The following is a 144,179-nucleotide window of genomic DNA, read 5'->3' on the forward strand; positions in this document are numbered from 1 at the left end:
GCATGACACAAGAATGAATATAGAAGGACTAGATGTAAAATGACTACTCAGAAGCAAACTGTTCAAAATAAAACAGAGAGTAACTGCTCAATATACTTGTTAAAGGAACTGGGAAAAGAAAGAGAAACGAAAAATATCCAAAAATAAGAAGGAGTAGGAGCAGGTAGAAATGGCACTATAGTGAACACATATTGTTTAGTAGATGCCCAATATCCATTCATCCTATTCTGATAACTGTTTCCAGTTGGTCTATTTAGGGATCTGTTCCCAATCCAGTCTCAGTTTTTATGGTGTCTGATGAGAATATTCTACCTTGACTCCAGAGGTGGCTCGTGATTCAGGGCTGACCAAAGCATCACATTTTCCTGGCAATAGTAATTGGTTTCCAGTGATCTCATGGCCCAAATCAGGATAATAGAGCTACTGACACTTATTTGGGGAAATTATATTGCCTTTTTAAGGAATCAGATTTGTTCTTTTCTACTGAACTAGGTATTTGGAGAATTTAAAGTCAGGAGATGCTTCTACCATCTTGCTTTTGTGTATGAAGCTGAGAATGAAGCAAACACATGGAGGGTGGAGAGCTGCATCCTGCCAGTAGGACTCACCAGACATTGCTTGAGTTCTTTTCCAAACCACCCCCATCTGAACCCATCCCTACTCCTGGACTTCATAGTTACATGAGCTAAGTAATTCAAGTCTCTGCTTCCCCCAACACCTTACAATAGTTTGTATTGAGATTTCATTGCATAGAAAAGATTCCTAAATAGGTTTTACTCATATAAGGCTCTAAGGCAAAGAAAGATGGTCTCATTTTTGTCTGACTAACCAGTAGATACAGGTAGGAGTCCTGTCTAATGGAAGTAACTGGCCATTCATTCTCTAGGATGACCAGATCCAGCTCTGGTGGTGCCATGAGAAACAGGCTTTTTTTCTGGGTCAATGAATGCTAGTGGTTTCACTTTCCAAAATTTATAAAACGACAGTCCCTGATGTGGGCTCTCTGAGAAAGTATTTGACACTAGTTTATCTAAAATTTTATAATAGGAAATATTGACCTGTGAAAGAATGTCAATTTGAGACTGAATAAAAAGATGAATGAAATTGGGGGGCAAAGAGATAGGACAGTGAAATTCAGAGTAGAAGTGTGGGAAATGCAAAATTATTCCCATCCTTCATTTAATTGAAATCTCTCTGAACCTGGAAGTGTAACTGATGCTTGGAAAACATGATAAATTTCACTGTGACATTAAAACTTGCTGAACTGAAACACTTTGCTCCCATCACACTTTGAAATCATAATCCTAGACTTGAACTTTTGGGAAAAATTGAACAAGATCAAAAACTCTGAGTCATTTTGTGATAGCTCCATCCCAGGAAGCAATGACCTCTTCTGAAAAATGGGGTAGTGACATCAGTTTGTGGTAGGTCACTAAGTATTAGGCAAGGTGGCAAGTTTTTGTGCACTATCCAGTAAGACACTTCCTGCATGAAATATGAGACCAGAACTCTAATTCTAACAATGTTATAAGCAAACCTATGCAATTAAAGCCTAGTATATGACTGGAAGCAGAGATAAGCTAATAAGATTACGAACCAACTAAATAGATCCTGAAGCCATATGATGACATCATGAAATTCTAGAAGTTACAGCTGGCTTCCCGTGATATTTTTGCAATTGAAAATATGTAGCATCTGGTCTTTCACTTATCATTCTTTGCTGAAGTAGTTGTCATCTTAAATTTCTTTTAATCATGTAGATGTGTTGAGTTTAAAAGTAAAGTTTGAAAATTTTAATAGAGCATGCCATCGATTTCAAGTCAAAAATAAGCAAAAATTAGTTACTGTTTCATAAACTAACTCTTTATAAGGATGAGAAGTTCCAGAGCCTTTACACTTGCAGTAAGCAATTTTTTACTCTTGGAGCAGCATTAACCTAGAGAATGGTTGTCTCTTATGCAAGCGTGGAATATTCAATCATTCATTCTTTCAAGCTTCCAGCATACAGAGGTAATGTAAAATATTGAGTGTAGGTTTTTTTGGTTCAATCCCAATTTCACCACTTACTAGCTACATAAATGAACAAATTAATCTCTCAAATTCTAGTTTACTCACCTATAAAATGGGAATAGTAGTAACTACTATTAAATAACACAATATTTGTAAAGTAATTTGTACCATGTCTGACATATATAAGCCCAAATATATTATTATTTATTATTAGTCACTCAAATATTTATTGAGGTCTAAATATGGGCCAGGCACTGTGATAATCCCTGGGAATACTTGGCCAAGACGAAAATAATAGTCTCTTAACAATTAACTGGTATATAGGAATTATCTCTGACATTTTAATTATTTAATACCCAGTCCCTGACCCTTATCTAAGAAGATCTTTGGGAAATTGTTTCTGGTATCCAGTGTTAGAGATGAGAAAGAACTAATCCAGATAAATAATGTTAAGTGACACCTTTACGATTAAAAAAAAAAAAGTTCCAAAACTACATGTTACACTCAAAACAAGTTCTAGGTGGTAACAGTGATGTAGGAGGAGGTATAGGAATGTCTTCCAGCATTTGAGTCTGCTCCTGACCAATGGACCTGAGGCCAAGCTTGCTGACTTTCTTTTCCCGTGGCTCCATTTCTATTACATCTTTTCTGTTTCTTCAACCCCTGCCTCTGCTATGCCTGCTGGCAACTTTTTCTTTGCTGCAGCCCCTGCCACTCCTGCCACATGTCTTGTCCTCTCCATCATGCCCCCTCAAACACTGCCTCCACTGACACTGCCTCTAGCTGATCCCAGACATGACAGTCCCTGCCTTACAAGAACTCACAGTCTAACAGAAATTCAACCATAATCAACCTGGATGAAGTAAGTACTAACAATATATAAAAAACATTATAGAGAAAGATAAGTTTTATGTAGAGATATGTATTTGAGTTGACTCTGTCTTTTGGTAGACAAAAAATAAGAAGAAGACCATCTCAGGCTATAGTAATATCATAAGCTTGCAAAAAGATATTACTTTACGAAAACCCAAAACCAATGAAGGCTTTCAATATGATGATTCAGCCACTCATATCTTCTGAAAGAGAATATTTAGGTCAGTTTTTCAAAGTATATATTGTGTGAATGATGCTTCTGGTTTTGAAGATGCCAGAAGAAGCTAAAAGGATAGCTTTTTTGTTTTGTTTTCATTCACTAGTTTCTAACCTAATGTGCTGCAAGTAGTAGATTATTAAGATAAAGTTCATTATTATATGTGCCTGGGTGTGGGGGTAAGGATGCTGTGTGTGTATGCATATACACAAATATACAATTTAAAACAGTAATTTAGAAACAGGAATTTGAATTCTAAAATTTTTAGTCTGATTTCTATAAAATAATAGTATATAGTGGTAACATGAGTTTTTTCTATTTTCTACTGTTATTAACTATTGGGTTTATTTTGTTTCATATGCCAGAAGCATTGTGATTTCATTTAAGTACCATAGGCTAATTCAAAAAGCATATACACAGTATTTGAACATTAATTATTGACTCTTTTGTGATAACTTGATTAATATTGCTAATCCTCATTTACTCACCTGAGCCTTATAGTCATGGTGCCTTTGATCCAAAAAATATATAGAAACAAGATATGATTAAATGAGACAGTTCATTCTCCTGGTATTTAGATATGGCAATGAGAAACCTTTAATGCCATCACAATAACATTTCTTATCTCTCTTCAACAGAGTAGAACACAATAGAGCATGAGAAATGCATATGCCCAGGTTTTAACAAAGAGTCCATTATCATATTAGACTTAGCTATGCTCGGTTAACTCTGAAGGATCAAAATATAGGCAAATGATCAAACGAGTGCACTTTAGTGCCAATGTTGTCCAAATTAGAGATTATTTTAGCAAATGTTTCATTAGTGTTTGACTTAACAGACAAACCACTAGCTTCCCTGTGAGCATGTTTTAATCAAAATGGAGAAAGTAACAGATGCTATTTGATAGTTTTCAAACCTATACTAAAAATTTTCCTACAATCAAATACAGGATTAAATTACACATGCTTTAAATATACAATGCATTGAAGTAATGAGAGTCAGCCTGGCTTCCTAGAAAGATTAATAAGGTGTATCAGCTCCTTCTTGGGTGGAAAGAACCTGTAAATTTGGTTCTTTGATGCAAAATTGAGCTACTCACCACAAAATGGGGTGGAAAAAAATGTTGATGACAAGTAAAGATATTCTAAGATTAGAATGACCTGTTCACATTATGTGATTGAAGAAATTTAAAAATGCCCAACTAGTAAAAACAAAACAACAAAACAAAAACCCCTTAATGGCCTATGGAGTGTCTCAAGTTTCCACTCTTCAATTCACTCATGGTGAATTGTCTAAGACCTCTTTTAAGGAGTCCAACATAATAACCGGCCATTTTATTAACAAGGATTACTGTATTTGAGGCATTGGTATATCTGTGTCCAGAAGAGAACAGGTTTCTAGGAGAATAGATAAAATAAAATTTTTGATATTTGTTTAAGAAATGAAACACTTGTGGCAAAGCTTTCCACAGCAGCCTGAAATGTTACTATAATAAACTAAAATTGATTGTTTTGGATAAGTTCAATATCAATCATATGAAATAAGTTCTTGTATGAACAAATAGTTAGCAAAAACTAGGTGTAAAGAAAAAAATATGAGGAAATTTTAATTTAAAAAGCTTCTCAATAGTTGGTATTTTCCCCTGCATATTGGAAAGAGAAGACCATTATTTAGTTTTGAAAAACAGAAAGTCTTATTACTATTTTTCTAAAGTATAGTTTATCAACTGTTGAATTAAATTTTTCAGTGGTTGAGGATAAGTAATAGGTAGCAGATTGAAAATTACAACGTAGATCTATTCAAGAACATTCAAGACGCATAATGAGAAGGAGCACAAACTAGTGGAAAGAGACTTGGGTTGTGAATGAAATGCCACAGTTCTACTGAACATAGAGCCATCTCTATTCCTGATTAGCTTTGTGTCACTGGGGCAAGTAGTTTAATTTGGGAGATATCCAGTACTTCACTTGTAAAATGAGAATCAATGACTACCTGAATTATCCTACTTTATTATGATAATATTCAAGAGATACAAGAGCGCAATAACATAAATTATCAAATAAGATCGTGTGTCTTTGGTTCTGTCATATATCATTCATTTATTATTTGATGTTTTAACATGTTGAAATGAGAATGTGTCTTACAGTCATTGTCTGTTGGTGTCATTTGCCAGTGTATCTATATTGAAACATGTCCAATGGAAGTCAGCAGCTTGTAAAAATTAACCCCAGATAATAGTGAAACACCCTTTTAAGAAATGTTGTATCGTCTATACATCTTGAAGGTGAAGAAGGTTAAATTTTGTTTAAACAAACAAACAAACAAACATAGACATCTATATCTGAGTCAAAAGGTGATTCTTGGGAGACAGACTCAATGTAAAAACATTTGGGGAATATGTTAAAGAATGCATTTCACTTATATTGTCCTTTTATTTATATATGAGTAGTAAATAATTTTAAAAATCTATGTGTAAATAAGTTTAAAAGTGTCCTTTCAATAAATATAAGATTAAAATTTTATGTAAGAAAGCATTGTGTCATTATTTGATTACAATCTCCTTCCTTAGTAGAACATGAGACAATTGGTGGTGTGTTGGAAAGAAAATTCATACATAAATGTACAATGTTATTATGAAGTCGTACTAAAAGCGAATTAGAAAAAGTGCATGTATTGGTACCAAAAGTAAGGTTAGTACATTTTACAAATTCGTTTAAGGCTGGCCTTGATACCACAGAAGAGGTCATGGAAATTATAACAATCAACACTACAAAGAGACCTGAAAAGTTCTGATGTGCAGGCAAGCAATGTGGCTATTAGAAAAACAAATTTTACCCCATGGGAGGAATCTGAATCTGCTTCTAATTGATGAAATAACATTCTAGCTTTAAATATTGGCACATTGATAATCAATGAAGCCTCCTGAAAGGGTAATAACATCGTAATGTATGATTTGATGACAGAATGTTATACTAAATAGCTTTATAAAAGTTAACCATTAAGGGGAAAAAATATGTTGGTAAATTATTACTCATGATCTACTTCAATAATCACTTCTTCACAGGAGGACAATGTTCCTTGAACCTCCAAAATATGAACAAATGTTTCCTTTCTCTGTAACACCTATCTTAACCATATCTTTATTAAAGAACATACCAAACTAAATATTAACTATCTTCTTCTATGGGTGCCACTAAACAAGTAAGCATGATTTATTTACTTAGTATCAAGATAACTTCATATAGTGTACTGCAAGAGACTTAGTAGACAATCAATAAATAATTGGTGAAAGAATGAATATGTTTAATCTATTTTGTATGTAAGAATCCTAAGTATTAATTTGTAGGCAGTTTGTAAATAATGTTAATGATGTTGTTACAATATTATAAGTCTTAATTTATGTGTTGCAAAAAATAAAGACTATACTAGAAACATTAGTTTATTGATCTACTGCACCTATCTTACCCTTCTAGTTTTAACAGCTTTATTCACAGGCTTGGGAATGTCAATTCTTTGTACTAAATGAACTTTCCCTCGCCTCCACTCATAGCTATGGCTGATTAGACCAGGCAGTGATTAGACCAGGAGGATATTTGCCTGAAAAATAAATAGTTCATTAGCTAGTTAACAGTCAATCAAATTGTCTCTTTGGAGAACTGGACCAATAGACAGTCTGAACAAGTGAAGAATAAAGGCACATTATTGGTGGAGCACCAGAATGAAGAGTTATGGTTTCCTGAGAGCTATTGGGAAAACATTTTCTTAGATTCCATGTGTTTTGTACCTTAGTTGTTTTTTTTCCCCCAAATTAATTAGCATAGGTCTTTCTTAAAATCAAAGATGCCTTATCCAAGAGTAAATGTATTTTTGTATCCCTGTAAGATAGAGATATAATGTACTGATTAACACTTGTTGACCAACTTTCCATGAGGAACAATACAATGAAATACAGTTAATGCAAAATTTACCCCAATTTACTGATTTTTAGATGAATTATTGTTCATCCAAAATCTATGCTTCAGAGATTTTGGGTCTTGATCTCTACTGGAAACTATCCTTTGATCACTGTGGCAATTCTATAGGATGACATACTAAACACCACTCTAATCTCTTTTTAGCATACTTTTCTGGTCACTAGAAACTGAAAAGCTAAATATTACATGCATTTCTCAGACTCAGATGACGTAGTTTCACATATGTCGTGGTTTCTGACAACCAGATGCACTTATATAAGACAGAAAAGGTAGATATGAACATCATGAGGCAGAATTTATGGGGCCATTTGGCAAGTAAGATGATTGAGGTATTAGTTTTTCTACAGAATTATAATGGAGATTCTAGTACTTTGTATCTTCCTTAGGTATAAGTGGCAGATGGCAGGTGGAGGTCCATTTGGCTGTCCCATTGTGCACCCAGATATTTCCCTTATGTATTATTTAAGCCTGGTTCCTGAGTCCAGGCAAAAAAAAATTGTAAATTATGTATTACATTATAATAAGCCCTTTTCTGCTTAAACTAACTAGAGTTAATTTTTTTTTCTGAAATAAAGAATAATGGCCAATGTATTAGTTAGTACCAGAGATGAGATGCTGCAAAGTACAAGTAACACTGATTTAATAGAAGCAGTTGGGCAGTGAGTGGTAAGGGTCTAGTTTTAGTGTGTCAGCCAAATGTTCGCTTATACTGTTGCTTGCTTACCTCAAAAAGCAAGCTATTTGCTGAGACTCTATTATTAAGAAAAATAGTAAAACAAATTTGTAGTATTGGTAGGTGGTGGTTAATTTTTGTTATCTTTAGCATAATCTTATGAATTAGGCAAACTCAGAATAGAACCAAACTTAGTGGAAGCAGAGATAGAAGGAAGGAAAGATTTACTAAGATTTACATTTTCTGCCTGTGCCTGCTAATGACACTGATGGAGAGGCCAAAGATTTGAGCTTTGTAATGTTGAAAAGGTCATCTGCCTTTGTACCTGAACTTGAGGAAATTTTAAGCTGTGGCCATGAAACTACCTTAGCAGGAGGTAAGACTCTTGCTTTGTCATAAAGCAGCAGTGATAAATATTCCTAGCAAGAAGTGATGAATTGTTTTGCATCCCTATCTAAGCCTTTTATTTCAGATGCTCTCAAGGTAGCCACCATTAATTTAAGGGGCAAAAGGATGATCAGATCACATAGCCCAGTAAATAAAAGATGAGAATCGGCAGGCTCAAAAACCATACCTGGGCAAGACTTTTGATTATGGTAGTTTTTACATGAAATCGGAAGGAAACAAAGTCTGCTAAATGTTAGAAGAAATTATCTTCCCAAAGGAAATAAAAACTTGGTCTGCAATAGTCGGTGATCATTAAAACTTTAAAACGACCCCATGTCCCAATATTTCAAAATTAGTAAGGTTTCCAAGAAGACCGCCCCACCCCCCACCCAATCCCCGCCTACCTCAGATATACTTGTTAAAGAAAATTGACAAGTATGAACCTTCCAGGGTCAGATCCAGGAGCAAGAGAGAACAAGGCATAAAGGAAAATATTTGAGAGAAAGAACCAGGAGCTCCCAGTTTAGCCAACCAAAGAACTTCCTGCAGTGCTAGGGCAAGTAGCCCTGGCTATTCCTGCTCGGTAGGTTTTGATAGTTCTTATGGAATAGTGACTAATGTGTGTTTCTCATTCTTCCTTTTCTAAATGGACAGGTTTATTGCAATGATTAGTTCCTTCTCTACCACTGAAAACTTAAATGTGCTGATGGCTGAAAACATGTCTTTCTTTAGTTTATTGGTTGCCAGCTAATAAGGAGCCCCATCTGGGCTTCTTAGAGAGAACTTTACATAATCCAGAAATCTTAGGCAGTAGATTTGATGCAGTAACAAAAAGAGATTTAGGTCCTGATCCCTTAGAGAAGCAGTGAGGTTGTCCTATGTATGAAAACAAAGGAGTATATGTTGGTTTGGAAAACCAGAGATAGACCATGACAAGAAATGCTAACGGCCTACTGTGGTGGTTTTAAAATAATTCCATGAATTATTTGATACCCTTCCCTCCAAGATGATTTTCCCCTTAAGAGTAGAATTAACTTAGTGACTCACTTCTAATTAATAGAAAAATTGGAAGTATCTTTTGTGGATTAGGAGACCGGGTTACATAGGACACTGTTACCTCATCATTGCTTTCTCTTGGGTAGCTTGCTCTGGGGTAGTTAGCAGCCACATCATCAGGATACTTAAGCAGTTTGTGGAGCAGCTCATGTGGCAAGGACTGGAGGCCTCCTGCCAACAGCCATGTGAGGAACTGAGGCCCTTGCCAGCAGTCTTGTGAGGGAGGCTTGTTGAAATTGGATCTTCCAGCTTCAGGCAAGCCTTCAGATGACTGAAGCCCCTGCCAATACCTGATTGCAACCTTATGAGAGACTTTGTACAAAACAATCCAGGTAAAATGTTTCTGAATTCTTTACCTACAAGAAGCTAAGAGATAATAGTGTTTCTTACTTTACTGATTTTTTTAAATATTCTTTTTTTTATTTTTCAATTACAGTTAGCATACAATATTATATTAATTTCAGGTATACAACATGGTGATTAGACATTTATATAACTTACAAAGTAATCACTCCAATAAATCTAGTACCTACTTGACACTTTACATAGTTATTACAGTATTATTGACTATATTCCTTATACTATACTTTACATCCCCATGACTGTTTTGCAACTACCAATTTGTACTTCTTAGTCCCTTCTTCTCTTTCATCCCCTATTCCCCCGCCCAATCTGACAACCATCAGAATGTTCTCTGTATCTATGAGTTTTTTTCTGTTTTGTTTTGTTTATTTTGTTCTTTAGATTCCACACGTAAGTGAAATCACATGGCATTTGTCTTCTATCCGACTTATTACACTGAGCACAATACACTCTAGGTCCATCCATGTTGAGGCAGATGGCAAGATTTCAACCTTTTTTATGATTGAATAATATTCCATTGTATATATGTGCCACCTCTTCTTTATCTATTCATCTATTGATGGACACCAAGTTACCTCCATATCTTGGCTATTGTAAATAATACTGCAATGAACATATGAATTCATATGTCTCTTCAAAGTAGTGTTTTAGGTTTGTTCAGATAAATATCAAGAAGTGGGATAACTGGGTCCTTCTTTGTCTCTTGTTATAGCTTTTGTTTCAAAATCTATTTTGTCTGATATAAGTATTGCTACCCTAGCTTTTCTTTATTTCCATTTTCTCGAAATAACTTTTTCTATCCCTTTACTTTCTGTCTGTGTGTATCTTTAGATTTAAAGTGAGTCTCTTGCAGTTAGCATATGTGAGGGGCTCATTTTTGGCCAATCTATTTCTTTTAATTGGAGCCTTTGATCCATTTACATTTAAAGTAATTATTGATAGATATGTTGTTATTGCCATTTTATTATTCATATTTTTCATCCTCCTCCTCCTCCTCCTCCTCTTCCTCCTTTTTCTCCTCCTCTTCCTTCTACTTTCTCTAACATTTCCTGTTATACTGGTCGGTGTTAAACTCCTTTAACTTTTTCTGGACTGGGAAGCTTTTTATATGTCCTTCAATTCTAAATGATAGCTTTTCTGTGTAGAGTGATCTTAATCGTAGGTTCTTGTTTTTTATTATTTTGAATATTTCCTGCCAATTCCTTCTGGCCTGTAAAATTTATGTTGAGAAATTGGCTGACAGTCTTATGAGAGCTTCCTTGTAGGTAACTAACTGCTTTCCTCCTGCTGCTTTCAAGATTCTTTGTCTTCAATCTTTGGCATTTTAATTATGATATGTCTTGGTGTGGGCCTCTTTGGATTCATCTTGTTTGGGACTCTCTGCACTTCTTGGGCCCATATGTCTATTTCTTTCACCAAGATAGGGAAGTTTTTCATCATTATTTCTTCAAATAGGTTTTCAATTCCTTGCTCTCTCTCTTCTTTTGGTATCTCTATGATGTGAATGTTTGTAGGCTTGATGTTGTCTCAGAGGCCTCTTAAACTTTCCTCTTTTTTTTTTTTTGGATTTTTTTTGTTGCTGTTCTGATTGGGTGCTTTCTGCTACCTTAACTTCCAAATCACTCATTTGATACTCAGCTTCATCTAATCTACTATTGATTCTCTCTACTATAACCTTTATTTCAATTATTGTGTTCTTCATTTCTGATAGGTTCTTTTTTATATTTTCTATCTCCATTTTTATGTATCTTTTTTGTATCTTTTTGTTAAAGTTTTTACTGAGTACACGTACTCTTCCCCTAAGGTCTTTGAGCATCCTTATAACCAGTGCTTTGAACTCTGCATCTAATAGATTGCTTGTCTCCGTTTTGCTTAGTTCTTTTTCTGGACCTTTGTTCTGTTCTTTCATTTGGGACATGTTTCTTTGTCTCTCCATTTTGACTTCCTTCCTGTGTTTGTCTCTGTGTATTAGGTAAGACTGCTATGTTTCCCAGTCTTAACAGAGTGGCTTTATATAGTAGGTAGCCTGTAGGGCCCAGTGGCACAGTCTTCCTGGTCACCTGGGCCAGGTGCTTCAGGTGTGTCACTTGTATAGGTTGTGTGTGTCTTTCTGTTGTAGTTGAGCCTTGGTTGCTGTTTGTACATCAATAGCAGGGATTGACCCTCAGGCTGATTGTGAGGACTGGCTGGTGAGGGGTTGACCCTATAGAACAGGATTCAATTTAGCAAGGCCATAGTGCCTATTGAATCTGCCCTTTGGGTGTATTGTCCTTGGATATAGTGCCAGGTAGTGCTCCAGCTGGGTCTGAAGCTGGCCATCAGGTGTGCCAGCCCCAGGGCCTCCTGGGAGGGCCCCTGACACAGGCCAAGTTCAGCTGCAGTCTGTGCCCTGCCTGGCGCCACCTGGCAAGAGCCATCAAGCAATTCGCAGGTGGCCACCACTTATACTTGGCTTGGAGGTGACTTGAGAGGCCAATCCACAAACCAAGGCTGGCTGCCACTAGTGCCAGGCTTGAGGCTGAACCCACTGGAAATTGCTTTGGTAGGCCTGCAAGTTGGGTGTAGTGAGGTCTTAGGGAATCATCTGGGCAGGATGACCAGAGTTAGCCAGGTTGGTGGAGACTCAGATATGGCTACCACCTGACTCTGCATGGCAGGAAAGGATTGGGCTCAACAAAGAAAATGGCTTTCACCAGCACTTAGTCTGAGAGAAAGCTGCTCTTCTGGCCCTTGCCCTGAAGCCCAATAATTCAGTTCCTCCTCATATGTCCCCGGTGCCTGTCAAGCTGCTGCACCAGCACTGGAGCTCAAAGCTAGCTAGTCTATCAATGAGTAAATTCATGCGTGGACCCCTTAAGAGGAGAGTCTGTGACTCTCACAGCTCTCCGTCTTATTCCGCCACAATCTCTGCTGGTTTTCACAGACAGAAGTTTGGAAGACTTCTCTTCCCAGCTGGAACCCTAGGCTATGGAGGCAGGTGTGGAGCCTGGACCCCTTGTTCCTCTGGGGGTACCTTGGCAGCCTAGTAATCCCTTTCAATTTTTAACCAGCACACGTGGGTGTGGGACCAGCTCATTATGTGTCTCTGTCCCTCCTAGCAGTCTTGAGGAGGTCTCTTGTGTATATCCCCAGTTATAGGACTTCTTTTCAGCTAGACTTCAGGCAACCCCAATGATGGCTGTTCTGTAGTTTAGTTGTAATTTTGATATGGTTTTGAGACAAGGCAAGCATTATCTACTCTGCCATCATGACCAGAAACCTCCCAAATGATCATTTCTTATTTTAATATACTAATTTTGTGATGATTTATTATGCAGCATGAGAAAATGAATACATCAACTCAATATCAAGTCTATTCTTCTTCTTTAGAAACAAACTCTTGATTTTATTTGAGTATTGTTCCTAGTTAAAATACGATATACCCCACGTTCCCTCTGGATACAGCCAATGAAATGTTAGGAGTTGTTGGGTCATCCTTTCAGGAAAACTTCTTAAAAAGGTGGTAGGCCACCCACATTCTTCTTGCCTAAAATGAAGATTTGAAGAATGGAGTTCTAGTAGCCAACTAACATCATGAGGCAATCTTGAGGATGAAAACCAAGAGCTAACAATGACTGAATTGAAGCAATCTGAAAATGATGATGGTATCATTAAACCAGCCCAGAAATGCATTTGTGGACTTCTTTTACACTGAAGAAAAAAAAAAAAACTACTATCTTAGTTAAGTCACTGTTTATTCTTGTCTCTGTTACTAGCGGCCAAATGTAGTTGTTAACTAATGGAATCTGGAATTCAATTTCTCTAATATCTAGCTTTTAGGAAACATAATACCTTGAACTATCTAACAGGAGTAATCATTTAGCTTTGTAGGAATAGTTACTATTATAAATTATGGAGTTATGAATCTGGCATAAGCCAGCTTTGTGGGACATTAGTGGTATATGCTGTTTATCCAGAATTACTTTCCTAGGTCACCTCTGGAATTTTATATTGGCATTGCTAAAAAACCACACGTACACAGCCTTAGCATGGTGTACACTAAGTTCCTGACACTTGAGGTCTCTTGATAAAACTGTCCTTCACCCTGACTGCACTATGCCATTTAAGAATCATAAAGCAGACAAAGTTAATTTCCAACATGTAGTTTCATGGTTTTATAGATATATATTATTTTGCTGATTTTTGACAAATCATATCAAGCAAAAATAATTTTGAATTGTGACATTTTTAAAACATTTAGTGATTTTATTTTCTAATACGTGTCAAAATTGGGGGTGTTTTTTTCACAATGAGAATCTAGAAAGTTTCTGTAGTTTTTGTTTTTTAAAAAACACAACAGCTCTATTTAGATATAATTCACATACCATGTAATTCACATACCATGTAATTCACCTATTTAAAGTGTACAATTTAATGGTTTTTATATATATACAGGATTGTGCAAATATCACCAGTATTAATTTTAGAACACTTTTATCACTCAAAAAATAAATCCTATACCCATGACCAGTTGATCCTCATTTCTTCCCAAACTTCTCCCCAGTTCTAGATAATCAATACTCTACTTTCTGTCTCTGTAGATTTACATATTATGGACATTTTATATAAATGGAATCATACAATATGTGGTCTTGTGATTGGATTCTTTTACTTAGCATAATCTTTTCAAGTTCAATTATGTTGTATCATGTATCAGTAGTTCATTTCTTTTTTATTTGTAAGGAGTATTTCATTGCAAAGATACATCACGTTTTGTTTATCCATTCATCACTTAATAGATATTTGGGTAGTTAACCCTTTTTTGAAGAATACTGGTGGAACATTAATGTGTAAATTTTTGTGTGGAAATAAAGTTTCCATTTCTCTAGGGCAGGAGTCCCCAACACCTGGGCTGCAGACCGGTATGGGTTGGTGGCCTGTTAGGAGCTTTATCTGTATTTATGGCCGCTCCCTAAAATTAACATCATCACCTCAGCTCCACCTCAGATCATCAGGCATTACATTTTCCTAGGAGCACTAGTCCCTGGTGCCAACAAGATTGGGGGCCACTGCTCTGGAGTATATACTTTAGAAGTGGAATTGCTGGGTCATACAGTAAGTCTATGCTTAACCTTTTGAGGAACTGCCAGACTTTCTTCCAAAGTAGCTGCAACATTTAAAATCTTTCAGCAGCATTCAATACTTCTTCCTCCTCCCCTCCCCTTCCTCCTCTTCTTCCTCCTCCTCCTCCTCCTCCTCCTCCTCTTCTTCTTGTTCTTGATTAAAGCCATTCCCAGTGAATGTGAAGTGGTATCCCCATTGTGGTTTTGATTTGTATTTTTCTGATGGCTAATAATATGGAGCCTCTTCACATGTGCCTAATGTTTATCTTCTTTGAAGAAATGTTTATTTAGACCCTTTGCTCATCTTAAAAATTGAGTATTAGTCTTTTTGGTATTGAGTTGTAAGAGTTATTTGTATATTTTAAATACAATTCTCTTAACGGATATATGATTTGCAAATTTTTCTCCCATTCTGTGGGTCATCTTTTCATTTTCTTGATAGTGTCCATTGGAGAACAAAAGATTTTAAGTCTAATATATTTATTTTCCTTTTTGTCACTTGTGCTTTTGGTGCCATATCTAAGAAGATCTTGCCTAAGCAAGTTTATGAAAGATTTATTGCTATATTTCCTTCTAAGAGTTTCATAGTTTAGTTCTTGCATTTAGGTTTATGATTTATTTTGAGTTAATTTTTGTGTATAGAGTGAAGAAAGGGTCAAATATCATTCTCTTCTAGGTGGATAACTAGTTGTCCCAGAACCATTTATTGAAAAGTCTATTTTTTCCCCATCGAATCATGTGAAATCTTAGGAGTGTGTGTGTGTGTGTGTGTGTGTGTGTTTGAGGGTAAAGATAATTTTAATTTGGTTTTGTGAGATGAACTACATAAGAGTTTCATGTTTCATAAACTAAATAAATCTAAAACAGATATCAGAGTTTATGTCTATAGCTTTTGAGGGTCAAAATAATTGCACAAATGGTAAATATACATCAGGTTTTCTTTATAGCTTTGTTTCCTCCTGCAAAACTCTGAATTATTTGGGAAAACAGATATTTGCTTTAGTTGAAAATTATCTGAATAAAATCTCTAAAAATTAATAGGATCGTGTTTTACCCAATGGATTTGTATACAGATGTCTGTTTGTAAAATACTCCCCCCAAATTTTATATTCATTTATGATAAGACTACTTAATGAAATTTACATAATCCATTTCTATATAAAAAGATAGGATTCTATATAATGTTTACTTTCAATCACTTAGACATGTTAAACTGACACATCATCAAAACTGACAGGTTTTCTTCACTTTCATTGGGATTTCTTAGCTTTAGTTTCCTAACTATACTAGACATTTTCTTGTTTGGGGAAAGAGAAGATGTCCACATTTGTATTTCATTGAAGTATGTGCCTTTTTCTTATATATTTTCAACTACTTTCTGTTGGTTACTGGTGTTTAGCTATGCTATGTTATAAAGACCACTTAATTTTCAGACATTTTTTTAAGATCCAGTTTTCATTATTCATTTTTAGTGTAGAAATTGAGTGTCCTGGTTTTGCCATTTCTTGGCACTCAAGCCCCACAGAAAGAAAAAGGCTCCAGTCTCATTAGGGGAAACTGCCTAGTAACCTGCAGATGAGATATCTAAACATCTTTATCTTAGCTCCTTAGACCTTTCTCAATACTGAGGACACCACAGTACATAATAACTGCTGCAACTTCAGGCGAGTGACTGCCTGAAACAAGGGCTGGGATGGATTTTATAGTTCACAAGTAACTGGGCATGGGAGAATTGAAGAGCAAAACCCTGGGCTTCTATAGCTAGGAAGATGCTTGACAGGAACTAGCATAGTTCTGTGTTCTAGGGAAGACTCTTTAAAAGCTTATTCAACTCAAATATATAGTGTTTTATTTCTGCCATAAAGCCAGTTTACATTTAGAGTCCACAACCAGAGTTAACAGAGCTAGGAGTAGTTGTGTCTATGGTATGGTTAATGAATACACAGTACATAAAATGTAAACTTTGCTGATTATCTAACTGGCATAAAAGCTTAGATGCAAGAAAATGGTCTTTATAACATACTATAGCTAACACACCAGTAACCAACAAATAAATTCTTAGATTTAACAAGATTTAGATTTTCATTTAAAAATTTTTTCTTAACTGTACTATTAAAGATTTCATTTATTCTCTAAAGTTGTACTGTCCAGTATATCAGCCATTAGCCACATATTGTCACTGAGCACTTGAATGTGACTAGTTCAAATCGAGATGTGCTATAAGTATAAAAGCCACACTGGAGTTTGAAAACTTACAGTAAATAAGAGAATGTAGAATATGTAATGAATAATTTTTTTGTTGGATATACATTGAAATAATACTTATGGTATATTGGTTAAATAATGTATCTTATTAAAATTAATTTTATTTCTTTGTATTTTTTTCAACGTAGCTACTAAAACATTTAAAAGTACATATGTAGCTTACATTTGTGGCTCACTTTATATTTTTATTAGACAGAGCTTCTCTAGAGGTTAAGAGACTATAATAGCATAACTGCACTAGATTTTGACCTCTATATATTTTTGTCAGTTGTCATAGTTCAAGTCACTAGTTCAAAGTGTATAATGTGAGGTCAGTACTTCTCAATGCATTTTTTTTTCACACCTTTCTACTATCTTCTTCCTCTCCTGAGAACCCCTTTCTCACTTTGCCTATTTAGAAAATTCTTCTTATCTTTTAATAGTCAGATGAAGCATTATTTTCTTTATAAAATTTTCTCCGAATCCCCTCAACCCACACTTGTACCCTAAATAGAAATAAACACTGTTCTCTGCGATATGACAGTATCTTGCCCAATATCTACTAAATGCCTACTGTTTGCTGAGCACAGGGGTAGATGGTGGAGGTATCCAAATGTGAACGAGGGATATGGACGCTGTGCCTATAGTGCTTGCATTTAGAGTGGGATACAGACAAGTAAACACTCAGTCACAAAATGATATGGGAAATACTATTAGAGAAGAGATTCAGGGAGTACATCATAAACATACCTCTTCTAGACTACTTCTTTGTGGTTAATAAACATATTGAGCCTGCACTATGAGTATCTGATCCCATAGGAACCCTTGGTTCATAGAAATACTTGTGTTTTTAAGTATATAAACTGAAGGGCATATTTTCACATCACAATTAGTTAAAATGAGAGTTGTCTTTAAATACAAATCTAAGAAAGGAGTGGAGGGTGGGTAGAAAAGGTAAAGAGATTAAGAAGTACAAATTGGCAGTTTCAGAATAGTCACGAGAATGTAAAGTACAGCATAAGGAATATAGTCAATAATATTGTAATAACTATGTATAGTGACAGGTGGGCCTAGACTTATTGGAGGGACACTCCATAAGTTATATAAATGTCTAAGCATTATGCTGTACAGCTGAAATGAATGTGATATTGAATATCAATTATAATTGAAAAATAAAAATTTAAAAATACAAATTAATGAACAGGCGTTCTTATATGACTTATATGCCTCAGTATCTTTACAATGACTTTCTTAGGAAATTTAGGTATTGATTTTTTAAAAACGATAAAAACAACACAATGGCCCCAATTAGCATGATTGAGTAAAAATAAATTCCACAAAAGGTGTGTAATTTACTTAACATTAATGCACTATCAAAAAGAGTCCAGGATTTCAATGACTGGATTTCTGTGGCATTGAGAAGATATATTAAAAATAGGTGAGTAGCTTTGTTAAGTAATCTAACACACGGCAGTGGACTTTTTAACGCTAGTATTGAAAGGCAGGACTAATGCTTGCTTGGCTTGTTGGGTTATTTGTGTAATCTCATTTATTAGGAGGTTGTTTATTTACCATCCTCAATAGTCGAAAACCCAGTAAAGAAGAAAAAATATGCTTTCAAACAACATTTGAGCAGTCCAAATATATGTCCCAAAATCTATGCACTAAGGTTCATGTGCCTTACTCCTTCGGTGAGCACATCAGCCCTATACATAGAACCTACTTAGTTTTACTTTAGATTGAATTGTGACAAGTGAGGCTATCTGGATTCTCAGTCAGCACCAGACCAGAAGCTGCCAAATCAGAAGAGCAGGAGAGTATTGCAGGCATGCTGGCAACAGAGAAAGGACAACAGATTGTTGGTTAGTGAAGGGGGGAGAAAGAAACTATAAAAGGCAGAGATAATCACCAGGTCATAGTGTCCCAGAGTCCTTCAGTAGAGTGAGAGTAGCTTATGTACCTCCCGGGAGCATCCCTAACACGTAGGAAGAAACCTTATATTGAATGGGAACTTGATGTATTTGTTGAATCCACTACAACCTACTATAATAAATAATTTTAATATAATTAACCTCGAATTTTCAAGAGAAAGCCAAATGAAGTCCAATAAACTGCTTAAGAAAATAGACACATTTATAATACATATTAGAAAATCTTTGTGTAACAGTTTAAAGCAATTTTTTAAAAAGTTTGACTCTTTAGAGGGGCAAGCCCTAATTATGCAGATCACTTAACTGGAATAGTTTGCTTTGCATCAATCCTGGATAAATGATGCTCTATAGAACAGCAGACTTTACTAAGTTGCAAATAATAAGCTATCATATGAGATTTAAACTATATAAGATGGCAACAGATTGCACAGTTGAATTGCTAGCGTGATGTAAAATAATTGCTCTAAAATGCACTATCACCATTAAGCAAAATAGTCCTACCATGTGCCCAGCACTGTGCTAGGTGCCAGATTTATGAAGCAGTAATTTGAAAATTTGCTTTTAAGATTGTGAAAATATTCCAAAACACTCATTCATATCTTTAAAGGTTGAAGGAAATTCTGAATGCACATTACAGCCATTATATAACAGGCATAGAAGGCTGTTTATGACTTGAATACATTTTTTAAAATTACACTAGCAACTCTATTTTCAAATGCTATAGAATTCTAAAGACTATGAAAACCTACATATAAGACTAGAGTTCTTCATACACTCATTTGTTTTGTGTTATAAGTGTTTTAACACGGGCATGCCATTTCAGAGTTTAGGGTGAGGTTAAGCTGTCCTCTGGCGTTTTTGTATCAAGCACAAACAATTTCAGCAATGGCACTCATTTCCCCTGGTAATTTTTTTCATGGCGAGTTACTAAATGCTAGATGCTAGAGTCAAAAAGAAACCTGACATCTGGGGAGGTGTTGAGGGAGAATCGTTCTAGTTAGATGTTTGGGGAGCGTAAAGAGGACAAGATTTTAAAACAGCAAATACAAGAAGGGGAAATTATGGTTTCGTATGACTCTCTCCTCCCTCCACTTTCTCTGTTCGCGAATCCATATAACCTCAATTTAGAGGCGGGTTCAGAGAGATTAGGCTGCAGGAAACCCAGAGGCTCCACAGCGCTGCCGCCCGGGCCTCGTGATGTAATTGTTATTTCTTATTCAGAGACTGAACCGAGGAGAGCTGCCGAAGAAGTGGCAGCCCTGTTCCTTTTTGCCTTGTTTTGTAGGGTCGAATTCCTCCCGGGGATGAGTAAGTAGATTCGCTGACAGACTCCGCTGGAGACTTCGCAGTGACAAAGCAGCTGAAGATAAACCCTATTCCTGGGACCTACGTCCGTCCAAGGAGCTGAACGGGGCACTCTTCAGGTCTCCATCCCAGTTTTCTCTTGGAGTCACTCCATATTTATTCCTGGGTGCCTACTACGAGTTGGGCGTGGGGTCAAAGTGACCTGGAGTTAGTGCCTGTCCCCTTCCCCAACAAGATTGAAGCAGGACACACAGGTTACAAGGTGGTGGAAGTTGGAGGTGGGTGAGGGGAGCCAAGGGACCGCGTGTTGCAGGGTGAAATGGGAGGAGGGGACCCCTAAGGCGCCAGCATCCAGGCGGGGACCCTGTGCGTCCCGGCTCCCAGGCTGTGCCCCAAACGCGAGCTTTCGGCCTGTGTGACGAGAAAGACGCCCCGGGCCCCAGGGAGGAGCTGTCCAGGCGCCTTCGGCGGTCCGGGGCGGCTGGACAGAGCCGGGAGCCCAGGGAGATCGCTGGGGCGCGAGGGTCGCCCACCTCTCCCGGCCGGCGCGGTCCTCCTGCCGCCTCAGGGCCCTGCAGCCCCCGCCCGGCCATCCGGAGGGCGATCAGGGAAGAAAACAACACAACAGAGGGGGTTCCACAGCGCCAGTGAGCTGCCGGGACCCGAGTGGCTTCCTCCCGCCCCGTGACAATGGGAAGGAGGGGTAAAAAAGGGTTAAGAAACTTGGCTGAGGAGCTGAATGGCGTGCAGCGGCGAGGGGAGGGACTGGGCCGCGGCGGACTCGGCGGCGGAGGGAGGAGCGCGGCTGCGGGCGGGCGGCGAGCGAGGCGCTCAAAGTCAGCCTCGCAGACATTGCAGCAGAGCCCCGAACTCGGGAGGCGGCGGCGGCGGCGAGGCGGAGGGACAACCGACCCCACGCCCGCCCGCGCGTGCCCGAGCGCCCGTGGCCTCGCGCCCGCCGCTGCGTTTGGCAGCACTGCCGGTCGGAGGGAAGAGCTCGCCGGGCGCCGAGCGAGGACGGGGCGGCGGGGTTCCTTCGTGGACTGAGACTGACGGAGCCCGAGGCTCGGAGCTGCGGCGGCCTCGGGTGAGTGGCGGCCGCAGCCGGGGGACTCGGAGGAGCAGCCGGCGGCGCCGCCGGAAACGGCCCGGAGCGCGGCCCGCGGTGGCGGTGGCGGTGGCGGTGGCGGCGGCGGTGGCGGGCAGGGCCGTGGGGGCGTCGGGGCGGCGAGGCCAGCGCGGTGGCCGCGGGAGCGAATGCGGACGGTGGGCTGGGCTCGGCCGCGGGAGGAATCGTTTCCGGGGGAATCCCGCCTCTCCTGCCGCTCCGAATCTCCCCGGGAACTCGGGGCCCCCGGCAGCGAGGCCGGCAAGTTGTGGAGTTGGCCTCGGGCTCGCCGGCCGGTCCTGGGTCAAGTGGCGGCCGCCGTTTGCCCTGCGAGCGGGACACGGGTGGCTGGGTGACCAGACAGGGGTCGTGCCCCGCTCGGCTGCCCCCTCGGCCCCAAGTCCGGGGCGCTTCTCGCCGCGCAGCTCTCGGTCCTGCTGCCCCGGGCGTCCTGGGCGGCGCCGGGCGCAGCTCCCCGCCTCTGGCCCGGGTGCCTCCCTGCTCAGAGCTCTCCGGATTCCCGGTGGGGAAAAGTGAGTAGGAAGAAGGACAGCGCTCCCGGCTCCTGCCAGACCCCAAGGCCCGGCCCGTCAGTACTTGTCCTTCCCTTCCCTAGGGTGAGGCACCTAGGACCCGAGGCCTCAGCCATCGCCTCATCCCTGAGCCAGGAAACGGGCTCACATTTAGAGTGAACCCATGGAGGTCTTGGGAGGCTTTAGGAGGCTTCTTTTCTCTCCTCCTACGTCTGTGTTCTCCTTACTACTAGTGAATGTTGTTGTTTTATAGTGGGTTTCTCTGGGAATATCCTACAAACTCTCCCATCTTTTCCAAAGTAGTTTCCAAATTTTAATCAAGAGTTGGTGTTCAGTCTGAAGGAACAAAGGAATCAACTGTCTGAGAGCCTGTGACACATGTTGATCTGAAGCATTACAGGAGTTTCTACCATCTATCTCGTTAATGACTTAATTGGGTTCAGAAGATAGTAAAAGAACAGAATGATAAATACTTTTGAGCTTTTAAAATATTTTTTAAAAAGACATTATTAGGGGAAAAGAAGTATAAGACGTTCCCAGGTACAAGGACGTTTCATTCAGTTGGTGGAACTGAGTTGGATTTTTTCTCCAGTAATGTAAATGATTAAAATGTGATTGTGTGTGGTGGAGGGAACTGTTTAGAGGAAGAGAAACTGTCTATATGTGTCCGAAGTAAAAAACGGTTATGTATGATGGATGCTCTTTACATTTTTGGAGAGAATTTGTGAAGCAAAGGGTTTTGGTAATTCATTCTTTAAAGTTATGAGTTGCATTGAACCTGCTTATTAGTGAATCATAGGTTTAACAAGTGGGTGGCATCTTCCTGATGTAATTATTCAGTGTTTAATCACCAGTTTGCTACCTTTGTTGAAGAAACACTGAAATAAGTTGACTTTTTAAACAAATGGTGCTTCAGCTGCCTGGAGTATGTTGAAATGTTTTTCAGTGTCGAAGTAAGTTATACTGGTTTTGCCCAGTGATTTGGTAATGTGGATTGAGTTTTATTGGTTCTGAGACTAGTGGCTTCATGACCAATAGTAACTTTTCTCTGGAATTCGTAGCTAGAAACAAAGAAGAGTCGGTCAGTGGAACAACTACTACTCTGTAGGCTGTAGAAATGTTACTCTAGTCTGTTTCATATACTCTGCTGGGGAAAAACCTCTTTCCATACTTATCCCTGAATCTGCCCTAGGTGAGTGAGAGGGGAAAAAAAAGTAGTTCTCATTGTTTGGTTTTATTCTAATGAGTTCTCTGCAGTGCCTTTGAGGTAGTTGAAAACCAAGTTTAACGCCTATGGGAAAACTTAGACCCACTTCTTGCATGTGTCTCTAAACTCTGCATAACTTGGATTTTATTAATTTAAACACCCTAAAATAGTGTTAGTTTCCAATGAAGAAGTGTCTGTGAAAGAAACTAAAGGCTCTTTTGATTCTTTTTAAGAAAAACATCATGATAAAAAATAACCTATACCACCACCTAGAGTCTGTTTGTTAGTGGATTGCTTCTGAAGTTTGCTTAAATTGACATGTCTCTTGTGGTTCCGATATAGCTAAAAAATGATTAGGAAGTGCTAGCTTACAAAAGGCCATCCAAAAGAACAATTATTTGTGTAATAAATAGCAAATGCCAATTTAAATTATCCATGCTACCTTTAGAATGGAAAGTTATGACATACCAGAGTGGGCTGTTCTCCAAAAGCTGTTAATTCAGAAGAATTTAAAACAGGAATTTTTAGTTTGTGCTCCAAGGTAGCTCTGATTGCCTAAAGACTTTCTACATTGTTACCAGAGATACAAAAATCTTCAGATTAAATGCTATTAGGGCTTTTTGAAGTCCAGATGAAACAAAAACGGGAATGTTAAAACTCCAGAAATTCTGGAAATTCTAAGGTAAGAGAACGTAGGGTATAGTAGAGTTGTGGTTCAAAAATATGAAAAGTAAAATCAAAGTGAAATAAAATGATAATCTGCCTTGCTGGTAGTTTATACATAGTAAAGCAGTCTGTTAAATGGGAGACCTTAGGAAGGCAGCTTTGTTGCCATGTAGTGTGGTGTATTCGTATTATCCATGGAGGAAGTAATGTTCCTTCTTTAAATGGTATAACCTGAGAAAAAAAATGGCCTCCAAGATCTTTAATTAAATACCAGTTGAACAGAGAGAACTAGAGCACTGTATTAATTCTGTCAAACATCACTATTTTAGAACTTTGAGGACAACTAAAAATGAATTAACTCGTATCTGAAAGCAGAGTTTTATGGAAGGTGACAGATGAGGCAAAATATGTCAATCTAATGGAACAAACAGGGAGATAAGGAGATGTGTCATCCTTGGCTCTCTAGAAAGATGAGAGAAGGTTATTATTAATTGTACAGATTTCATTGAAAAACAATACTAGAAAATGCTGGCATAGAAGTAATTTTAAACCAGAATGGCTTAGTATATATGATATAGGATAAAGGGGTTAGGTTTTTAATATTAAAACTTTAAGGTTGTGAGAAAGCAATAATAGTTTTATATACGGGGCTAAAAGATAATTCTGCCCCAAATAAGTTCAGAACATCTCATTTTTATCAAGACAATTGTTCACTTTAAATTTTGATGGGTTCAGTTTTGCTTTTCAAACTTTACAATTGGTTTTTAAAGTTAGGTTAATAAAGGAATTTTAGTTTATCTGTCTATCATTAGCCTCTCTATTGCTCTCTCTCTCTTCTCCCCTTTTCTAAAATGAATAGCTTCTACATCTTTGGATGTTTTCTTCTACGAAAATTGCCTTTATTTGTTGCTTCCCTTCTTGGCTGAGGTGGAGTGAAGGTTCTTTACTCTTGTGCTTTTTCCATATGCCACTTCAGGTGGCTGATACACAATCAGAGTGGGTTTTGTTTCATTTTGTTTTAATAGTGATTTACTGTTACGTGGTCGAAGACTGGGGGGAAAAAGCATTTACTTTTCTAACAAAGCCCTTTGTGCCCACATCTTCCAACTGGAGATATATTTTTATGAAAAGCAACTTTCGATTACTACTGAAAAGTCAAACATTTTTAACAGAATAGGGTGAGACTTTCAAGATAACGAGCTCGAATCTGAATTGAATTGTTCAAGCTGTATTTTCTTAAGTTGAAGTTTTTTGAGGGGTTTGTTGTTGGGATTGGGGGGAATGAGCATAATCATTCTGTAGTTTTTAGACAACACAGCAATCAGAGAAATGTAACACTAGGGCAGTCACTAAGACTTGAGAAGGTAAAAATCAGGAGTGTCAGATAATGAAGCAGGCCAATGGAATGGAACTGAGGATTATGTCCAGAGGTTGGAATGAACAAAAAGTAAATGGAGGAGGGAGATCTTGTTTCCGTATCCTGTTTGCATCTGATGCTGAAGCAGGGACATGAATTGCTGATGGTAATGGATTCCCTTTTATGAGGACAGCAATATTATATAACTGGAAGTTGTTTGAGGGGGAAATGACAAATTCCCTATTTGTGCATTTGCACTTTGTTTTCGAATGCCGCTTAATTATATCTTAGATAGAGATCAAAATTGGTTACCAGAGTAGAACTAGAAGTTATAGTTTGTTTGGAAGAAAATGAATTAATATTAGGTTACTTTTTAAAAATTTTTTTTTAAGATCTGGTGTTTTCCAAGGGTCTTACTGAACATGGAAAACAGAGAGCTGAGGTTTGAGTGGTTAACTGGAGAACCTTTTAATAGACTATCTGATAAAAATAACTTGATGTAAATAACTACAGAAAAAATATTTTCTTTAAGCACATTATCATATGATTCAAGGTAGAGGGAAAATTGGGACCAAATTGACCTCTGAAGTCTTTATCAGGATTTCTTTGCAAACTATAATATAGATGCCCATCTGTTTTTTTTTTTTCTTTTTATCCCTTGAAATTTAATGTTCACATTTGATGGGTATGGATATTTAGGATTCTAAAAACTACTTCATTTAGGAGAGAACTTTCATTTTGCTATAGGTATGAAGGGTGTTATTAATTTTTTATAATAAATATAGGTATTGAGATAAGTAGGATGTTATACTAATTATTGTCACTGTTATAGTACATACTTTGCATTATGAACTTTGAAATTCAAATTGCCTACACTGTTTTGCAGATATCACAAATAAAGCATCATAAAACTTGAGGTGTTTTAGGAACATAAGATCATTTTTCTTAAGTTTATAAGATATTGAGAAAAACAAGGATAAGGAAAAAATAAATGTGATACATTTTACCATTGCATTAGGATTTTGTTAAAATTAATACCTTGAACCCTGCTAGGGATAACATTTAGCCTAGAACTCTAGGAGTTATATAATGAGAAGCACATTTGAAGAATTTAGAAGATTGGCAACTCGAAAATGTGGAAAAAAGTCACTTTTTGGAGTTATGAAAAAAAGAACTCCACTGTATTTACTTAGTAGTAGTAAGATATTTTTTAAAGGCCATACTAGATTTTTAGATTGTTTTTGAAGATAATGCTATAGATAATCACCTTTTAAAGAAATTATAGTCTATGGTCATGCTACTGTGAACAAGCCCGATTCCCTCTGATCTCGGAAGCTAAGCAGTGTTGAGCCTGGTTAGTACTTGGATAGGAGACCACCTAGGATGACCAGGTGCTATAGGTGTAAAAATTTAAAAAAATAAGGGATTGTAAACTGACAAAGTCCTTGCAATCTGTGAGGTCAACCAAGGGTTGCCTCTCCTAAAAAAAAATAAAGAAATTATAATTAATCTGATTTGTTTTTTGATCAAAAAATTTCCAGAACTCCAGAATATGTTGAAACTTTGGCCGGGAAGGGGTGCTTGTGGCATCCATCCATCCATCCAACCATCCATCCTACCATCCTCCCTCTATCATCCCTTCCTCCCTACACCCTCCTTTCCCTCCTTTCCTCCTTTCCTCCTTTCCCTCCTCCCCTCCCCTTCTCTCCCCTCCTCTCCTCTCCTCATAGTAAATAGGGCTAAGGTAAAAAAAACAAAAAAACAAAAAAACAAAACATTTCATTAAGAAAATTGGAAATAGAATTACTTTTCTGACAGGGTTAAAGTTATGTTTGAAATTCAAAGCTAGCATACTTCACTCTCTTCCGAAAAACTTTTAACTTTGTACACCTTATGGAATAAAGCTCTAAATTAAAACCCATCTTTTCTCTTTAGCTTTGTGTCATTTAGCAAAAATATCTTTAAGGATGGAAGGAAGAAACCCTTATTTGCCTTAAATTCCAAGTCACTTTGTGCATCAAAAAATCTTAAACTAGAAGCCTGCTGGGAATTTGAGTCATCAGCTTAAGATACCACAGGGACCAGGACAACTCTCATTGACTTGACAGTGTTTATTTAGAGCTTTGATGGAAAGGAGTCTCACCCTTTCTAATTAAGAAAGTCATTTTCAGTCACGATAGTCAGGGCTACTCGCCCCCCCCCATCCATAATTTTATAATGGATTGAGGAACTAAGGAATTAGGAGTTTCTGTTGTCAGTATCATGCTTTGATTATTTTACCTTTATTTTCTTTGCCAGCTGTGTGAAGGTACTAAGTAAACATCAGGTCATCATCTTGAGATAGGTAAAAGCTTAAGCCATATAGTGGATAAGCTAGGTTCTTGTAGTTGTGTGCTTTTAATTGTTGAGTTTGCCTATACTGTACATAGCACGTGGACATTTTAAATATGTTACTTCATTAAAAAAATCAGATGATAATTTAGCATTGCAGTAGTAAGATAGGAAATGGCATTTATGTGCAATCTTAAAATGAGAATAGTATTATAATTGTTTTGGTGATTTAATGTCATAATACAGATGAGAGAGCCTGACATGTAACAAGACACAATGGAAGTTTGAAAATTAGAAATTTAAAATTAAAAACAAGGACTTTTCTCTTGAGGAATCCAGAAATCAAGAGAGATGAAATGTTTAAGGGATTATAACTGGTTTTTGAAAAGCACAGTCTTAATTTTTTTTTGATTCTTGAATTTTCGATTTATGAATTTATAATATTCTACAAGTAGTGGTAGATTTATACAGTGGAAGAGAAATTAAGAGAAAGAAGGAGGACAGAAGAAGGTACAGCATATTAAGAAAAAGTATTTGAAAACATATGAAACACTCCCAAGTGAGTTATAAGAAATATCCTCAAAATGAATTAATCACAGTTGCATTTTTTCCCCCCTCTAAGGGCAATATTTACACAACGGGTCATGCAGGCTGAGTTTGATTTTTGAAAAACATATTTTTAAAAAGTATTTTTGTTTTCTTATTCCACACATACTTTTCTATCTTAGATTCTGCTGCTAAAACATTGTAAGATACAGATAAAAGGAAAGTCCTTTTTTTTCCTCTGGGCAACTTCTGTAGACTGTAGAACAAAGTTAGATTTCTAAATTCTGAAATTCTGATTCTATACATCAATATCTGCTGTTTTTGACAGTAAGCAGTAAAGCCTGTGGTTTTAAAAGGAGTAGAGATGATTGCGTAAAAAAGTTATTATTTAGGTACTTTACTTGCCTTTTGCCTTTTCTTTTTTATTGGGAGGAGGAACAGGGGGAAGAGGATTTTGGGGCAGCTGTTTCATGCTAGGTGTTGTGCTGGCCACTTTACACTTCCCTGGTGACATAAAGCTATAATTTTCTCTATTCTACAGATAAAGAAAACTAGTCTGGGAGATGCCTAAGCGACCTGCTTGAGGTTACATAGTAAATCTCATTGATAATAATTTGCTTTTTTTTATGAGATTATGCCACCTTTTGAAGAGAAAAACAGTCTCCATTCGATTTTTAGAAAGTCATAAAAACCCTGCTCCCAAACTGATAGCCATAGAACTCATGCAGCAAATACAGTTTGCCCAGCCTGGATTCTCAGAAACCAGTCTTACTGGGAAGGCATATCGTTTCCAACATATGATGCTGCAGCATTCGATGTTAGTTCTCAGAGCTGATGTCCAGCTCCCTGCACTTAAGGGAGAAATGTAGTCACCAAGGGCAGCTATGTAGGCTCTTTACCCTCTCAAATGCTAAATGGTAGCATTTATCACTGTTTGATTCCCAGTCCACACCAACTACCTGTCCTATGTGCTTTTCATTATTAAGCAAGATGCCTCTATAAACAGATTTGCTTGAAAATGGGGAAGTAGGAAAAGGTACTTCTAGGACAACTATGCTTAAATCCAGAACATCCATAGCTTTTATCAAATTCCCATACAACCTGAAAATCTAAAGATTCTATGAAATTACTTCAATTTCTGAAAGCTCAAGGAAAAAAAAAAAAAATTCAAAGTTAAGAACAAACACACACCAGAAGAAAATGTGATGGTGATTCAAGTCAGTCATGGATTACCATGTAGGTAAGAGCAGCATTTTACTAACAAGGTGAACAATGCATTCATACTCTTCAGTAGTAAGTAGAGCTGGCCTGTGAGTGCTCTCATCACAGTAGTTGACTAAAAGTAGCTGGCTCTTAATCTACAAATAGAAGTTCCTCTACTGATTTTTAAATAGAACTATAAATGTATATAATATGTAGAACCAAAGCTTCTGCATGAACAAACGCATACATACCTGTACTGTAAAATTTCTCTTTTTAAATTCTCAGCCAAGAAAGTACCTTCCAAGTATTAGAATATCAAATGAATCATAAGACTGTTCTGAAGAGCACGTTTTAATAGCATGAGAAAACAAGCTACAAACACAAGGGTAAAGTAGCTAGCCTTTGCTCCTTCTGGTTACCGCAGACCCTGCCTTGGGGTCAGCCTGGACTTTACTGCTGGATTCACTACAAAGGTTATTAACTACTCCTTAACATCTGGTACACAAGCCCCTCTTTACGAAATTCATATAGCAAACAAACAAACAAAAAAGTGTGAAATAAATCAAGACTTGGTTTCTCATCCTGGATTTACTCAATAGTTAGATGTATAAGTTTTAAAATTTATTTAAATCCTTAGGGGCTCAATTTCTTCCAATATAAAATGCAGACAATAAATGTTTTAGAAAATTTTAAATTAACAACAATAACAAATATTTTGTAAGATAAATAAGCATTTACCCCATTGTATCACATGCATACCCCTGTCCCCCCTTAAAAAAAAATATACAATTGAGAAATTAAGAAAGCAAAAGAGAAAACAGGGAAAAGCGGAAACCAAATGGTAGATGTTTATATGGGTCACAGACTGAACACATTCCTGACTATGGTGAAGCAAATTGGAAAAGAACTTTCTCACTCATGGGACAGTAGGCAAGAACATGTAGCTACTCACTACAGCCCCGGATCCTCTAACAAGATCGGATTGTCTCTCATGGTTCTTTGTACCCCTGATTGTAATAATCACCCTTGTTTAATGTCTGTTTCCCTCAGTAGCTGGTAAACTCCATGAATAGGGACACATTCATCAGTGTATGTCAGTGCTGTAGGTGCCTGGCACATAGAAAGCTGTTTGTTACAAACATTTGTGGAATTAAACTATACCAATCCCAACTATTGGTAAAATTTGGCTTTTTTGGTGTCAGCAATGGAGTCTTTATGTATATATTAGCTGCTAATTATTACGTGTAACGTGCATAATAGCTGCTATTCTACATTTTTTTCTTTAGTCTATTTAAATTAGAACTTCTAAAAGGCATCATATTTGTTCCTTAAGATTTATCATCTTTCCAAGCATATTAATTATGAAGGAAAAAGTGACACTAACTGTAGGTGACATTATAATTACTTGGCACTAGAAATTGTTTTGTAATGTGAAGTTTCTTCATATATACACAGATTACAATATATTAGAAAACATGTTCAGCAAAATCTTTGGGGTCAGCATTTAAGGAAATGAAACAAAATATTTCTAGAGCCTAATAGGCAGGGTTTTTAGTCACTTCAAGTCAGTAGTCATAGGATCCACCAGCTTGACATCTTTAATTGTGTTATATTTGACTGGTTGGGATGATGGAGGTCTCTCAAAATCTTATATTTAGTGTTAATTTTGGCATTCAGTAATCTTAAAAGTTATAGAGTATCAGGGATGACTTGATTCAAACCAGTAAGATATAAGACTTAAGTAGTATATAAAGCCCTTTTGTTATTTTTTTTTATAAATTAGGGTTTGTTCTTTACTAGAGGTAAATTTTCTGACTGCTAGAACATTATCATGTTCAACTAGATTAATAATGCTAAGGCAGAAAAAAACAATTTTAAAATGGAGCTCAGAAATTTCTAGACTACCAATTTTCAAAGCTAAAAGAAATGTATAGATTATCTGAGATTTTTTTACAGCATTGAGATTTAACAAATGCTCTTAAAACAACTTTAACTCAGTTTCTTGCTTTGTGAAGATAGTTTTTTTTTTTTTTTACTAAACTTCATGGAAGTGGATGTCTTTTGTAAACAAAAAATATCTCTTCTCATGGTTCATATATTTTTATCTGTGTTCACATGCTTGTAAATTATAGCAAAAGAAGATATGTAGGCTAACGGACTATTGTCCAAAGTAAAAGGATAGAAAAACTAACAGATTTATAATTTATGTGGTATATTTCACTCTGCTTTTATCAGTGCTGATCCTGAATTTCTGAACTGCCTTTTCTTTTAATTGTTTTTTGTTAGTATGTTTATGGAGTATATCAATTCTGTACATTAGTATGAACTTCCTATTGTTGGATTCTTCAGCAGAGATCTAAACTTAATTTCTGTTTTTATGAACTGACTTGTAACTAAGGCATGATGTCTCATTTAAATTAAGATTATTAGCCAGTGCAGTTAAAAAGGAAAATGAGAATCTAAATCATTAGTTTCCTGATAGTTGTCTCTGTACAAGTGTTTGTTTTAGCTTTGACTTCTCATCCCTCAATGTATTTTACATTTTATATGTCTTTATGTATCATTCTAATAACATGAACATACTTACTTTGAGTTTTAAACTCTTGTGCCACATTCTCTTTTTATACCTTAAAAAGTAGTGAATTGTCATTGGACTTATTTATCATTTTAGTACAACCCTGATCTTTCTTTTGAAATATTATATGTTCCATTTAATGGCATACTACCTTAACCTGTAAGGTTCCAGGTTGCTAAAGGCAAAAATGACAATATTGGTTAATATTGAAAATAGGCAAAAATGGGCCTTTGGGCAGTCAACGAAAAAGATAAAATATGACTAAATCTTTTGAAAATCTAAAATTAATTTGCATTTCCTTACCTGAATCATAGAAATCTAAATTTTTTTTTTTTAGGTTATTGTTCTTTAAAATTGTTTTCATGTGTCACAGCAAAAGTAGTAAAATTCTTTCTGGTTGTATGAAGTAAAAGGAGAGAGAACTAGCACACATTAGTAGATACTAAAACTAAAATACCCCTGTGATGATGGCATTAGTTTGGACTGCATTTGATTTTATTTTACGGTGAATTTTAATGTTTTTCGTTTTTATTTTTTAGAATTCTGGTAAATGTGAACAGCAATCCAAATACATATAGATATAAAAAAGAGATATTTTTAAAGACATCCAGCTGTGAATTTTTCCACTGGGGATAAGTAGCAAGTTGTAATTGCTTTCTGGATCTTAAGTCATTTGCTCTATTGAATACTTAAATGAAGCATCAGGAAGGAAAAAAAATTGTATTTATGCATATTGCCTTGTGAGTGTTACAGAATTTAGCAGTTCTCAATGATCATTGTTACTTTTAAGAAAAAAAATAAGTAGTGAGGGGCTAGAAAGTTTTGGTGTGGAGAGGAAAGGAAAAAATTACTTCTAAACTATGTTGATGTGTTCATTTCTTTTGCTTTAGGTCGGTCTATTTATGTAGTGTAGTCTAGAGGAATGGTGAAAGGTAATAATTTGTGGTGAAAATGTTAGTATCCTTTGCACACTGCTGGGTCGTTTAACTATTAATCAGGAATACCACGGAGAATAAGAGATTAGAACTGGAGACTAGATAGGGTTCAGTGTGGCTCCTCTGAAGCTATGAAATGGGCGAGCCATTTAATGTTTCCTGGCCTCTGTTTGTAAAATAAGGGAAGGAGTGGACTAGAATAATAATTTGGTTCTTCTCTACTCGAGGCTTCATAAGAATCAGTATCACTCCAAAAGTGAGGTTTTATTGTCACATGCACTGAGTAACAGGGTGTATAGAACTAAGGGCTGGGAGGATGTCCCTTATGAATTTTTGAGCTTGACATTTAATATTTTATAGCAAAGTTTTTAGTTTAGCATAATTGAACTTGTACTAGATAGGGTTAATAGGCTAGAACAAAAGGTCAAAGCATAAGGCATTAGGCTTAATTAAGGGAGAACAGGAGTGGCAGGAGTGTGTGACAGTTAAATGGGTTTCCCACAGACTAATGTCGGTTACAGTGCAACCATGCCTCAACTTAAGTGGGTTATTTTGTGCAAAGGGCAGCAGTGATTAGCAGTTTGACATGCCAGACACTTCTGGCCAATCCCATCTGTTTCAGAGGTTAAAAAAGCACACCTTTATGAGCTGATGGATTGATTTGTGTGCCTGTCTGGTAAAGATTAGAAGTCCAAGGCCAATGCAGTAAATGTCAGTTATAGAATATTGTCCTTTCTTTGTTGGCTCATTGTTTTAACCGCCAACTGTTTTATAATGGGAGATACTTGCTGTTTATGGAGTCCAATGCAAGATGGGGTGAGGGAACAGGTGAAAGAGTAATAAAAATATTTCCTAGATGGGACTGTGAATTAATATATACTGTAGCAGGTGTTTTTCAGTGGAGATATGGCCTACTCTACATACACTTGATATTCTGGAGTGTTTTTGGCTTATTCTCTATAGTTGGAGTCACATTGTTCTTTTCTGAGTGTTCTAAGCAACTCTGTCAGTCCAGGATTAATTTTACATACAGAATTGGTAGCTGTCTTTATTTAGGTACCTCTTTTTCAGACCAATGGATAGTTTACTTGCATACCGTCACAGATATTTAAAAAAATGTAATATTTTTTCATTGACCTCCTGGGGAAGAGGGAAGAGAAAAGAGAAAATAGAGACATAACACACACACATACTTGCTTTGTGGATAGGATTTACTATGTATGCTCACCTGAAATTGATGCATTGCGTTAAAATGAAGTATGCCTAAACCTAGACTTGGACTTCTTTAACTTTGAGTGCTGTAAGAGTGATGCCATTCATATAGTTTATTTTCAGTTCAAAGTTGTAGCCCATTTAAAGATACACAAAGGCTGGATTGTGGTTACACAAATTGGCTTTAATGTATCCAAGGAAAGGAAAATCCTGATTTTATATGGATGAAATAGAATTTTAGATATTGTGATCATAATCAGCTTTGGAAACATAAGCATTCAGTCTTTTGGGTAGACAGAGGAAAGTGCTTGAGAAATAACAAAAAATTGTCTTTGTCATAAAATTATCATTACCCTGTGATTGAGTTCAAATAAAAATATAACCCGAAACACTAGACAGTATTAGAAGATTCTGATTGGCCCCTATTATTTTATCTTTATCAAAGTACGTGAACCATGAATTGCCTATTACATAGTTTTAACCCTTAAACGATGTTGGGGTTAGGAGTGCCAACCCCCGAATAGTTGAAAATCTGTATATAATTTTCGACTCCCTCAAAACATATGTTGTTTCTTGTTTTTGGAGAGAGATTGGTTCCAGGACCCCCATGAATCCCAAAATCCACGGATGTTCAAATCCCTTATATAAAATGGTGTAGAACAATGCATATAGTCAGCCCTCCACATCATCAGATTCCAAACTGAGGGTCAAAAACAGCACAGGTGTTTACTGAAATCCACATTTACATGGACGTGTGCAGTTCAAACCCCAGTTGTTCAAAGGTCAGCTGTATATATATTTTGTTAGACCCTGAATTACTTCTCATAGAAAGAAAATTAAAATATCTAAAGATATAGTCACTGAAAGTTACATATGGATCATAATAGTAACTGATACTTTTTAAAATATATGTATGTATGTATTTTACTACTAAGCTATTCCAGAATGAATTGGCTTAACTTACTGAAAGAAATTGAGATATTTTATTTCTCATTTAGAAAGGACAAAGCGACAGCATGGTATTGGAGTTTATTTAGCAATATAGTACTTAAATAAATACGAATTCATCCTTGTGTTCTTTGTGGAGTAACATCAATTGAAACGATTTGAGTCTAATACAGATTTACATAAAAAAAAAATGTCTTGCCCTTCTATGAAAGGAGAAAAGGTTAGAAGCATAAATTCATTAAATCATCTTTAAATTGCAAAAGATTGGCTTGAGTAGTATAAAAGTACGTGGGTAGTAAATTAAATGTGGGAGATTTATCTAATTTAATTGACATACTTCTTAAATGAATTTCCTGGCGATGTTATAATAAACCTAAAATAAATATTTGACGTTCTACCTTTGTGCTAATATAAACAGTTTCTTTCTCTTTTCTCTGGTAAACTCAAGTTCCGGTAATACCTAGTGTATGTTAAAATTTTACTAAACTAAAGGGAAATATTTTGTATAGTTAACTTGTTTTGCATGTTTTGATATATTCTGAGGCTTTAATATACATTGTCCTTTGTAATCTGTGGTAGTCAATTTCTGTCAGTATAGTGTATTTTCTTTTACTAATGTGATGGTAATAGCTTTGAGACATGTAAACTCTGCTCCTCTTAGCAAGTTAGTTGAACGTAGGCTTGTTTAGGGGGAAAAAATGAAAGCAGGAACTGTTAATATATTGATACTTCTCAATTTATGATGGAGTTATGTCCTGATATACTTATTGTAAGTTGAAAATATCATAAATCAAAGTATATTTAATACATGTAAGCTACTGAACATCAAAGCCTTGCCTAGACTACCTTAAATGTGCTTAGAACAATTTATATTTGCCTACAGTTGGGCAATTATCTTGGGTTTCATCTCAAAAATAATCACGTTTCTCTTCTCACCAGAAGCAGGAATCACCAATGTGCATTTTGTAGACTTGATGAGTTGCAAAAACACAAAACATAATATCCCCAAAACGCTGGCAACACAGTACATTGTAGAGTATTGGTTGTTTACCCTTGTGATCACATGGCTGACTAAAAGCTACAGCCCGCTGCCACTGCCCAGTGTCACGAGAGTGTCGTATGGCATATTGCTAGATCTGGGAAAGATTAAAATTCAAAATTTGAAGTACTGTTCGCATTGAATGCATATTGCTTTTGCATACGCACCGTAAATTGAACCATTGGAAGTCAGGGATTATCTGTACTTAGAATCTTGTGTTTGCAGTTCTTGTCCTAAATTTTTTTATGGCTTTGTAACCTGAATTTTAGTTGTTAGAAATTTTTATGAGACACTGGAAAATATAATAGCCCTATTTCATGTTTTGATTTTAAATGTTGTTAGGGTATAGAATTGTCCTTTGCCTCTATTCAGGCAAATTAATTTTAGTAAGGAAGCCATAATATGTGATGAATATATTCAAATATATATTCTTAGTATATTTTATAATATATTTATAAAATCAATGTGTATATATTTGATATATTTCAAATAGAGATGTCTGCACCTGTTGATTGCAATAAGCATTTGGTATCTCCTAATGAGAGAGGGAGAATGTGCTACCACAGTCTTAAGTAGATCATTTCTCCTCGGTAAATTGCATACATTTTACTTCTTTATATTCTGTGACCTTGCAGTCAAGTGACTTCAGCCCAGAATAGTTTCAAAGTCATGTAAATGAATGCAATTAAGGTATTGCTTATCATCTTACATAGTTCAGATGGAACCTTATTGGATAGAGAGGTTTGTTTGCTTTATGAGGAAGGTCAGAATAAGGTTAAATTTTATTACATAAACTGATTTGGTAATGTTTTTATTTAGCCGCTGAAAAATTAGTGTCCTAATAGGAAATGATAATGCTTTTTTTTTTTTAATTACTAGGAGGTTTCTTCAGTTATAATAGTAATAATTCTATTTTAAGGCAGTGCCTTCTGTCTACTTTTTGGAAACATTTTGCCCTTCGTTATGATTCTAGGTATCTTTGACTTACACATATAGGTGACATTCCCTGCTTCTGATGGAGGGTAGCATAGGAGCTGCTGATGTATGTGCTTAGTGGATTTGTTCTAATGTTCATTTATCATACCAGTTGGTGCAGGACCTTGGACAACAGGATTAAAGTCCCAATTCATACCTGAAAGGAGACCTGCCACCCAGCTCAGCTGGTTGTCTGTAGGGGTTGGGGGAGCATTGACATAGATACTAGAAGAGTCTTGCTGATGATGAATGGGTGAGAGAGGGAGGGAGGGAAAAACGGAAGGAGGGTGTATGGGAGAATGAAGTAATAAAAGAAAGGCAAGTATTCTTTGTTGTAGTTGGACCATATAACTTTCTTTCCTTTTATGGTATTATTTTTATTTTGGCATGATGTATTAATTGATAAAGTCTCTAAGACTCACTGATTCATTGAGCAGACATTTACTGAGCATTAACTCTATAGCTTGCACCATGCCAGGTATTGAGAGATTCAAAGATGGATGATAAATTTACAAGATGCAGAGACAGTGACCTAGAGGAACAGTGGTTAAAGAGCCGCTTTGCTAGAATGTTGAAGAAACATCACTAAAAGACATTTTTGGTACCTGTGTATGGTTTTAAGGAGACTGAAAGGCACTGGTAAAATGAAATAATAATGAAAAATAACTACTTTAATTTGAGAAGTTAAAGTTCAGGTTTATGAAATTATTTTTGGGGCTAAGCTATCATCCATGAGAACAGGTCGTAGGGTATAGGATAGGAGTCGAGAATTCTAGAAATGTAAACCAGGTATAAGTGCAGTGGCTGATGCAAATGGAATGTTGCAAACGGAATGTTCAGTAGAGTGGAATCAGGGAGTTTACATCATGCCTTATTATTACTGGCTGGCTTCACTGTCTGTCCATTGGCCTCTTGATCAATATAAAGTTTCCTCAACCACCACAATATTAAAATGTAGGCTATGTCTCTTTCTGGCCCCGAACTATTTCATTTTTATTCCTGAAAGTATAAACTTTCCCACAAGTTGATGTCACTGTGTATCTAGGACGGTTCTAATTCTGACTAACATTTTTTTGTTTCTCGTGGTCTAGGAAAAAACAAAACAAAACTAGGCGTTTCAAACTCTGTTGACTACCAAATAATTTTAATACTTTTCTCTCAGAATTCTGGATAAAAATTCCTCTTCATCGTTGAGATTAACTTTTCACATCCCTGAAAATAACTGATAGTGTTTACATAGTATACAAACAGACAGGTAGTGTATTTTGGTAAATAATTTTATAATGTAGATGTGGTCATCAGATGTCAACAGCTGTGCCCAAGGAATACATATATAATTAAGAATATTTTTTATATTGCAATACATCTTTTTTGTTGTCTTTCGAGATAGTTTATTTTAGTCAGTAGTTCAGATTTTGTTGTAAAACGTGCTGTTGAAATTTTTTCAGATAATATGCACTTGAAGTAACACTTATTTCTCTTAATTTTCAGGGAGTGTTTGGATTGTGAGCTATTTAAGAACTCTGTTCTCAGGACCCATTATTTTAACATGTGGGAGAAATACATCCAGAAGGTATTGTATTTTGTCTTATTGCTCCTTTTTTTTTTTTTTTTTTTGTAAATGTAGTTAAGCTTTTCCAGTTATAGGAAAGAAAGAATATTATGCCATATTTTGTTATTTATTTTTCTTTAGGTTTCAGATATTGATAAACTAGTTGTTTGACATTTATAACAGGAGAGGGATACTTTTCAGTGTTGGTAAATTCTGAATTTAATGTAAGTAAAAGAAATCTGATTTAGATGTAACCAATTTTGCCTATTTTAAACATCTGAAGTATTTACATTTTACCTTTTCAGTACAGAACTATTTAAAAGAATATTTTAATTCAAAAATGAAATTTAAAAGGTTCCTGTTTATTTAAGATAGTGTGAAATATACATTAAATAATTAGGCAGTCTTAAAGTCCTTTCTGCCTATGACAGATCTACTTTCTAGTATAAGGATCAGCTGCCACCTGTATTTCAACATCAGACTTTCATCAGGATCCATGGACATATTCAGCCATGTCACCTGACTCTGCCTCTGATCATCTGTTTACCAAATTCCCTATCAGTATTATCACATGTGGTTAAATTGATGTAGTAATAATAAATCATCTACTTGCTGTCCCTAAGTCTCAGGACATGTGATATATTACTAGGAAGGAAGGATAGTAAGATCATCAGTTGAGAAACTTACTTGCTTTGTGTTCTGTCTTTGCATCCTCAAGACTCCATGTGGATATACTAGCGATTTGGCTAGTCAGTGGTGAACACAGTTCCCTTCAGCCATATCCAGTGTTTCCTTTGAAGTGCCCACCTGTATACCTCCCCTAAGACTTTTGTGTTTTCCTTTTAAAAAAACTTGCCAGCTCTCTTGTTTAGAATAGAAACAGATGAAGAAAGGACACATAAATACATTTAATAATATATTTGTTAAAGTTGTAGTGAATAGGTCAACTTCTTTTAATACATATTATTTACTGGATATTCATGATTTATTTGTATTTGCCTGAAATAACACAAAAATCAGTTTTACAAATTTTCTTAATCCCTTGTTAAGCAGTATGAATTTCTAGAACGGGATGAATATAGTCTTTTATGTTTCCATAGCATATTTTATTGAACTAGTAAAGTAGAAACTATGTCATGATTATTCACTATTGACAAAGCAGCATTTTTTCCTTCATTTATGAGGAGGAGGGTAAAAACAAGTAAGACATTTAAATAAGCATATTGGATTGTAAAAGAACTTGTAAATGAACCCCAAATATTTAATTTTTACTGTATATACTTTATCAATGAAAGAAATATGATCAGAAACTGGATTTTGTGGGAATTAAGGTTATCTTTTTAAATTGAAGATAAGAATTAACTATTACAATTAAATATTTGAAGATATAAACATTCAAATAGTTATACTTGTTATAAAGAGGATTGTTATGCTTGTAAAGTCATTAGGAATTATCCATTTATGAAAGTTATGTAGTCACAAAATTAAGAGTAGGTTTGAATAACGTTGAACTGGTTACTGTTTTTTATTATAAAGAAACTGCAAAGAAGTTAAGTTTTGATGCAAGGTTAAGTAGACAAATTCTCATGTAACTTCAGAATAGGAATTGGTTTTAAGTAATTCTTTTGCAAATAACTCATATGTTAGGCCCTTTTTAAAAAAATGTTACTTATTTTCTCAAAACATTTTACTGAAGTATAGCTTCATATAGTCAAATAGACAGTCTTACTTGCTAGTTTAATGATTTTTTTACATAAGCATACTCTGTGTAAGTATACTGTACCCCAGAAGGCTGTCTTTCCTAGTCGGTACTCCCTCCACACAACAGAAACTAGTCTTTGGTGTATTTACCATACATTAGTTTTGGCTATTTTTGAAACTTTATACATTTGAAATCATGAGTTATGAACTCGTGTGAATTTTTTGAACATTATGTCTGTGAAAGTCATTCATGTTTGTACCATTTGTGTTGTCTCCTCGCCCCCCCAAATCTATATTTCATTGTGTGGTTATACCACCATTTATCCCTTCTACTATAAATGGACATTGAATATCTTTACAATTTGGGTTTACAGATAAGGCTGCTCTGAACTTATTTGTATTTTTTGGTAGAAATAAGCATTCATATCTGATAGGTATTTATGCACAGGAATAGAACTGCTGAATTCTGATATATGTATATGTCTAATATAATAGAGACTTGGAATGCTTTTAAGGATATTTAGGAAATGTCCATCAGCATATCTTTTATTAATGATAGATCTTAATATGGACTTATTTTTCACAAACTTTATATAAACTCTAAAGTTGTTTTTTAAGAGTTATAAATTTTTCCTCTTAAAGATAAGTTGCTTATTTTCTGATTCAATTGTGACAGACTTGATTTATGAAACTTAAATCAGTCCTAACCCTAGTGAAGGAAAATATTTATAACTTTGAAAATACTGAAAATGGATTTCGAAACAAATTAGACATTTTATATGATGATTTTTATTGTTCAACTTTGGATACCTCTTTGAATATCTAAATTAATAGATATACTTGAGTTAAAAAAACTTCAACATTTCTGATGACTGTTTCTTGCTACCTTTGTGTTTGTGTTAATCTATTTGGTGTTTTAAAGTGAAATTATTCATTCTAGAACATAAGTACTTGAAAATTTTTATATTAATCTTTTTCTCAGTGTTTACTATAGAATAGTGCTTTTTAGTAGAAATGTAATGTGAGCTGCATATAAAATTACAAGTTTTCTAGTAGGCACATTAAAAAAGGAAAAAGAAACTGGTAAAATTAATCAGTATTTTATTTAACCCAATATCTGCCAAATTCTGTCATTTCATTGCATAATTAATATGAAATTATATGATATTTTACATTCACTTTTCATATTAAAGTTTTTGAAGTTCAGTGGATATTTTCACATACAGCACATCTCAATTCAAACAAGTCACATTTTAATATTCTATATTAGATGTTTCTAGTGGCTACTCTGTTAGACAAACACAGCTGTAGAGTTACAGCTTAGATTTTTTAAAGACTGTTCTTTAGTTAAATTTTATTGAGTTAAAATTATCTTTAAAAACCCAGTAGAAAGATGCCATGTCAGGTGCTAATATAATATTTTTACTAGATCCCAATCAGCCTGTTTTCCTTTCGTCATTAGTATAAATAAAATTTTCTTTGGTTGAACATGAGATAAAGCAATTAGCCAGTGTTTAGGGGGCATGTTGTATGAAAAATACATATCTTTATACTGTAAGATCAAAATCAAAATCTGTAACAGCAGATTCATACCTTCCATCTTACTCTAAGTTATATGCTTGATAGGATTTTACTCTTTTAAGGCATGACTGCTTTAATTTGTGATAAATCATATGGTATAATTCTACTAAATAAAATAGGGCAGTTAAACAGAACAGTTTGAATGTATATATATATAGATATATCTATGATTTTTCATTAATTAAGATATTTAAAGGCTACCTAGATTTTGAAGGTTAATATTTCTTCATGTATGTATTTGCCAAGTAGGATAAATCAAGAACTATAAGGTATCTTGTGTGAATCTGGGTCACATTTTGTTACTGAATTGGTTTCCTTTAAGCCAGATGTTCAGAATTTGGAAAATGGATAAGGGACTAATTATTGAGCTGTGAAAATGATCACATATATGGAGTTGTCTTGAGGGGTAGTAAGGTCCCTTGATTAATACCTGCCATAATTGCACATGTTAGCTATTATTTTGGGTTCTAGATCTGAGGTAGTTTTATAGCCCTATCCACCAGCACATTTTTTTTTATAGTACTATCTTTTTCCTTTAAATGAAATCAACTATTATTTTTTGACACCCAATTCTAATAATATTATCTTATTAGCTATTTTAAAAAAAAAAGAAAAAAAATTATTTCTCTGCTTAAAAACCTTCATCTCAATTGCAGTAAAACTAAAGTCTTTGCATTGTTGTTAAGACCTGTCTTCTCAGTTAGGACTATAGAAGCCTCCTTTATTTCCTCTCTTCTCATTTCTTTTCCCACAACACTTATCACCTTTAAAAATACCTAGATGAAAACTCCATGAAGTCAGGGATTTTCTTCTGTTGTGTTCATTACTGGTATAGTGGAAAGAACCTAGAATAATGCTGGGCATCAGTTGGTACCGCCACTATGGAAAACAGTATGGAAGTTCCTCAAAAAATTAAAAGTAGAACTAAGACATAGAAACAACCCACATATCCATCAATGTATGCATGGATAAGGAAAATGTGATATGTGCATACAATCGAGTATTATTCAACCTTTAAAAAGAAGGAAATCCTGCCATTGTGACAACAGGGATGAACCTAGAGGACATTATTCTAAGTGAAATAAGCCTAACACATCAAAGAACAAATACTGCATGATCAACTTGCATGAGGAATCTAAAATAGTGAAACTCACAGAAGCAGAGAGTAGAATGGTGGTTACCAGAAACTGGGGGAGGGAGGAAACAGGGAGTTGTTGCTCAAAAGGCACAAACTTTCAGTTATGCAAGATGAATGCAGATCTCCTGTACAGCATGATACATATAGTTAGTAGTACTGTAAATTAAACCTAAAAATTTGCTAAAAGGTAGATCTTATGTTAAATGTTCTTATCACACACAAAAATATAGATGGGAGGAAACTTGAAGGTAATGGATATGTTTATGGCTTTAACTGTGGTGATGGTTTTGCAAGTGTATATTTATCTCCAGAGTCATCAAGTTGCATACAAGTATGTACAGCTTTTTGTATATCAGTTATGCCTTAATAATACTATCCAATACATTCTGCACACTGTATAGCACAATAAAACTTTCTGAAGGAAGTATCATTACTCTGAACAAAGACTTTTGCCCACAAGATAAAAGGCCAAGTCCTGTTTCTATCTGGCTCCTGCTTATCCCAACATCATATTCCATTTGCCTCATCTTAAAACTTGTTAGTTACACATTTCTTATACTGCTATTCTGTTTGTGCCATCTTTATCTCAGATGTCTTGTGAGCCTCACTGATTTTCTTCTACCAAAATGCTTTCTGTCCTGTGATTTGTATAATCACCCTAAAGAAAGGAACATGTGCCCTGTTCCACTTTCCCTTAGTAGTTGAGTACTATTCACACTGTATTTATTTTATTCATCTTTTCAGCAAGAGTGTAAACTACTAAAGAGAAGGGTCCATATCTTTTATAAATTTGTGATTTACAAAGCACCCAGCTCGTATATACAGGATGATAAAATATTAATGAAACAACTCCGGAATATATCCCGGAGCTTTAGAAACAATAAAACAAGATAAAAATTCATTCTGTATTATACTACACATTACTTAAACTGTTTTTGCATGTGGTCTGTGTGAAGATGAAATGATAGTGTGTGAGAAATTTGCATGTTCTAAAGTGTGATACAAGTATTTGTTATAGTACTCAAACTGTATTTTGTTGAATATGTAAATTTCTTTGGCTTAACTTAGTGTGAAATATATAGAATGTTGTTTTAATGGTTTTTACCTGAATAATTGCAAGATTGATTTAATGTTAGTTGAATGTTTACTATAATAAGTTTATTATCCATCTGAAACAAGAAAGAAAATAGAGATGCCTTTGTTGAAAGTAATAAATCACCTATTTGAAATGCAACGATTTAAAAGATGAATAAATTTAGAAGTTTTGTTCATTTTCAAAATTAGTTCTTAATTCTTCTTATTGAATTACATTAGGGTAAAATACATTTTTTGAATGGCATCATTTCATAGATTTCCATAAATTTCTTAAAGGTGACTCCATCCCTGTCAATTCTATTTCCTAGGGCTATATAAAACTAAATAGCTTACCTGGCCAGTGGACGTTCTAAACAGGATTGAATTTTGTGATAATGAAAATATTTTTATTTGATTGGAGTATATAGTCCCACTGCTAAGACTAGTATAAGAATAGAATAAGTTTCTGACATTCAGAGATTTTTTTTCTCCCCTCAAAAACAAAATCTGCGTATCATGTGTATCAGGGTGGTAGCTGTAAATTAGTTCAAAGAAAGAGATGAGTTGAAATTCAGGGAGGAAATGAGTTTTGTAGAACCAGAATCTTAAACCATGAATACTGTCATCACATATAAAGCAGGCCCTGAAAGTGTGGCAGAGCCTTTGTGGTCATTGTGTTTAAATGCTCAGATATTGGTGACACAAAGTGGTAACAGGCAGAATTTGTAAGGAGGTGGCAATGATTGTAGTGTGTAAGTCTTCCTTACTCATAACAAGGTATGATGTGCAATTTGGGTAATATTCTTTTGGCAACTAAAGAGGAGTGGGAAATTAACTTTATATAGGCCACCCAGATATATTTAGGCAGTTGTTATACAAAACCCTTACTTTATGACCTAGGTCATAAAGTTTAGAAAAGATTTAGCCTTTTATTTTAATGGTAATTAAAAAATTGATCCTTAGGTTTTTATTTTATATTATAGGCTAAAATCCTGAAAGAAAGTCTATTTATTCTAACAAATGGTATAACCTGACGGTGAATGTTATTAAAGTTACTTTGACAAGTGTATTAAAAATATGTGCATGGAGTTTGTTTTTATACTGAGTTCATGCTAATTTGCCATTTTCATAGTAATTTCAGGAAATAAGAAATAAAAAATATTTTCATTTTATTTAAGTACTCTCATGAGTTTTTGTTAAGGGTGAAAACATTACAGTATTTGCTTGAAAGTCACATACAGTTTAAATTTAATCTGTTGACCACAGAATGCTATTTTCCTAAAGTCATTTACCATAGTATAACCTCTCTTCATCTTGTTTACTTTAATGTAAAATGGAGATTATCATGCTTTTTTTTTTTTTAACACCAAAATTGCTTGAAATGAATATATATGACCTGTTTAAAACATTCAAGATCTAGCATTTAGGCTTGCTTCTGATAGGCTGATCACATGATTGATCACTAGTCATTCACTTGTAAGCTTGTAGTTTAAAAAAACATTGATTAGGCATAGGATTCCTGTTTTCTCCCGAGAGAAGGCAGAAGTGGTTGTTTCTTTGTTTTATTAAAAAAAATTAAATCGAAGAATATATTACTCTTTTACCTCTTGTGTAGGTAACTAAGAGTAGCCACCATAAAACCAGAGTTTTAACACTGTGGTGTATAAAATACTGGTCTTAGAATCATAAGGATTTTATTTGAGCTGTAGCTCACCACACAGGCTCTTAGCAATTTATTTAACCTGAGCCTCAGTCTCTCGATATGTAAGATGAGGATGCAACCTACATCACAAGAATATTATGCAAAGGAAATGAGGAAATAAAGTTTGTTGTCACCATTATAATGTTCTAGAAAGATAATGCATTTTTCTAAATTCTATATTTTTTAAAAGAAACAAAATAGTTTTTTGGATGACCATTGTTTTTCAATAGCACACCCTTCTAAGTTAGGACCTTTTCTTCCACACATTTTGCATTTTTCTTTCTTTGTATTCTATTCTACTTTAAGAATTTTCACAAACCCCAACTATGCTTTTGAATTCCTTTCAAGTTTTGAATCAGTTAACACCTGCCACCTGCTGACCTAGTTCTATTCACTTCCTTCAACTCTCCTCTCCCCTTACACACTTGCTTGTTTTTGTTGGGTGATTAAACTGGCATTCATTTGATTTTTCTGAAGATCTGGATTAATACAGTTTTAGAAACAGCAGCTTCTGAAAGCGTTTGAGCTATGAAGCAAGGTGCACAGGAGCCAATAATACTATTCTTTTTTTTTCCCCCTAGGGAAAACAATTTTCAGAGAAAACAATTAATAAAACCCCACATGGACTTGGTTTTCTTTCATTGTATAGCAGTTTTTTAAAGTGAGTTCTGCCTACAAATCCAGTTTAAAAATGTTCTCAGTGTAAAGTATAAGTTTGTGAAATGACTCACCACATATGTAAGCACTTCAAAACTACTATTTGAATTTTGATAGTTTTGTAGTTTTGCTGACTGCAAGAAAATAAAAGGTCTACTGCCAGTTCTTACTGGGTCAAAATTTATTTTTAATATATCAACATTTCCTCAGCTTTTTTTTTTTACTTACAAAAGTCCTAGAGATTTTCCTGCTAAAAGGTTTAACAGGCTTTATTCCAGTAAGGAGAATTCAGGATGTTTCTGCTGGTAGTAACAAAAGCAGTGTAGTTGGCGGGTTTGTAAGTAGAAATTACCAGAAGCTAGACTACCCTAGAGATGTATTTTTATTTAAAGAGACTAGTGGGAGTCATCAAGAACTAGTACTAATATTTGTGTCTTCATCATAGCTCTAGGTGCAGAAAATTTGACCAGTGGTTTGGAAACAGACTGTTAGTTTTTTGTGAAGTGTCAGAGGACAAGTTGCCCAAGTCATTTAGTCTGACGCATTGGAGGTTTTATTGTGGTTTGTGGAATGCATTATAATCGGACACTGACATGAATTTGAATCCTGGGTCTATCTCTTTACCTGTCTGGGCAAGTCACTCCATTGCTCATTGAGTGAGCCTTAGTTCACTCATCTGTAAAGTTATATAATATCTATTTTATAGATAACAAGTGAGATAATATATGACAGCACTATTGTCAGTACTGTCATTTGCTTGCCATCCAGTTAATAAAAGTTAATCATAATAGCTGGGATTTAACCTTCCAAATAGTTATTTTAAAAACTTGTATTCCATGTTGCAAGTTATTGAAGTTTAGAAATATATTTGAAGTTTCTTTAGAAATCTTTAGGAAATCAGTGTAGAATCGAAACAGTGTTTACAGGTAAATTGAACTGAATATGACAAGGATTGAGACTCTGTGGTTTTGAACAAGTGTGAATCCTAACTCTGCCGCTTACTTAGTAATCGTTGACTTTGGGTTAATCATCTTGCCTTCTAAAGCTCATTGTTCTCATTTGTAAAATGAGAATAACTTTATAGAGGTGTTTTGAGAATTAAAGGAATTAAATCATAGAAAGCACTTAATGCAGTTCTTGGCACATACTGCACAGGTAAGCTTTAGTTATTCTTGTTAATCCATAGATACCCTTTTGGACATGGCCTTGAGTACTTGAGAGAAATATAGTTCAGGATTTTTGATGTAATGATTAATGTTGGAATTTGGGGATTAAATATATATTTTTTTCATTTCTGTAATGCTTATCTAATTGATTTGCATTCAGAATCTTATCAAAATAGTACTTAATTTATATTTTGTAAAAACAGATTTTTACATTGAATCTGCCATGGCATGAATGTTTCTGTGTCCCCTCAAAATTCATATGTTGAAACTCTAATCCCCCACAGCGATGGTTTAAGGAGGTGGGCTCCGCCTTCATGAATGGAATTAATGTCCTTATTTTAAAGAGGCCTGAGAGAGAACCCTTTCCCTTTCTGCTATGTGAGGCATAGTAAAAAGATGACTGTCTATGAGACAGAAAGCCAGATTCTCACCAGACACACTGTCTGCCTGCACTTTCATCTCGGACTTCCTAGTCTGCAAAACTGTAAATTTCTGTTGCTTATAAGCCATCCAGTCCATGGTATTCTGTTATAATAACCTGCGTGGACTAATACAGCATTTATTTATTTATTTTTGCAATTCCATGGCTCTCTACTTTTAATCCAATCTTCATTCATGCATCTGCTTTTCCTCCTGCTTCATTTCCTGTATGTAGAGTAACCCAAAGAAGAAACGGGCAGAGCAGGAAGAGATAAGGAAGAGAGAGGTACGTGAGGTCAATAGATAGTCAGCCTTACCATGATCAAATATGCTCTCAGGACTAAAGGTCTTAGTTTAGTCGATTCATGACTACTTTTTGAAGTTTTACCAGAAGAATTATTTTTATTGCTTTTTTGTTCACTACTTTAGAATATAGTGAGAAGAATTTAAAGGAAATCTCTACTTTTCTCAGTGGCTTTTAATACTTTTTTTTTCCAGAGCCATAATTTAGTAACTTCAAAATGACAGCTAATAAAATTGGTAATTAAATAGTTACATATTGTAGGTATTAAGTATAGATTTAAGCTTATGCTATATAAAGTTAATTTTTTATATCTCTGTTTTGGGCCCATTATGTCTAGAGTAAGTTATTTAATGGCATAGAGAGTTTACATTTATAGGCATTTTCAAAGTTTATAAGGCTTTTATGAGGAGGCAGTGTGGTTTGGTAGGTTGTTATAGTGGGAGCTTGAGGAATTATAATTTTGGATAGTAATAGTTTTGGCTTTGTTACTGATGCTTTGGCTTTGAGTTAAAAATCAAAACCTTAGAACTCTTAGCCCTTTGACTTAAACCATCAGTGACCCACAACCCCCTTCCTTTCTAATCTAAGATTACTTCAAGGATCAAAGGAAATGTCTCAGACTGATGAACGTACCCTAGCTGCCTTCCTGTGTGTGTACACTCACAAAGGAAACATAATTATTTATGTTTAATTCATTGCATCCTGATTTTATTTTGCCTTGGAACCTCTCCCATTCTTCCTTACCTAAACCCAACTTTCTCGCTCCTTCCCTTTCTTCCTTCTTTTGGATGAGCACTAATAGTTCTGTAGAACCTGTTTAGAACCTGATTATGGTGGTTTAGTGCATAATTTTATTATTTAAATTATTTTAAAGCTCTACATTTGAACTTCCTTAGTTTCGGTCACATGTTTATTTTCAGTTCTTAACAGCAAACACACTATTTATAAAATTATTCCTATGAAAAAATATGACTCACATTGAGAGATCTTGTTTTATTATCATATGACATGTTCATATAAAAGGGGAAAAACACCTGACATCCATTTTCATTTTAGTTTGACTTAACACATTGTTGGACATTCAATATATTTGAAATCTCTTTCTGTGTTAATTAAACTATAAGTAATAGAAGACCTACTAAAATAGTTTAATTGTCATAATGATGTTATCAAGAATACACATAGGTATTTTCCACTTTTCTACTCTGGCATCTTGAGTGTTTTGACAGTGTCACTCTTCATGGTTGCAGTATGGCCATTTTTCCATGGTACTTTTGTTTTTTAGATGAGGAAAACATTTCCTAGTAAACTTCATTTGCCATAATTATATCATATGCCTGTGCCTAAACCCTTGATTGACAGAGTAAACATTACTTGCCTTGACTTAATCAGGATTCACTTCCTAAGGGGAAGAGGGTGAGCATTACTGACAGCAAATAAGGAAGTGGGAGGTGTGTCTTTGAGAGGGCTACCACAGTGTCTCTCACAGCTAGAGAAGATCACAGTTTTGTTAATTTCTGCAAACTGTCTTATGAGATCATAAAATATGAGCAGTGATGCCATGATTCATTCAATATATATATATATATTGAGTGCTTACAGTAGTCTGCTGCTCTTACTGAGGATAGAGCAGGGAAAAAAATAGTGCCCCCTTGGAGCTTATTATCTTACTGGTGAGATATCCAAACAAGATAAAGCAATTCAATTTTGTGGTATCTTTTGACAAGTGCTAAATAAATTTTGAAGGAGAGAATGGAGCATAGAAGATCTGGGCATGGACAGGGTGCATGAAATTTTAGATTATGTCCAGGGAGGGCGTCACTAAGAAGAGTACTTGCGTAAAGGTTGAGTTGGTGTGGGAGTTAGTGATACACATATCTAGGGAGAAGAGTATTCTAAACAAAAGCCCCGTGGATGGAGTGGGGTGAATGAAGGAGAATCGCAGGAAGTGAGGTGGAGTGGGAGGCTATTAGACAGTTTTGAACAGAGCAGTGGCTCAATATAATATGTTCACAGAATTACTTCAGCAGTTGTGTTAAATAGACTGAAGGTCATTAAAAATGGAAGCAAGGAAACTAGTTAGGAGGCTATTTATTAATCCAGGAGAGATGGTGATAACTTTAATGGGACAATGAGGAGTAGTTGGATTCTGGATACTTCCAAGGCAAAGCCCACAGCCTTTGCTGATGAATCGTAGGTGGGCTATGAGAGGAGGTTGGAGGAGAGGCACCTAGGATGGCAGCCAGGTTTTTGGCCTGAGCGTTTAGAAGAATGGAGTTGATATTATCTGAGATCAGGAAGAACAGGACTGAATTTAACATGTCAGTTATTGATGTTAAATTTGAGATATATAAATATTTCTTGAGGACAGATCAATATATATTTTTCAAAAGGATGAGATTTGCCATTAATAATCAGAAATTTCTTTGAAAAGAATATAAATTTGAAAAACAACAATAAGGAGAAAATAGGAAATGGAGAAATAAAGTGTTATATGCGGGGGGATATTTTATGTTACATTGAATGAATACAGGGAAACAGGAAATAATTTTAAAATAGAGTATTCAAAGAAGCATTTATATACCGAGCATTTATTTAGTGCCTACTATATTCTACTTTCAAAAATTGCATATTTATTCTTTGAATTAATGCATATTTATTCTTTGAATTAATGCCTCATTTTTGAAGCCCTGAACCTTGTTAAAAATATACATAAGAAAAGAAATATACCACAAGGACTTCGTATATGTCTCTTTACTCTGTGGCAGTGATCCTTCTGAAGGACATGCATTGTTAACAGCTAGGTTATCTTCCTTCACCCCAGCTTCCTTAGTATTGTGCAGCCTATAGTTAATGCTCAAGCACATCATTCAATAGCTACCCAAGCCAAGAAAAAGAATCGCTACAATATATCTTATGTGATATATTGTATATGTGATATCTTATGCAATGCCGTGTGTGTGTGTGTGTGTGTGTGTGTGTGTGTGTGTGTACATATATGTCAGGATGAGTGGCTTTTCTTCTGAAGAAGAGTTAGCCCAAAATACCTTTGAACCAGATTATTGATGCTTGTTTGTGTATAACAAGGATTCAGCACATAGTTAAGATTTTTTAATCTGTATACATCACATAAAATGCTGAGAGCACCTCATAAAGTACCTCTCATAGATACTCAAATATTTAGAAAGAAAATTTGATTTAGAACATCATTAACATTTCTAATTTATTTAAAAACTTTTAAATATATATTTATATATATTTAATCTTCATATCTAATTTAGTTTTCACATGTCATCCCAATGTGTATGAATGTGTATATATATATATACATATATATGTATGTATATATGTACACATACGTGTGTGTGTGTGTGTGTGTGTGTGTGTGTATCTATCAAGGACTGCTAATGTCAGTGTTCTTTTATGTGTGTTCTGGTGCGTATGTGCAAAATTCTACGGTACATACCTAAGAGTAGAAGTGTAGAGAATATCCAATTATACGAGATAATGCCAAATTATTTTCCATAGTCATTGTACCAGTTTACATTCCACTATAATATATCAGAAGCTCCCACTGAGCCATTATCATTAACAAAACTTGAAAGTGTCAGGGTTCTTAAGTTTTCCCAATATAGTGGCTGCAAAATGGCATCTTATTGTGATCTTAATTGTTAATGAGGTTGAACATATTTTCATGTGATTACTTACCATTGGTATTTCTTGTTCACAGAATGCTTGTTTATGTCTTTTCTTCATTATGTACCTAAACTATGCATTAAATTTATTTTTTATAATTTTAAGTTTTAATAACAGAAAAGTTGCAAGTACAATAAAGAAGAAATTTTTTCTCCTGAAGATTTGATGCCCCATCACCCTTGAATAAATGATTGTATATTTCCTACAAACAAGGATAAACCACAGTAAAACCATCAAAATCAGGAAATTAACATTGATGCATTACTACCATCAAATCTTCATACCTCATTCAGTTTTCACATGTCGTCCCAATAATGTCCTTTATAGCAAGAGAATCCAGTTTAAAATCACACCTTATATTTTAATTATCACTTCTTTTCATTCGCCTTCAATATAGAACAATTCTTCAGTCTTTTTTTTGACTTTCAATACCTTGGCACTTTTTAAGACTACTTAGGCTAGTTATTTGGTAGAATGTCTCTCTGCCTTTAGGATTATTTGCTGTTTCCTAATGATTAGATGCAAGTTACAGATACTTAATTGACGATATCACAGATGTTACACTGTCTTTTTGTAGCTTATCAGGTAGCACACAATTTTCATTTTGACCCATTATTGGTAATGTTCACTTGGATTACTTGATTAAGATGGTATCTGCCATGTTTCTCTACTGTGAAATTACTCAATTCCCTCTGTATTTAATAATTATTTTGTGTTGAGAGACTTTGAAATTATGTAAACATCCCCTACCTGATCAAACTTTTATTCCATTAATTAAGTTGTATCATATGAGTTTGTGATTTTGTATTTTATCCGATAAGCTATAATCAGTTACTGTTGTTACTCATTTTGAGCTCATCTTGTCCTATTTAGCCAGTGGGATCTTTTTCAAGTTGGCTTCTGTGTTCTTTTTTATTTTTAATAAAAAAAAAATTTCAATTACAGTTGATATACAATATTATATTAGTTTCGGGTCTACAACATAGTAATGGTGCATTTATGTAACTTACAAAGTGATCACCTACCTGGGCTTCTGTGTTCTTTTGACCTGTCATTCATCAATCAATCATACTGCTACCTCCAATTTCATTCTCATAGAGTTAAATCACATTTTCTCTCTAACAAGAGAAACTTGCCTACCATTAACCTACATTTATTTACTTGTTTGATCACTTTCACTGTATGTAATCAATCTGCCATATCTGTTACACTCCCCCCTTCATTTAACAAATTCTATTTGAGCTCCAAAGATCCTTCATGTAGAAGCCCTCTCACTCTACTTGGATTCCTACATTATACAACATGGCACATCTTTTTATGGGCACCCTCATCCCTCTGCTCAGGCATTGACACACATTGTTGGACCACTGCCATGTAAATGAAGTCCTCCTTACCCCAAACCACCTTTCCAGAGCTTGTGCTCAGACACTCACACTACATTGTTCCCTCTACTCCCTCACAGACTGCATCATTATGGTTGGGCTTTGACACCCTTTATTAGGGATAACCCCTTTGTATTTGCCCATCCTTAAAATAAATGTTACAGGATGCTCAAGCCCTCTCCCTCCCCGCTTGCTCCCTCCCTCTCTCTCTCTTTCGCTGGATACCAAGATTTTTGGGGGACAGTGTGCTTTGTGGTGTTGTAGGTAATCTTTTCATTTTTTCCTTTTGTTGTATTTGTTGAGAATGGAAGTTTTTAATTATGGCGTAGTTGAATTTATTCATGCTTTAGAGTTAGCCTTTTCTATGTCTTAAGAAAGTTTTCTGTGCTCTGAGTTCATAAAAATATTGTCATGTTTTATTTAGAAAATATTAAAAACTTTCCTTCTGTACTTAAAACGTTAATCCCTCTGAAACTTATTTTATATATGTTATGCAATAGGGATCTAATTTCTTTTTCCCTCCAAATGAGTAACCAGCTGTTTGATCACTATTGACTGAGTCTTTGGTGATCTGCAATCAATTTTTGTTAAATATTATTTTTCATATGTGTGAAGATGTATATCTTCTCCAGCAGTCAAATTTGTCTCTTTTCTAGGAGCTCATTAACTTAATTGATATAGCTTTAAAATAAGTCTTAGTATAGGTAGGGCAAGATCCCTACCATATTCTTTTTCTGGGTCATGGCTTTTCTGTTACGGGCTTTTGCTACTTTATTATACATTTTAGAATCAACTTGTAAACCTTTTGGATTTTGATTGTCATTGCAATAAATGTATTGGTTCAATTTGGGAAGAATTGTCATTTTATGATATTGTCTATCAAGACCATGGTATGTCATCCTGCTTATTTAGGTTGTATTTAATGTCTTTCAATATATTTTCCCCATACATCACTTGCAGTATTTGCAAGTTACTTTTAATCTTTGTGTATGTTTTGTTGTTGGATATTTTTAAAGTGTTATTTTCTGTTTGTTACTGATGTGTAAAAATGTTGATTTTTTTAAAAAGTGACATATTCAGTCACAATGAATTGAGTACTAACAAACCTGCTCAAATAAATGTGAGATATGCTCACAGGCAAATAAATAAAATTAGAAGTCCACGCTTTCACCCTGAAATTACTTTTGATGTTTTAATAAATACCAGGTGAAAAGTCTTTATTTTTTTTCTATAGCTTTATTGAGATATAATTCATACACAATGAAATTCACTCATTCAGTGTGTTCTTTATAGTCACACAGGTGTATAATCAACACCACCATCTAATTTTTTAACATTTTCATGACCCTAAAAAGGAACCTCATAACCCATCAGGATTCATTCTCCATTCCCTTTCTCCCTGACCCCAGCCCTAGGCAACTACTGATCTACTATCTGTCTTTGAGTCTGCTTTTTCTGGATATTTCAAATAAATTCAATTCTACAAAACATGTTTTGTTTTGTTTGTGATTGGCTTTCTTCACTCAGCATAATAATATTTAATGTTCATCTGTGTTATAGCATGTATCAGTACTTTCTTTTTATGGTTGAATAACATTCCATTGTGTTGGACAAATCATTTTGTTTATTCATTCATCAGTATCAGTTGATGGACACTTAGGTTGTTTCCAGTTTTGGCTCTTACGAATAATGCTGTTATGAGCATGCATATACAGATTTTTGTATGGACATAAGTTTTCATTTCCCTTCTGTTTATACCTAGGAGTAAGAATTTGTAGGTTATATGGTAACTGTATGTTTAACTTTTTAAGGAACTGTCAAATTGTTTTTCTTAGTGTTTGTACCATTTTACATCCCTATCAGCTGTGTATGAGAGAGGTGAATACTCATCTTAAATCTACTTTTTCATTCTCTAAAGAATAATGTTATGCATTAGGTTCATATTAAATTATTATTTTAAATAATGAGAGAAATGACAACTTATTTTCATCAGATTCATTTTAAAGCAATTCGTATTGAGCATTTCTTTTTAATTTTTTATAGCCTTATTGAGGTATAATTTACATACCATACAGTTCACCCATTTTAAGTGTTCAATATGATGATTTTTAAGTCAGTTTATTCAGATGTGCTACCATCACCCCAGTCCAGTGTTAGAACATTTTCATCACTCTCAAGCGTTCCTTCATGCTCATTGCGATTGATTTCTGCTCTCTTCTCCTGTCCTAGGAGATGCTTTCCTTCCCTGTAAATTTGGCTTTTCTAGACATTTCATATATAAATGTAATTACAGTCTTTTGTACCTAGCTTCTTTCATTAAACATTATGTTTCTGAGATTCATCCTTGTTGCATGAATTATTCTGTGGTTTTGTTTTGTTTTGTTTTGGGTTACCACTTTATGCTTCTCCCTTCATCATTTGATGGATATTTGGATTGTTTATAGTTTTCGACTATTATGATTAATGCTGCTATTATTATTCATTTTCATCTCTCTTGTTTAAATATCTAAGAGTGAAATTTCTGGGTCATGTGGTTAAATGTATAATTGTATATTTAACATTTTAAGAAACTACTGTACTGTTTTCCGAAATGGCTATGCCAGTTTACATTCTCATCAACATTGGATGAGAATTTCAGTTTCTCCCTGTCCTCTCCAACCTTTGAAATTTTTACTCATTATGTTTCATTTACATTTCTCTAATAGATAATGATGAGCATCTTTTTGTGTGTTTACTAAACATTCATGTCTCTTTGGTAAAATGTCTTCAGATCTTTAGCCCATTTTTTTAAATCGTTTTTTATTTTCTCGAAGTCTAAGGGTTTTAATATGCTGGCTACCATTTCTTTATCATGTATGTGATTTGCACATATTTTCTCCCATTCTAGAGCTTATCTTTTAACTAAATTATGTCTTTTGAAGAAGTTGATGAAGTCCAATTTTTTAATTTTTTAAAATAGATTGCACTTTTGTTTTTCATAGTTAAGAAATTTTTTCCTAATGTAAGGTCACAAGATTTTATTCCTGTGTCTTCTTCTAGAAGTTTTGGAGTTTTACTTCTTACAATTCAAACTATGATCCATTTTGAATTATCATTTTTGGATGTTTTAAGAGAAAGGTGTTTATTTATTTATGCATGTGAATATCTGACTGTTCCAGCACCGTTTATTAAAAAGACTATTCTTTCCCCATTGAATTGCCATGACACATTTGTCAAAAATCAAATGACCATGAATGTGAGAGTTTATTTTGGGTTTTTTATCCTGTTTCATTATCTACATCTCAATTTCTATGCCAGTATCACACTACATAGGTTATTATAGCTTTATAGTAAGTTTTGAAATTAGGTAGTTTAAGTCCTGTAACTTTAATCTTCTTTTTCAAAATTTTCAAAACATAAATTGTGGGCTCTGGCGATTTTTAACTTTTCACATGGAAAATGTTGACTCTTGAACTTCATGTACCATTGCCAAGTGTTTTGCACTACTCAAATCAAGACCATTGTAGGTGGTAGTACTAGAGAAAAGTCAGAATTTACGTTCTTGAGAACTACTAAAGCTCTCTTTGTTTGAAGGAAAATATGCCAGAGTCTGAATTCTACTTTAAGCTCTTATTAGTTTTGTAATTTGGGGCAACTTAAACTCAGTTTCATTATCTATAAAATAAGGATGCGATAATAGTCAGAATGGTTTTAAAGATCATATATAAAGGGCTTAGCAAGATGTCTGACACATACGAACTGCCCAGTAAATGAGAGCTATCATTACCTTCAAGTCTCATAGGTGTCCTGGGAGTGTTGGTAACAGTGGTAGCTGTAAAGTTTCCTTATGCTTCAGTGCCTCATCACCAGATACTGACCAATTCAGTAATGTTCCTCTGAAGATGGTTACTCTTGTCGAGAGTTGATAATTTTCTTCACTGAATATGCTCTGTTTGGAGGTTGTTTCTTATCTGCGAACATATCAAAAAAGATGTGGCCCGAAAGGTAGTATTTTAAAATAGTGTTAAGTTAGATATTTTGACATCAACTTGTAGGTCACTATTTACAGCATTCATAAATGTAGTTATGATTATTTTCTTTTTACAACTTTAAAATAAAAGGTGATACTTTTTTTTTTTTTCAAGAAGGAAAGAATGTAATGGAAAACTGAACAGTTACATTCTACTTGAATTTCAGTAGTTTAATAGGTGATGTTGACAAGGGGCAAGATGCGTTTGCCTTGGGTATAGCTTCCAAAGTTGGGTACTGGGGATTTAGAAAATTAGCAAGGCTGATGGCACATTCTAATAGGAATACTAATATGATTGCAAATATGGTTATTTGTAAGTTCGTGTGTAAATCACTGCCTTCTAGTTACAAGTAATCAGGAAAAGTTATTGTTCCCTACTCTTTAGAATTCCTATCAGAATTTATAGTCAAGGCCCAGTTTGAGTCCAAGATCTATAATTTTGGGGCATGACACTTCATGGCCCTGTCCATTGTGTTTCCACTCTAGAAAACGGGATAATGTGCTCTCTGCTTGTTTCACTGAGCTATGAAGATCAAATTAGGTCATGTCCATGAAAGTACTTTGTAACTTGTAAAGCATGTGGTTTACTAATTATTATTCCAGTTCATCCTGTCAGACTTGCCCTTTTGTCACTATTCTTTGGTAGGTTGTTGTTGGGGGTGACGTGATAGATAGCCCAGAATTCTGTAATATGTACCAAACTACTTCTTAGGAGTACTTGTTTTATACCTGTGCTAGAGAGTGCATAGTGTGGACTGTGCTATTTTTATCCTTTAATATGTTTCATTTATTACAAAAGCAATACATGTTTATTGTAAAGAAACTAGAAAATATAAACCAGCAAAAAGGAAAAATAAAAATTACCTCTAAATGCATGATTGCTGCATTTATTTTTCTATACGTTTGAAACAAATTCAATTATACTAAACATAAATGTTCTGTTTTCTGCTTTTATCACTTAGTATATAATAAATTGAATGATATACTATAATTTTCTTACATATTTTAATGGCTACATAGTATCTCACTGTAACTTATTTAACTAGTTCCAAATTTTTTGATATTTAATGGCTGTTTTAAATTTTTACTATTAGAAATAATGCTTATAACATTTTTATGTCTAAATATTTGTGCATATTGCCATTTTTTCCCCCAATAGGATAATTGCTAGACTTGGAATTGCTACATAAATAGACACATAAATTGTAAGAATTTTTTTTTGCAGCTTTATTGAGGTATAATTAACATATAATAAGTTGCATATATGTAAGATTGCAATTTGGTGAATTTTGACATACATTTACACCCATGAAACCATCACCACAATTAAGATAATGGCCTTTTGTAATCCCTCCTTTCCTTAATACCCAGGCAGCCACTGATCTGTTTTCTCTCCCTGTAGATTAATTTGCATTTTCTACAATTTTATGCAAATGGAATCACACACTGTGTTCCTTTTTTCTAGCTTCTTGCACTCAGCATAATTAATTTTGAAACTTATCCATGTTGTTTATATCAATAATATATCCTTTTTTGTTGCTGAATAGTAAATATTTCATCATATGGACATACCATAATTTATTCACCTACTGACATGCATTTGAGTTGTTCCTAATTTTTGGCTATTAAAAAATAAAGCTGCTTTGGACATTGGTGTATAAGTCTTTCTATGGACATAAGGCATTTGATATTTATTATAAATTTTGTGCTGGAAGGTTGCATAGGTAGTGTTTTGAAACAAAAGGCGTAGCTATTTTTTTCTTCCTTTTTTTTTGACGGGGGGAGACTATACCTTTGGGAAGATTTAGAATTTTTATATGTAATTGAATTAATTTGATGGAAATTTGAAATTAACAAAGGTTAATAAGCATATCATAGCAACTATAAACATTTTTACAGTTTGCTTTTTGAAGCATCTACTTTTATCAAGTTAATGTATAGAAAGCAAAGATCCGTTGCTTCCCTCATAAACAATTTCATAAACAATACGTATTTCTCTTTGTGAAGTGACTACTTCTACATTGAGCTTGAACAAGGAAAATATATTGGGAAAACTTTACAGAACTTTACAAAATACATTCCAGAATCTGATTTGGAATAGATGCCAAACTATCTTTTTTCTCTTCTTAAGATGTACCCTAGACTGAAGAAGGAGCAGGGAATCTGAAGACTCCAGATAACATCAGAGCTATTTTTCAACAGCCTTCTCAGTTTCCTTTCTCAGAAAGCAGAGACTCAAACCTTAGAAACAGATGGTGAGAATATTTTTTCTGAGTTTTTAAGGCTTAATCGTTGTGATTTTAATATAGTTCAGATAGTCCTTTATTGTTTATAAGTTAGCTTGTAATCACCAGATTTGTATTTTGTGTTTTATCTGTGCAAATTATTTCACTAGGTAATGTGGTTTTTTTAAAAAGTGAGTAAGATACAATCCTATATTTAAGGAACTTACTGGGAAAGGTTAAATATAAATAAATATAAAACTAATAAATATAATATAAAATAAAATAAATATTAATAAACATTTAATCAAACAGTAGAGGTTAAATGCCATGAAAAGATGCAAAAATGTTCTTGAGAATTCAAAATGTAGATTACTTCTGAAGAGGGAAGTTGGGAATCTTGAAATAAATAGTATTTGTATTGATGATAATTTGTTTTTTACTAAAAACCAAAGAAAACAGATTGTTAATTCAAAACCTGAAATAACAATCTGATTTCAGATAAAAAGTTAATTATTATGTTGAGGAGAAATAGAAGCATATTTGGTTATTGTGGGCTTATTATAGTCTAAGTCAATGATTACTTTTTGAATTAAATAAAATAGTTACCTCTTATAAGGCAAACATACTAACATTTCTGAGAAATGATAAAATAATCCGATTAAGACAACTAGGTGAGCGATACAACAGAAACAGATGACTGACTAATTCTACTTCGATTAACACTCCTATTTTCTAGTATAGGTACAACCTATAATGAATTTGTCATGTCTTAAGCTTTTGGACCTTATGCTGCTTATGCCTGGATGGAGGCACTCCAGATAAACTGGGAAAAGACACAGTGATTGATTATTGTGCTTATCATTAGTAGTGAAGAGTTTACTTTCAATTAGTTAGCTGAAAACTCTGGTCATAAGAATTTCCTAAACTTCATTTTTTTAATGGGCCATGATGTTTCAGAAGGTTCAGAAAGGCCATTTTGAGCCAACTTTCTTCTTTACTGTAGGCATAATATGGTTGGCGATAGTACTCACTCCTTTTTTTTCCACCATTTTGATTATATTCAGAAAACCTAATGATGAAATTTTTATTTTAATCACTCTGCTTATTCTTTCTTGTAATTTCAGCAAGAAAATATTTAAAACCTTTATCAAATAAAGACTATAAAAGTATTTATAATTCTTTGGTTGCTAGTCATTCTTCACATATTCATGTATTATTTTCTCAAAATTGAAATTTTAAATCAACCAGGCTTTTATTTGTAAATAGTAAGTGTTCTTTCATTCAGGTATAATTATGTGTTTGTGACTGTTTGATAGTCCAAAATCTGCTTTTATATTTGATGAACCACAGTTGATATTGAATTCCAATTCTCAACTTTTAATTTTGTTAAAATGAAAATTATAACCATACATATTCTTGTTACCCAAAATATAATTAGTTTGTTGTTGTTCTTAATTTGGCAACACCCTTGTTTTAGCAAATAACCAATGACAACTCTCGAAAGTTGAATAAATATGTCATAGATAGCTAGCTGGTAAATAAACATAGCCAATAAGTTGTCCTTGAAAAAATGATCAAATTTAGATCTTTCTCCCACATAGAAAAGGAGACAGATAATTTAGAATGTACAGTGAAGAACTTTGAAAGCATATAAAAATGAATTATTAGTGATATATCACTTATATATTTAAAAATATTTCAGGACTTTAAAAGTGAATATGTTAAGTGTGTGTTTTCTAAAATATGTTTTATTAAACATTTCTTTCCTTTGGACAAGTATCCCATAGTCATAAAAGTTTGGAGAAGATGAATCATAATATAATCCTTTCAGTAAGACTTCTTTTAGCCAAAAAGAGGAGAGAGAGAGAGACAGAGGGGAGAGAGAGAAAGAAAAGAGAGAGAGAGAGAGAGAGAGAGAGAGAGAGAGAGAGAGAGTGAGTGTGTGTGTGTGTATGTATGTATGTGTGTAGATCAATCATCTCAGGAGACTAGCATTCAGTAGAATATAAAGACTGAAGTAATATATTTCATGAGGTTTTATTATAGTTTGTCATATGGCTATATTCCAAAAATAGTTACATTTTGTATTTTGTGTAGTAATGTCCATCTGAATGAGAGGCCAAAGAGGGTGATTAGGAAAAAAAGGACAAGAATTTGATGAAATGAATATTGCAACCCTTAGAACACATGAAGTGTTTATAAAGCTTCTTAGTGTATTAGGCCAGATTTCTCTTATTCACTTGTTAGTTCCTCATTTTGAAAGAAATAGTCACCTCATTTAACTAACAAAATAAAATCACCCTTTATTATATTTTATAGGACTCCATATACTTTCTATACTCTGTTTATCTCAGTGTAACATTTATTACCTAATTTTGATAAGTATACAAAAAACAGCGAATAACTTAGGTGGAACTAGGTAATTGACTGTAAATCAGTTTAGCTTAAATACTTGAATATACTCATTTTGTAACTAAGTAGAGTTTTTCTTATTCTTTCTCATAATTTCTTACTGGGAAGAGTTCCTTATTGTACATTTTTTTCTAGTTCAATTAAATTGTTGATGACTATTTTAACAGATGGCTTAAGCGCCAAAACTTTTGTCAGATATAGAAGAATCTGTCTAAAGAGACAAAAATGGCCAGGGATTCAGCTGGTTCTAACAGATTGGGTTAACAGGTTGGTAAAGTGGGGCTAATTGTCTACATGGAATGCCTTGCCCAAACTTTATAAAATACTCCTCAAAGCAATGTTTTTAATTTAAGAAATAACACTTTGAAAACGTGTTTAAACTCCTACACAAGATTTTCAGTGAAAACATGGTACTAGTGAAACAGTCAATCCAGATCTATCCAGAATCTTGGTGGGTCATTTTAGTTGGAATTAATTGCCATAAATAATTTGTCTAAGTGATGTTTCCCTGGATTCATGGAAAACCTGGACAGATGCTTAGCTCAAATAATTCATTGTTAGTTTCCAACATGGCTTCCAATTAGTCTTTAATTCTCTTCCCCATGGCCAGCATCTTGGTTCAGAGTTCATTTCTAATCTGGAGCACTTGTGCTGCTAAATCTCTTATGTCCTTGCTACAGTCTCTCATAGCCATTAGATCTTCCTAAAACTCCAATTTTCTTATGCCACTTCTCTGGTCAAAATAATTCAGCAATCCCAATCACGTAATGACCATAGAGGAGTAACAGGCCTTCTTTAATCAATCTAATTTACTGTTACAAAAGAAAACACTAACATAATTAACGTTTTTGTGAATTTGGTGTCTTCAGATAATTGATTTTCCTTAAGTCTTTTACTTCATATCTTAATTGCTATAACTAACAGCATTTTGGGGGGGAAATTTCTCACTGTCCCAAGCTTCCATGTCAACTCAGATGTTTTCCTCTCCCATGAAAGGTTTCAAATGAAATAATTAAAATAATTTTTAAATGTTTTGATCAAAGTGTCAGTTCACTTTCTCTTCTTACACAGACCATGGTTTTTTTCAGTTAAATTAACTGTGCCGAACCTGATATTCTCCCTGATACTCTGCTACGTTTGCCCTTCAACCATGCAGCCTGTAGTTTGCACAACTGAAGTTAGTGCGATTCTAACAATAGAGTTTATTATGCATTTTATTTAGATAGCTAGAATTTCCCTATTCTGGATTAGAGATATACAAATAATTATTAAACTCCACTTATTTTCTTTTTTGCATCTACTTATAGGAAGATTGTTGATAGTACAGTTTATACAAGCTTCTAGCTTGACGCTTTTATCTCCTGCTGTTGCCACTCCTGCTTCCTGCCATCTTGCCGCTTATTCTCTCAGCTTCTCAAAATATCTGTGGTGAAGGACCACTTTTTGTTTGTTTTTGTTTTATTTTTTAGATTAATTTTATTATGTTTTTAAAAAGCTATCTGTGACAGATTGGAAATTAAGAAAAAGATATACAAACTGTAAGTCCCAATCTTTCATCATTAAATTAAACAGACATCTAATTACTTTATCAAATTCTATAAAATCTTCTAATTACTCGTAGTTTTTGTTTTTTGAGTAGATTACTTAAACATTCTAAAGCATATTATGTGCTGCTGTGCTTTCCTACTAGGGCTGCTGTTTTTCCCACTACCTAAAGGATGCTTTTTAGCTTCTTTTCCAATTAGCAAAACCTTGGTTATTGCTAGAGGCCAGTCTACAGGCCACCTCAGTGGAGTGCCTTCACTAAGAAAAGTGTTCCTTGTCTTTTTATCCATCTTATTCCCCAGAATTGGCCCTTCCATACCTTTTCCACTTCATTCATTCCTTTTCTTATAGTAGTATCTCACTATCTTGCTGATTATATTTTCCTGACAGGATTGTGAGCGCACTAACGGCTGGCTTATCACTTAGTTATCCTCTATCTTCAACTTTTAACACGGAGCACCTTCAATGTAAATATCTCTGGATTTGTTGTTTCTTGTATGGTAAGTTCAGAATAGTAGTGACTGTGCAAAGGTAGGAGTTATTTCATATCTCCTATAGTCTACTGATCTTTTAAAAGAGATCATCTTTTCTTTTCCCACTTGGGTCTTGGAGAGATTTCTGCACAGAGAACAATATTTATCTGGCATAATTATAGTGCAAATTTTTGAAAGTTAAAAACTAGAGATTTCGTTTGAAGATTAAAATCACTTTACTTTAGTAAACTTTGGTAGTGGCAGCAGTTTTCAAACTTTTTCGTCTCAGGACCCCTTTATATTCTTAAGTTATTGAGGACTCAAGAGAGCTGTTGTTTATAACAGTCACATCAACCAATATTTACCATATTAGAAATATAAACCGAGAAAAATTTTTAAAGGATCCACAAGGATATATTCCATTAACCATCAGTACAGTGACACATACCATTTAGCCTCTGAACAGCTCTACTATACACTTATGAGAGAAAGAGACAAAAAAGCAGATAACAGTTTAGTGTTATGAAAGTAGTCTTGATCTCATGTGCCTCTTGAATGGATCATAGGCACCCTTGGGGGTCCATGGACCACACTTTGAGAATTGATGCTTTACAGGAATTGACCTGTCTAATTGCCAAAAGAATAATATTGTATCTTTTCATTTCAAAAGTATTGTAATCTAGCTTTTGTGTTTGTGGATTAGTAAATTGTTGGGTTTTTAAAAAAATATCTGGAAGGCTTATCATATTACCCACCTTTCTATTAATGTCTAGACATAGAATGTGCTGGAACATATTACTAGTGTTGGCTTGGCAGCTATGAGACAGAGATGCTTACTCAAGAAGTCATTTTATTTGTGGATACTCAGTAAGGTCATTCCTAGTTGTGCCCTGTCAGTACCCTGGCTTTTAAGTGCTAGTCCTTTTAATGACTTGTGAACCTCCAAATACTTCTCCTGTGATTATTCTTCTTACTCTAGGGGTTTTGGAGGTTTGGTCATTTTCTTAATGATTTTCCAGAGTAAAGCTTACTTCTTCAGGGGCACTGAGAAGTCATCTCTTGGAAATCTTTGCTTCTTCTCTCCTTTGTTTGACCTTCCCCTCCACTTGCTTCAATCTGATCCCTGATGCTGGCTCTCCTTTTCTGAGAGTACAGTCTGCTCTTTGGCAGATAGCTGCTTGGCTCTACTGACTCCTGTTCTTTTTCACTCCCACCCTCTTACCTTGGCTGATACTCTGTTAAATTCTTTCTGAGGTCTTAGCAGGACAGTCAGTCCCTGGAGTATTTGACTACTCTCTTCAAGTTACATGAGTACTGGGTCTTCCCAGAGAGTTCTGGGAAAGCATTGTATACCTATCAGCTACAAGGGGATACCAAGATGGCTACTAGTCATCTTCATTCACTGACAGCTCAGTGTTATTTTTACTCATGGTCTTTTGATTGTGTGTTGGTGTCACCGTATGAGCTGTATAATTTAGGGATTTATCATTATGAGTGATAAAATGGAAGCCCAAAGCCAATAAAATCTTGGAGACTTTTTATTTTTTAATTTCGCATCCTAACATCGTAGGCATTCAGTAAATGGCTGAGTTATTTTATTCTCATTAGTGGTTTTTGATGAAACTCTTAGCTGTGGCAACCACATTGTGGTTTAAGCCAGACCTCTCCCTTTCTCTTATAGCCAAGGGAAATATGCCATCACACCATTCTGAAAAGGTACATGTTGCTTCCTTAATAAGCAAAATCCTTACTCGATACTTAATGGAGATTATTTTTTGAAATGTCAAATATTCAAATCTCCAACAGAATCTGATTCTGACTCTTTTTAAATTACCTCTACAAGAGTTCTTAGTTTTCTTTAAATTTTGTACCTCATGTCAACTTAGTGTTTTACAAACATAGGCTTAAGATACAGTAATTATTTTCATCATTTTTTGATTTAATAAATCTACTATTTAAAATACCTTGTTTTATAACACTTTTTGCTATACAGATTGCTTTTTAAATATTCAAACCAGCCTTCAGAGTTATCTTTTTCTTCAACTCTCCGGCCCCTGCCTTATTTTGACGGTTTTCTTCTCTTTACTAATGCATCTCAATTTCTTCTCTCCAAGTCATCAACAACTCCACAGCTTCTGTTTTTGTTTTTTAACGTGCATTTAATCATATCATTGCCTGTAATCTTTCCACTCCCTACCAAATAAAGGCCAGCTTCTTGGCATAGCCTTGATTCAAAGTCCTTGGTCTCAATTGTGTTTGCAGCCTAATCTCTAGTCAAGTTGGACCACCCCTTTCCTGTATCACACTCAGCTCTTCCCTGCCTTTGAGTGCTATTTCTGTAACTTAAAATGGCTGTCATTCTCTTCTGAGCTTAATCATTTTTAACCATCACTGACTACCACCTAGAGCACATACATACACATAAACTGAAAACCTAGTTACTGCCCACTCTGTGTCCCTAGAGCACTTTTTACAGACTTCAGCCATAGCATTTAGCACAGTAAATACTCCTGTCTCCTTTTATATAATGAATGACTAAAGAATTCACATGTACTACTCACTCTCATGTGTTATCTATTTATGAGGTTATTACTTTACCCTTTTCCTGTCCCATTCGAGAAAGCATTTCTGAATTCGAGTGAAAATGTGGTTGTTATTTAGCAGTCTTGAATTTACTTAGTTTTTTTTTTTAAAGGTAATAATTTGTAACCTATTGGACTTTAATAAATTTTACACCTCACATTAAATATTTACAACAGTAATCATGACATACCTTATATCTGATGATGACAAATTAACATGTTATAGATGAAGATACACTGATTTTAGAATACTGCATTTTGAGTATCACAGTTGTTTGTTTCCCTAGACTATTTCTTGAGAGCTATAGCTACTAAATTAAACTTTGAGAGCATTGCCAGGGAAGACTCATACCCTCTGCTGGCTTTAATACGTTCTCTTTTGGCCCGTACACTGGAAATACTACAGCACAATAACAGAATGTCATGCTGATTTCTTATAACAAAACTGAGATTGCTTTCTCTTTTTCACTTAGGTTCCCTTTCACTGTATTCTGATTCTTTCCTCCCTCCTAACAGTGCATATATCCTGTTAGGAATAAAGAATTTAGTAAATGTATGATGTAATTTTTATTACCTGCTGTAATTTTAGTGAGCTATATGTGTGAAGTTTGTGATTTAACCAGCTAAAAGCTTATTCTTAAAAAATGAGGTTTATGTTGATGGAAATATTTCCTTATGTTAACCTATAGCTATCTATGCTGCAAATCCAAAGATAACAACTAGAGCTTTAAGTTTAACATTCACTATATGAAAATATATGGTCAAGAAAAAATTGCACCTGAATTCTTCAGTTAGCTCAATGGGAGTGTTAAGTTTTGAGTACTAATAGCAACTCCATCCTTTGTGATTTCTTGCTTACATAATTTGTTATGAAAGAGTGTTTTTAGGTAAACCATCTCTCCAGAATGCTTGTGATTTGTTTTATTCTGCTTATGAAGGGTTAAGAGGAGACAACATCCTGTCAAAGACCTTGTTTTTAATTTTGCTTCTCACACTGGCACAGATCCTGCTAAGAGCAGCCCAGATTAGTTCAGAAAACCTTTGAAGAGATTTAAGATGTCCTTCAGCCAGTTTGAAGGTTTTTGTCTTGCAAATCCAGTACAAGGGCGCCTGCAGGCATCTCGACCCTTGCTGTGCTGCTGATGTAGCTCAAGGTCACACTAACCCGCCCTGTGACATTCAACAACAAAAAATTATGCGGTGAAACTGCTTCAGCATTCAGCTAACCAACAACTTCCTTTAGTGAGAAACTGAAGAAGAAGTCTTTTTTTCCCCGTCTTTTTCTTTATTTGGGGGCTCCGTGAATTTTTGCTATAGGAAATAATCCAGGATTTCTGGTGTGTGTGATGACAAGGTCATTTCTTAATTAGAACACATGTAAAGAACAAAGCTAAATGGCTTCAAAACAGCTTTGTAGTTGATGGAGAGGATTTAAATTATTTAAAGAGATAGTCACCCTTGTATGATGGAAGCTGAATTCTAAAGGCATTAACTCTTTCATTTCTTTCTACTTGCCATTTCTTTGAATTCTTTATGTCTGACTTTAGAAGGTTGCATTCTCAATTTAAGAAAACTTAGAAATGCCCATTTTTTAAAAGAGCGAACATTATAAATCAAATTCTTAGATAAACTTTTAATGGAGAAGTATTCTCTCCATGACATTTATCCCCTAGAAATTTTATCCAATGGCTTAACTAGGAATTAGGAATTATAAACTTTTCCTTCTGGTAACTGATTCATTTATAATGTGTTGGAGAAGGATAAACAAAATGCTTCGTTATTGCCTCACCTTCTCTTCCTCAGTTTTACCCATTTGTGATTTGGAATCCTAGTTGAGCAATTTATCCCTGCTTCATTAGAAATTATACCACATAGCATTCAGAGTTCTCAACTTTTAAAGAAGCGATGTAGGGAGGACACATGCTTTTTTTCTAAGGGGAAAAATGTAAATTTAGTTTAAAATGGAGTTTAAAAAAGTTGTTTCTGAATATATATAACTTTGTTAAGGCACGAGGAAACTATGTCCATAAACACTTAATAGCCATATTGGATTCTCTCTCCTTTGTGCAGCTTGTTTCCTCATTTTGTTCCTCCTTTGTTGCCTGCAGTGCTAACTATCAGGCATTAGTTGGACAGAGTCCAAGTAAATTGGCTTTCTATGCTTGAGACTCCGTAGGATTAGAGCAGAATAATCTAAGAGAGTAATTTTATAGTTGATATTTTCATTATGTATAGCAATATAGAAGCACACATTGCAGTTTTTTTTATACACAGAATCACATCGTGTAGAAAATTTAACTTCAACATTATGGTATTAGCATAACAGTTTTCTCAGAATTCATACTCAGTTGCTTTCTTAAAGAGATGTTTCCCTATAAGTGTGACTAAAATAGAATCAGGGCCAGTACTTTATGAAGGCGGATACTGTTTTAAGTGTGATTATTTGAACTGATATTTTGGATTTTTTGATCCACACTTTAATTTGATGGGATAACATGATGGATTGCATAAGAACAATTTAGAATTAAATAGACTTTTTAGTCTGAAGGATTTTCCTCCTGACAAGAAACAATTTATTTGGGTCCTCCACGAAAAGTAAAAAGGTATATACACTTTTAGGTTATGGGTGTAAAAACCTTAAAGGATTTTAGGTTTGCAAAAAGAAAATGCTGGAGGGGAAATCTATATGCAAGGAAATGGTTAGTGTGATTCTGTGCATCCTGTCCTTGCCTGGAGTCTGGTATGCCCTTATGTCATGTATGACCCAGGCTCACCTGCTAGTAATTTCTAATTTACTGTCCTAATTCATCGATTTGTTATCACTAATTGTTCTTCATTTACTTCTGTGTAGTTTCCAGTACCTAAAGGGTTGAAAGGTTGCTGTAATTGGCACCCGCAGCTGCTCTTTCTTTTGACAGGGGATAATTTTGCAGCCTATGCTTTGTGTGACAGCTGCCTAATTGGGCATTCTCCCCTTGTAGCAAGCCTGCCTCCTCCAGCCTCCCTGCTGACAAATGGCGGTGGATTATAGATGAGGACACGCTGACCCATTCGACCTTGCTGAGACAGCGGGGAGGGGCCTCCTGCTACTTGAGGGAAGCTTTAGGTCATTTAGAGGACAAGGTCATGAGCCAGGTGGGGAAATGACATGATATCACATGACAGTAGCCTGATGACATGGTCAGTGTGTCAAGGACAAAAGCATCAGTATTGATTAAACATTACTGCAATACTTCATTGAAGTCCCTAGTATTTCTTAATTGTTTCTGCTCAGTTTTTTTTTGTTTTGTTTTTTTAAGAAAGAGTACAAAATAAGACACATAATTTAGCAGTGTTAAAGCAATTGCATACATGAAAATAGAGCTGGTTTAGAAGCCTCCTCGTAAGTTTCTCCAGTTATGTATTTTGTTCTTAATTATTGCTTAGTTTTCAGCCCCTTGACTCTTAGTACTTTTTAAGAGTTATTTGAAAATTAAGGCAGGCAAAATAAAATGATGTAATGTGTGCTCTTAAAAAATATTTTAACAACTTCTGTCATAATCTTAGTCTTTCATATTTTGAATAAAGTAAAAATAAACCATCAAAAATGCTTAATTGAAAGAAACCTCAAAACAGGATTTATGAGATCAGATGTACCACCATGCTACCATAATTAGAAAATGTTAAAGATTTTTTTTTTACATAATTTTTGAAACCTGAAAATATTTTTTAAATAGCTTGGGTTTATACTTAATGTAAAATCTCAAGATAAGTGAAAATCTTTTGGATATCTTTTCATCATTGGTAATGTACATGCTTTTCTTGAAGAAGTGGACTAGAGCTATTAAATTACAGTACCTTTTTAAGGGCAAAATCTTAAGAATCCTTGCTGAGTCTATTAACAGTATGTTAATACTTGAAAGTATAAGTCCATGTAAACTGTATTGGATAATCTAATTTAGAAAAATGCTTTGTTTTGAAAAGTGAACAATTTAATGCACAGAATACTGATCATGTTTCTCATTTCTGGAAAAACATAATTATTGTTGGGCACTGTTGGATATAAGCCTTCAGTTCAACAGGAGGTAATTTTATGCTCCCGAGATAAAAAAACTATCAGTGTTAAAGTGTGATGAATTAGTTCACTGAAGTAGACACATCTGTATTTTCATGGCACGTGCATGGTGCTGCGAGGCGCACATGACAAGACGCTGTGTGTGTGTGTGTGTGTGTGTGTGTGTGTGTGTGTGTGTAATTTTGACCGTGCTGTGTATGTGTTAGCTGCTCTCAAACCCTGACTCAAGCTTGGTGGAGGCTTAATCCTGTTCCCTTGTACACATAGACTTGATTAGTAGTTGTGGTTATCTCAGCAGAAGACATACCGCCCTCTTCCTTGTATTGGTTGGGACCCGGGCATTGGGGAGTCAAGGCAAAGGAGAAAGAAAAGAGATTTTACATTAGTATTCTATGAAAGCCTTATTGTCTGCAGAACAAATTGATTGCTCCGGTGTACCTGTGCTTGGCACCACTGCTGTGAAAGAAAGGTAGGGTTGTAATCTGTTTTATTGTATTACATATTGTGACACTCCAGGAATATTTAACATGAGCTCTTTCTATGGCACGTGCTATAAGTCTAAGTAAAGAAAAACGATGTAAATGAATGGAAAGTATGCAGGAGCAGTGGGCTACAGCTTTGTTTACTTCAGTCCATGAGAGTTCATACGAATAGGATAATTTTTTTGAAGGTGTCACTGAGAACATAACCTGATTGATAACAAAACCCTATAAAGTGTTTTGAGGCACTAATCTGCTTCATTGCTTGAAACGTTTCAGGCAGAGATGAAATTCAAGCTAATACTGTAAGATTTTAACCGCAAGATAAATGGGAGAAATCATAGAGGTGGTCGTGGACCTAATTAGTTTAGGGAATGATTTATAATTATTTTTCAATAATTATTTTTCAATTATTGTTAAAGATCCTACATAACTGGTACAGAGAATGGGAAGGAGATTTTCACTTAAAAAAAAAAAAGAAATCACATACTACCTTAAACTGAATTAAGGAAATTAAGAAATTTATTTTTTACTTTATTTTTTATTAGTTCATTTGTATAAACATTTTATAGTTTGATTCTGCTGTGGGAAAGGAAATTGCAACATTTGTTTTTTTCTTTTGAATTCTATGAATGTATTTTCAGATAGAAACTTGTAGTATAAAATTTAGGATTGCCCTTAATATAAATTGAATAAATGTTTTAATATTTCTCAAAATGATTGAAATATCTATGATTAGGATCTGATCCCTTGCTATTTTCAGGCATTCTTGAAATGTTGTCGTAGCTGTGCTTTTTAGGTTCCAAATCTGTAATCTAAGGGGGGAGGAGAAATTCCTCTTGTCCAAACCGCTTGTCACATGTGAACTGCAAGTGCCCCTCGACTCCTCTGTTCCTGTCCTATCCTGATGATAATCAGAGCACTTAATTTAGGAGAGAGAGTAAGCAAAATAGCTCATTCATTAAATTAAAGTTGTTTTCTATTTACTTTAACATTCTTGAAATAGTATATGGTTTTACATTTTTTAAATTACATTTTACTTCCATTTAAATTGTGTGAATAATTGTTCTGTACATACTAATTATGTATCATAAAAACATCCTGATACAGAAGATCAGTATAATCAGAGGCCATGGACATTGGTGTAGACTTGCTCCCAGATACATTTATAGAAAATGGGTGAATGGAGAAACACTTTTAAGAATTTTTAAATAACGAACACAAATATACCAAATCCTGACCTAAAACATTCATTAAAATTAACTATGTGAGGTCATGTGATCTATAAAGGAAAGAGGATATTTTCAAAGAACTTTTGAACTGTATAGCAAAAGTAAGATTATTAAATATGTTTTCAGTTGAATATAAGGCATCAAAATGATTAGTACTATATCCTTATACATTTAGCTTTTTTGTTGAAAAAAAATGTAAACCAAGAAAATCTAGAGGAAAAACCATGACTAAGAATCAAAATATTTAATTTTCTAGAATAAAATATGTCCTAAACTTTTTCTAGTTTTTAATTTTGTAATTGCTTTACAAATTTTGAAAAATTTATAATCTTTCACCCTTTAAAAAATCATGGCATGCATATATTTAACATTTAGCCAACTCAGAATGGGAAGATAAAGGAGTGAATGTCATGTAAAGGAAATTGATATTTATGTTTTATTTTCTTTTATTTACTGTCCTACTCTTTTTTTTGTGAAGTGGGATGTTGTTTTTTTTTTGTTTATCAAAGTATCCACAGTGCTTAACACTATACCTGGCACTTAATAACTGCTTCATAAATTTATTCTTGGTTACATGAATAAAGAACATTCAACCAACAACCTCCCCTGCCCACTTTTTTCTTTTTGCTCTTTATCATTTCAATTTGTGCTGTGCTTATGGTAGTGAGATTTTAGCATCAACTTTTCTTTGGAAAGTATTCTACATGTTGAAGGAAGAGGAATTCTATGCTTAAGAATCAGCCTAGGAACCATGTTTGTAGAATTGTTTTACATTCAGAGTCATTTAGATGACTGTACCTTAAATTGTTTTTTCTCCAAACATAGACAAGCATATCTAGACAAGCATGCTTAGGATTCTTCACCTCAAATTGCCTCTATCTTTTTTCCTCTTATGCTGACCTACTGTGATGTTGATTTTTTTTAAAGCTGTGAAATCTCTTTATTAGATTTATTTTGCGGATATAGGTACATTATATTAACCAATATCAACAAATTATTTTGAACATCTAAGAAAACTGCATGTGAACTTTAGTCAAAGAGATCTAGGTACATTAAGTCTATGGAGAAAACATGTTTGGCATGTCATTATGACTACTAATTTAAGCCATGAAATGGAAGTCACTCAGGGCAACTTTCAACATGTGACTGATACTTCTGTAGGCTCAGTTAATGAGCATATGTTTTTATTATGTGTCCAACATTAGCTAGGCTTAGACCAAAGTGCTTGAGTAGTAGTAACCTTAGAAATCAGTTACTATAAAGAGTACATTTAACAAACAAGAAAATTGGGATTTAGATTGCTACTTGGCCACTCTTATAAAACTATTTAGTAGCTGAGGTAGGGCTAAAATGCAAACTCTGCCTACCTTAATAAAAAATTATTTATTTTTTTTTGCATGACGTCACTCTTTTACCCAATTTCGATCTTCTAAAATAATAATTATGTTGATATTAGCCAAATCTTATACTTAGAGCTACAGTAAAATTAATTCATACCCAAGTAAGTCATAAATTGAAGCAAACTGATATTACATCATTTTGTGCACACACACACACTCTTGTGGATTGCTCCCTTTGAATGATCTTGTGTAACCATGTATTTTTGTACCGGGAAGAGTGACAAAATATTGGATATCACTAAAAAAGATAATAAAAAAGAAAAGATTTATATAAAATTATGGTATCATGTCTGTGTTAGAATAAACCTATGAATAGTGCAATCACAATAAAATACTTAAGTCTATTGATAGTTAATACTTTATGCAGTGTTTTCTTTAATAGTGTAGTTACAGCTGAACAGAAAAAGGGGACAGCCAGCTTAGACTATTGCTGGGTAGGGAGGGATCTCTAAGGGGTGAATCTAGCTAGGCATGGCCTCCTTCAAGTATAGCTAAATACCAAATTGCCAAATTCAAGAAATATTTTAATTCACATTGTTCATGGAAAGATTGGACTCTGGGGGTGGAGTTGGGGTTTACAGATAGGTCCCAGCAGTAAATGTCAATGGGTATCTAATTTAAAGGCTGAGAAGGTCCATACAAAAATCATTGCCAAACAAAATTAGATTTGCCTTCATCCAGCTGGGCTGAGATTCATAACTAGGTTTTATTTCCAGCGGAGAAACGAGCAAGAAACTAGAGACATTGTTAGGAAACCAAATTGACCAAACAAGGCAGTGAAGAAACTAGTGGGTAGTAGAGGTATGGTTTGGGAACCTGGCCGTCTCATGCTTAAAATAAGTTTAAATGAAGCTTACAAGTCATAGGAGATGGCCTGTTTTTAAGCTTTTCCCTGCAGTTAGTGGGGGAAAAAAATCTCCACACCTAGCTCTTTGGTTCAACAGTTGGATAGAGCAAAGTTTTCAGGCAAACTATTTAACCTCTAATCCTCAGTCTGCCCATCTTCAGAAATAGGATTATCTGCCTCTTTAGGTCAGCATGAGGATTAAATGAGAAGACACATGTGTATTGCCTGGATCATTATGTATATATATCTGATAACTTGTTATCAGGTGTGTGTGTGTGTGTGTGTCTGTGTCTGTGTCTGTGTGTCTGTGTATAATGGGTTTGTGGGTTTGTGTGTCTGAATATAAGACAGCCATTCCCTATGGCAGATGCAGTCTTTACACCACTATTAATACAGAGGACTTGACTGGGTAACTATAATAGGATGTAGTAGTGCTGTTTGGATATTTGGAAATGAATGATACAGTCTTCCTATCTTTATATACAACATGATGAAGCTGTGTATAACTCTTATTCCTATTTTTTATCAGTCATTTACTTTCAGATTTCAACAACAAAAAAAAAGTCTATAACTTTAATATGATATCTTCTCAAAAGTATATACTCTTTGCCTTGATCAGTTATATGATTTTTATTTGTATTGACTTTATTAAAATATGTGTCAAGAACTGCAAGATTTGCAATGACAGCCTTTCCACCTCACAGTGTAAAATACATAAGTGAATCATGGATCTCATTTTAGAATTACAGCAAATAATTTGGAAAATGAAAATCTAGAGCAGATAAATTAAAGTTCAATTCGTTTAAGTTTTAGCTAAAAAAACCTAGCTTTCTTCAAATGTCACTCATAGTTTTCAGGCTTTTCTTTAACCCCTTTAACTTTAGAAATTACTTAACAATTATAGACTTTCGTAGATCTTTAGGAGACTTAGGTGATCTGAGTTTACAAATGTGAATGTCAAATAAATAGTAATTAACACTTTTCCCTGGAAGGTACAGAAAAAGAGAATATTAGAAATGCCCTATGATTTGATCTGAGTTTAAATAAAGTTTTACTTTTTCATTTAGAGAGAGTACTTATAATTTTAAATGACGTGATTATTTCTTTTTTCTTTTTAAAAGCATATTGCTTGAAAATCAGAAGTATTAAAGTTATATCTTGTAATTATCTTGGCTTACAAGATAAATTTAAGTAATTGTATTTATATTTCTTATGCTGCCAGTTGTTTTTCAGTATTGTGTATAGAATTAAGTGATAAGAGAGAAACTAAGAATATGTATAGATATCAACTTAGCAAAAATTCAGTGCCTCAAATGTGCCTGTGCAAACAGAAAAAAAAATTCTTGTCCTCATAGAGCAACAATTCCAATGTAGAGGTGGAAGACAGGCAATTAGCAAGTATTTAAAAAGCAAGGAAAAACAAGCAAAAAAAATTGTAGAATGAGAGAACTTCTAAAACAATTCTGATCTCCTGGGTGCTCTGTTAGGGATTAAATAGGGAGACCCATTTACCTAAAGCCATTGGAAAAGGCTTGTCTTAGGAGGTGATATTTAAGCTTTGTTGGTGAAGGAAGCAAAGGAGTCTCCAAGAGAAGAGCTTTCTAGGAAGAGGGAACCATACATATGTGTGGAGGCTGGACGTCTGGAAAGACCTGTCTGTTCTGGAACTAAAGAGAGTCTCTAGCTAGAATTAAATGCTGTCTGTTATAGCAGCCATGAGCCACATTGATATATGCTCTAGGTGTAAAATACACACCAATTTAGAAGACTTAATATGACAAAAAAAAATGTAAAATATCTTAATCATTTTATATTGATTTCATATTGATACTGTAATATGTTGGATATATTGTGTTAAATAAAATATATTTAAATTTACTTTTACTTTTTAAAAATATGACTACTAAAAAATTTTAATTATATTTGTGGTTCTCATTACATTTCTGTTGTACAGCGCCTTAGTCAGTGTAATGAGCAAGGAACTGAAAGACTTGAGATAAGATTGCTGAGATTCACTGGAGCCAGATTACGCAGGGCCCTGAACTGGAATAAGCAGGCTAGAAAGTAATTGGCTTATTTTTGTTCATATTTGATATATATATATATACATAGCTAACACATATTTCAGTGTTCAATATTAGAAGTGTTTTGCATCTTTATTTAGAAGTTTGGTGAAGTTTTTGTGACCAGAAATATGTCATAAGATATTTCACTTATTGTTTATATCAGTTAGCCTATGCTAAAATTGGTTTCATTATATGTCATTTCACTTAAAGTCAAAGTTTCCTAAAACCTATCAACAATGTTTAGTGAGGATGTACCGTAGTTTAGTTTTTTAAAAACTGTTTTTGCTTTTTTTTTGCTTTAGAGGGAAAAATATAATTTGTTTGCCGTAGAATCTGCTTCCATTTATGAATACTTATTCCAGCCACAATGCTATGTATTTTGCATGTTTTATTTCATTAAATCTTTTTTTCAGCCCTGTTAAATAAGGTAACGTTATCCTCAGACTCTCAGACAAGTTAATATCTTAGCTAAGATTCAGAGCTCGGACTCTTAGCTTCAGGTTGTTATCCACTTTTTAGATCTCTTTGAAATTTATCTTCACAGTATTCTCTTGAGCATTCACATGGTCACCATATTTTTCACTGTAAAAAGCAAAGGCCATTTGAAATTTAAAGTCTTCAAGATTTGAATTTTCAAGTTTTTTTTTTAAATCACTTTTTTTAGTGACATTAAAGTTGATTACTGTTTTATTGCTGACAGAGCTGATACTTTCAGATAAATTAATAGTTTTGTTTCTTCTAGTTGAAAATGTTTTAAAAATCAAGTAGTACTCATGGAAGCTCTCATTGTACAGCATAAATATCTGGTAGTTTGCTTTTTAATGATTTTTATAAACAATGGATTCGTGGAATAGTGAAATCAATAGGCCTATTGTGGCTAAGCAATGTCATATGACTTAATGTACCAAGTCATAGTAAAATACATAATATATAATTCTGCTTTAGATTTCAGATTCTGTTAATTGGGAATTAAAAATGCCAGATACTTGGTATGTAGTAGTATTATATAAAAGCTTATTTTAAATATTTGTGTATCCAAAACATTGTAGTACTACTTACTTTAGTTTTCATTATACTGTTTGATTTTAGAAAAGATAGATTTTGTCTAATTAGTATAAAGTTATATTAAAACAGTTATGTAAATTATCATTGGTATCTACTAGAGTTATAAGTAGCACGAGAGGGAAAAAGTAACATTTCTAGAGGACTTGTGTTGGATATTTTATAAAACTTTATTTAATCTTCATAACCATCTGATTAGATTAGTTTGTATCATACATGTTAAACTGAGATTCAGAAAGATTTACCCAGAGTTACAGAGCTAGTGGATGAGCCCCAGTGTTACTGTTTTTAAAGCTCTTGGTATCTTTTAGAAATGAAAACTGGAATTAGTTTTTGATTATACAGTTTGTTGGAAGTTGTAATAGAAGCTCTTTCAGAAGTGAACTATGAAAAATCTGACTCTTAGATTTTCATTTTAAATTGTTGAGATTGATAGCTGGTTTGATAGAGCGGTGTTTAGTCTTATGAGTAACCAATACATTAAAAGAGTTTATGAAGTCAAGTTTCTCAGTCCTAATTTTCTGTTGTTACTCTCAATTTTAGCTGGTTACATTCACCAATCATCTTTTGTCCCCAGGCTCATCACTGATAACACAAAGGTATAAATGCTTAATACTACAAAATACAAAGATTACCCTCTATAGTTATAGAAATGTTTTTCCGGTTGGCATTTTTTTAATAACTAAAAACTGGTTATTGAACAGATTTTAAGAAGTTTTAGTCATATTTATCCTTTCCCAGTAATAATTTTACTAATAAGATTTGACTAGTATCAACTATCCAATGACCATTTTTCTTGATTATATAGTTTAAAGTAGAGATTTGAGTCGTATTCTTACTGAGTTTTGTTTCAGTGTGCATGTTTTAATGTATGATTTTGTTCTTCCATTTTGCTTGCTGTACAGAACTCCACCTAGCCCTTTTATTCTGACAGTGTATTCTAGCCAGTGTATTCTACTTCATAATGTTTATGCTACCAAATAATATATTTAGACAAAAATATTGCTAAATTTAGGGACTTTTCTTAGTACATTTTAGGTGTTTTTTTTAAGTGTATTGAGGGAGGTTTTTTTTTTTTCCCCTCCCCTATGTCACTCTACCTGAGAATATTTCGGTAATGTACCTACTCTTTTGCGGGGTGGGAGCAGACACTTTACTTGGTAAAATCAACTTTGGTAATTATTTTGTAACAAACTCCTGTTTACAGTTAGACTCTTTTGGGATAATACTAGGTTTTTGATTTTGAAAGTTTGAATGGTACTCTTTTATGTAAATGAATGCAGAAACTTATCAACCATTTCGACGAGTATATCATAAACCAAAAAACTCACTCAAGCAGTAGGTTAGAGTGATATTGTTTAAGTGATAGTCTTGCCTCTAATTTATTTCAAAAATAGGCTGAGTTCCTTTAGGTGCTGCAGGATACTCAGAATAGAGGAGAAGATATTAGTTAAAGAAGCGGGGGAGTTCTTAAAGAAAAAGTTGCTTTTTAATCCTCAGATGTAAATGGACAATATTTTTAGTCATCTTCCACCCCTTGCAATTGAAAATATGAGTGTACCTTTGACTTTCCAGAAACTTGACTACAGCCCCTCAGTATCTGTGGGGGATTTGTTTCAAGACTCTACACAGATACCAAAATCTGTGAATGCTCAAGTCTCTTACATAAAATGGAATAGAACAGTACATAATCGGCCCTCCGCATCTGCGGATTCTCAGCCAGCGATTGAAAATGCTATTTTCCATTTGCAGTTGGTTAAATCCTTGGATGCAGAACCTGCAGATAAAGAGGGCTGACTGTATATTTGTTGAAAAACTCTGCCTATAAGTGGGTGCATGCATTTTAAACCTGTGTTGTTCAAGGGTCAGCTGTATTTTTATTTCCTTTTGATATCCATGATAATTATCTCTGAAGCTTAACTGCAACAACAACAACAAAAAAATGTGAATGATGCTTACAAAGTCTCCCTTTTGTAGGTGAGAAAGATGAAAGAAGGCATTTTATTCTATCTAGAGTGGGAATACTCCTTAAGGAAATATCAGTCCTAGAAGATGGAGAAGAGAAAGAAAGTGGAGTGATTAAGTTTAGCTATACTAAGAACATTCTTAAGAGAAACTTTAAGGACCTAAAATAATTAGAGCCTGGGGAGACGCAAAAGAACCTTAAGGAGAAGCTTATTGAACCACATGATTTTAAATGAGTAAAGTGAGACACAAAGAGATAGTAATAGCACATGGTCACTTTTTTTCTTTCTTCACTCTCTCTCTTAGCCCCAGAGTTCCAGGATTTGGTCCACAAGACCAGATTCATTGACTTCCCTCTGTTGATCCTACCCAGGTCCTATCAATGGGGAGATACATTTTACATGATATGCAGGAAGGAATTGAGTGAGAATTAGTTGGAGAATAGTAGCAATGCAGCCTTCTGCCGTTTTTCTCTTGTTTATTCCACCATGGAATAATTGTTATTTCTGTCTCCTTCCTTTGGGCAGTTATTGTGAAAACATTTGGGGCCAACGCCATAATCTAGGATTAGGAGCCACCAAAGTATTTCAGAAGAATTGGAGACAGGTGGAAACCCATTAGTTTATAGCAGCAAACGAAACAAGAAAAGTACGTGGAGCCCTTATGTACAACCTGGACTTACCTGACTCAGAGTAACCCCGCATCCCACCCAACTTCACTAATGAACTTTGACTGCAGGCACTGTTACAATGTGATGCTGCTCACTGTTAGATGCCATGTTCATTTCCCATTAGAAATAGGGACTTATTTTCCTAGAGATGGGATAGAAGTTAGCTGAATCAAGATACCCTTATCTAATATTTTGCTATCTAGCCCTCTGAGCAAGAACCATCTGGTCTTTATTTGCTTGCCAACTTCAACATAACCCATCCACCCACCTTTTGTGCTAAGGTTGCACTTTAGAAATTTATTTTCCAAGATCCTCTCACACATACAACTTGAATACCAGTGCCTTCCTTAAGATTTCATTACTTCTTGTCTGTTCCCTGCAGTTGCTCCCTTCGTGGACCCTTACCCTCTTCAAATTAATAGGCATAATACCTAGATCGTGTATTGGGTAAAGGCATTCATTCTTAGCTTGATTTTCTCTCATCTATTTATTCTCAAAGCTTTGAAAACCCTAGTTTGACTCAGAGTTGGGCGTTAATACTTGCATTATTAAGTATTAGTAACCCACCCCTTCCCACCCCTATCTACAATTCCCAACATAGAGAATGTGATCTTTATGTCAATACTGGGAGCCTTGGTAGTTCTGAATACCAGCAGCATTCATGAGTAAGACAAATAGAATTAATTTATGACTTGAGAATTAAAAGATGGAAAAAAGAAGAGAGAAAACTATTGAGAGGAAAGGAGGGGTAAAGCAAGGCAGGAAGAGAGAAGGAATGGTGAGAATACATGCTTAAGGACTAGAGCAGCTCTTGACTATTGCCTTAGGCTATTGGCACTAAAGTCATAATTTTAACTCACTCAATGGATGTGAATCTAACTCTGAAGTGTTAGAAGTGCTCTTGAGTTTAATAGTCCAGATTTATTGTCATCTTGGCAAAATTACAATGTGAAAGAAATTAGGAATGGACAAGGAAATAGGCTACCTATGCTCTTCCATTGTTCCTTTTTTCTTGATTGAGAGGAAGACCAATATTCTGTTTTACTTTTCATGTGAAAAGAATAATGAGTCTTTATTTCTTTTCTAGTGGCCATGATCTAAATGAATTGTCAATTTTTTTTAAATATGAGAAATCATTTTTAACAGAGAACTTCAGTTTCCTATGCACACAAACATGTATATAGAATATACATGTTCATGTAGTAACTTCAGAATCAGTTATACTGCTTGGCTAATATGAAAATAAAGATTTATCTACTTTTAAATTTAATATAGAGTAGAAGGAAATGATAAAACTAATTAAACTGTGAAGTTCTTCAACATCAGTAAGTTTCACAGCTGCAGGGATAACTTGACAAAAGGACATGTTCAGCCAGATGGCCTGTGCTGGCCTCCTTCCCATTCCTGCAAAAGATATGTTATTCACTCCCAGGGTAGCTCGGGGAAAGAGCTGATTATGGAATTAAAACAACCGATGTCCAATTAACCCCTGTTTTGGTCAATGTTTTCTACACAGTTTGGATAATTGGCATACTTTAGTTACATCAAGGGAAGCAGCTGGTTTATTGGTTAGTTCAGGCTCCTGGGAATAAGAAATCTGAAATTCTGCTATCAGCTATGCCCCTACAAATTCTGGGATGACCTTGAGCATCTTATTTACTTCTTTGTGTCATTAACTTTTCCCATTTGAAAATCGGAGGTATGCATTGCTCTTAGACCATGCATGAGGTAGAGGGGGTACAGGAAAAATGAGAGAAAAGAATGTCGATTATTTGTAGAGTCTTTAGGACCATGGATTAAAAGGTACAATTCGTCTTATATAGTATTACTACAGTATCTTAGAGATACTTGTGATTGCACAGGACAGAAGCCCACTCAGCAAGCTCAAGCACAGGGGGATTTATTAGAGACATGCAGTAGGCTCCTCAGGATTCCAGCAATGGGCATGCATTGCACTTCTTTGAAACTGAAGAACTGTTTGGCAATTCTGGCTGTTTCTCCTCTCTTTTCCTTTTGCCTTCCTCATCTCTGCTTCTCTGTATGCACCTACTTTGTTCTTTTTTTAAAATATATTTTTCTTAGTTTTTCAATTACAGTTAGTTAGCATTAAAACTTACAAAGTGATCACCCTGATTAATCTAGTACCCATCTGACACCATACATATCTACTACAATATTATTGACTATATTCTTTATGCTGTGCTTTATATCCCCATGACTATTTTCTACTTCTTAATCTCTTCTCCTTTTTCACCCAGCCCCCAAACCCCTCCCATCTGGCAACCATCAAAATGTTCTCTGTATCTATGAGTTTTTGTTTGTTTTGTTCTTTAGATAACACCTGTAAGTGAAATCATACGGCATTTGACTTTTTCTGTCTTACTTTCTCCGCTCAGCACAATACTCTCTAGGTCTATCCACATCATTGCAGATGGCAAGATTTCATTTTTGTTTTTTTTATGGCTGAATAATATTCCATTGTATATGTGTACCATCTCTTCTTCATTAATTTATTGATTAACACCCAGTTTGCCTCCATATCTTGCCTATTGTAAATAATGCTGTAGTGAACATATGGATTTACATATCCCATTGAAGTACTGTTTTGGGTTTGTTCAACTAAATATTCAGAAGTGGGATTACTGGGTTCTTTGTCTCTTGTTATAGCCTTTGTTTTAAAGTTTATTTTGTCTGGTATGGGTATTGCTACCCTAGCTTTTTATATGTTTCCTTTTTCATGAAATATCATATTCCATCCCTTTACTTTTAGTCTGTGTGTGTCTTTCAATCTGAAGTGAGTCTCTTGTAGGCAGCATATATAAGGGTCTTGTTTTCTTATACATTCAGCCACCCTATCTTTTGATTGGAATATTTAATCCATTTATATTTAAAGTAATTATTGATAGATATGTAGTTATTGACATTTTGTTATTCCTATTTTTTATCTTTTTTTTTTTTCTCTTCTTAAGTCTTTCTCACATTTCCTGTATTACTCATTTAGTGTTGATGAACTCCATTAGTTTTTTCTTGTCTGGGAAGCTGTTTATCTGTCCTTTGATTCTAAATGATAGCTTTGCTGGGAAGAGTAGTCTTGGTTATAGGTACTTAACTTGCCATCACCTTGAATATTTCCTGCCAATTCCTTCTGTCCTGCAAAGTTTCTGTTGAGAAATCTGCTGATAGTCTTATGGGAAAATCCTGTGGGTAACTAGCTGCCTTTCTCTTCCCGCTTTTAAGATTCTCTCTTTGTCGTTAAACTTTGGCATTTTGATTATCATGTGTCTTGGTGTGTATCTCTTTGGGTTTATCTTGTTTGGGACTCTCAAACAAGATATCTGTTTCCTTGTGTATCTGTTTCCTTATCCAGATTAGAGAAATTTTCCATCATTATTTCTTCAAATAAGTTTTCAGTTCCTTGCTTTCTCTCTTTTCCTTCTGGTACCCCTATGATGCAAATGTTTGTATGCTTGATGTTTTCCCAGAGGCCTCAAACTATCAGCTTTTTTTTGGATTCTTTTTTCTTGTTGCTGTTCTGAATGGGTGTTTTCTGTTACCTTATCTTCTTAATTGCTGATTGATCCTTTGCTTCGTGTAATCTACTGTTGATCCTTCTAATGTATTCTTCATTTCAGTTATTCTTCATTTGCGACTGGTTCATTTTTATGTTTTTTATCTCTTTGTTAAAGTTCTCACTCAGTTCAGCCACTCTTTCCCTAAGTTCTTTGAACATTTTTATAACCAGTGTTTTGAACTCTGCATCTAATAGATTGCTTGTCTCTATTTTGTTTAGTTCTTTTTCTGGAACTTTATTCTTTTCTTTCATTTAGAACATGTTTCTTTGTCTCCCCATTTTAGCTGCCTCCTTGTGTTTGTTTCTGTGTATTAGGTAAGGCTGCTATGTCTCCCAGTCTTAGTAGATTGGCCTTATGTAGTAGGTGTCCTATGGGCCCCAGTGACACAGTCTTCTCTGGTCACCTGGGCCAGGTGCTCCAGGTATGTCCCTTGTATAGGTTGTGTGTGACTTTCTGTTGCAGTTGAAACTTGGTTGCTGTTTGCACATCATTGGGAGGGATTGACACTCAGACTGATGTGTGAGGACTGGCTGGTAAGGGGCTGACCCTATAGAGCAGGATTCACTTCAATAGGGCCCTGGTGCCCAGAGTCTGCCCTTTGGGTGTGTCATCCTATGATGCAGTGAGGGGTGATGCTTCATCTGGGTCTGAAGCCAGCCGTGGGACATGCCAGCCCTGAGGCATTCTGAGAGTGTCCGAGTTGCAGGCCAAGTTTAGCTGCAGCCTATGCCCTACCTTGGCCACCTGGCAAGAGTCACCAAGGAATCCACAGGAGGCCACCGGCTTTCTTGTGCTTGGAAGTGCCTTGAGAGGCCAGTCTGCAAACCAAGGCTGGCTGCCCTAGTGCCAGTTTTGGGGCTGCTCAGCAAGAACTACAGGGCACACTGAGACCAGATGCTGCTTGTTTGAGTTGTGCAAACCTTTGAAAGGTTTTAGGAAAGTCTGTAGCATGAGGCAGGACAGGCCATTTGCATGGAAAAGCCACTGAAAGTGGCTTGGGTAGGCTTGCAAATTGGGTGGGGCAGGGTCTCAGGGAATCACCTGTGTGGAGTGTAACCAGAGTTAGCCAGTTTGTTGGAGACTCAGATATGGCTGCCATCTGCCTCTGCACGGCTGGAAGGGATTGGGCTCAACAAAGAAACAATGTCTTCTGCCAGTACTTCTGTCTGGGAGAAAGCTGTCCTTCTAGCCCTTGTCCTGAATCCTGACAATTCAGTTCCTCCCTAGATGTTTCTTGTACCTGTTGAGCTTCTGCCCCAGCACTGGAGCTCAGTGTGAGAGAGTCCATCAGTGAGTGATTCGCGCATGGACCCCTTAAGAGGAATGTCTGCGACTCCCATAGGCCTCCATCTTATTCTGCCACAGTCTCCGTGAGTTTTTACAGCCAGAAGTTCTGGGGAGTTCTCTTCCCGGCTGGAGTCGTGGGCTAGGGAGCCAAGTGTGGGGCCGAGACCCTTGCTCCTCTGGAGGACCTTCACAACCGAGTAATCCATCCAGATTTTTAACTACTACACGTGGGCGTGAAACCAGCCCTGTCCAAGTCTTCCTCCCTCCTAGTCCCAATCCAAATCCCCCTCTTCCTAGCCTCAGGATGGCCTCTTGTGTATGTCTCCAGTTGTAACGTCTGCTCAACTGTACATTAGGTGACTCCCAATGATGGTGGTTTTGCAGTTTAGTCGTAATTTTGATATGGCTGTGAGAGGAGACAAACACAGTATTAATCTACTCCGCCATCTTGATAGGAACTTCCTATTTCATTCTTTCAGCATTGACTACTTTGTATACTAATTTATTAGATGTGGCCTCATTAAAGCAAGCCAAAAAATGAAGGTTTTCAGTCTCTTAGAATTCCAGATCCCAAGAGAGAAAATGAAGTGGGCCACTTTTGTCTAGTTCCCAAAGTCGGTCCATTACCCCTGTGGCTAGTAGACCAGGAACAGGTTCTTTAAGAAAAAGATATATAGGGAAGAAATAAATGATAGGCATCTTTTGTATAAGAAACTACTCACTGGTTTAAGTGAATATGTGTTACAAAATTATAAAATGAATTAGCTAAGTTATTAAATTATTTTACAGATCCAAAGTAATATTTTTTAAAATTTTTTCATGAAATATAGGGAATATATCAAAGCATTTGACAGATAATTTTGAGTGCCTCTAAACTGTCAGGCATGGAGATACAAATGCAAAAGACAATCCCACCTCTCAAGGAGCTGTATGTGGGGTGACTGGCAAGAGAAGAAAAATTTTTTTGAGGAAGCTCTCTGTTCGGGGACTACGCCCATGAGTAATAGAATAATTAATATTAATCAAGTACTTAGAAAATGTCAGGTGTTGTACTAAATGTCTAAGAGTTTTACATACATATTTCATTTATTACAACACCTTTATGAGGTAGATAACTATAATGATTCCTATTTTACACCTAATGAAACTGAGCCCCAGAATGAATGGTTAACTCTACCAAAATCCACCTACTAAGGAACTGCAGAATCAAGAATACAGACTCTGCTAAAGTATTGTGTTTTGTTGCCTTTCTAATAAAAATGAGATTTCAAATAATGGAGACAAGGTTTTAGAGTGAGAAAAGTAACCCAAAGTTCTCAAAGTGCTGCAAAAGCATTTGCCTTACCAAATGTTTCCAAATTCACTTTTGTTATAGAGTGTGGCAATTTAATATAGTAGTAAAGTCTAAAATTCAGAAGACCCTAATATGGTTTTGGATGCCACTTACTGGCCAATTTAACCACTTAGTTGCTCTTAATTTTAGTATTCTCGTTTGTTAAAATGTAAAAGAGGATAATATAATATTAACCAACCTTTTGAGGAGAAACAAAGAAAATATATCTTGGTATTTCATTTGAGGAAGAATTATGGCTTAAAGCAGTTGGGAAAAAAGCAGGGCTTTTTAATGTATAGTGAACTCTGAAGGAGTGAATATTTTGTAGCAGAGAGCTCCCAGGAGCTTTAATACACTGCTTTAGCCAGTCAAGAACTTGTAAAGAATTGCATCTTTGCAGCACCTACCACAGACTGGCGCCCAGGAGCATTTTTCTTCCTTTGTCTGCCCTTTGCTAGACTGTTGTCAACAGTGGAATTTAGCTATCTTATGTGGACTTTAACAAGGTGGTAAACTAAATCAGTAGAATATAGCAGCTATTTTCTAGTGTTTGAAGGATAATTGAAGGATTAGCTTTGCTTTTTGTGTCTCCAAAAAGACCAGTGGATCAGACTAACTGGAGAGAGATTATAGCCCAGTGCAGGAAAGAATTTTATACTGTTGGAGTTGTGCAAATATGGAACAGTTCTCTGAATAATAAATGACCCTTATTGAGCACCTGCTTGGTGCACAGGCACTATACTGAGTATGAACATTGTTATATTTATTCCTGTCAGTGGCTCTGTGAAATAGGTATTGGTTTTTGCATATTTATAAATAAAACTTTTGAGAGTAGTTAACTTGCCTAAGATTAAATAATTGGTAAGTGGAAGAACCAGAAATTAAATGCAGAGCCGTTTGATTCCTAAAGATACCACCTTGGAAAATAGTCTAGAGTCACTAGAGGTTTCCAGAAATAAACTAGACAGCTAGAGTTAGCAGATAATCTATGAAGGTGTTTACACACCAAATGGGATGATTAGTTAGGCAGATGATCTTTTAACTCTTTTCTAACCTTTAAATTCTATGATCTTATCACGTTTGTACAATCAATTTGCAAGTTATACTGTAGAATCATTATAGGAAAATAGGTTTCTCAAAAATTAGCTGCTCTGCAAATTTTATATTAATTTGTATTCCCAGTATTATGAAGGCTAAGGTGTTTGTCAGTTTAGCTTTAAAAAGAAGTCACTAGTCCAAGTGAATAAAGTACCAAAAATTTTTTTTAAAAAAAACAATGATAGACAAGGAAATTTAATTTGATAGTGTAATATCTTAAATAAGTGCCTGAATAAATAACTTTTAATATATGATAAGATTTGTTTTGTTTTTAATATAAGAAAATATCTTACTGTACATTTTAGAAAACTGGGTTTCTTAAATCTTATACATCTACATCAAAGTTAGATATTTTCTGGACCCGCACGATTTCTTAGCCTCCCCAGACCTGAGAAACATTATTTAGGTTTAATAACATGCCACAAAGCAGGAAGGGACCTGAAGCTTACCCCTTCAATATAGATCAAAGGAGTGAAATTCTTTGATTTTATGTTGCTGCTAACAGCAACATGCAGATGTGGTAAGATGTAGAAAAAGCATGGCAATGACTTGTTGACTCTTCTTACATCAATATTCAAGAGTTGCTTGAGTAACGTTTGTTTTTGTTAAATTGGTTTTTTGTTTATCAGGTTTAAAATCTTTAGAGTAATTTTACTACTTTCAGATTTTCTAATTAAATCATTTTATGGTAAGATATTGTTTTTATTTAGCCAAACACAGTGAAAGCTCCTACTTGATACTCTTCCAAAAATACAGATTCAAATGAAAAAGATTCTCTTAAGAATAGCTTTGACCAATTTGATTTAATATGTCACACAATTTAAAGGGTTCTAACTCTTTAACATGGGATTACTATTTATTTCAGTGATTGATTTTCAAAATGGACACAGGGAAATAGTTTCTCCATTTTGGTTGCTATAGTACACAGTTAATTCATAAAGGCTCTCCTTATTTTAACTTTTTTAGGATGAGTTTGATTTGTCTCATTTTAGGGAATAAATCTTTCAATGTGATACTTCATTTCTTATTGCATCTCTATCATAAGAAAAATTAATGTGTAATATTTTAATGTTAACAGATTTTATTCAACTTTCTATAGGGTTTGAGAGGGAAAAATGTATTTTAAAACATTTGCTCATTCTTGGTATGGTCTTTGGGCATATTAGATCTTACAAACCTTGACGAGGGTGACACCAATTAAAGGAAATTAAATGAATATGATCAGTCAAGTGTTAAAATAAAGATCCTCTTGTAAAAATTTTACAATCTTTAAAAAAAATATATATCTATATATACACATATGTATTTACGTATGTATTTCTAAGTGTTTAAACCTTTTTTTCTAACAGGACGCTAGTCACACATGATTTCCAATTCCATAGACCTTCCTGTGTATGATAAAATATTTTATCACTCTTTAATTTTGTGATTTTTTTTTTGTTAGTTTATGTCTTGAATTTTAAACCAAACATTACAAATAGCATTATCTTATCATTTTAAATCTTAAGGTAACACCTCTCATTTTATAGACTAAGGCTTCAAGAGGTTGACTCGTTGCATGTTTTATGGGGAATGTTGTCTCTGCCAGGTGCTGAGACATAAGGATGACAAAGATGTAATCCTTGCCCATAAGGAGTTTACACTCTGGGTGAGGGCTAGGCATAAATAAAACAAAATATAATTTTGTAATGAGGTTAACAAAAGATCTATTGAGCGCTGTGAAGTCCCAGAGATGAGAAACTGTCCTTAGCCTGTGGCGTTCAGATAAGGCTGCCCAAGTCGGGGTGAATCCTTAGCTAAGGCTTACAGAATAAAGAGATGTCATATGGCAAATGGGGCTTTACTATAAGATTCAAAAATGCATTATGTGATGTATTTTTAAGTCTTATACATTTTATCAAATGAAGATGATAGTAGGAATTGTGTGGGCTAATGGGGGGACACTAAGCAGAAGGTTCTTTACTTTTTATTCTATAACACATTACTTCTCCCACTGTTATTTTTTAGTTTATCCTCACATGTGATGACAAGAATATAAAACAAAGGATTTATTTTATATAAATGCTATAATTGAAAGCATGATAAGGATCAAAACAAAGCAATACATAAACAGTATGAAATATTAATGTAAAAATTTAAGTAATTGATACTAAAGTTGGACAAACTACTAAACAGAAAAGTGATAGGTATAATATATATGTGCCATTCCACATATCATCATTCTATCTCAAAAAAAAAAAATGTATATAATAGATTGAGATCCTCATAAGCTAAAGAATTTAATTTTTTGGTGTTAAAATGTTTTAACTTTATTAAATAATATTAATAATAGATAGTAGTAATTGTTTTTAATGATCTTTATTATAAAGTTAAAAATGGTTCTGAAATATTTTTCGTCTAATAAATCAGAAAAGCCTTGTTAGCTAGATTGCTATTCTTGTTTCTTCTCCAGCTCATAGGACTCTATTCTAAAGACTCCTTATACTCCCTCCCCCCACAGTGTATATCTATGTTTGAATGTCATGCACCCTGTTAAGGGCCACATGCAAGCTGTCCCTACTGTACAGACTGAATATGCCTGAGATGTGGACAGCAGCAAAGCTAGGTCTCAGATTGGCAATTACTGGCTACAGTTACTAAGATTATTACTGCAGACATTTGCTTATATGTACAGATGGGCAAAATAGAGGTCAGGGAAGCGTATGGGTGGCAGTTTCTTCAATAAAAATGAGAGCATTTAAAGTAAATAGCCTACTGATGGTATGTCACTAGCTTTATCTTCCTAGTTGAAGAACATATTTTAATATTACCTGTGAATAGTTAAAAACAGAAATTCTCTAGGTACATCATGCATATTGTTTTTTGTTAATTAATCCCCTGTCAGGTTTACTGACTTCATAATGATGGATATCATCACTACGCTTATCTCTCCATGTGTTGTGTCTATAGTGCTGTTTCTCTGCCAGAATGACTAAAATCTTCAATCTAGAAAGCTTTGTGTTCTGGGCCATTACGGGCAAGAATGATATCATAATGTTTACCATTTCTAGAAAATTAAGTTAAAATTCATGGTTCACTCACAGCAAGGCTGTACTTCACTCAGGCAGCATATAAAGAAAATGTAGTTATTAATTGATAAGTGATTCCTCTAAATAGACCTTAATAGTACGTTTTATAAAGAATTCTATTTATTTTAAAAGAAAATGTTTGTAGATTTTTGTGTTCAAAGCCTGATATACAAATCAGTGTCCATTACTAGTAATTTTGATAGACTCACACTTTTTTCTGCCTGGTAAAGGTGATTCAGTTTTCAGTGGTATTTGCTTTGATATTTTGATGTATGATATATATATATTATTTTTACCTTGTTATTGAGAAACCAGCAGTCTTTCTGCAATAGTACAATTTTAGTATTTTTGTTCAAACCTGTTTAATTCACAAAAAGATAATTTTGCAAAATGAAAAATTGATAATTGAGAACATTTACATGCATATGTATCATAATTTGCAAATGATATAAAGCTGCAGTAGGTGGTATTTGATTTAACAAGGAAAGTTTTTATATTATAAATTTACCTCAATAGCATTATGCATCCTTAAAAAAGATTTCTTGATCAGACTGCTTCAGTAAGAACATTCATCACATAATTCTTAGTTTTATAAATTTAATTTAATATAAATTTAATATTTTGTTTGAACAGCTGAAACCAAAGGCATGGTTTGTTAGATAATTGCAGTGTTCAAGAATATATTCCATTAAAAATCACTTTTATTGCTGAAGTTGATAACTAAAGTTTGTTCTTATAGGTATACTTTGGAAAGTATCATGGGAGACTGTGAATACATTGTAAAACTTCCCTGGTCGAACCAATTTTTAGCAGTTAAATCTGCGTATTCAATCTGTGAAATGGCCCAAGATACTGAGGAATGTATAATTAATTTTCATTTCAGCTGGTACAAAGGTTTGGTGGTGCGGGCAAGCTTAGTTGATTCAGGGACCTGCAAGTTAATTTCAGAATTGTCACATAGCAGTGATCTGTTATGACAAACAAATAAATAAATATGTAAGCATACATACATATACATACACACATGTAAAAACTCATGATTCTGAAACACACGCCTGTTTTTTTCTCTTATTCTAGGATCCAATGCAACATTTTTAGCAGAATGTGCTTTGTAACAAAAAGTTCATGAAGATCTTGTCTTCAAAGATGGGGAACATTTTTAAAACAGAGTGTACCCTGTGAGTAAATGCAGTGTCTAGTAAGTGTACCAGAAACCCCAGGAGCTTTGATCAAATGCCAGCTGTTACATCAGTTCTGTTGGTAATCTTTCTTACTGATCTGTGACCTTGACCTTGTGCTTGTGTCTGTATGTCAAATCTATTTTTAGGGATGGGGAGACCATAGTTGAGTTTAACAGGATTTATGCCCCAATCTCAAAGGATTGTGTGTATGTGTACACACACACACACACACACACACACACTGTTTTCTATTATATTTTATATTTTAATAAAGATTAGAAAATATTATGCTTTCAAAACTGATAGAAAACTCTAGTTACTATGAAGAGCTGTCAGAAAAGGTTAGGTTAAGCTATACTCTCTGTTCATTTTATATTTTAACCTTTTTTCACACTTATGTGCTACCAAAATAATTTGTTAATGATTATGTTTCTTCAGAGAACATTTACTGTCTTTGAGAACAGTAAAAGACAGTGAACCCATTAATATTAATGCTAAATAAATATCATGCGTGTTCTTTATCATACAATTATGTTCCTAAGTTTGTTTAATTATAGTTAGAATTAATTTTATTTAACAATTTCTAGTTTTCTATGTTTTCAAGATAATGCAACCCAGCCTCTAGGAAAGTATTGCATTTTTTGGAATAAAAATTGGCAGTTAAGTTCTTTTCTAGGTAACTTTTGTGTCTGTGTATCTTTTTAACTTACAGTCTCCAACTTTTTTATCTTAATTTTGGTTTAAAATTAATTTTTTATAAATTGTATAGGCAGAGTAAAATGAATGGTGAATTTTATTGAACCTAATTTACATACATAAGCCTTCTGAGGATAATTTGGAACAAAGAAACTCTTATCAATTCACTTTATCAATTATAGAGGGTATTTGTATCTATCACCAAGACAATTATTTCACCTCTCTCATGAATTTATGTAATTAGGGATCCTAAATCTTTACTATTGCATTTTATTCGGTATATAGCCATTGTTAGATAAGCAAAAGCTCCAGTTTGAGTATGTATTTAGCTTATAAATAAACATCTGTTTGAAATTCTGTGACCCCATTGAAGAAAGTAGTGAAGATAAATAACTTTTGAGGATTGGATGGGTAAAGGGTATGGCTATTTCAAAATCATTTCCTTACCCTGGAATTCACGAAAAAGACTATAATGCATATTGGTCATGGCTGTTTCCACAAAGATGATATTTTTGACAGCATATCATCTTTTTGGTTAAAATACATGTCATTTTTATCAACTACAATTTGACAAATTACTTGGAATCGTAGAAATAAAATTTTAGAATTGAAGAGGTCTTCAGATACATGTGTCCTTGTGTTGAACACTCGAGTCAATCAAGCATTAGTGTGTCCTCGTGAGTCCCTTTTAATAGGAAATGTGAGTGATACTATTTTACTCCGATGGAAGCAGCCAACAGCAAATTAAAGCAGATGGACCTGGAAGTTAGGAGCAAATATGGCCTTTGGCAAAAATATATAAGTCCCTCAGGTTGCAGTGAAGAACAGTCTGGGCAGCTGTTTTACTCACTACAGTTTCAGCGGTTTCTGTTACCAATCTCTGAAGACTACTTACATCTAAAATGAGGACCCCTGGGAGAGGGCAAGAAGCTCTTATGGTCTAATTTCAAATGTCGAGGCCCTCAGTTGAGCAAAATGTTTTTAGATAAATTTGTTTTCTTGGCACTCATCAAATTGTACAACCACACATCCATCTTTTGATAAAGATACTACTACAAAGAAAGTTGTTACCTTGGAATTCAAATTATGTCCAAGGATATAGACTAATTTTGATTCCTTTTTTTTCCCCCAAAATTAAAAATATTATCTAATAAATGAAATTTCAGGCCTACTTTCCTACTATGTAGTTATTATTTTCTGCTGTGAAATGGTAGCAATCGAATGTTTCTTTTATTCTTTTTCTTAATTTTTTTTAAAAACTAAATTTATAAAGAAGATTCTCTGGAGTCTTCACTTTTCAGTGAATCTCCAGGACCCTTATCTGAAATGTAACTTTTCCTATCTTGTTCTGTGAAGTCAAATGTTCAGATTTATGTATTCTAATTCTTCATTGGCCCTTGATTTAGAAAGCTAATCTTACTCATTTGGATAAAATGTTTGGTGTTATATCTTCTTGATAAATTGTTCTTGGGTTTTTGTTTTTTGTTCAGCTTTTAAGATTTTCTTTTAGAGTCTCATCTTAGAGAACACCAAGAGTTCTCTCAATTATTTACCTGGATTTTTATTGCTTAAATAAAAGGATCAATAATTAGGACTTTGTACTGAGATATGTTTCTTCTAATCCTTAATGAAACATCTTAATGTTTTTCTTATCCTGTTATATAAACAACATCCCCAAAATAATCAACAGTGGAATTAGATAATATTTTTCAATAGGAGTTATTCTTGAATGCCACAATTAAGTAGCCTTTTAGTCACTTCTGCATTTTGAGGTACCAAAGCCAAGAATCCAAATGCTTATTAAAGCAGCACTTTTAAATTCAATACTCAAACTAGTATTACTTGATAATGCAAAAGAAATTGGAGGAGAGTTCATGGAAACAATTAGAAGACATGAGGTATTCATTAGACATAATTTAGCATACAGAATGACTTCATAGATGCTTAATCATTGAACTGTGTTTTAATGGGGAATTTGATTGCAAGTAAGATACTGAATCCTTTTCTTAAAAACAGCTGAAGAAAGACCTTTCTCATTATTTATCTATTCTCAATCAAAAGTAGTCCCACATAGAAGAATCCTATTAGCTGCATCCTTCATTTATCCAAAATTTTATTACTTTGACTTTACCATTTTAAAAAACATGTAAAAATTCAGCAGACTTTCCCTTTGCTAAATAAACCGTTTCCAGATAGAAAGTATAAAATACATTGCAATGGAAATAATTTACTTCAGAGAATGAATATAACACCCACTTGGGAACTTTTCATATGTGAGTTATTTACAACTGTCCTTTATTGATTAAAGCCTAAAAAAAGTTCTACTTCAACTAACTTTATATTTTTCAGGTATTTAAAGAAAAGAAAATGTAGCTTTTTAAAAAATACACTGAATTCAAGCATTTTACTAGATATTTTATTAAACTAGTCTTTATGTCAAAACTTGGATCTTTCCCATAATCTGTTAATGCATATGGTCAAGATTCCTACAAGGAATTCTTTCATGGTTTAGTATGATTTTGTTATTTTTTTAAAATAATTCTGCCTTGCCATTATAGTAGTTTTTTTTTTTTTTTCACTACATGCTAGTGGACCAGTAAAATCTCAATTTTATAAAATTTAAAAGATTATTTTAATGCTTATAAATAATTTCAAATTAATAAAAGGAAGATTCATTTATAATTTTAACATTGTACAGTAATTAAACATGAATTTTATTAAATTGTCATGAAATGCATTAATCCTTTGTATACTGTCTGAGTTCTTTGGACCCAGTTTTAGTTTTTGAAGTTTTTATATAATTATAAGTAATATATATAAAATTATACATATAACCAGTAGGAAGGACTATATTACATGACTTTTATTCATTTTTAAAAAGTTTTGATGAATGTGTCTTTAATAGAAAACACATATATCTTGCTGTTACCATATGTGTCCCCTGAAGCCTTTTATAATCAAAAATATATTGTGGAATCTTAGTGATCTTTTTTTATATCTTTAAGCATTTTGCCATTTTATCTTGGAAATTAATTCGTTTCCATCTATGCCAAATAAAGACCAAAATAATAAGCCAAAAGGAAAATAATGTAATTGCCTAGAAGGATAATGACATAAAGTCATCATTATCAGCTTTCTTAATTACATAGCCCATTAATACTGTATCATTTTTCAAGAAATGTATTTTTATTATTCATTAAAGAAATCTGTCTTTCCTTCGCTTGTTTAAAGACAGGATATTAATATAATCTATTTTAGTTGCTAAGCTAAATTTTTCCTTCTAAAGCCTCATGAGAGTTGCAAAATTTGTGAGGTATTTATTTGAATTTTTTTTCTTTTTTTTCTTTATTTTCCTGCCCCCTCCTTACTTTTACTCTCTTTGGTTACTCTTACCTTCCATAAACCAAATGTTATGAATAATTCTGTTCCCTTTACACAGAAGTCTCTTAACAAGTATATGCCATGCAAGTAGAGTCTCTCAAGATTCTATTTACAAGAATAAAGAGAATATTGAGTATCTTTAAATAGACATGTACACAAACTCTAATAAAGTTACCATTGAAGTTACGGACAAGCCAATAGGTACACTGACAGGCTAATGAATCATAACGTTTCATAAAATATTCCAGTTTTAGAATATATTGTTTGCGAATCTAAAGAACCCTAATTATTTTTTATTTTTTACTTTTTTATCTGATGATAAATTTAACATGTCACATTTTATAAATTTAAAGCGTGCAGCCTGTTACTTTGATACATTTATATATTGCAATATAATTGCCATTGAAGCAATATTTATCACATTACATCATCATAGTACAATATTATTATCTATATTCATTATACTGTGCATTAGCTCTTTATGGTTTATTAACTACTCCTTACAAGTTTGTACCCTTAAACACCATCAGTCTTATCCCCTCATTCCTCAGCCCCTGGTAACTCCATTTCATTATGTTTTTTATAGGTCAACTTTTTTAGATTCCACATATAAGTCATACTGTACAGTACTTATCTTTCTCTCTCTGACTTATCTCATTTAGCATAACGTGCTCAAGGTTCATCCATGTTGTTGCAAATGGCAGGATAGCCTCATTTCTCATGGCTGAATAATCCCATTTTATATTAAATTCACATCTTTTTTATCTGTTTATTCATTGATAGACATTTGGGTTGTTTCTATATCTTGACTGTTGTCAGTAATGCTGCGTGGGTGTACATTATAGATTGGGTATAGAAGAAGCCAAATTCTTAAATATGTGTTGACATTTAGATATTTTTAACTGAATATACTTAAGTAGTGCTGAACACCAGGCAACATTCTTAAGTAACATGTATTTAAAGTCAAGCATGTGAACTATATATTGGTGATTAAAAATAATGTGGCCGTTTTTTTACTAAAAGAAAATGAGTCAGGCTAATACTAACTTAAAATTAAACAATTTTAACCTTATGAAGTATATTTATTAGGTGGTAATATTTTATATTCATAATGCTGTAATATCTGTAGGTCCCAATGAGCTGTATTGTATCCAAGTCTCATGCCTCCTTTTTCCCTAAATTTCTCAATTAAATTCTTTACTATAGCAAAACTTAGAAAAGGTATAGGAAAGATCGTTATTGATTTCTTCCTCTTTAGTTGTTCAAGGGATAGGAAAGGAAGTTATCTGAAGAAATTTGGCTCACTCATTTTCCTAAAGAGTTTTTAATTGTCAGATCTGAGTGAATTTTGGCCTTCAAAAGTCTCAGAATTCCTTCTTTCTTAAATGTTTGCTTTTCTCCTAGAATGGTAGTAGCTGTTGCCATTGAGTGGCACCTGAAGCAGTCTCAGTAAACATAATCTTTGATTTACAGATTTATCATATTAAAAACCAGGTTTTATGTGATACTCTTCCTCTCACTGCTCCATGTAATTGGTGCTGTTTATAGAATTTCTTTTCAAAGAAATTAATGAAAAATAACCACCTCGACTTAGAAAAAATTTTCTAGAAGCATTTATTTATTTGCCATTCAAATCTATTCTAAATTTGTTTCTTGCCCACGTTTATACAGGGTAATGTGATAAGCTCAGTGTATACACATGGTTATATTTATATGTATTATAGCAACCATATATTCTAAATTAAAAATTGGTACAAGTACCCTAACATTTTTTAAAATTATAATTTTTATTTTAATACCTTTTTAAAAGATTTTTTCCAATCACAGATAATATTTTAATGTATTTATAGTTATTGATACCAAGTCACATAAAAGAAATAGCATAGGTGGGGAGATGAATAGTTTATATTAGGAATATCCTCGAAATTTAGGATTACAGGTTTATCTGTAACCTGTCTTTGCATCTGATAGGAATGGATCTCACATTAAAATTTATACACAGAGCACATAAGTAAAAATTTAAAAGCGGACACTTTAAACCTTTGATAAATCTGAATGAGCATCTAAAGAACCATTCTCTGCTGTTTTTAATGTCATGGTAAAAATTATGGGTTAATATTTAAATGTGAATATGACTAAGACTGTCACACTTTGCACAGGCCTACAAAATAACCTTACACTTGTTAGCTTTCATTTCTTTGAAAACAGAATTCTAACAATTACTTATGGAATATCTGATATTTGGAGGATGATGTCAGAAGTGAATCTGTTCTGTAGACTTCTATCACACATCAAATGCATCAGATACGTCCATGACATGTGCATCTCTTTTCTTTTTTCTGCACTTCCACTTTTGTTCCTTAAGCTCGCGGTAATGTAAGGAAGCTAATTCCAGCTCCCTTATAGAGCTATATTGCTATTAAACAAGACTTAGCATTCACATTACTTTGCAGAAAGCTACTTATGAAAATTCAAAAACTTGGGAAGGGGGGTTGGAAGACAGTTATATAGTATTAAAGTATTTTCTCTAATTGATTTGATCGTTTTTGTAATATGGATTAATTCATAAGATTTCCAAGAAAGATTTCCAATTTAATAAGAATGGCAATAATTACTAAAAAATGACTATAATGCATGTATATGTATATTATATATGTATATATACACATAAACTTACAAATACTGTATTTGTTTATATGTATTATAGCACAATTCTAGTTCTGCACCTCCTTAACTGTTTTTTTATTTTTATATTTTTAGAACCCTGATATTTGCATTTAATGAGGAAAAAGATGAAGGAGAAACAGGATATTCACTAAGGATTATACCTGCTTGCTGCTGCAGATCTATGGGCTAAGGAATTCTGCTGCTGCTGCTTGCTTAGGAATTGATCAGCTCTGTCATCAGACTGCATTAGAGTTTGCTTGCTTTTTATCTTTACATTGCCAGAAGAAATCCTGGTCGGAATGTAACAGTTACATCACTAATTACTATGGAAGGTGATAAACTGACACTCACTTTTTAAAGTTACATCTCATTCACCCACAGAAAACCATTCTTTCAAGCGAATAGAAACCAAGCCCTTGTGAACACTTCTATTGAACATGACTCATGGAGAAGAGCTTGGCTCTGATGTGCACCAGGATTCTATTGTTTTAACTTACCTAGAAGGATTACTAATGCATCAGGCAGCAGAGGGATCAGGTACTGCCGTCGACAAAAAGTCTGCTGGGCGTAATGAAGAAGATCAGAACTTTAACATTTCTGGTAATGCATTTCCCACCTGTCAAAGTAATGGTCCAGTTCTCAATACACATACATATCAGGGATCTGGCGTGCTGCATCTCAAAAAAGCCAGACTATTGCAGTCTTCTGAGGACTGGAATGCAGCGAAGCGGAAGAGGCTGTCTGATTCCATCGTAAATTTAAACGTAAAGAAGGAAGCTTTGCTAGCTGGCATGGTCGACAGTGTGCCTAAAGGCAAACAGGATAGCACATTACTGGCCTCTTTGCTTCAGTCATTCAGCTCCAGGCTGCAGACTGTTGCTCTGTCACAACAAATTAGGCAGAGCCTCAAGGAGCAAGGATATGCCCTCAGTCATGATTCTTTAAAAGTGGAGAAAGATTTAAGGTGCTACGGTGTTGCATCAAGTCACTTAAAAACTTTGTTGAAGAAAAGTAAAGCTAAAGATCAAAAGCCTGATACCAATCTTCCTGACGTAACTAAAAACCTCATCAGAGATAGGTTTGTAGAGTCACCTCACCATGTTGGACAAAGTGGAACAAAGGTCATGAGCGAACCCTTGTCATGTGCTGCAAGATTACAAGCTGTTGCAAGCATGGTGGAAAAAAGGGCTAGTCCTGCCACTTCACCCAAACCTAGTGTTGCTTGTAGTCAATTAGCATTACTCCTTTCAAGCGAAGCCCATTTACAGCAGTATTCTCGAGAACATGCTTTAAAAACACAAAATGCGAATCAAGCGGCAAGTGAAAGACTTGCTGCTATGGCCAGATTACAAGAAAATGGCCAGAAGGATGTTGGCAGTTTCCAGCTCTCAAAAGGAATGTCAGGCCATCTTAATGGTCAGGCAAGAACATCATCAAGCAAACTAATGGCTAGCAAAAGTGCAGCATTTCAGAATCCAATGGGTATCGTTTCTTCTTCCCCCAAAAATGCAAGCTGTAAGAACTCACAGGAAAGAAACAACGTAAAACAAGCTGCTAATAATAGTTTGCTTTTACATCTTCTTAAAAGCCAGACCATACCTAAGCCAATGAATGGACACAATCACAGTGAGAGAGGAAGCATTTTTGAGGATAGTAGTACACCTACAACTATTGATGAATACTCAGATAACAATCCTAGTTTTACAGATGATAGCAGTGGTGATGAAAGTTCTTACTCCAACTGTGTTCCCATAGACTTGTCTTGCAAACACAGAATTGAAAAACCAGAACCGGACCAGCCCGTTTCTCTGGATAACTTAACTCAGTCCTTGCTGAACACTTGGGATCCAAAAGTCCCCGATGTAGATATCAAAGAAGATCAACATACCTCAAAGAATTCTAAGCTAAATTCACACCAGAAAGTAACACTTCTTCAGTTGCTACTTGGCCATAAGAATGAAGACAATGTAGAAGGAAACAGCAGCCCTCAGGAAATACAGAGTGATGTGACAAAGTTTAATACACAGACTTATATGAGGACTTCTGTGATAGAAAGTCCCAGTACACATAGGACTACTCCAGTGAGCACTCCACCATTACTTGCATCCACCAAAGCAGAGTCTCCCATCAATCTTTCCCAGCACTCTCTGGTCATCAGATGGAATTCACCATACACCTGTGGCACTCAGTCTGAAAAGCCAACAAATATCACATCTAACCACTTAATGGACCTTACGAAAAGCAAAGAATCACAAGGAGAGAAACCAGTCCAAAATGAAGATGCACAAAACTCTGCAACTTTCAGTGCCAGTAAACTGTTACAAAATTTAGCACAGTGTGGAATGCAGTCTTCTACTTCAGGAGAAGAGCAGAGACCCAGTAAACAACTGCCAACTGTAAATACAGATAAACCTATAGGTATGATCGATAGATTAAGTAGCCCTCTGCTCCCAAATAAAACAAATGCAGTTGAAGAAAACAAAGCATTCAATAGTCAAGCAACAGGTTCTGAAGCAAGACTTTCTGGTTCTGAAATAGAAAATCTGCTCGAAAGGCGCACTGTCCTCCAGTTGCTCCTGGGAAACCCCAACAAAGGGAAGAGTGAAAAGAAAGAGAAAATTCCTTTAAGAGATGAGAGTACTCAGGAACATACAGATAGAGCTTTAAGTGAACAAATATTGATGGTAAAAATAAAATCTGAGCCTTGTGATGACTTACGTGTTCATAATACAAGTGTGCACTTGGGCCATGATGCTAAGGGTGCCCCATTCTTAGGTATGGCTCCTCCAGTGCAAAGAAGCGCAGCTGCCTTACCAGCTTCCGAGGACTTTAAATCGGAGCCTGTTTCACCTCAGGATTTTTCTTTCTCAAAAAATGGTCTATTAAGTCGATTGCTGAGACAAAATCAAGAGAGTCACCTGGAAGATGATCTGAACAACAGTCACAGAAATAGTGAACTGACACTCCTGGAATCAAAGAATCTTTGTATGGTCCCTAAAAAAAGGAAGCTTTATACTGAGCCATTAGAAAATCCATTTAAAAAGAGGAAAAGTCACATAGTTGATGCTGCAAACAGTCACAGTGCTTCAGAGGTACTGTATGGGTCCTTGATAAACCAGCAAGAGCTGAAATTTAGCAGAAATGATCTTGAATTTAAATATCCTGCCAGCCATGGTTCAGCTAGTGAAAGTGAACATAGGAATTGGGCCAGAGAGAGCAAAAGCTTCAATGTTCTGAAACAGCTGCTTCTCTCAGAAAACTGTGTGAGAGATTTGTCTCAGCACAGGAGTAACTCTGTCGTCGAGAGTAAAAAGAAAGGACACAAAAATAATGTGCCCAGTAGCAAACCTGAATTCAGCATTTCTTCTTTAAATGGACTGATGTACAGTTCCACTCAGCCCAACAGTTGCATGGATAACAGGACATTTCCATACCCAGCAGTAAAAACTCCCGCGAGTCCTCCTTTTCCTGAGCACTTGGGTAGTGCAGTTTCTAGATCAGAATCTGGGCTTCTGAATGGATGTTCCATGCCCAGTGAGAAGGGACCTATTAAGTGGGTCATCACAGATGTGGATAAGAATGAGTATGAAAAAGATTCTCCAAGACTGACCAAAACTAACCCGATACTGTATTACATGCTCCAGAAAGGAGGCAGTTCTGTTACCAGTCGAGAAACACAGGATAAGGACATTTGGAGGGAGCCTTCATCTGCTGAAAGTGTCTCACAGGTTACAATCAAAGAAGAGTTACTTCCTGCTGTAGAAACTAAAGCTTCTTTCTTTAATTTAAGAAGCCCTTATAATAGCCATATGGGAAATAATGCCTCTTGCCCACACAGTGCAAATGGAGAAGTTTATGGACTTGTGGGAAATGTGCTAACAATAAAAAAGGAATCAGAATAAAATATACCTGCCATTCAGCTTTGATCTTTTTAAAACTAATTAGTATGAACTTGAGATCTGTATAAATAAGAGCATGATTTGAGAAAAGCATGGTATAATTGAAACTTTTTTCATTTTGAAAAGTATTGGTTACTGGTGATGTTTAAATATGCATACTACTTTTTGCTTTACGTTAGATGTCATGAGGAAACTACTGAACTAGCAACTGGTTGTTTAACACTTCTGTATGCATCAGACAACTGTGAGTAGCCTATGAATGAAATTCTTTATAAACACAGATAATAGGCATAAATTAAAATGTAAATTTCCATCCATAGTGGATTAATGCATTTTGCTGCCTTTATTAGGATAATTTATTTTGCTTTTCAGAAGTCAGCCTATGTAACACATTTTTTTAAAGTCCAAATTGTTAAATAACTCTTTAAAGGGTAATTTATGAATAAAGGTCCTAGTGCCGATTCATTTTTCATTATCCAATTCAAAAATAAATTAGAAAAAAATATGCTTACATTTTTCACTTTTGCTAAAAAGCATATTTATTTTTAACTCTTGGAAAGGGTTTTGTGGTTCCCAATGTGTCCGTTCCACCCCAGTCCTTTTCAATATCTTTCATTAAACCTTGTACTACTTAGTAAAAATTGATTACAATTGACGGACATTTGATAGACCCTTAAAAAAAAAGGTAGATTTCCATTTTTGTATTGTAACTACTTTGTTAAATTAATATTCCTCCTTTTACAGAATTAGGAAAGTTAACATTTATCTTCAGATGGTTTCCTGAATAGTCGAATACTTAAGTTGTTTTTAACAGAAGCAAAATGGCTTTTCTTTGGACAGTTTTCACCATCTCTTGTAAGTTATTTCTCACCTTTACTGTGGTACCTATGAGTCTCATGACCAGGCTTTCTTAAAGCTGGACTCAGACCACATGTATTAGAAACATCTGGAACACTCGTTTTAAAATGCAGATTCCTAGGCAGCATCTCAGCTCTACAGAGAAGAATCTCTGCAAAGTGGACCTGGGAATCTTCCATCTGCATCTTAACACATTTAATAAGAAACTCCCTAGGTGTTCCTTCTACACACTGAAGTTTCGGAACTATCACTTATAACTTTTCTCAGAACACAGGACTGTAAAAAAACTATTTGATGCCTATATTTTCCCCAATACAGCCACACATCAACTAAATATTTGCAATATTGTAGTTCATATATTACCGTTATATCTTTGGATATCAGGTTCAGAACACTTTTTATGACAAAAAAATTGGGTGGAGGGGACAACTTTCATATCTGGCTCAACATCTCAGGAAAATCTGTGATTATTATGTGTTCTAATGAGTAACATCTACTTAATTAGCCTTAGGGATGGAAAAACAGGGCCACTTATCAAACTCAGGTGATTCCAGGGTAGTTTGGAAACTTCTCCTGAATACATCCTTAACTTCTTTTAAAATCATTGTCCTAATAACAGTGCTGAAAAGATGAAAACATTTATTTCAAACTCAAGAAAGGCACTGAACTCAGATCAACTAAACAGAAAAGTTCAAAGGGTACATATACGTGACAGTATAATTGTACGCAGTCACTTCATTGATCTAGTATTTTAAAATAGTGGTTAAAAGTAAACATTGATGTTGTCTTGGAAGAACTTAACATATTATTGAGCCACATGTGGTTCCAATCTGGAAATAAAGTCCGTGTTTTTAAGTTTAGTTTTTGTAATCTACAATTCATTCTCCGGATATTTTTGTTTTTAATCATGAACCAGATTGGCAACTGACCTATCGAAAATTGTTATATAATCAACTATTAGAAGGAAATCTATTTGAAGTTGTTCTACTCAAAGTTATTTTTAAAATTTTTATATTAAAAATGGGTGTTATTTCCTAATATGACCTAAAAACCATATTTTTTTTCTCAAAATGATTTGTTAATAGTTATTGGATATATCATAAAATAATAGGAGTGAATATTATGCTATATCATGGAGAGATGACGGCATATGCTTATTCTGAAATGAAAATTCTACTGACCAGTAAATATATTCTACTTCATCCTATATTTACTCTGTGACAATCTTATTGTCTACACTCTATAAATAAGGTTTTAAACAAGTCATTTCTGCCATTGTGAAAGATCTGGAGCCTTTGAGGTATACTACAAAAAATGGGCTTTTACAAATTAGGTCAGGGAAAGGAACATCAAGGGCCAGCATTGTTTTTGTTTTGTTTTGTTTTGTTGGGTTTTTTTTTGCTTGTTTCTTTGGTTGGTTGGTTGGTTGGTTGGTTGTTTTTGTTGTTAACTGTTAAAGGAATGAGGGTATATAATACATACATAAATATGACCACACACAATGTTATTCTGATTTACTAGAACATGTCCACAGCTTGAGTTTAGGATGATTTTGAAGAAGAGCAGTGAGAAAGGACATACATCCATAAATTCACTTTGTTTAATGCATATGTAGATAAAAGGATGCATATATACCCATTTTCAAGGACTATTTTAGATATCTGGACATTCTCTTCCTAATGAAGTCATTTGTGAAAGGGTACTGCAGCTCTCATTGACATCGGTAAGGTAGCGTTACCTCTTTATTCTCTGCTGCATCTTACAGAAGAGTAAACTGGTGAGAGTATATATTTTATATATATATATATAACATGTATATATATATATATAGACTTGTTACATGAAGATGTTAAAATCGGTTTTTAAAGGTGATGTAAATAGTGATTTCTTTAATGAAAAATACATATTTTGTATTGTTCCAATGCAACAGAAAAGCCTTTTAATCTCTTTGGTTTCTGTATATTCCATGTATAAGTGTAAATATAATCAGACAGGTTTAAAAATTGTGCATGTATACAGTTGCAAGTCTGGACAAATGTATAGAATAAACCTTTTATTTAAGTTGTGATTACCTGCTGCATGAAAAGTGCATGGGGGACCCTGTGCATCTGTGCATTTGGCAAACTGTCTTAAGTCAAATCGGATGTTCATCCCAACATGACAGTATTCCATTCCTGGACATGACTTCTGTGGTTTAAGCTTTGTGAAAGGATGTGCTTTGAGTCCAAGGGTCTTAAAACTTTTTAAAATCAAGTCAACCACTTTTCGACATAAAGAGTTCACACAACTACTTTCATGAATTTTTTAATCCCATTGGAAACAATATAACAGGAGTATTCCAGCATACTGGAATACAGGCACATTACCATTCATGGTATGAATTCTGGGGTTTACACAACCAATTTTGATGTGATATCAGTAATATAATTTGTCATTTTTATTAGAAACTTAATTTCTTCATGTGATGTCATGAAACTGTACATACTGCAGTGTGAATTTTTTTTGTCTTTTTTTTTAATCTTTTAGTGTTTACTTCCTGCAGTGAATTTGAATAAATGAGAAAAATGCATTATCTCTGGTTTGAAATGACTGTTATTTTTGGGGTTTCTCTGGCTTTTAGGTTTTTTATAAACGTAAAAGTCTCTAGTCATGAAAATAGCAATAAATTTCCAAGATTACTTTGCCCTTCTCAGAAACATGAACAAAACAAAACCAAAAAAAAAGGCCAGCAAGTTAGTGTATTTAGAGACAGGGCAATTGAGCATAGCTCGAAAAGATAATCAGCCTGTCCTACCTAGTCTTGATTCTGTTATTTGGTATGTAACTGGAATGATCACTAGATTTTTAAAGTGGAAAAGAGTTCGTACAATGTTCAAAAATAAAGTGATTTGGTATATACTTGTTTTAAGATAAGATTTTATTAGGTTTTTATTTAAGTTTCACTGTTATTTTATATAAAAGAAATAAGGTCTTTCATCCTTCAAAAATAAATGTGTGTGAGTACACACATACATATATAAATTTTTACTCTATAGGTAACAAGTAGTTGAAAATCATAAGCAATATACATATGTAATAAGTAATAAAGTCCAATTAAAAAAACTGATGGTCTGGAAATTTTTATTTTTACAAACATATTATTAATGATAGTTCAGAAGAAAAGCATTTCCCAAAGATGAGTTTCTATTTTCTGGCAACAAAAGAGGCCTATTATAATCTGAAAAATTTACAGCTTTTCTGACATATTTATAAACATTACCTAAAAAATATCCAATAGAAATATGTCCAGCTTTTCTACAATATTAAAATGTTGAAAAGTTACATCTTGCTATATATGTAGACACTGTCATCAGATTCAGAAATGCACAACCATGCTTTGTTTATTGATTTATATGGTAAAACATAACAAGCACGTCAAGTATTAAATTATCTAAGAGGAATTTTAAAGAGAATCATCAGTAATTCTTGACAATAAGGTACTACTAATGATTTTAATATGGAGAGTCTTCAATAATCAAAGCAGATTATAATCACCCATGCTATGCAAAGTTCTACTTAAAGCTTGTTAATGTGGGAATCTCAACAAAAATAATTTTGAAAATTTTGTCCTACCGCTGCTATCACTAAACTATGACCTGTTTGGTTACAGAAAATGGATTTTAAATATTTGTTATTGAGCATGCCATTTTTCATTTATTCCATAGAACTTAGAGAAGTATCAACACTAGCACCTTGTAAGGGTTGGTGGAGGAATTTATCTATTAGCATCATTTAGCATTAATTTATTTTGTTTCTCTAAATGGTACAATAATATTTACAACATTTTAAAATGCCATCTTCATAGGTAAGTTAAAGACCCCTGCTTTAAAAGACCAGAATTAATATACTCTAGTTGGTAGCAGAATGATTGGAACTACAATTCAAATCTTATAGATTCCAGCCCCAGGGAAGTGCTGCTGCACTTAAGATATCCTCTTTTAAGTGTCTAAAAGCAAATAGATAAACCTTTTCAAAAGTAACCCAAATTTTTAAATAGTGTACTTCTGTAGCCAGAAGAAGAGGATTTTTGAGCCATCCCAGTCTTTTACAGACTTTTTATTGACACAAAGACATAGACAAGCTTCTATTTTCCAGTCTGCTTTTACCAAACCTCATTGGTAGGTGCTCTAAACTTTGAGAAAAATGTACAATCCTTTTGGAACTGTCCATTTTGCTATTTTTTGCTTATAAACATCTCCAAGATCACATCTGGAAAAGGAAATAGCCTAACATCATATGGGTTTCATAACCTGTATTTTTTGAAAGCTACACCAGCGGCCACAGTATGGGTACATTTTTCTGAGATTGTATTTTACCTTAGCTAATGGATATAAAATGATACTTTAAGGATAGAATAGTGAGATGATTTTCTTACAATTAAACTACAGTTTTCTCCAGACTGGAAGAGCTGACTGGCAGCCATTGTAGATTTGTAAGTAAGCTGCAAACCCTATAAGACTTTTAGCACTTCGTTGAGTGTGTCAGTTAGCTTTGCTACATTTTTTAGTGTGCCCCTTTGACTTCTTGCCTTGCCTGCATTTTCATATTTTGAGCTCCTCCCACCATCTCACATCTTACTACCAATCATCACCAATCCTTCCAGTGTTCTAACTTCCCCTTCACTGTATCCTGAACATATCCACCTTCTTGGCATCAGTACCTTCAGTCATGTAACATTCTCTGCCTAAAATGCTTCCTTCCTTTGGCCTCTCTTCCTTGTAAACTTTTCTATTTGTCTTTAAATATTTAACAAAGATTACCTCTTCAAAGTACCCCTCCCTCTGATTCTTCTAGGCAAAGCATGTTGTTCAGACCTCTGCAATCCCATAATGCTTTGTATAGATCTCCCTTATTGCACTCATTCAAGTAGTTAACAACCTACCTTGTATTTCTTCTAAAGACAAATAGTGTGTCTTCTTAATCTTACTTTCAGTACCAAGTGCAAATCCTGATACATAGCAGTTAATAGATGTATGCCCAGTCAGAGAATGAATGAAAAGGGATCTCTTCTCACACACACAAAAATGAAAGTCTGACTCCCCCTCTCTGGTCTCTCAAACCAACAAAGTAATTTATAAGATAGAGACACATGTATTTCCCTGAAGCAATGCCCAGACTCCCAACCACCTCTAGCTCTAGAGTTCATGATCTATCTGAGCCAACCCACATATTCTTCCTCTGCTTTCTCTAAACTCTTACATAAATGCTGTCTGCTGGAAATTCCTGATAAGAGGAGCTGATTCTTGAAAGGAGAATGGGAACGTTAGGGGTTTCATCAATAGAGGACTAATTACCTGTTGTACCATATCTTCCTATAAATAGCAGTGAGTATCTCATAAGCTTTGCCTTTAGCAGGGAAGCTATCAACCCTTCTAACACTTACTGTGCTGAGGCAGGCCTGAGGCAGGAATGCACAACCTCTCCTGCCAGTCGTGAATATGTTCATGGTCCAGAGGGCCGCATTCCCCCTGAACTATTCAGAATCAAACCCAGGTGGAACATGCTCTCTTGGTGAGTGGGGTACATCTCCTTGCTAAGACTCTCATCGGGGTAGGAGCTGGAATTAGCATTAAGCTATTTCAGATCCTCAAGGGAATCTGGGCCTCTGTGAGGTGGAAATGCAAGAAAACACTGCTACAATTTTAATTGAGAGGGTTGGCAAATATTTTCAAACAAAATCAAAAACTAACAAAAATTAACTCAGTCAAATCTTGGTCTTATTCTCATGCCATACAAAGAGGCTTCAGCATTTAAATAAATACTGTTAATAATTTGTAAGGTTTGTATTAACACAGAAGAGAAAAGATATGTTGTAATTTTGTTGATTTCATCAAATATAAGCAATCATTCTGGAACATTCAGATTATGATAAATAGTATTTGATATGATCTAAATTTTCTACATTCTCCAAATTTGTCAAATATTTATTAATTTTCTCCATAATTAATATGGAGAAATAGCCATACGATATATATTAGCCATTTTAAGTGAAGAGACTCAAATCTCAGATGCCCTGCCATCTCTCCTCTTATGATCCATGCTTGTTCACCTGATGTGTGAAGGTGTGGTTGCCATGAAGATTAGTGGGGTCAATAGACTAATAAGAGACTCAGCCTGTTAGGGTCCTAACTTGGAAGTGAAGCAACTACTCCAAAGGTTCAGTTTTTTGTGTGCAGTCAATGGAAAAGTCACTGGAAAAGTTTTAACAAAAATTGTTCTTAATATTTTCAAAAAAGAAAAAAAAAAGGAAGGAAGAGAGAGAGCAAGAAAAGAAAAAGAGAAAAGAAAGAAGAAAGGAAAGAAAGAAAAAAAGAAAAAGAGAAAGAAAGAAAGTAAGGAAAGAAAAAGAAAGAAAAGAAAAGAGAAAAAGAAAAAGGAATGAAAGGAAAGGAAAGGAAGGAAGAAGGGAAGGGAAGGGAAGGAAGGAAAGGAAGAAAGTAAAAGAAGAAAAGAAAGGAGAGAAACCAGTGCCACATATAAACTAGTCCATTCATTTGAGGGCTATAAGACCAGATCACCAGATTTTAAGAGTATTAGAAAAGTAACACATTTGTTCCACTGAATAAGAACCATAAGTAGGTCCTTAATACAGGTGTGTCAAATTGTGAATGCAGACAAATCTCTTTTTTTTATATGTGTAATTGGGCTGATGTAATTTTTTTATTCTGATACAAAATTAATGTGATAAACTTTTTTAACTATTGCATTTTATTTCTTCAGAAAAACCATATTTTCTGTACTCATTCCCAAGAGAGGAATTAAGGTCTTGGTTGAAACTGTACTTCTTGTGTGTCCAAATGGCAGTGAAAAATTCAAATATAGAGTATATTCAGGATGATGAGGTTTGTTTGCAGTGGAAATGGAATTCTTTCCTTTGCCTAGCCAAGCAGGACTGATAAACATTTTGATAGAAATCATATAAGGCCATGGGGAAGAAACAGATGGAAACCTCTAGCTTCGAGAGTGTCTTTGTCAAATAAAGGGAACATTTTCATGTAGGTGTTTATGTAATTAGAGGGACATTAGAGACAGATGGATTTAGAGGGAGGATGGAGAAATTGGAAGCACAGTGTCTCTAGTTTTGTTAAGGAAGAGATCTTCCCTAAGCCGATTCTTCCTATAAGCTAATATATAGCTTGAGCAAATCAAGAAGGCTTCTAATCTTAACTATTTTAATAGAGGATAATCATACTCATACTTTCATCAAATAAAAGGAGTTTCTAGTGAATCCGGACATTTAAGATCAGATTTTTCCCAGCATTTATCGCTTCATCCCTGGGTAAGGTTGTAGACTTGTAGAACTGGTGTATGACGTATTAAGGGTGGGGTGATTACACTAACGTAGTACTTCAGGACTCTCCTTTGCTCCAAATTGTAATGCGAAGAAGGTTCCCAGAAGCCAAGGGTCTTCGAGTATACAAAGTGCAACTTGTAAGATAATGGTGATGTCGATGCCAGTAGGTGAGTGGGACCGTAAAGTACTTAGAGACTGTTTCTGATCATCACTAAGTAAAATCTTAAGCAAGAAAACAGGTCAGAGCACCTTACCAGATTATTCCTCCCATCTATCCTCTCTCCCCACACCTCCTCCTCCTCCTCCTCCTCCTCCTTCTCCTTCCCTCAGTGTAATAGATTTATGGAGATATAATTGACATACTGTATAATTCACCCATCTGAAGTATACAATAAAGTGAGTTATAGTATATTCACGAAGTCATTATAATAAATTTTGGAACATTTTCTTCACCCTAAAAAGAAACTCTATTTCTTCCCATTGCCTTAGATAACCACAGAGCAACACTCTTGCTTTATAAGCAGAGTGCAGGGTGGGAATTAGAGCTAATCTAGTTTCTGTATCTGTAGATTTACATATTCTGGATGTTTCATATAAATCAAATAATTCAAAATGTGATCTTTTGTGACTGGCTTCTTTCACTTAATGTTTTCAAGGTTCATCCATGTGGTAGCATATGTCAGTACTTTATTCTCTTTTATTGATGAATAATTTCCCATTACATGTATATGTCATGTTCTACTTATTCATTTTATTGGTAAGTGGACATTTGTGTTGTTTTCATATTTAGCTATTGTGAATAATTGTGCCAAGAACTTTGTTGTTGTAGTCACTCTTCAAAAACAGGGTGGACAACAAACCAAAACTTGGTTTGGTTATTGCCACACATGCACAACGAGAATATTTCTGGACTCTCAATTCTGTTCCATTGATTTATCAGATTATCTTATGCCAGTACCACACCATCTTGATTACTGTAGCTTTGTAGTCGGTTTTTTTTTTAAATCAGGAAGTGTGAGTCCTCAAAATTTGCATTGAAATAGGTCTGGTGTTCTGAGCCTTGCTCCATTGCTGAGGCAGAGATAGTGGCCTGCTTCTCTCAGAGTAACACCCTTATTTTATAAGCAGGGTGCAGATTGGGAATTAGAGCTTCTTGTCTTCTCAGCTTACTATCCTGAATGTGGAACCTCTACCCTGTGTGAGTGAGCTGGGGCTGGGGGATCAAAGCCAAATATTTTTGGCCTGCCACACTTAGGGTAGACTCTCTGCCCTCAGCATTAAAGCCAGGTAGAGGAAGAGAGAACCTTGACCTTCAGCAGCACCCACCTGTGATTTAGCCTCTGCAACACAGAGAGGTTGGGAAAGTCTGGTGACCTGGCCTTCCAAGGTGATACTGACATGTTTACCTGTGATCCTTATCTTTTCAGCCACACCCAACTTTAGTGGAGCTTCCACCACACCAAGATGAGGCTAGGAAGAAGGAGCAAGTCATGGCGCAAACACCATAGACTCTTACTGCTCTCACGAAGATTTGACAGAGGTTTTCTCACATAAATGTACCTTCATTCATCATATGCCCTTGGGAAAATTTTCAGGGTATTTTTCAAAAATGATTTCCACCAGTTATATTGTTTTACTGAGGAGCTGGTTTGCAGAGCTCCTCAGGTTTCCATTCCAAAAATGTATCCCTCCTACTTATCATAAGTGTACTCAAAGCCACAGTCCTCCAGAGTCTCCTGCTTATGTAACATTGTGCTGCAGTATTCTTTCTATCCATAGGATGGGCATATTTCTGGCCCTGAAGACTAAATCACATGCTCTTTTAAAAGACTCTTTCCTCCCTCCCATTAACCATAATTTACCTAAATATATTCTCTGCTCTTCAAGAATTTTATTTTTTTCATGTCCTGTTGGGATAATATTCAGAGTTATAATTTTTCTTGCCCATCAAGTGTTCCACAATTGAACCCACCAGATCAACTTCAATGCAACAACCTGCCATCTCTTATGTATTCAACGTGTAATTTTTTCTTCACGTCTTTTTGTAGCTTGATAGCTCATTTCATTTAATCTCTGAATAATATTCCCTTGTATGTATCTGTTCAGCTATTGACAAACATCTTGGTTGCCTCCAAACTTTTGACAATTATGAATATAGCTGCTATAAATATTAGTTGGCAGGATTTTATGTGGATAAAAGTTTTGATATGTGTTTTCAGAGAGCCTACCTTCTAGTAATTCAAATTTTCTTCCACTCCGCTCAAAAAAATACTTTTTTGATAGGTACATCAAAGGAAATTGATGGTTACATCTATTCTAAGCCCATCAGTTTCATTGGACGTGTCAATTCAGATAGAGTAGGTTATATTGCAGTTATCACACAACCTAAACTCTCAGTGACTGAAAAACATGGAGGTTTATTTTACATTCTTCCTACATGTTCATCTTGAGTTGACAGGGTTCTCTGTTCATGATCGTGCTTACTTTGGGACCCACGGTGGTGGAGCCTCCCCTATCTGGAAATGTAACTATTTGTCATGGCAGAAAAACATGGTACATTGAGCATTGATTGACTTTTAAAAGACCTAACACCTCGCATTATGTAAAACAAAGCTTTGGTTTACTTCAGGGGAGTTGGAACTGTAGTTAAATAGTGTACCTAGAAGAAGAATCAAAAATATTGATGAGCAGTCAGTAAAATCTACTTTTATTATTTAATTTTCCTGAGCATAAAATAAAGATCTTTTGATCGCTAAACCTAATTTGATTATATTTTAATGTTTGCCTTCCCTCTTCAAACTAGAGACAATAAGCTAGAAGCTAAGATTAACTAGCCTCAATGGCTCAAAGAGTATTTACTAAGAAAAAGGAAAAGGCTTAGGTTATAACATAAGGTCTGTAGGCTGACTGTAAGGAAGCCAGCAGGAGTCTGGGCATGAGATCTGATATCTGACTGGTAGAGTTGATAAGGGTGACACCACGGGATACAGAATGAATGAGGATGAATTCTTTTCAACTAGGCTCAGTATAACAATAGAGAGATGTTCACTCGTGGTGTCACATAACTGTATATTCATATACATGTATTGATTTTATTATTTGAGTTTGTTTATTAAAGTTTTTATTATCTTTCTAAAAAGTAGGATATTCCATTTGAACCTAAACACTTTTTTTCTTCAAGATTTGCTGGTAACTTCTGACTTACCAGCACCCGTCTTTTGAAAATCCTTTATTTATTTATGCACAGTTGTTGGAACTAAGTACTCCTTTACTTTACTCAATCCCCAGAAACTTCTCCTCTTCCTTACAAAAATTTCTGTCCTTAGAAAAGTCATCCCTGCCTCCTTTCTTCTCATCTAGTCTCAGCATTACCATGGTCAGATGAAGACATGGCCCCATCCCTACCTGTGCTATTTAAGCCTATATTCAACAGGAGCCCAAATCATCTCTATACTCTTGCTTATGTTTCCACTGAAATAGGATTCTCCCAAGTCCCCATCCCAAACTTCTGCATCCCCCATTCTTTTTCACTGAACCTTTCCAGAAGCTTCTCGAGAGTCAAGGCATTTCATTAGGAAAAGAACGACACTTTTATCACTGAAGAGGCCCAACTAAAATCTAATGCCTAGGAAGAAACAGGGAGGGATCTCATCATAGTTTCTAGCCAGCACAATCTTCCCTTCATGCTTATATCAATAGCAGTGGCTGCTTCCTGGTCTGGTGTTTACATAAAGATAAGGGACAAGTATATACTCTGCTCCTTGCTGGACCAAGGCAGGGCTGACAGCAGCAGGTAACAGGCACCTGGGGAGGGCTCCCCACAGGCCATCAAGGGTTCTAATCAGCTTCTCTTAGCTGGCAGATTTTGAACAGTGGGTATGTTCCAAATGTGTCAGGGCACATTTTTCAAACATCACTGCAGATTCATTTGTTATGTCTTGCCATTTTTTAGACCTTGACAATAAAAGGACATTTTTAACCAAGGAAGGGAAAGAGAAGCTAGTGCACAATGATGTTTTATGACACGCTAGGATCCACTGCGAGATTAACCTATTTCTTTGAGATCTGTGGGGCCCTATTATCTGTGACTCCTTGTTATTTTCCTTTCTACAATAGCAATCATATCTCCAAAGGGGGAGGATTCAAACTACACTTTCATGTTTATGTGCTCTGAATTCTGACGTATTTTAAAGTGTGTATTTCAGAGTGGACTTTGAAGAAACACAGGGCTCTGTACTCTGCTCCAGGTGTTTATGTCTGTGTGTGTGTGTCCAACTTAGAATATAAATATTTCAAGCATGAGAATCTTATCTTTGCTTTATTATTCTCCACAGGACAGTAAACACTTGATACTTCACAAATTTCCACACACACACATAAAAAAAAAAATCTCTAATGTATTTTGTGCATGTTTACTGGAGCCTACACTTACCCTAGGAAGATATTTGAGGAACAGAATTTGGAGCATTAAAATGAACTTCTTTGTATTTCATTCATTTCTTATGCAGCAGCAAGTTATGTATAAATATCCTAGGGCTTCTGTGACAAATCAAACCATAAACTTGGTGGCTTAAAACAACAGTAATTTATTCACTTACTGTTCCAGAGACCAGAAATCCAAAATCAGTTTCACTGGGACAAAATTAAGGTGTTAGCAAGGCCATAGTCACTTTAGAGGCTCTATAGGACAGTCTGTTTCTTGCTTCATACAGCTCCTGGTGGCTGCTGGCATGCCTTGGTTTGTGGCCTCATCACTTTAATTTCTGGTTCTGTGGTCACATTGCCTTCTCTTCTTCTGTCTGTCAACTCTCCCCTCTACTGCTCACTTGTAAGAACTCTTGCAATTGTATTTCATAGCCATTTGTATAATCTTTGATAATCTTCCCATCTCAAAATCCTAAACTTAATCACATCAGTAAATTCTATTTTATCATTCATACGTTCCAGAGATTACATTATGGATATCTTCTGGGGGCCATATGCAGCCTAGCATAGGCGGCGAATGTATTACCTTACTGAAAACAAATTTCTTCTGTGATACAAGCTAACCAAGGGAAATCAAATGTTAACAGGAATAAGTCAGAAAGAACCATCCTCAATAAAAATCTTATGCTGACTATGACTCAGAAATCAATTCAAAAAGGGTTTCCTGACTTTGGAAGAGGACTGCGTTCCAAAATTTTGGGAGGCAGTTGTGCAAAGTTTGGTCTTAGAACACTTTTTTGTAGAAATAACAATATTTAAGATAGTTTGATTCTAATGAGCCACATAAAGCTAATTCAATGTAACTGAGGTACAGAAACTATTAGCTTTGTCTTCTAAAACCTACTTTATAGAAATAATCAAAAAAGCAAAACTCAAAATGTGTGTGAAAAATGTTTTTGGTAACACTATGTATCAGCATAAAAAGGATGGAATTACAGAAATGTTTACATAAATTATAGAATATTCACACAATGGAATGATATTTAGCCATATTAAGTTGATATAAAAACTTTTAAAGGCATGAGAACATGTGCATACAAAATTTAAGTAAAGCAAATAATGACAATATTTGTTTTTTGGGGGGAATTTGTAATTTGGGCAGGGCTCACTGGAGACAGCTTGTCTCCATTTCACTTGATGTCAGTTGTAGCAGCTCAAAGGCTGGAACCATCTGAAGGTGCATTGGCTCATATGTCTAGTAATTGATATTGTTGGTCAGAACACCTACACATAGGTGCTCCATGTGACCTAGGCTTCCTTACAACGTGGTGGCTGAGTTCTAAAGGCCAGTGTCCTGAGAATGAGAGGCAGGCAGAAGCTATACTACTTTTTGCAACCTAGCCTTAGAAGCCATACATCACTTTTACCACATTCTATTCCTCAAAGCAACTGTAAGCCTTGGTCAGTGATACATGGAGGGAAAATAAGACTCTACTTCTTGATGGAGATGCAAGGTTCTGGCACTAAAAAAACATTTTTGCCATTTTTGGAAAATACAGTCTGCCATAGAGGGACGCAAGCTATATGCAGAGCATGATTCTGACAATATTGAACATCAACATTTAACTACTAGCAGATTAGAAGAAAATAATAATAGCATTTTATGTTAATAGAGATAACTAATAGCATTGATATCTTGGTAGTAAAATTATAAGTAACTTGTATTTTCTTCTTCATATACTTTTCTGAATTCCTCATACATTTTATGAATAAATATAATTGTTATGATTGAAAATATAAATATCCTTTTTAGAAAAGAGAATATATGAACAGCACTTTATACAATACCCCCACATGTAATACATGTGATCCTAGAAATAATTCAGTGGGCAAGAGGTATTAAACTCATTTTCAAGCCAAGAATCTGAGGTTAAGATAGGTTCACTGATAATTTGTAATGGATCTAGACTTCAAATTCCAGGCTTTTGATTCCAAAGTTTTGTTTTCCATTGTACCATAGTTCCTGTGGTTTCTCCTTAAAAATGGGTTGGAAACTGCAGCCATATATGTACAACCTCTAAGATAAAATCTCTTATTTTTCCTTCCTCCCTATGCCATCTCTTTTGCTCTAGAGGTAAGTGTTGGGAAGAGGGAAAACTACTTTTTGCATATTCCTTCATTTGGAATCAGAAAAGATCCACTCTACACATTCTCCCCTGAAGCTCAGAGCCGAGAGAGATTTAAAATGATCATCACTTTTGGTACATGGACTTAAAATTAAAAGGATGATTCTAAGGTTGTCCAGAAGCCCTATATTCCATTCCCACATGGTGGATTTTAAATATATTTATCATCCACATTTTCTTCTTGAGGTAAAAATATAAAATAAAACCTGCCAAATTTCATTTAGCATGTATCAGTTTTGATATTACAATGTATTCTGAGATAAATCATTAATGTGATAATAAATAATAAATCATAAGAAAAGTTTTCTAGGAATTAAATAAGTCAAAATGGAACAATTGTTTCTGTAAGCCATCGACAAAACAGCCATGATCCATGGTGCAGAGAAATTATCATTAGAGGAAAAGAGATTCATAAATATATTCATTCATTAACAATGGATTTATTAGTGCCCACTCTATAAAAAAGCATTGTATAATGTCCTACAAATACAGTGAGGAATAAGACAAATCTGTGCTTGATCTTCAGGAATTTAAAGTCTAATTAATTTAAGGACTAACAGGAGAGGCAGACAAACAGCAATTGCCAGTTGGAGCTCTGATAGGGTTTGCAAAGGAAATAAAATTTTCCTTGGAACTTAGAGAATGAAAACTGTGTGAGCAGTGGTTTGGAGGCAGTTGATAACATGAAAGATTAAAAGACTGAAATTAAGATCACTGTGGCAGAGAGATGAGGCTCTGAAGGTAAAAAGAGACCTCTTTATACACATCTTGTAAATAAAGACATTGAAAGTTATTAAATGGTGGTAAGCAGATTAGTGATGAGATCTAATTTACATTTTAGAAAGAGCTCCCTGTCTACAAGGCTATTGGAACTATTGCAGCAAGAGGTGATGGTGGCCTAGGTAATGGTAGTGATAGTAAGGAAGCAGATGAATGAATGACACAAGAAATATTTAGGAAAGACGGTTGTCACCCTTGGTGACTGAGTATGCATGGGGCAGAAAAGGAGAAGGATAAGTCAAGGATGACTCCTGGTTTCCCAGACTTTACTAAGTAGTAGTTGCAGTCAATGAGCTCAGTTTCATATGACTGAGTTGGAGATGCCTAAGTTATTTGAAGAGAAGGTGTTCAGCAGAGAGCTGGATAAACAAGTTATTTTATCCGAATCTCTCTCAGGATTGAGATTTAGGCCAAAGGAATAGATTTGGGAGTTGTCGGCATGCAGTCGATAATTGAAGCCATTGGAGCACAGAGAGGTTGCTCAGAGAAACTTGCAGGTGAAGAGATGAACACTTGGGACGGAACCCTGAGAAATATGTTGCTTTAAGGAATGAGGAGAAGAGAATCTTGCTAAGGAAACTACAAGATAGGAGAAGAACTGGGATAGTATATATCGTAGACGCCAAAGACAGGAGTATTTAGTGAAAGATGGCATAGTCACAAAAGCTGAATGCAGCCTAGATTGGCACCAAGTACATTTAATACCCAGGGTGGATGCCTCCTCCATATGGTGAAATTGTTTTCAGTCATCATCATATAAGAATAAATAATCATCTTTTTCATGATTTGTTCTTTAATTTCAATATAAACACAATTTTCAAAGAATAAAATTTATTTTTAAAGGTATAGTTTAAACTCAGTAAACTATTTCATGGATGAATCAGAATTTGTATTTACCAAGCAAATAACATCTTACAGGTCGCACTCTGGTTTGTTTTTTTCAATTTTAAATGTAAATAAAAACTCTTAACACGTGGCAACATGAAGTGTCAAGATTAAAATAACTCAATTTCTGTTTCTTTGTCTTTACAATCTCTGTGTTGTCATAGTTTATTATGAATCCACTAACTAAACATGGGAATACTTGTACCAAAGGGTTGGGGCCACAAAGCATGCCCAAAGCAATCCTGAATAATTCTGAATGATTGTGGATTTTCTCTTGAAATGAATACATGTAAATGAGTCCATGTGTGTCTGGAGTGAACTTCATATGTGCAAGATCCTGAAATTAGCTTTCAAGTAGACTATGATATTGTTAAAGAATAAATAATAAAAGGGGCTTATTTGAATTTTGCATACATATACATATAATGCAATTTAATAACATTATTGTTATGTAATATACATATATAACAATAATGTTATTAAATTGCAATAAAACCATAGCAATTGCATAGAACTTGGATCAACAAAAAACAAAAGAGTTTTGGGAAGAAGTATTTTGTACTTACATTGCTTGGAATTGCTGGTGTATTACAATAATAAAAATAAAATGACCAAGTTTTGTAAATTTTTATTATTGCTTTTAAATTTTTTATGAAAAATATACCCCTTTATGGACTGTATTCATGATGGACTCCACTCTCACTGCCCAGCCTTTGGTACTCTACTGGCCTACATAATAAGTTAAATGGGGGCTGAAAATGACCCATGTATTCGGTCATAAAAAAGTCATTGGTGACTTTGGCACATGTAACTTCAGAGTGGTGGGGTGAAGTCATACATAGTGGGCAGAAGGTAGAGCAGCAGTCTGGACAGTAACCTACCTCAGTGGTTATTTCTTCCAACTGCCTGGTTACTCTTTGTCTCTTCCTTTTCATCCCTGCCTCTGCATCCTACTCTCTAGCCATATTAAACTTTCCCACTCTTCCCTGAGCATATCGAGACCTTCCCAGCTTATTGGTAATGTGATCATTTGCAGTCACGGATGAAGTTGTTCATTGGCAGATTAGCCTAATCTGAAAAATTTTCATAATACTATAAATAAAACCAGTCAATATGTGGTTCAAACTCAGACCTTTTAGCTCCGGGTTGCTCACCTCTGCTAGGATTTCTCTGGCCCTTCTGATGCAAGACAGGGCAAATTTCCCCAAGTTGGGATGGGGAGGCTAAGTTCTGCACCAAGAGAAGAGGGTCATTTGGTGGAGGGCGTAGAAAGAATTCAACATACACGCCAAAGTTAGAGCCAAAAGGAAAGTTTATTAGAAAAGGGGTAACACTGCACAGTGTGTGGTCTCCTCTCAGAGACAGAGAGTGAAAGAGACCAAGAGAGACGTGGAAAGAAAGTGAGTAGGGTCAGTGAGAGAGAGAGAGACAGAGAAAGAGCCAAATGTTCAGGGAATTCAGTTTATATATCATTCTTTAGTTCCCATTTCCTTTGATTTGGCCAAACAGTGAGGAAGGGGAAGAGTATGTGGTATGAAAAATATGTAGAATGAGAGGCCTGCTGGCAGTTGCCAGCTTTTAATCCATAGGTTCCCCATGATTTTAGACACAGGAAATGACTCTTGGTTCCTGTTTCCCTTTCACAGATGTGGGGAATGGGTTGTTAGCAATCCAGTAGAAATTTTTCTTTGTTCTGATGGTGTCCTTCTGGCCTGCAGGAATGATCAGCATATTGCAGTCTCTGAATGTGGCTTGATTAACATTTTAATTCTCTTGCCTCCTCCCTACATTACTTCTGCTATGGTTTTCTGGCTCTGTAACCAGGAGGAACATTTTAATTCTGTAGGTGAAAGGAAGCAAAGCCAGGTTTCTGCAAGAGCACTTTTGTCAGCTCAATCTAGAAAATTAGTTGAGCAAAGGAAAAGTTATTGTTGCTTTAATCTTTCCAGCTTGCCCAGGAAAGGCTCTGTTGGGTTTTCAGAATGAATGATTCAGTTGCATCTAAGTATTTACATTTGTTTGAAAAAGATTGACATTACAGGGTATCATTTATATGTTCCTTTCCCCCCATACCTCAGCCCCTCTTTTTCTGTGCTTTGTTTCTTGTTCAGTTACATGAAACCAGGTGACATTTGACACTCTAAAGAGCTATAAGCAGGTCATTCTGGGGTCCAAAGTCAATTATTTGCCTGAGGTCAGGAAGGAAAACTGAGTTGTGACTTTATTTCCTATTGCTTCAGACTTTGGGTTTTTCTCCGCCCTCCCCTCACCATTTCTTAGTACAACTTTTTTAAGTTTAAAATGGCACTTTTATATATCTCAAGCACAAACAATGTGAACTTAAGAGTCTTTTTGGTAACGGAACTGCTTGAGGCTGGTGTCCTGGATATAAAATTGGGCTCTTTATTCCAAATATTTGTTTTCAGATTGTGCCATTGGAGCTCCCCAGCCTACTTATGATGAGTCACTCTATCTCTAACAAGAGCCATTTAAATATTTGCAGTGCAGTTCTCTTCTGTGAGTTCAACTGAATAAATAGTTAGTTGAATAAAGAGTAAGAGGATCAATTTCTGTGAAGGAGCAGTAACATTCAGTAATATCTTTTTAAATATAGTAACCTTTATGACTTTTAAATATCAGAAAATCTTAACAATGTGCAGGAGGTAAAACAAAGAAACACTCCCCAGACAAACAAACAAACAAGGTATCAAGATCTTTCAAGAATTTTATGTGGTACTATTAAATCTAGAGTTTCTATTTTCCTTCTCTACACAGCAAGAGGTCTTAAAAGTTTGGTAACATATGAGATGTAATGCTGGAACACCCAATCCCTGTGGTTCTCACACAGAAAGTACACACCCAAGATTCCATGTCACCTCATCAGATTAGACATTGCACTACCCATAAGCTCTCGCTCTCTGCTGAAATTGTTTGCTGTTTTTGGTAGAGTACGTGTTTGGGCATATGAAGAGAGACTTGCTGGAAGTGTCAATAACTCCATTTCTAATCTCATCTCTTCTTTCCAAGGACTGAATTCAAGATAGAAGAAATCCATTACAGGGGTTTTCTGTGCTGTTTGACAAAGCCGAGTAATTGCTTGTTTTTGCAAACTCTGTATTCTCTGTTTCATTAAAGTAATTTCAAACTCTTTTAGGAGAAGAATAGCTAAATGTTAGGTAGATTTCTTCGACACATGTCTAGCAAGTCACTACTGATTTCTAAGATTTATTAGATTAAATTCATTGCAGAGCTTTCATTTTTTACTCCACATGACTTCATTAAAAATGATACAAATTATAGAAAAATTGCAACAAAGGTTTGCCAATTACATTGCATGTTTGATATCTGTGAATATTCAGCTAATTATCAGTTAAATTTACTAAAATGTCAATAATGATCTGATGATAACTTCAAAAGCACACAGCTATAAAAGAGCAACCATCTTTCAAAACTTATAAAATATTACCTTAAAGTTGTCCTTGTGTCAACAAAGACCCCATACAATGAATAAAATCTTTGGGTACCCCAGGTGCCTAGTGTTTCTTTCAAGTCCACCATTACTCCACCTTCCTCAGGACCCTTCCTTGGACCAACTAAAGAGAGATAATCTAGTTTTATAAATGGCTGCATTTTATCATGTGATAGTAATAAAATTACCTGTGATTTTTCTTTTCTGAATATCTTTTTCTGTGTCTAAATAGATTTAAGGGAAGACTAGTTTGTACATATCAGTCCTCATCTATGAAAATCACGGGGTATTTTTAAAAAAGTAGTTTATACCAGAATGTATAAAACAGACACTTTCAAAATTCAGAAGATTGTGTTCGAGCTCAGTACTACAGTAACAGCTTGAATGGGAGTTTTTTATGGAAATTTTGCAAGTGCATTGCAGGAGAACCACTGATTAAACTTGAAGAAAGTTGAAGACATATGGCAGACTGTACTCAGTAGCTCTAATAGTCTCCTTTATCTTCAGAGAGTTTTAAGTTGTTAGGCAATTCTTGGCATTGTGACATGAAGTAGCATATATTGTAAAATAATATACTAATAGACAAATAGCTAGAAAACATTTCAGCAAAAGTAATGCAGTCTTGGCAGAAAATGATTGCATTTGGCATCTACCTCAAAGGTATAAGAGGAAAACTGAAAGTACTTTCGAATTAGTATTATTTCTAAGATCCACTTATTTTTACATTGTGATTGAGAAACTGTAAATCCTATCCTTCTAATACTTACTATTAAAATTTCAACACACTTTTAAAAAATTTATATTTTTATATTGATATTTAGTATTAAAAATATATGAATTTTCTCTTCTAAAAGGATAAGGATCTTATTTCACTTTCAACTTCTTCTTCACTAACCCAGTCACTTCTCATATTGAATTTCACTGAAATTTTCATTCCAAGTGATTATTGTGCTTTTGGTTTTGCATTGCACATCAATAATTATTTAGATGTTACCATAAGTTTACTACTGTTCTTTGTATATTTGGGACTACATCATATCCTTTTTCTTGGACGCATTGTTTATTTGTTGATGTGTATCCTCAACTAATTCTTTCAGAGATTTCTTAGCTTAGTAAACATTTTCAGGCTTTGATTTTCTGAATAATTATCTATACTGTCTTTCAGTTTAATGCCAGTTTGGCTGAATATAGGATTATAGGTTTGAAATAATTGTCTCCTCTCCCTCCTCACTTGATTCGGAAGATAGTAATCTCTATCTTCTAGTATTGAGTCATGCTCAAAAGAAGTTAAACTGACAGCAGGCTGATTTTTCAGTTTTTGTTGTTGTTGTTATCTATTTTTCTTTTTTTCCTCTCTAAAAGTCCTTAGGATTTTATTCATCCATGAAATTCTGAAATTTCACAATGATGAATGTGGCTTTAGCTATTTTAAAGTCTAGCTTAGCAATTTTAATTAGAAGATCCATGCTTTCTTCGGACCTCAAATTTTTTTGTTGGTAATTATTTGATTCTACAGTTGACCCTTGAACAACGCGGGGGTATTGGAGCTCTGAACTCTCCTCTATCCTACAGGATCAAAAATCTGTGAATGACTTTTGACTCCTCAAAACTTAACTACTAATAGACTATTTTTAACCAGAAGCCTTACCAATAATATAAAGTCAATTAATACATATTTCATATGTTATATGTATTAAATATTATATTCTTGCAGTAAAGTAAGCAGGAGAAAAATGTGATTAAGAAAATTATAAGAAGAAATATATTTACAAATTTATTGAAAAAAATTTGCATGTAAGTGGACCCATACAATTCAAATGTGTGCTGTTCAAGGGTCATCTGTATATTTCTCTGCATTTTCTCTTTTCTCTCATTCTATAGTTTGGATTTTGGAATTTCTAAAGGTACTCTTTACATCACTTTACACTTACACTTTGCCTTTTTTTTTTTTTTTTTTTGTCCATAGATTTTGCTCCAGGTGAGAATATCTCAGGCGAATTTTTCATCTCATTAATTTATTATGTAGTATGTATTACTGTTGTGATTGCCTATCTATTGCAATTTTTCATTTCTGATTTGTTTTTATTGTAAGAGTTCTAGGAAATAATTTTCATATATGTAATGTTTTTTCAACTCTGTCTAACTATATTTATACTTCTAAGTCTTTTTGTTAGCTTTATTAACTCTTTCCTGGGGGATTCATTCTTCTTTTTGTTATTGACTAGCTTCTGTATTATTGACTTGACATGTTCAGTGCCTTTTAGCTGCCTTTAGGTTTAATTTTGAGAATCATTATTAATGTGACTTTTATATTTCTATAACCTGTCTCCAATTTACAGGGCAAACATTTGGAATGAAAACTTGTCTTCCAAATGTGAGAGTTCCCATTACTCCCATAAATCAGTAGCTACGTGACCATGACAAAACTTTTTCGACCCTACGTGACCACGACAAAACTTTTTCAAGCCAGTTGTTAAAGAAGAAACTGACTACCTGGCTGCTCCAAATTAAGCTCTCCAATTAAACCTTCTTCTAAATGTTCCAGGGTTTTCTCTTAATTCTTAGAGTTATTGACACTGGGCTTAGAGACTTTCAAACCTCTTACCTCCACAGCAAGTTTCTCTACATGCATTAGAACCTTTATTTTCCTTAAGTCTTGTTTTGATGAAGATCTGACTGTATATACTCTCTATATCTCAAAAATTCCAAAACATTGTGGTTTTTGATTCTAATTTTTATACTTTTAAAAATACTTTTTATAGTTTTTAAAAATACTTCTGTATTTTTTGTTATTTTATGTGATTTGGAGTAAGGGAGAGAATATAATGTATGTTTAGTCTATGCTGTATCAGAAATTGTCCTTATGAGAAGAACTTATAATGGTGACATTATTTCCCCCAATTTCAGGGGAAACACGTCAGTATTAGAGCTTATTTGGCCTTTAGTACAGGCCTTTACAAATATGGGCATGGTAGTCGGTATGCCACAGCAATCTTGAAGTGCAAATAGGTCTTATTGTGAGACAATAAGGTGAAGATGTTCTTTTAATTACTTTTTTTGACCTTATACCCTGCTATTTCAGAATATTTTTTTTTCCTAGCAATGTTCTCATTATAATAAAGTTTCACCACAAGGAATTTGAAGTCTCATGACAATTTATTGTAATTGGTTGAGATATTAATTTTTAATGGAGTTCTCATGAGGACAATGAGACACCCTTTGGGAGCATGTGGTGGTTTTATCCTGAGAGAAGATAAAGTTATTTTGAATATAGAGCATCCCTTCACTTGCTTAATGGGATCATTGACCAATAATTTTCTATCAGTGACCTGACTTGACTTTAGTGCTGAGTTGTCTAAAATATATGCAAGACTATGACATTAAGACTATGACATTTAATTACAACACAGATTTCAGAAATAGTATCATTCATTACATGTTAGCCACTGGATCATGTATCTTTGGCAGTGGATATGGGGTAATTTCAACAATGCAAACTTCTTATTTATTTTATTTTATTATTTTTTCTTCATTTATTTTTTAATTGTATACATACATTATTAAATTTATTGGGGTGACATCAGTTAATAAAATTTTGTAGGCTTAAAGTGTACTACTCAATAGTACATTATCTGTATACTGCATTGTGTGTTCACCACCCAAGGTCAAATCTTCTTTTATCACCATGTATTTGGCCCCTTTTACCCTTATCTACCTCCCTCCTCCCCTTTTCCCTCTGTTAACTGCTGCACTGCTGTCTGTGTCTATGAGTTTTTGTTTGTTTGTCTTGTTTGTTGCTTTCAGTTTTATACCTCACATATGGGTGAAATCATAGGATTCTCAACTTTTTCTGTATGACTTATTTCACTTAGTATGATGATTATCTCAAGATCCATCCATGTTGTCGCAAATGGCAGCATTTCATCTTATGGCTGAGTTATAGTCCATTGTATATACGTACCAATGGTGCTGGAAAAATTAGAAAGCCCCATGCAAAAGGATGAAACTAGACTGCTCTCTGTTAACACACACCAAAATTAACTCAAAATGGATCAAAACCTAAATATAAGACCTGAAACAATAAATTGCATTAAAAGAAAACATAGGTACTAAACTCATTGACTTTGGTCATAGAGAGGATTTTATGAATTCAATCTCAAAATCAAGGGAAGTAAAAGCAAAAATAAATGAATGAGACTATGTCAAACTCAAAAGCTTCTGCACAGCAAAAGAAACCATCAATAAAACAAAGAGGCAAACAACTAAATGGCAGAAGATATTTGCAAACAATGCCTCCAATAATGAGCTAGTATCCAAAATCTATAAAGAATTTCTACAACTCAACCACAAAAATACAAATGATCTAATTAAAAAAATGGATAGAGGACCCCAACAGACACTTCTCTCAAGAAGACATATAAATGGCCAACAGACATGAGAAGATACTCAACTTCACTAGCTATTAGGGAAATGTAAATTGAAACCACAATGTGATACCACCTTACACCTGTAAGGATGGCTACTATCAATAAGACAAGTAATAAGTATTGGAGAGGTCGTGGGAAACTTCTTCTTTTGAACCACAGTTACAAATAGAGAGCCTAGAAATTTTCTGTGCTACTCTATATGGCTATAATCCTGGAGTACAGAATGAGAAATCTTTGCAGATGGTTGATAAAGTAATATTAAATACTAACTTCATAATTATTTCCCCTCTTATTGTCCCTATTTCCTTCTTTCTTACAGCAGGTTGTGAAAATCCATGTTGTATGTTTTACAGAATGTTTCTGCATTAAAATATTACATTTTCTAAAGTTCTGGAAGTCATTACAAAGTTGCAAACAGAAATTTGTTTCAGGAGTCCATATGGTTTTTAATTTGATTAGGTGTGTTCACTCTCTCTTTTAATAACTTAGACTGATTTAATACTTACTTATTTGTAAGGAGATGGGCCTGTAGTAGAAAAATGTCAATACTTGCTGATTTAGCAACTGAATTCAAAATATTGATGATATAGAGATAGAACAATCAAAAAAGTATTTGATTTTCTATAGCAAATTCGACTTTGGCTTTTCTATTTAGTTGAACCAGACATAAACACTAAATTCATTACACTTCTCCTATACACATATTAGCTCTTTCATGTTGTTACACCTTAATATACATGGGAGTTGTAATTTTTAATCTGTATTAGCAATGAGATGAAAAAATTTAGTACATTCACCCAAGTCATACAATCAATCATTGGTAGGTCCAAGGTTAAAATCCAGGAATTCTGGCAGAAAAGCAAAAAGAACTCCCCAATGATTAAAAAATCTAGTATCAAGACTATAAGTAATAAAACAGAGATGGCCTATGGTTCAAAAAGCTGGAAGCTGGATGAAAATAACAAGTAAATCCCTAGAGTATCACTGGTGCTAAGATTTCCAAGCACAACTGAAGGGAAATTTCTGATCTCATTCTCAAATAATTTGTAGTCAGTGGCAAACTGAATCTAAGCAAACCTGCAAAAATGTCCCAACATAGATTGATTATAGATTAGGATGACCAACTCATTAACTTACAATGTGACAGAAAAAGGGCTTGATTTTTCTGTGGAAAATAATGTTTTACTTTAGTCATTACTGTTCTTTTACATGCTGTGTCTAGAATAAATACAATAAAAAATGTTATAGACAAGTGATAAAAGAAGCAAACATAATACATGTTAAAGAGAGGACACAGTGTACAAAAGCAGATGCAGAGGTGTTCCAGGTTTCAGAATTACCAGATAGAGACTTTAAGATAACTACAATCAATGTGTGGAAAGAATGGATTATATGTGTAAATAAATGAGAGATTTAATTAGAGACATTGAAATTCTTAAAAAGTCAAATGAAACTTCAACAAAAAGATAGGAAACATAAAAATTAAGATAGAGAACAAAAAATAACCAGGCAAAAATGAAAAATACAATAACCGAAATGGGGAATACATTAGAGGGAATAAACTGTAGATGAAACAGATGATCAAATCAGCGAGTTGAAAGACAAGGTCGCAGAAAACACCCAATCAGAACAGCAAAAAGAAAAAAGTATCCCAAAAAAGTGAGGATAGTTTAAGGGACCACTGGGACAACATCAAGTATACTAACATTTTCATCACAGGGGTACCAGAAGGTGAAGAGAGGGAGCAAGGAATTGAAAACCTGTTTGAAGAAATAATGACAGAAAACTTTTCTAATGTGGCAAAGAAAATAGACATACAAGTCCAGGAAGTACAGAGAGTCTAAAACAAGATGAACCCAAAGAGGACCATACCAAGACAAACCATCCTTAAAATGCCAAAGGTTAAGCACAAAGAGAGAATCTGAAAAGCAGCAAGAGGAAAGCAATTACTTAGCTACAAGGGAGCTCCCATAAGACTATCAGCTAATTTCTCACAAAACCTTTGCAAGTCAGAAGAGATTGGCAAGAAATATTTAAAGTGATTAAAAACAAGCACGTAAAAACTAGATTATTCTATCCAGCAAGGCTATCATTTAGAATCAAAGGAGAGATAAAGAGCTTCCCAGACAAGAAAAAGCTAAATGAGTTTATCACCATCAAACCAATATTAAAAATATATATATACATTAAAGGTACTTCTTTAAGAAAAAGAAGAAAATAAAAATTTTGAATAATAAAATGGCAATAACTACATACCTATCAATAAATACTTTAAATGTAAATGGATTAAATGTTTTAATCAAAAGACATAGGGTGGCTGAATGGATAAGTAAACAAGATCTATACAAACACTGCTTACAGGAGACCCACTTCAAATCAAAAGACACAGAGTGAAAATAAAGAGATTGAGAAAGATATATCATGCAAATGGAAATTAAGAAAAAACTGCAGTAGCAATACTTGTATCATCCAAAATAGACTTTGAAAGAAAGGCTATAACATGAGACAAAGAATAATATTTCATAATGATAAAGGGCTCAGTCCAACAAGAAGATATAACTCTTAAAACATTTATGAACCTAATGTAGGAGCCCCTAAATATATAAAGTAAATATCGATGACCCTAAAAGGAGAGATTGATAGTAATAGAGTAGAGGACTTTAACACTCCATTGACATAAACGAATAGAGCATCCAGACAGAGAATCAATAAGGAAATAGCAACCTTAAATGGCACTTTGAACCAGATGGATTTAATTGATATTTTTAGAACATTTCACACCAAAGCAGCAGAATATACATTTTTTTCAAAGGCACATGAAATATTTTCCAGGATAGATCACATGTTAGGCCATAAAGCAAGTCTTAACAAATTTAAGATTGAACTAGAAAGGTATGAAACCAGAAATCAATTACAAGAAGAAAACTGAAAAACACGCAAACATATGAAGGCTAAATAACATGCAATTGAACAATAAATGAGTTGACAATAATATAAAGGAAGAAATCAAAAGATAGCCTGAGACAAATGAAAATAAAAACCCAGTGACCAAAATCCATGTGACACAGCCAAAGCAGTTCTAAGAGGGATATCCATAGCAATACAGACCTACCTCAAGAAACAAGAAAATTCTCAAATAAACAATGTAACTGTACACTCGAAGGAACTGGGGGGATGGGGGGTGGGAGGAAAGCCCAAAGTGAATAGAAAGAAGGAAATAATACAGATTAGAGAGGAAATAAATGAAATCAAATCTAAAAAAAAAAAAAAAATTCAAAAGATCAATGAAACCAAGAGCTGGTTCTTTGAGAAAATAAACAAAATTAATAAACTTTTAATCATACTCATTAAGAAATAAAAGAGAGAAGACTCAAGTAAATAAAATTAGAAGTGAAAGAGGAGACATTACAATTGACACCACACAGTAGAAAGAATTATAAGGAAATACTACGAACAATTGTATGCTAAAAAATTGGACAACCTGGAAGAAATGGGTACATTCCTAGAAACATATAATCATCCAAGACTGAATTAAGAAGAAACAGAAAATCCAAACAGACTGATAACTGCTAACGAAATTGAATTACTAGTCAAAAGCTCCCCACAAACAAAAATCCTGAACCAGATGGCTTCACAGTTGAATTTTACCGAACATTCAAAAAAGAATTCACACCTATTCTTCTCAAACTATTCCAAAAAAACTGAAAAGAGGGAAGGTACCCAAGCTCATTTTATAAAGCCAACATTACCCTAATTCCAAAACCAGACAAACACATTACAGAAAAATAAAACTATAGGCCAATATCCCTGATTAACAGATGCAAAAATCCTCAACAAAATATTAGCAAACTGAATTCAGCCATATACTAAAAAAAATTATACACCATGATCAAGTGGGATTTATTTTTGAGATGCAAGATTAGTTAAATATCTACAAATCAAATAACGTGATAAACCACATAAACAAAAATTAAGGATAAAAATCATATAATCATAGCAATAGATGCAGAAAAAGTAGTTGGCAAATTCCAGCATCTATTTATGATAAAAACTCTCATAAAGTGGGAATTGAGTGAGCATACCTAACATAATAAAAACCATATGTGACAAACTCACAGTTAACATACTCAATGGAGAAAAACTAAAAGCATTTTCTTTAAGATCAAGAACAAGACAAGGATGTACACTTTCACCACTTTTATTGAACATGGTATTGGAAATCCTAGCCACAGCAATCAGACAAGAAAAAGAAATTAAAGCCATCCAAACTGGAAAGGAAGAAATAAAACTGTCATTATTTACAGATGACATGATATTATATATACAGAGCCCTAAAGATTCCACACACAAAAAAAATTAGAACAGATAAACGAATTCAGTAAAGTAGCAGGATATAAAACTAACATTTAGAAATTGGTCGAATTTTTATACACCAATTATGAACTATCAGAAAGAGAATTTAAGAAAATAATCCCACTTACAATTGCATTAAAGAAATAAAATATCTAGACATAAATTTAACCAAGGAGATAAAAGATCTATGCTTAGAAAATTATGACATTGAAGAAAGAAACTGAAGAAGACACAAATACATGGAGGCATATACTGTGCTAATGGATAAGAAAAATTAACATCATCAAAATGTTCATATTGCTCCAAACAATCTATAGATTTAACGCAATGTCATTTTTCACAAAACTAGAACAAACAATTCTAAAATTTATTTGGAACCACAAAAGACCCCAAATAGCCCAAAACAATCTATAGATTTTATGAAATGGTATTTTTCACAGAACTAAAACAAATAATTCTAAAATTTATATGGAACCACAAAAGATACCAAATAGCCATGGCAATATAGAGAAAGAAAAACAAAGTTGGTGGTATCATGTTACCGGATATCAAACTGTATTCCAAGACTATAGTAATCAAAACAGCATGGTACTGGCATAAAAACAGACATATAGATCAATGCAACAGAAAAGAGAGCCCGGAAATAAACCCACTCTTATGGTCAATTAACCTATGACCAAGGAGGCGTGAGTGTATAACGGGGTAAAGAGAGACTTTTAATAAATGGTATTGATATCTTGGTAGTAAAATTATAAGTAACTTGTATTTTCTTCTTCATATACTTTTCTGAATTCTCCATAAATTTTATGAATAAATATAATTGTTATGATTGAAAATATAAATATCCTTTTTAGAAAAGAGAATATATAAACAGCACTTTATACAATACCCTCACATGTAATACATCATGTGATCCTAGAAATAATTCAGTGGACAAGAGGTACTAAACTCATTTTCAAGCCAAGAATCTGAGGTTAAGACAGGTTCACTGATAATTTATAATGGATCTAGACTTCAAATTCCAGGCTTTTGATTCCAAAGTTTTGTTTTCCATTGTACCATAGTTCCTGTGGTTTCTCCTGAAAAATGAGTTGGAAATTGCAACCGTATATGTACAACCTCTAAGATAGTTCCATTGCAAAACAATGGAACTAGATCACTCTCCTACACCACATACAAGACTAAATTTAAAATGGATTAGAGATTTAAATGTAAGACCCAAAACCATAAAACTACTAGAAGAAAACATAAACAGTAAACTCTTTGACATAGGTTTTAGTAACTCTTTTTTTTTTTTGATGTCTCCAAGAGCAAGAGAAACAAAAGAAAAAAATAAATTAATAGGATTACATAAAATGAAAAATTTTCAGGCAGAGAAGGAAACCATCGACAAAATGAAAAGACAACCTACTGAAGGGGAGGGGATATTCACAAATAATACATCTGATAAAGGGCTAATATTCAAAATATATAAGGAACTCATACAACTTAACAACAACAACAAAATATCTGATTAGAAATATGGTCAGAGGACCTACAGATGGCCAATAGATATGAAAGATGCTTAATGTCACTAATCTACAGGGAAATCCAAATTAAAACCGTAAGATATTACCTCATACCTGTCAGGATGGCTATCATTAATAAATCAACAAACAACAAGTGTTGGTGAGGACGTGGAGAAAAGGGAACCCTTGTGCACTGTTTGTGGGGTTGTAAATCAGTGCAAAGATTATAAAAAACCATATGAATGTTCCTCAAAACTTAAAAATAGACCTACAATATAACCCAGCAATTCCACTTTTGGGTATTTATTTTAAGAAATACAAAACACTAATTAGAAAAGACATATACCCTTTTGTGTTCATTGAAACATTATTTTCAATAGCCACGGTATGGAAACAACCTAAGAGTCCATCGGTGGATGAATAGATAAAGAGCAAGTGGTAAATACATGCAAAGAAATATTACTCAGCCACAAAAAAAAGTGAAATCTTTCCATTTGCAACAACATGGATGGATCTAGCAGGTATTATGCTAAGTGAAATAAGTCAGACAAAGATAAAATAAAGAACAAAATAAATGAACAAACAGAACAGAAACAAACTTGTAAATACAGAGAACATTTTTATATTTGCCAGATGGGAGAGGTGTTGGAGGATGAATGAAAAAAGAGAAGAGAATAATAAGTACAAATTGCCAAGTATAAAAATAGCCATGGGGATGTAAAGTACAGCACAGGAAATATAGTCAATAATATTCTAACAACTATGTATGATGTCAGATGGGTACTAGACTTACCAGGTAATCACCTCATAAGTTATATAAATGTCTAATCACTATATTGTACACCTGAAACTCATAAAATATTGTATGTCAACTGTAATTGAAAAATAAAAAAAAATTTTAAAAGTCAAGTGAAAATGCTAGAAAAGAAATATGTGATACAGAAAATGAAGAATTCATTTAATGGGCTTATTTACAATTAGGCAGAGCAAAGAACTGGTAAACTTACAGATGGGTCAGTAGAAATTATCCAAACTAAAACAAAAAGAGAGAGAGAGAATGAGGGAACAACAATGAAAATAATAGAATAGAGAATCTGAGATCTATGGGACAAAATCAAATGACCTAATATAGATGTCCAAAGAGAAGAGCAGAGAATGAGGTAGAAGAAATACTTGAGATAATGAATGAGAATTTTCCAAATTAATGAAAGACATTGCAGAAACACAACAAACTCTGAGTATGTACAAAGAAATCTCCACCTAAGTATATTATAGTCAAACTACCATAAATCAAAAATTAAAAGAATATCTTAAAAATATGCAAATAAAAGAGACAATTAAAAGCAGAGGAACAGTGATAAGAATACTGCTTGCTTTTTTTAATCTTGAAGAAGGCTATACAAAAATAGAAAAAAATTGTTACAATGCTGAAAGAAATAATTATTAGAGTATAATTAATATCCTGTAAAGACAGCCTTCCAAAATGAAGCTGAAATAAAAATAGTTTCAGAGAGAAAAAAAAGGTTGAGACAATTTGTCTGTAGCATATTTATATCACCACAAAGATTTAAAGAAGTTCTTTGGTCTCAAGAGAAATTATACTCTGTGGAAGCCAGATCTGCAGGAAAGAACAAAATGCCCCCAAACGAGAAAAAAACATGGATAAATATTTTAATGGCTATCACCATTTCCATTTCACATTGTACCAGAAGTCGTAGTTTTTGAAATAAGGCCAGAATAAGAAATGAGACATAAAGATTAAAAAATAAGAAGTGAAATAAACATTATTCACAGATGACACAATTGTATGTATACAAAACTCCATAGAACCCACACATGCAAAATAACAACTAATAGATTAATGAAATTAGCAAAGTCTTAGTCACATTGTCAATATTATAAACTCAATTGTTTTTCTAATAACTAACAATGAACAATTGTAAAAAACAATATAAAAATACCATCCAAATAGCCTTTAAAGACAATTAAATACCTAGAACTAAACCTAACAAAAGATGAGCAAACTATAAAGTTATATTAAGTTATATATAAAGTTTATTAAGTTATATTACTGACAAAAATTTTAATATAACTTAATAATGGATTGGGAAACTTAATATTGTTAAGGTGTTTATCTTCCCTAAAATTATTCATAGATTTAATGCAATAGCAATAAAAAATAATAGCAGACTTTTTAAATTTTAAGAAATTACAAGTTAGTCTGAAATTGCAAAGGACCTAGAATAGTCAAAACAAAATTAATAAAGAACAAAGTTGATAGATTTACACTACTTGATTTTTGGACTTAATACAACATCATAGTAATTAAGTCAGTGTGGTATTGGTATAATAAATAGATGATGCAATGAATTTTAAAAATCCAGAAATAGGCACATACACATATATGTGATATATACACATATTATATGATACACACACACATATATATGACATACATATACAAATATATTCATATCTGACCAAATGGCACATCAAAGCAGTGAAGAAAATTCTTTAAAACCAATTATTGAAGAACAGCTAGATACCTATTAGAAATAAATTTGAACTTGACCTTATCTCACTCAATACACAAAAAGGTTTTGGAGATGGATCATGAATGAAGAGTGACTGAATATGCCACTCCAAAATATTCCACTCTGGCATAAGGATTACTTTGAGCTAAAGGCGCTTGAAAAAGTGCAGATGTGAAAAGGGCACTCAGACCTCTCCTTTTCTTCCTGAAAACAAGAGATAAAATTCCCATGTAGAAGATGTCTTCCTTATATCAGGAAGAAAGAAATATTATTATTAGCAAAGGTGGGAAATTGAGATCAAGGAAAATATGTACAAATCAGCCTTATTAAAAAACTCTTATTTTCCCTTAGCCTTCCCATATATTTACTTTTCTGCAATTGCCTTTCTTTGTTCAACCAAGGCTATAACCACTTGGGCCTCGCCACTAATTTGGGTCTTCATTATTGTATGAGTCTCCCATGTACATGGAAAAATCTATATGCTTTTCTTCCGTTAAACCGTGTATGTCAGTTTAATTCTCAAACCTAGCTGGTAAAGTTTGCCTAGAGGTAAAGTTTGTCTCCCCTTATGTTAATTTAAGTATAAAAGCTATAATAAAAAATCTACTGGATGAAAACAAGTAAGAATATCTTTGTCACTCTCAGGTATGCAAAGATTTATTAGATAGAATTTAAAAGAAACCACTTTTAAATTTATAAAATAATATTTGGATTTTATCGAAATTAAAAATTTCTGCTCATGAAAAGAAAATGAATAGGCAAACCAGAGACTGGAAAATATTCTTATCATTTCTATTTCATGAATAATTCATAACCAGAATATATAAAGAATTTTTGTAAGTCAACAATAAAAAGTTAAACAGCTCAATAAAAATAGAGAGGGGGGAGATTCAGACACTTCGCTAAAGAAAATATAAGATTGAGTTATCCCACAGAGCAATGAGGCCAAATAAGCACACGAAAAGATGTTCAACATCATAAATCATCAGGGAGATGCAATTTAAATACGAGATAGCATTTCACACTCACTGGAATGTCTAAAAGACTGATATCACCAAAAATTGATGAGAATTTGGAGCAACCTAAATACTTACACGCTATTGTTCATACTGTATAATGTTTCAAGTATTTTGGAGAATGCTCTACGCTTTGATATTTATCAAAGTGAAAATATTGATATTTATCCCAGAAAAAATATTTTCTACAAAAAGACTTATGTAAAATGATCAAAGAAAATCTGGGAACAAGGTATCTATATTCAGAAAAACGGGTAAGCAAATTGTGATATATTCTGCAATGAAGAGGAAAAAGCTAGTAATACATGTAACAACATTAATGAATCTCAGAAACATAATATTGAAAAAAAAAAGCCAGATATAAAGAATACGTACAGTGTACTACTTCAAGGACAGGTGAACATAATCTATAGTGATAGAAATTAGTACAATGGGTTTGACTCAAAAGGGGCTTGGAAAATTTTCTAGAGTGATTGAAATATTTTATGTTGTTTTGGATGGTGTTACATAGGTGTATATACCATTTGTCAAAACTCACACAAGTGAACACTTAAAATTACATAATTTTAAAAAGGTAAAAGAAAAGAAAAACAACAATTTTAGGCATCACGACTCCTTATAAATTGTCATTTTAAAACACCTTGTTCTCATCTAATAAGTGTATCTTAAAGCAATACTTTAAGCAAGTACAGGATTTGCTAAGAGTATCTGTGGTAGAAGAAAAAGATTAGGTCAGCACCACCTGTTTCTGGCACTCTTCTGACTAGACACCAGGTTGCCTACTGGCTTATTCCAGCTTTTCTGAACACAGGGCGAGTGACAGTGATATCAGGGAGGCTTATGCTGGCAAGATGGACACCATATGTTTTCACTATTGTTTCATAGCTGTTCTCATCTATCTCTTTCCTCTGCTCTCATAGCATTTGATGTCTGGCGACCCTGAGAAATTTAATATAAGAAAGCATCATGAATAAAGATTAATATTTTTAAATTGAACACAAAAGGAAGACTTATAATGTGAGTGTTTATTCTCTTCAGCTGTGCAATTGCTATTAGTTATCAAATTGTCACCAAAACTTTTAAACCATGACTTAAAATGAATATCTGTGCTTTACAAGGATAGTTGTGAAAACTTATTAAGAACTCCTGCACATATTATTTAAAGACATTATTTACACATGATAGGGATTCTAAATAAAATATATTAGATGTCAGAGAAATAGCAACAGGGGCAGAATTTTTAGAAAAGCAACAAATTAGTACTTAAAGAGACATTCAAATGAGGAAATTATGTTTTCAATGTGGCATTGTAGTGGGTTATTGAGCTGGCTCTTTGAATCTTTAAAATAAACAGATTAGGATTTAATCACAAAATAATTTATGCACAACCTGAGATTCAAAGACCATAGCTGCTGAATATAGCATGTTCATTTCTGCCTTACTGGGTTCCTTTTGTGTGATTTCAGAAAAGTTTATCAAAAAAACTTTGTACTTTTGGCCATAGGCATCTTTCTACAATTTCTTAACGTGGAGATAGTTGAAGGTGCCTATAGGAAGAAGGTGAAAAGGCATGTGTGTGAAGGAAGGGTGATAATTAGTAAAGATGGATAGAAGGGGTGCAATATTTGCAGACTGGTTCTGAAGGCTTGGGCATGTTTTAGAATATAATTCTAAATGCAAGCCCAGAGCAACATAACCCTGTTGGCTACATAATTATTTTTATTTTTTCAAATTAGGGAGACAATTTCTTCTTGACCACAAAAGTAATCACTTTTTTCTTGAGCTACACATCATAGTAACAAAGCAACTATAATTTACTTATGAGAAAAGAAAAAAAAAAACCCTATATGTAGCTTTAACACTGCATTTAATGCCTACAGTTTCAGAATCTCTGGAGTGAAGAGCTGTCTGTATGGGTTTTTCAATCTACTGCCATCTTTAGCGTGGGAAATCCACCTCCCCAAAGCCTTATGAGATAGCTTCTCTCTCTTACTTGATACATAGAAATTACTTCTTTTCCTCATTATTTTGTCATTTTATCCAATCTCCTTACCCTTCTCATTCTCTCTCCCTCTCTATTCTAACTCCTACTTTTTTTCAGCCCACTCTTACTTTCAGCCTTTTGATGTGTGTGATTATAACTATTTATAATGTTCATCTTTGGATCAGTGTGTTCTGAGGTGGTGACAAAATATGCTGCACTCAAAAATAATTAGTAAAAAAAGAGTAAGCTATATAAAAATAAATATTACTAGGAAAAGAAGTCTTCGGCCTTTGAGAAAAGGTTTTCATGCCTCAGTTGCAAATAAGAAGTAATCGTAATTCAGGTGGCACAGGGTAAACAACTTAAGCAACTAAGCATGTAGAGATCCAAACATCTTCAGTTTTTCTGTGCTTCTTTAGCTCAGTGTAATCAACCAGCCTCCCTTGGTGGCTTTGTAGGCATATGGAATGTAAAAAATCAACATGGGTCACATACACACTATATTTCTATATTTCTATATTTCTAACCTTTGATAAGTGGAATTCTCTTTTGGCCATCTTCTCAGGAGCTCAGAGTTTGTCAGGGGTCACAAATTTAGACGACTTTTATGATATTAGGCCAGTTTCCCCCTTCCCGGGCATTGAAAACTTTCACACAGTTCACTTTGGCCTTTATTAAGTGGGAAGTTCTTATTAAAACATCAAGAGTAGAATAACTGGCTTTATACTTGCAGAACAGGAGTGAGTTTATCTATACATTGCCACTCAGTATGATTATCATCTCTATTATTCAGGTATTTGTGAGCTTCAAGGGTGTATGTATGTGAGTTTTTTTAACTCATTGATGCTTTCTGCTTGCTTACCTGGTTGCTAAGGAAATTGGAATCCTTTATTCACTTTCTTTCAGAGTTTATTATTCAAGGTCTGCTTTGCTCCTGAGTTAGTTTTATTTTCCATAAAGCCTGATATTTCTCGGAGTTCATCTCTTTTTAAGTTCATCTCTTTTGCTGCTTGCCTACTGAAATCCTCGGGCTGAACAAGAATAGAGCTGAAACTTCCGCCAGCAAAACATCCAGAATCAGGCTTGTTCTCAAAGTATTTGAAGTCTTGCTTAGGTGCTCACTTGGTTAACTCAGACCTATGTTTCTTGCCAATGCTCTTACTGGTGATACATTAGCCACCTTGAAGGAATGTCTCTCAAATCTAATGAGCTCTGCTGCTTTGGCCTGGTCTATACCACTCCAGTGGTATTTCGGATACTACTTCACTGATGGTAATTCTGACTCACTTACTCTATAGCAATTTTGTTGCTGTGAAATGTAAATATTTGAGATATACTTTATAATGTTAGTATATACTATTTTGGCTACATTAAATATTTTATTATTTATAATCAGTACATTTTTTCTTATTCATGAACATTTCAGGCAATTGGAAGAATATAGCTTCATAGCTTAAAAAGGACATAAGAACATAAAAACATAGTTGATAAGAATTTATATTACATTGATTAAGATATATTGCCTTGACCCTAAACTACTTGTAGTAAAACACAAAACTAACATAAATAATACGTGACATGATTTAAACCCTCTTCTGTAACTTATCGTCGGAAAATTAACCTAAATATCAAAACGGTTACTCTAAAACATTGGTTCTAAACTCAGGAGAAGGAGTGGTTGGAGGTAGTATTTTGCCCCCCCCAGGGGGATAATTAGCCATGTCTGGAATCATTTTTGGCTGTCACAATTGGAGGTAGAAATATTAATGGAATCCAGTGGGCAAAGGCCATAGATACTGCTAAACATCTTAAAATGCTCAGCACAGTCCCTACCAACTCCCAACAGAGAGTCTTCCAGCTCATAATGCTAATAATGCTAAAGTAAAGCAATTCTGCTCTAGAGACTACATATCAGAGAAATGATGTGCTGTTATGTCTTTTGGCAAAATAACTACATTAAATAAAATTAGGAAAAAAGAAATCTTAGCCCAAGAGCCCACCATCTTATTGCAGCTGTATGTATTCTCATGCTGGCTTTTGACCCCTTATTTCATTGCGCATTTTCATTGTACTCCTACCACTTTGACTTTGATATAGTTTGACTTTCACAACATTTTTCAATATTTTAGAAAACAAGATGAATAGTTAGGAAAGACATAATACTCAAGCTTGAGCATGGGAAAGTTGAAAAACACTGGAAGGTGGCTCCTAGGGCCTTGTAACCCAAATTCTATAATCTAATATTATATTAAATAATTATTTTAGAAGCTACAAAACACCCAAGTCAATACTCATTGCCAATGAGTATTGTTAAGAAAAACATTTTATGTAAATAAGTTTGGCAGAGTTTATATAACATAAAGACCTAATAGAATGATTTTGTATCAAATTCAATTTCTGATATTTAAAACAAAACATTATTTTCCTGCATTTAGTATCAAAAATTTCCTATACAAATCACAGAAAAAAAATGTACAAATACTAATAGTTACAATTTAATAGCATAGGAGAGGTTATAAAAAATATTCTTAAAGGGAGAAAAATCTTTACTAAAATAATATGATACTGTAAACATTATTAAAGTTCCTGTCAAAGCATCTTGCAGAGTGAATCTTTATATTGAAGATGGAAAGAATTAGTTAATAGAACTCTCATATTTTGATGTATCTTTTAAAAAGTATATGTTTGAGTTAGCTGCAAGTATTTTTGCAATTATCAATGGTGGATTAAACTATATCTGGAGCAATTTTTTATTCCCCAATAATTGTAAATGATTGAATTCTATAGAATTTTTGCTTTCATTATGTAATGAAACACACATATACACACGTAACCTATTCTCTTTGTCAGGAACAGAATACAAGATGTTACTAATTTTGAAAACGAAGGCAACAAAATCATCTCAAGAAAGACTTGAAAGTAAAAGGTATGAGAAAATTAATAGCTTGCAAAGGTAAATACATGCAAAAGTATATATCCAGACAAAGTTTTTCTAATGTTCATCTTACCTCCTTATGACATTGCCCAATTTAATTGCCTTTCTTGTTCTTAAGATTTACTTCTGACTTACTTTTGGTTATTTCTAAATTAAATTTACACTCAAAAGATACATTATCATATGACATTCGAAAAATGTGGCACAGAAAATGAAAGCTATCTTCAAAAAGGAACTATAAAAAATGTTTGGAGCAATGGCAACCTCGTTAGAGTAAGTATGCAGCCTCCTAAATGGATACGTTAGGAGCAATAACATACATTTGGATGTATGAAGTCTTATTTTCTTAAGCCATGCTAGTTTATGCCTTATAATTTTGCTAATAGTACATTTCTTTCTTAGAATGTTTATTATAGACCAAAGGCTGCCTGTTAACTCACCAGCAAGCTTTCGTCAGTGCACATGCGCGCACACAGAATTTAGAAAGGAACTTTGTCTTTTGTAACTGGCCAACATAATATTGTGGTGCCTGGGAAACATCCTTGGATATTGACTCAGAAAAAGGGGATGGCACTGATTCAGACTCCGTGAAAGCAATGGAACCTGATAATCTAGTTTGTGTTTAGGATGTCAATCGTGTCTCTATTCAATTGAGCAGAACTTTGCATCTAAAAATAATGTGTAAGTTTTACATCCTACATGAAAAAAAGCAGAATGGAATCAGAAGTTTTTGTATTTAGAGTAGAGATTTGTCTCTATTTTGAAAGTAATAATCTAAATATTTTTAAATTAGTTTTAGAACTGCTTTCCTCTTTGCTATGATAATTGAAAATTTATAGAGCATACATACTATATTCTAAATTAAATTTTTCTTTCTGGTAAGGGAGTCATCATTGTTTTTCAATATATATTCTTCATTTTTTATTTTTCCTTTTAGGCTATTACAACCTTCCTTCATTCAAGCATCTATTTCCTTTTCTTCTCTGTTTTAGCACCCATTTTGCAAGTCTTCAGTTGAGTCAGTCCTTGTCCTGGGTCACTCCTGAGTCATCTCACTATTTGCTAACACACTTGGAATCAGTGAGCTATCTCAATGCTTCTGTTGAAAACTCTTTTTTTTCCACTTCCAAGTTCTTTGTACTGTATATATCAGGCATGATACCAGATGACATAAAATTACACTGGTAAAATAGATTACATCTTCTTTCAGTTATAAACCACGTCGGCCCATCTCTTTAATATATAAAACCTTTTAATCTTTTCAGTGGCGTTCACAACCATTTTTCTCTCTTCTTTCTATCCATGCCTATTCCATAGCTTTGACAAGATGGAAAATCTTTCTGTTTGCCATTATTTCCTGTGAACAATATCACATTTTACCTAGCCAGAACAAAGTTTTGTCCTTGGTTCAGCATATTTCTATTCAAAATTTTGTCAAGCTAGGAAGAACCATGATGTTCGTCTTACTGAAAATACAAAAGACTATGGTATAAAGGTGACTCTGCCTCTCATCTTTATTAATTATTGTAGTCTGGTGTTCTGAAGGAGCAAATGTAGATGTAGATTGTGGTCTTTTCTTAGCTTTAACTGAGAACAGCTTTTTGGATTCAGTAATGCTCTCAGGCATTTATTTGCATGTCTGATTTGCATTTGGAAAAGCAGGGAGAAAGGAGGAAGTTTTGTGTCTGAAAACCTGGGAGGGCTTTGGGAGATGAGAATGAAGAAAATATAAAGGATAATGTGATATCTCTTTCCTGAATGGGGTGGGGATAATGAATAGTCTTGAGCCCAGATAATTCAGAAATTAGAGCTTTTTCCCCCATCTCTGCCTAGCAGGGAGGCCTAAAGGAAAGACATTGCCATGATGGCACCACTGTGTTATGCGGCATTAGGGACCGAGGAGCTTTGCTGGATAAGAAAATATTCTCCTTAATGATTAGTAGCTTAAGATAGGCAGATATCCTGATGTCCCTTCGGCCATAGCAGAAAACCAGGGGAGTCTGAATCAGCACAAACAGCTGGTTTCTCAACACCTAAGACACTGTAAAGGGCCAGAATTCCTTCGGTGGTAGGAGAAACTCTTCAGGATCTAAGATTCTTATAAGCAGGTACCTTCGTGAGCAGATATTAATGTTCCTTTATTCCGGTTGCAGTCTGAGGCCTGAAGACATTGGAGTTTCAAAAAGAAAGAGAGAGAGAATGTTGGGTCCACTACGTTGGGTGGGGGGAGAACAAACTGGAAATCTGTTGATATACAAATATTTAAGATAAGGGAACATGCTTTTCAAAATCTCTTTACTTGGTTTCCAGTGCTTTATGATTTGAGGCCAAGAACAGGTTGTATATCCATTAGTCTCAGCTTTGAATTAGATTTGAACTTCCAGGTCCAATCCTTTTTAATAGTTCTGAATTTTTTCAATTTTTCTTTTGTAACTTTTATAAATTTACTTATTTTTTTCTGGGCCAAATCTGATATACTGTATGGGAAATTATGGATGTGATTTGGGTTCTGTCTATGTATATAATTATTAAGCAAGACATAGGTAACCTTTTTGACTGCAGTGTAAACACCATAACCTACCTTTCCTTTGGGGGTGGGGGTTGCAATCTCATTGCAGGCCAGCGGGAAACTTTATAACCTACTTGTCAAGTTGTTTTGCTAAAGCTTAATAGAGTAAGTATTCCAAGAACAAGATTACCAGTCTTCTGTCTTTCATAGGTGATGTGGTCACCATAAGATCACTTACAATCTCACTGCCTCTTAGCATGTGCCCCTCTTAAGCATGACTGATCATAGATCCTGCTTTCAGAGGTCTTTGGTTTTGATCCAGACATTCTGGGAGTAAGAAAGTACTCTAGGATCAATCTCCTCATTGAGTATGTATTCTGGAAAGTTTTTTTTGTTTGTTTGTTCTTTTTGTTTTTTTTTTTTTATGAGGCCTTCTAGGAGCAAAGTAAAGTAAACCACTGGCAACATGTTAGAGTGGCTTCTTCCACAAGTGCCTCATTCTGCTTAACCTAGTTCCAAGTTCTTTTGGGACGAAGGTTTGGGTGTTCTATAGCAAACAGTTTCAGATCACCTAATTCATTTAGATGACTGAGATGTGCATATCAAACACTATACTCTGGGGCAAAACAAA

General features: G+C 34.5%; 1 protein-coding gene and 1 pseudogene across 8 annotated transcripts; both read left to right on the plus strand.

Annotated features, from left to right (window-relative positions):
* The first annotated feature begins 20,008 nt into the window (after nt 1-20,008).
* On the plus strand, nt 20,009-105,970 carry NRIP1 (nuclear receptor interacting protein 1). 8 transcript variants are annotated; one of them, XM_039855136.1, is made up of 5 exons: nt 20,009-20,138; nt 38,262-38,343; nt 59,284-59,407; nt 91,600-91,700; nt 98,541-105,970. In XM_039855136.1, exon 5 carries the CDS (start codon nt 98,885-98,887, stop codon nt 102,347-102,349), a length of 3,465 nt encoding a protein of 1,154 aa, XP_039711070.1. In that variant the 5' UTR covers nt 20,009-20,138; nt 38,262-38,343; nt 59,284-59,407; nt 91,600-91,700; nt 98,541-98,884; the 3' UTR covers nt 102,350-105,970. The 8 variants fall into 8 exon arrangements, with proteins under 8 accessions (XP_039711070.1, XP_039711066.1, XP_039711067.1 ...); XM_039855132.1 differs by having other exon boundaries at nt 20,099-20,254; XM_039855133.1 differs by lacking the exon at nt 20,009-20,138 and adding an exon at nt 20,280-20,413 and having other exon boundaries at nt 98,541-105,958.
* LOC120596679 (uncharacterized) lies at nt 26,291-26,409 on the plus strand (annotated as a pseudogene).
* Nucleotides 105,971-144,179: the final 38,209 nt, after the last annotated feature.

Source organism: Pteropus medius, unplaced genomic scaffold (assembly GCF_902729225.1).
Source record: "Pteropus medius unplaced genomic scaffold, Ma_sr-lr_union100, whole genome shotgun sequence".
NCBI classification, from domain to species: domain Eukaryota; kingdom Metazoa; phylum Chordata; class Mammalia; order Chiroptera; family Pteropodidae; genus Pteropus; species Pteropus medius.

Bases quoted from the DNA above. Each gene is read 5' to 3' on its own strand.
- NRIP1 (XM_039855136.1), top strand. From the start codon at position 98,885: ATGACTCATGGAGAAGAGCTTGGCTCTGATGTGCACCAGGATTCTATT.